Source organism: Schistocerca serialis, chromosome 1 (genome assembly GCF_023864345.2).
Source record: "Schistocerca serialis cubense isolate TAMUIC-IGC-003099 chromosome 1, iqSchSeri2.2, whole genome shotgun sequence".
NCBI classification, from domain to species: Eukaryota; Metazoa; Arthropoda; class Insecta; order Orthoptera; family Acrididae; genus Schistocerca; species Schistocerca serialis.
This window is the reverse complement of record NC_064638.1, coordinates 719,685,997-719,830,175: the sequence shown is the minus strand read 5'-3', so window position 1 is coordinate 719,830,175 and position 144,179 is coordinate 719,685,997. Positions and strand designations below refer to the sequence as shown.

The window sequence follows — 144,179 nt, the reverse complement described above, 5'->3', positions numbered from 1 at the left end:
ACCTCAGCAATCACAGGTGACCACCAAGGCACAGTCCTCCACCTAGGGGACCCAGAAGAACGGAGGATGGCAGATTCTGCAGCAGTAACGATGCCGGTGGTGACTGAGTGAACCACCGCATCAATGGCTTCATTAGAAAGAGGCTCAATGGCGGCAGTGGAGGGGAACAAATCCCAGTCAGCCTTATTCATAGCCCATCTGCAAGGGCGCCCAGAAGAGTGATGCTGTGGCAGTGATAGAAAGATCGAAAATGGTCATTACCACACAGGTCGCCATGCACACTCCATTGGACAGACGGTAAGAGGCTAGGGCTGCAGATCGAAAGGTTGATGGCGGAGTACGTGCCATGCGCCACACTGAAATGTGTGAAGGCACCATCATTTAAAATGGAAAGGTCGAGCTGTGTCAATACATTCTCAACGGTGGCGCCTCGACCTGTTGCCACTGACCCACCCCACAGAGGGTTATGGGGATTGAAGTTGCCCAGTAACAGGAAAGGTGGAGGCAATTGGGCTATCAGTGCAGCCAGGACATGCTGCGAGGCATCACCATCTGGTGGAAGATAAAGACTGCAGACAGTAACAGCCTGTGGCGTCCACACCTGAACAGCAACAGCCTCTAAAGATGTTTGTAGAGGGACAGACTCGCTGTGAAGGGAGTGAAGGACATAGATGCAGATGCCACCAGATACCCTTTCATAAGCTGCCCGGTTCCTATAATAACCTCGATAGCCATGGAGGGCGGGGGTTCGCATTGCTGGAAACCAAGTTTCTTGAAGAGCAGTACAAAGGAAAGGGTGAAGGCTGAGAAGTTGTCGGAGCTCAGCTAGATGGTGGAAGAAACCGCTGCAGTTCTCCTGGAGGATGGTGTTGTCCATGGCTGAGAAAGACGTGAAGGGACTGGGGAGGCAGATTACGCCGCTGGGTCACCTACTGCCACCAGTTCAGTACCTGCGCGAGTGATATCCATTGTGTCCGAGGGTCCTGTGAGATCCAGGTCTTCAGCAGACACCATAATCTCGACCTCATCCTCAGACGCTGAGATTGTAGGAAGCGGTGGGACAGGTGCCACCACAATGTCGAGATTCTTGGGAACCATTTTCTTTTTCTGCTTCTCGCGCTGTGCCTTCAGTGGTTCAGGCTCGGAGGGCTTCACTGGCTCAATCTCAGGGACGGACGACGACTGTGAGGCCCTACGACCAGCGACTGGCGGTTGTTTCAGCCACTTGGGGGTGTCCGCTTTTCCGCTGGTCTGAACTTGCGAAGGGAGGCCCTCAAGGGACCCCTTCCTGGTGAGAGGAGCCGAAGAAGTCTTACGCTTCTCTGGCTGGGAAGTGGGAACTGATGTCCCCGGTGGTCGGGGGGGGGGGGGGGGTGTTGCTCCTGAAGTAGATGGAGTAGGAGCAACAGGGAGTGAAGTGCCCCCCACAATCAAGGGGCCGGTGGATTCTGACGGATCATAGAGCCAACTGTACATGATGACACGGGATATGGGATACCCGTTGTTGCAGCAGCGGCGTAGGTTGACGTCATTGGCACAGGATGTAGCCTCTCATATTTCTGCTTAGCCTCAGTGTAGGCCATGCAGTCTAAGGCCTTATATTCCACGATCTTCCGTTCTTTCTGGAATACCTGGCAGTCCGGCGAGCAGGGGGAATGGTGTTCTCTGCAGTTAACACAGATGGGAGGCGGTGCACATGTAGTATTGGGATGCGAAGGACGTCCACAATCTCGACACGTGATGCCGGAAGTACATTGGGATGACATACGCCCAAACTTCCAGCATTTAAAACACTGCATCGGAGGAGGGATATATGGCTTCACATCACAGCGGTAAACCATCACCTTGACCTTTTCGAGTAAGACATCACCCTCAAAGGCCAAGATGAAGGCACCAGTGCCTACCTGATTATCCCTCAGACCCCGACGGACGTGCCAGACGAAGTCAACACCTCGTCATTCTAGGTTGGCGCGTAGTTCATCGTCTGACTGCAGAAGAAGATCCCTGTCGAATATAATACCATGGACCTTGTTTAGACTCTTATGGGGTGTGATGGTAACTGAAACATCCCCCAGCTTGTCACAAGCGAGTAACCTCCTTGACTGGGCAGAGGATACTGTTTTGATTAGAACTGAACCAGAGCACATTTTGGACAAGCCCTCCACCTCCCCGAACTTGTCCTCTAAATGCTCCACAAAAAACTGAGGCTTCGTCGACATAAATGATTCACCATCACCTCGCGTACAGATGAGGTACTGGGGTGAATAATCTGCGCTGCCGTCTTTAGCCATACGTTCCTCACATGGAGTGGCCAGGGAGGGAAATGTTCTCGGATCATATTTCTTGCCGTTGAGGTTAGACCCTGATCGCTTAGAGACTGCTGGTGGAGGCCCACCAGTGAGAGATGATGTACCACGCTTCATTGCGGGTCATCCGCACTGATGCCACCTCCCCAAGGGCGCCACCTAGCCACATCAAAGACCACCTGGCAGGATGGCCTTTGCCACAAGTCCTGATGCCCCAGAGGGATAGGCATCTACTCCTCGGAATAAGTGGGGAGGTAGCAGCTCAGGCATCAGCAATGCGATCCCTTTGTAGTTAGGGGGCTACCACCAAGAGGGTACATGACGACCCCACCACAATGGACTGGCTACCGTGCTGGATGTCAGGTGTCGAATATCCATGTATATCACGAGGGCGAAGATGGAAGCGCACAATGGAGGGAATGTATGCTACCCGGAACACACTGCAGCTGATGTGGCCGGAAGCTCGGTGTAAGTCCAACTCCATGACAATATTGGGTGTGCCAGATCTTAGGGCAAGATGGATATAGAATGCACCATGTAAGGCGTCCTTCCCCAAATGGTACGCACTAATGGAAAATTTTGAAATGTAGTGGTCAAACCCCTTAGGGGACCACCACATTAAAGGCCGAAACAGTTGAGATTCCTTTTAGTCGCCTCTTACGACAGGCAGGAATACTGCGGGCCTATTCTTACCCCCGAACCCGCAGGGGGGTGTACCGTTATAAGTCTCAGCTACCTCCTCAATAGTTCAGCTGCCTTGCATCTACCTGCATGTCTGCCTTATGTATTGGCCTTTGGTTATCGATTGATAACTGTTCATAAAACCATTGTTTTTCTCTGGCTCTTAAAAGGACCAGCTGCCACCTGACTGTGCCATTTCCAGTGTCACTTTTAATAATGATTGTACATGGATAATGCTAACTTTTTACTGCCAGCACATTCTATGGCAGTATTCGTACTATTCGCTGACAATACAATGCATCCTAGTTCACCTTGTCCATTCACGTTTATGTATCAAGTCTGCCTCCTGAATGCCTTGCAGTGGGCCAGCATTCAATTCCCAGCCAGGTCGGAGATTTTCTGCACTTGTAGACTAGGTGTTGCATTGTCCTCATCATCATTTAATCATAATCAACAAACAAGTGACTGAATGTGGCGTCAACTGAAAAAGACGTGCAACTCGGCGGCTGAATTTCCCCTGACCGTCAGTTCCATATAATCATTTCATTTTTACAAGATACAGAAAAAGGATGAAAACACACATCGTTGTGGAGAAGGACTCTTTGCAGCAATAGTTGGAGGAATAACAGTGGCACATAATCTCGTGCTACAGCAGACTAGCCTGTTATTTTTGCAACTCAATCCATATCAGTGACACTGCATCCTTTTAAATCTCACCTGCCGAACCTGGTCTGCACTTGTTTTGATGTCATGCTCCATCTGCTAGCACATGCACAATCTTTGAATTAAATGATGGACTTTTGGGAAGAGGTTGATTGGTCAGAAAGTAAGTAGCAACTGTGTTTGGTTAAAAACAGACTGTGGCGTAGAGCGCCATAAATATCGATATTTGTTATGTGCTTAAGTGTGCTATCTTTGAGAAGAGGGCTTTGGGCAGGATGTTGGACGCTAACGGCAGTTAGCCTCCAGACTTGTATCTGTGTAGAAGCTAAGTGCGAATAAATCTGTATCTGAGAGAATTCTAGTTGTTTACCTACAACTATTCCATATTCCCTCACTGGTGACCCCGTTTTTGTGTAATACGTGTCTGAGTTACCGCCCGAAGGTTATTTACATGTCTACCGCGTCGGGTTTCTCCGCGATCGCGAGGGCCTTTGTTCAGCTCCAGACAATGGCCTTTCAGCATTCACCGCCGCCCGGATTCCAGCAACATCTCTCCAGCACTCCTGCCGTCATAGTGGACATGCCGCAAGAATCTTTGGAATCCTTCAGCCAGAACATGCAGTGGAATTCATCGAGTGCCGCCAGTTTCTTCCAACCGCCAACGGTCGTGGACTCTGGCTTTGTTAGCCTGGACCTTCCCACATGTTCTCCACAGAGTGTTGGTCGGAACATTCCTACTCCTGTGTCAAACACACAATTCAATACAGTTCATGGCGTCGAGCGAGGTTTTGCTACTTTGGAAAATCCAGTAGTAAATTCAAACTCGAATCAGTCCCGCCACGTGTGTATCCTTCCGCGCCGGCTAGTCAACAGGTGTTCAATGCTCGCCAAACAGCAAATATCACACCGAGTGTGCATCCTAGTGGACGTGTGGGGGATCCTTGTGTTGCTTCTAATCAAGTCAACAATTCTGTGCTGGACAGTAATTACTCCGACATCTACAACCAGCCCCACCACTCACGGTCGAGTGAATACTGTGTGCATAACGGACATTCACCGGCGTACTTAAGCACTTGTGGCTTCTCTCCGAGCTACCACGTCAATGAGAATGCACATTTTGACTACGATCCTCACACCGTTCGAGCGTCCGTCGCTTCTCAGCCGCCCCCCTGGCATCAAGTGAATTTCGCGATTCCCGCATTACGGGACGCCAATAATTCGGATTCGCAATCTTCTGCATGCTCTACTTCCGTCCGAAGTAATAGGTGCATCTCCGCAGTGACTGCAGTGCCGAATCTGCCGAAATTACCAGACTTCAAACCCACTCACCCGGAGTTCTGGTTTAACCTGGTTGAGCAAACATTCAATGTCTGTGCTTTGGACGACGACGCACGCTTCACCTGCCTCATGAACCATCTTCACGACTGCGTCGATTTAATTTACGATCTGGTCAAAGCACCCCCCTCTAGCAGGGAAGTATGCTGTGACGAAACAGACGATACTGGAGCGCGTCTCTAAAACCAGGAGAGAAAATGTGCGATAGCTCATCTACGAAGAGCGTCTCGGCGACAGGTCTCCGTCCCAGCTGTGGCAGTGCATCCGTCTGCTCGTCGATGAGCAAGTTATGCCTGATGACACGCTCGCAGAAATCTGGACTGAAAAGCTGCCTTTGCCTGTCCAGACTGCAATCTCTGCGTATGAAGATCGGCCAGTAAATGAACGTTTACGCGCCGCCGACAGAGCATACTCCGCCAGGCAACGTGAGCTCCGTGCACTGCATTCTGGATGTGACCGCACTAAGACGCATTCTGACAGCACGCCTTTGTCTGGTGCTGCTAATAACAAGTTTGTTAAACTAGCCGCCCTGCCTGCACCTTCAACTCCCCGCAACGATAGTGCATCGGCCTTTGTGGAAGACTCTGGGGCACATACTCCGTCACCTAGCAACTACCCACAGGAGCACAGGCCCGCCCAACCTTACTGTTTCTTCCACGCGAGATTCGGGCAGCAAGCTCGCAAATGCCAGTCACCGTATTCTTACCCAAACTCCAACCGCAGGTAGGCTACGGTGCCACCTCCTGCGATGTAAACAACGGGCACCATCCCACGTTGCACTGCGTTTCGGACAATAACAGTAAGTGTGGTCGAGTCTATGTTCGCGATTTACGATCAAGTGTATGTTTTCTGGTAGACACTGGCGCAGATGTCTCTTTGCTGCCAGTTCGCCTAGCAACCAATAAAGTGCAACCACACAAAACAGTACTTCGTGCAGTGAACTTGTCTACCCTACAGTGTTCGGGTTCCACTTTTTATACAGTGAAACTTTCGCCCGAGTGCAAGCTGGAGTGGACGTTTCTAGTGTCAACAATTGAAGAACCTATTCTCGGAATTGATTTCCTCAAGCACTATCAGTTGTCACTAGATTTTGTGCAAAATACTGTGTTTTACCCCTCCCCCTTAACTTACATATTCTTCTCGCTTCGCCGAGTGACAGTTCGGCTAACACCAAACATGTGTGCTGTGCTAAGAAGTGTGTAAACCTATCCTTGGAGCTGCAATCTTGGACAAATAAGTGGATATTCGAGTGCGCCAAGTCTTCGAAGTTGCGGATGGAACGTACGGAAATGCTGCTGTATTTGCGCGAAATACACCACGAGTTGGCCTCCACACAACAACGCCTCGCGGCTCTGCAAGCAGACGACTCGTCGGCTACAGACAAGGTCAGTCCATGCCAATCTGGTGTTCCTGTGCCCGCGCACGTTAACGACAATGTTGTGAACTCTGTAAACTGTGTCAGCACCCCCTTTTGTAATGATAGGGTATGCCCGAGTGCTCATCCTCCTTGCGGTCCGAATGGACAATTAACTTGCCAAGCTCGTGGCAATGAACTACGGCCATCTGCTGTTCGGCCACGCCCACTCGTGCCTACAGCGCTCGTAGCGGCACGGCCCGCTACCAAGAACCAGTGTACCAACCTCGCCCATGTTAACACGTGTGCGGCCTTTACGCAGCCTACGGGCGGGTGGCACACCTGTACTTCCGTGCCCTCAGTGCCACAGCTTGGCCCGTCCGCCACTGCCTGCTCCGCTTCACGGACATCTGACTGTCGTGTCGCGTCACGTATTGCAGTAGTCACTAATGGCACAGTTCATCGGTTACGTCTAACCGATGGGCCGCCCATATCGCAACGCCCACGCCGCCTCAAGCCGGAATTTATGAAAATTTCAAAAGAACAATTGGACGATCTGTTACAAAAGGGAATAATTGAACCTTCTTCCGGTTGCTGGGCTAGTCCTATCCTGTTTGACCAAAAGAAAGACGGTACTTGGCGAATGGTCAGAGACTATAGGCATTTAAATGCCCGCACCATTATTGATAAATATCCGGTCCCACACATTGCAGACTTCAATCATGCGCTCGCAGGTGCAAAATACTTCTTTGTTTTGGACTGTAAGCCCGCATTTCATCAGATTCCTATGGCTCCAGAGGATATTGAGAAGACTGCCATAACCACTCCCTTTGGGCTGTTCCAATACAAATTTATGCCGTTTGGGTTGAAAACCGCCCCCCAAACGTGGCAGCGTTTCATCAATCAAACTTTATCCCATCTAGACTTTTGTTTCGTATACATGGACGACATATTGGTTTTTGCTTCTACTTTGGAACAGAGTGAGGAGCGTATTCAAGTCATGACAGATATTTTAGCAGCCGCTGGTATTGAACTGAACAATAAAAAGACTCAATTGCACCAGTCATCCGTCACATTCCTAAGTTATGTTGTGTCATCAGACGGTCTGACACCACCACAGGACAAGATCAAGCCTGTTCTCGAGATGCTACGCCCTCAGACCTATAGGGAATTACGCAGGTTCATCGGTACAGTTAATTATTACCGGAAACATTTGCCAGCCGCTTCTGCGGTGCAGGCTCCTCTCACAGATGCTCTCGCTGGCCCCCAAACTTCTGGCACCCGCCAGGTACCATGGACACCAGACATGGACAAGGCATTTAATGAACTCAAACAGCTGTTGGCCTCCGCTGTCACTATTGCTCACCCACGGGCGGACGTCACAATGTTTATCACTACTGACGCTAGTGACAATGCTATTGGCGCAGTACTGAGTCAGACATACAACGATGTTACGACCCCCCTGCAGTTTTTCTCAAAAAAGCTAAACAACGCACAGAAGAAATACTCAGCATTTGACAGAGAATTAGTTGCAGTTTATGAGGCCATAAGACACTTCAGAACTGATGTTGAGGGACGAGATTTCTATGTGCTCACTGATCACAAGCCGTTGGTTCCTGCCATAAAAAATCCTGCAGCTGATCCGCCCCCACGACGCTTTCGTCACATCGATTACATCTTGCAATTTACAAATGACATTCGCTACATCCGAGGAGCGGACAATGTGGTCGCTGATTTTCTCTCGTGTGTTGGTGCTGTCACAACCTTAATTGACTTAACGGACCTACCTCGGTTGCAATCGGCAGACCCCGATACCATGCAGTTAATTTCAGACCACAGCTCCTCTCTCCAACCGGTACGCTCTACTTTCCCTGACATATCTGACTTAGTGTGGTGTGATGAATCGACTGGTACGTTGCGGTCATTCATTCCTAAGCCCCTTCAACGCCAGGTCTTTGACAAACTACACACATTAGCACACACTGGTGTCAAAGCTTCCACCCGTCTGGTAACTGAACGGTTTGTCTGGAGAGACATGTGCCATGACTGTCGGTCTTGGGCAAGGGCATGCATGGTGTGTCAACAGAACAAAGTTTCCAGGCACACTTCTCCACCTCTTGGCTGTTTTGCCCAACAGCCAGGCCGGTTTCACCATGTTCATGTCGACCTCGTAGGCCCTTTGCCCCCCTCCGAGGGTTTCCGTTACTTGTTTACAGCTATTGACAGGATGACTCGGTGGGCTGAGGCTGTGCCTATTCCGAACGTTACCTCTGAGACAGTAAGTCGAGCATTCTTAGATTCGTGGATCTCCAGTTTGGCTCACCTGTTTACCTCACCACTGACCAGGGGCGACAATTCGAGTCTTCAGTTTTCTCTGACTTATGTAAAATGTGTGGTATCGTCAAAATTCATACTTCTGCATACCACCCCCAAAGCAATGGGCTTGTCGAGCGATGGCATCGCACCTTGAAGTCTGCCCTGCGTTGCCATGACTCACTATGGACAGAGGCACTGTCCTTCGTGCTTCTTGGCCTTCGTGCGACTTTCAAGGAAGACCTCAAGGGTTCCGTAGCAGAGTTTGTGTATGGCCAACCTCTGGTTTTGCCTGGAGAATTAGTCACTCCGACCCCACTTACATGGCCCTCTGAACTCCCTTCACTTCTCCAGTGGGTGCGCTTGCACTGCAGCAAAATTCAGCCGCCACCTCCGGCTGCTCATACACCTCCACACGTGTACGTACCGCGCAAGCTAGACTCTTGTGAGTACGTGTTTCTCAGAGACGACTCAGTCAAAGCCCCGCTGCAGTCGCCCTACACAGGTCCTTACAAGGTCGTCAAACGCTCTGAGAATAACATGGATCTCCTCATAAAAGACTCTGTAACCACGGTCTCACTCAACCAAGTGAAACCAGCTTTCATTGAGCCTCAGGTGAACCTCCCTGATTCTGCCCCTATTTCTCCCACTCCTGCTTCGAGTGGCAGTCCATCTTCCCACACCATGCATTCGGGTATTGATTCTCCACAGCGTGCTTCTCTGCCGAGCACTGCTCCTTCTCCGCGTTCATCTAATTCGAGTGGCCAATCTTTTCAGGGCTTCACTCCTCACAGCCCTCGCAGTTGAACTGCCAACCACTCGGATTCTACCATTGTGTTATCATCTTCGTGTGACAGCTCTTTGTCACGCCGTTCAATCCACGCTGGCTCCTCGTTGCCTTCGGTCACGCTCCCTCGTCTGTCAGCTGATCGCCCGAGGTTGTCTCCTGCACAGTCCAATGCACCTGCCACCCCCCACTTAGCAGATGCTTCCCCCTGCCATGGCTTTCCCACACCTCCCTGCCTCCCTACCATTGCTCGTACAGGTGCCATCCAAGAATTCACAACACATGTGCACCCTGATGACATACATAAATTATCTGTTGTCGTAGATGGCGATACAGTGTGTGTGGTACTCACGTGTGACAATATTGAGTGAGGAAGTGCAGAATCTGGTGTGGTGCGCCGCTTTAAATTGAGCAGAAGTGCTGCGTGTGGCAATTTGCACGCCTTTGTTAGGCCTTCTGGCAAGGTGATTCTCCGCCTGCCGGCTGACGAAGTGCTACACCTCCACTCCAGGACGGGACGTCGTCTTCAGCCGCCGGCGTCGCTTGCTGACTTCACCATCGACGTACCGGGTTTCACCCCCCGGTCTCCTACCAGTCGACCGCTTCCGCCTGATGCAGAAGAACTGTGCGTTACCTTCCTAACTTCTCACCCCCCCCCCCATTCACAGGGACGTACTCCATACTGTGCGGGGGGGGGGGGGGGGGGGGCTATATGGCGTAGAGCGCCATAAATATCATAAATATCGATATTTGTTCTGTGCTTAATTGTGCTATCTTTGAGAAGAGGGCTTTGGGCAGGATGTTGGACGCTAACGGCAGTTAGCCTCCAGACTTGTATCTGTGTAGAAGCTAAGTGTGAATAAATCTGTATCTGAGAGAATTCTAGTTGTTTACCTACAACTATTCCATATTCCCTCAAGAGTATACTGTCAAGGTCCTGTGTACTCCAATTTCAAATCAAAGATAATACGCATCATGCCAGAATTTGGGAGCCTTTATAGAAGGAACCAATTCAAAGTAATTGTCCCAACATCACACCGATGAACTAGCAACCAAAATGGGATATTAAACAAAATATGCTGCCATGGGGGACTTAATAAGAGAAACATTAGGGTAGTTCTGATATTGCTTAGTACTTAGACCCACAAAATATCCCACTGCTATCAAATTTTGATGCAAAACCATGACCAGGAGGCCATCTGCGATTGTCTATCACAATAACGAGAATATACAAAGTATGATAATAAGTGCAGCTCTACTTACCAGTACTAACGTGAGACATGATGTAGTATCAGCATGAAATATCTTTGCTCCTCTGATCTGACCATGTCTAAATCTGAAATCATCATCACAGTTCAAAATACAATTTTTGAGCATCACTCAAAGTCACTTCCTATGTTACTGTACACAGTTATACTTTGTAAATCATCAGATGAACTTACAACAATACTTATTGCACTACTGAGGTTGAGCTACCACCAGCTATATAGTCTAACTTCAGCCAAGTACCAGTGTGATCCACTGAGTAGAGTCACGCACAGTGCTGGTTTCAGGTTGTCCAGCCCATGTTTTGTGTCCTGTCCCATAAGAGCCACGGGCCAGCCTGCCTGGCCCACTGAGCTGGCGATCCAGAGACAGCAACCTGATGGGCCAGCCTTTTGACTTACCATTCCACTGCGCCCTGTGACCTGATCGCGATACTGCTGCAGCCCTTTGACTGTGCTGCAGCATATCTTGCATCTATTCGGAACATCTTGAGATACACAGGGAGAGAATGACTCATTCACATTACGCACTATGTGATTCCCACTGTGAGTCTATTCACTACTACAATAACTGTGATTATAAGAGTCGCATTTCTATGAGAAAGGAATGTTTCTTATTCTGACAGTGTGTGTTTGCTTTGCACTGTTTGAAAATTAATGCACCATAAATTTTTGTTGGAAAACAAGAACTGCATCATCTAAATAAACCACTCTTGGAAATCACACAGTTTCTGCAGAATAAATCTTAACAAACAGAAGTTATGCGAATCAGCAGGTCACCAAGATTTTGTGGACTGATCAATGATCTTTTCTCATTGATAGTCAGCCCCACTCAGCTAAAATTGCTTTCTCCAGATGCACTTGTTATGGGGATTACTAGCAGAGATCAAGCTAATCTGAAAAACCTCTTTTTCGCGTACCCTCCATGATGTCAGCAACTCAGCTGATTCCTCATTTTCAGTGTAACTTGTTGCTAAGTAACATGAAATTGCATAGCTGGATCCTCCTTTCCAGAGTAAGCTGTTGCTAAGTAAAGAGAATTTAACGTCTGCACTGCATTGCCAATCCAACTTTACTATGGTTCCATAGGGAACAAACCATCTTCTTTCACTGGGAAAAAAAACACATAACTTACAACAAAAACATAACTTACTTATTTTTGTTGTGATTGTTTGCAACAACCGTTTATAATTGATGAAAATGTATCTCCAAACCAGATTGCTCACCATCTTGTGCTAAATAGAACAGACAAATGTGGTGCTGGATTTAAGATATGAGACATGTTGAGGTGGAACTTAAGGAACTCTCTTACTAATGTAGTGAAAAAGAAATGCAGGAATCCATTCTACAATGAAAGAAACAAAGTAGCTGACTGGATGATATACTAGTGGAGCAAATAAAATGATTTCAACAAATAACCATGAAATGCCTAGTCAAATTCTTTAACTGCTTGTGACAGAAGCGTATCCCTAAAATATGGAGAAAAAGGAATGTAGTTGACATTTTAATATGGGAAAGCTCCATCAAACCCCAAACATAACTGGCGTGTTTTGCTCCCATGCCATCTTTATGAGGTATTTGAAAGAGTTCTTTTGAACCATTTGACCCCTGTGATTGAGTGTCTATTAACACTTGGGCAGCAGGCTGCAGACCTCAAAGGAACTGCACAGCCAGGGTGTATACGTGGACGAGGAAAAAATTCCCAGATTTTTTCCGGATTTCCCGGTTAGAAATACACTTTCTCCCGGATGAAAATACACTTTTTTCCATGTTAAGTAACAGTACACTTCCTCGTAACAGTAAAACTTATCAATCCTTTTGATGGTTGTGGCGTAGATGGTTGCGGCGTAGAATTTCCCGGCACTTTAGAAAACGAGACTCAGGAGAGAAAACACGTTAGCAAACACCGCATGTTATTTTCCGAAGGACTGAAATCGAAATTGTGATGCGGTTTTGTAAGCCAGTCGTAGCTCAGGTCAAGTGATAGCACCAGCCGATGACAGTGGATATTCGGAGCATAGGACATGTGACAGTCAGCCAATGTTAACAACACTGTTAAGCAGCGTGAACACACTAATAGGTAAAGGTAATGGTTAAAATTAATATACACAGTGTTGCTACAAGAAAAGAAATGCTTTCACGTATAATATTGGTCTCTAAGATCAATAAGCTGCAAGAAAAGCTAAGCTTTTCACACAAATGTGCCACTAAAATTTTTACCAACGATATTAATGTCTGATCTTTTGGGCTCAAAAATATTGTAAATGGTCGTCCTCAAAGATATGATTTTTGAATGAGAGTCAAACGCTCAGTGATTTAAGAAATTCATCGGACATTTGCGAACAGAGTTCATTTTGCTCAAAAGGAAATTTACTTTGAAAGTAATGCTTTTCAAACAACCATTCGGAATATTTTCCCACGACCTGTTAGAAATAGATTCGTTTCGGCAGTTGCACCAGATGACAGGCGTCGCCGCGCTTACGCAGCTACAGTGACGCAGGAAGCCTGTTTAAGTCGTGGATGTAAAACATTAAAAGATCTTACATTATGTCATGAAAGAAACAAGACATTAGAGGATATTCCAAGAGCATGGGAATTTTGTGAACCATACTAAAATGCATAATTCGGCTTAAAATGCACATTCGTATGTCCAGAATCAGATGTTAATTTTCTTGCAGTACCAGTACTGTGTTACCTCATGTTTTGTTCTTTATTATGGCATAATGCCATACGTGCTAGAAGATGAAAACGTGAACTTGAAATGCAGCAAACAGTTGAAGCTAGCCAATCATGTGGAATTAAACACTTCATTTCAAATAAATTGACTGCATCAGCAGAAAAGATTAATAAAAGCAAAATTTCTTTAACAATCCGACAACCATAACTTCATTGTTCTGCAAGGTGGAAACAAAATAAAATCTGAAACTAATAACATATTTTAGCTTTCCGTAATTATGTGAATGTATTTTAATTCACTTGATAGCTCCCGGCCTCAGAAATCCATTTTGTTTTCATTTGACGTGAGAGCAATAAATGAAGAGGAAACAGCAAAACCACTTAACGGTAACATGGGTCATGTGGAGAATACCACCTCCCGACTACAACTCAGACTGCTATGTGCATCAGGTCTGAATCTACGATATTTCCGAACCTGGGCAATATTAGATATTGGCACTCCCCTACCCTCGAGCGTTTGACGTAGGACGCCAAAAATATACAAAAAATCGACTTTTCAAAAATATCTTCATTTTGTAGCGCACATCTTTCTGAAGAGTCTGATACATAAAACGTGTGTTCGAGGGAATGTAAGACATGTTATTTGGTCTTAAGTGTGCCAAAGTGGAGTGCCACACCTCTTCACACAACAGCATTCTTCCATCGCATGTCTCTGTATTTCACTCTGTGGAAACCGGCAGAAGAACTCTTCAGAAAATTTGCAGTCTATCAGCTAATAACTTGTTATTTTGTGTGACATAAATATAAGGAAACGTTAGCGACAGCCCCGGACATTTGCACAAGCCCCACCCATTTACCCCCTCCACACCTACCGCCCGCCACACCAACCAAGAGCGCATCAATATGATCTTTGGTAGTCCTCGTCGCTGTCGTGGTTTTGTTCGTCGTTTTTTGTTTTACCGTGGTTGTTCATACTAGCATTGTTATGCTGTTAGAACTTCTTAGCAGTTTGTGTAATACTGTCAATATGAAACATAGATATGCACTCTCAATAAAGTTATCATACACAAGGTACCTACTCTTGACTGTTGTGGCCAACTGCTGTCAAAACTGATACCTAACAGACATTAAAGTACGATAAGATGTGTTGGAATGACACTGACGAAATTGTGTACATATGCTTAACAATAGGCAGCTCTAAAGCTCTCAAACACTGAAGAAGAACTCAAAGTAATTTTGTGTCTGCTATAAGCAAGCAGTCATAAGAGTTCACAAGTAAAAATTCACCCATTACACAGGCAAATATTAATGAAGAAAGTCACTGTATAAATATCTGACTGCTCGCATTACGCATTTCTACATTATCCCGCTCTTATATTCTTTAGTCTTAATGAGGTAATCAGAAGCAAACCAAGACATCGATTTTGCCTTGTTTATGCACAACATTGACTTTAGAGTAGACAATCGAGATAATGGACAGCATCCTTGGCGATACTACCAATTAATATTTCCCAACAGATTTTCTTAAACTACGCGATGTGACGGAAATTTGCGCTCACTGCAGTCAACAAATATCAGATTTTTTGATATAGTGCAGATGAAAGCTCATGAAATAAAAAAGAGAGTGTGGATACCATTTTTATTTTTCTTTCTTATTGATGATTTTTCAACTCGCATATTCAATGAACATATTTCTAATTCTTTTCACGATGGTACCGGAAAAACTGCATTTCGTACTAACTACTGATTTTCTCCCTTGTTATGACTGGCATATCTGTGATACGAACAACTTTGATGTTGGAACATGCGGCAGATCATGGGCGGAGCTTAGGATATGGACTGTTGTGGAGGGGGGTGATTGGGCGGTACTTGTGCACAGTCCGGGGCTGTCGCTAACGTTACGTTAAATATAGGATACATAAAATGAGCAAAGACGAGAGACAAGCAAGACAGTACACATTTCTTCAATCCTTAAGCTTTTCTTTCCTCTCTAATCTTGCCACAGCTTTATAAGGCATACTTTCCTTTCTGGCAAAGAATCTATTACCTCACCAAAGTTCGTCATCGTTTTGCTACATGGAAATACGAAATGTCGTCGTCTAATACTAGAAAAACTGTTAGTAAAATAGTACCCAAGACTAGTGTGGTTTCTCGATCTGATTACGTGTATTTTGTCAGTGTCTGCTAGATAAAATGAAATAGGCCTGCCTAATATTGCAGCAATTGTTACACACACCAAATAAATGAGACTGTTTTGGCACAAATGGTCATTTTCATAACACGACAGAACATAATTCACGAAGTACCAATATCAAATGCCTATTGGGCCTACTACAAGCAAAAAGTTTTATGTTACGAAATAGCTTCACATTTGATTCATACTCTGTAGCTTCTGAAGCATGAGATCGAAAAGCAGTACTACGAAATTTTTATACAAATTTGGAATCTTCATATTCTTCTGTAATTTGTGTGAGGCCCCATTTCTTCTCCTTCTTCGTTCTAACAAACAATATTGTCATCACTAATTCTGTAACTATTTCTGACAGTGTCAAAACTTATCCTCTAACGCCACTAACCCTGCCACAGTCACCTTAATAGTGTAGCGGTCTGGCCAAAAATTTTCTGTCAAAATTTCATTTTCTTGGATACACAGAGAAGGCAATACGTAATCTTTGTTGCCTGTTAGTCGTTTATTTCCACTCTGGTAGTCTGAATCTATGGAATTCTCTAGTAATTATAACAATGCTGATCATTTGCAAACCCAGTTAACCACATAAACAGCGATTGGCACTAACCCATTCAGCTTTATTCCGATCAGCCCGTATAGCCCCGTCCCCTTTTGTCTGCAGGAAAGTTTATTTCTAGATGCGACGGGGATTCCCCTGGCAGAGGCATCACTTGCACTATGTGCGTATTCAAAAATAAACTTATGATACATTCATAAATGTTCAAAAACCAACAGGGGTGCGTACAAAATCATATGAGTAATGGATAGACAACATGCGCTGGATGCTAGGCGCTTTGTGAAACACGGTCTCTTTGCTCAATAATATGGACTTGGCGCCCCCCGCCCCTGAAACTGCCACCCAGGGCAGATACCCCGGTTTGCTCCCGCCCCCTAGTTCCGGGCCTGTTGCACATATGTGAATCTGGCAGCTTAGTCCCACCAATAAAATTTTTCCGGATAGCATCTGGCTACTTGCTGCTGTTGCTTATACAGCTAATTACCACACTTCTGTAGCCAGAAGCGGGAGAAGGTACTACTCATACGTGACCCACCTGCGCATGAGCTCGGTCGCAACCGCTCAAACGAATCTAGTATAAACAGTTGTGACATCAAGCTCATCGGAGGCAATTTGTTGTAATGAAACATTGCACAGTCTTCCTCAAACGTTTGTCACATTTTCCTGTTGGCAGACGCTTGTGTGACCACCGTGTTTTGTTGTTGTATATGGTGAATTTCCTTTGCAACTTAAGTTTTATTTTCGTTTTTTTTTTTCCTTTTGTACTTGTTTTATTGCTGTAGCGAGATACAGTAATATTCTTTTTTAGAGTATTGTTTCTTACCAGTCAAAGTTACAAAAATATAACTGAAAACTAAAATAGCGAAAAATTCCAGGAATTCTAAGAGACTCCCGGGTCTTTCCCAGTTTTCTGGGATAAAAATTCCCGGGTTTTTCCCAGATCTCCCGGGTCGTATACACGCTGACAGCTCAAGCCACCAACTTAACACAATACGTGGATGATGGATTTGAAAGACGAGACATCCATGGAGTCATTTTTAGTAATCTGTCTTCAGACTGCTACACCATTATGCAGCAGATATTTCACCATAAGATTTACAGCATTATAGGCGATTGTGGCTTCATGGAAATAATTGACACTTTATTGCACACCCGAAAGTTTTGTTGCATTTCAAGAAAGAAGAAGTCATTGAAGAAACCAAAATAATGGCTTGCTCATAGGAAGTGTCCCCCCCCCCCCCCCCCCCCTCTTTAATATATACAATAACGGCCAATCAAGACCTAACATGTGCAAAAGCTTAATATATGCACACAATCTTGCTTTAGTAATCCGGGCAAACAAGTTTGAGGAAGTTGAGAAAATTCTTACAAAAGCACTGGGACCTTTCACTGAATTGTACAGTAATAACCAACTGAAACCTAATACTCAGGCAATGGATGTCTGTGCTTTCCACCTCCAAAACAGACAGGCAGATAAAAAACTAAAATTAGGACGACAGCAAGTTGTAGCATTCCTTTATGCTTAAATACCTTGGCATCACTTTAGACAGGTCTTTGAAATAATGAAATCTCTGTCTCAGCACCAACCTGAAAGTGTCAGCCTGAAATAACATCATTCAGAAATTCACTACCAGTAACCGGAGAGCAGAACCTCTGCCATAGCACTCTGTTTCTGTGAAGGGGAATGTGGTACACTGTAGACTTATCAACAGCTTTTGATAGGGTTGATCATAAGGTACTTCTGTCGAAACTGGCCAGAGATGGCGTAAGTGGAAAACTATTGCACCTCATCACATCATATTTAAAAAACAGAAGACAGTGTGCCTCAATCTCACACAATAATGAAGAAACATTAAAAAGTTATACATCAAGGGACAGAAATATTAAATTTGGTGTGCTTCAGAGATCGATAATTGGTGGAGGAGGAGGAAGAGGAGATTAGTGTTTAACGTCCCGTCGACAACGAGGTCATTAGAGACGGAGTGCAAGCTCGGGTGAGGGAAGGATGGGGAAGCAAATCGGTCGTGCCCTTTCAAAGGAACCATCCCGGCATTTGCCTGAAGCAATTTAGGGAAATAACGGAAAACCTAAATCAGGATGGCCGGAGACGGGATTGAACCGTTGTCCTCCTGAATGCGAGTCCAGTGTGCTAACCACTGCGCCACCTCGCTCGGTCGATAATTGGTCCCTTCCTTTTTATATGTTACGATAATGACTACCGAAGGATAATAAAAAATGATACTGAAGCCTGGAAGTCAAGGGAAGCCAGGATTTGGTTACAATTGTGGGCAGGGCTGTAATCAGTTACTATTGGTTGCCTTTTACAATTACACACAATTTATTTTAAACCAGTAATTCGAGACTCAACAATAAATAAAAATACCGCACATTATTAATGAAGGAATAAACAACTGTGTAAATAATAGTGTTTTCAGTGAGTTACAATTTAGAAAATTATTAAATACAGATACAGCAGATAATGTTTTAAAAGCAAGCCACTTGATCTGGGCAGAAGGCCTTACACGCCAGAAATGGCAATAAATTAAGAATTCTTTAAAACTCACTGCAACTTAAAAATTACATGTATTGAAATATTAAAGGTAAGTTGCCCCAAACACAGCAGAGGACACCAGGAATGGCAGTAAATGAGGTTTTAAGGCTTACTGCTAAGATACAGATAACAAATTAGAATTTTAAGGCAAATAACCACAATCACGGCTGAGGGCCACACACACCAGGAACGGTAATAATATAAAAAATTTAGAAACCCGCTGTAAAACAGCAAATACAATAGCAAAGGTTAATTAAAAAACAAGCAACTGATCAACAAATGGGTGAAATAAGATGATGGTAAGCTTTGTAACACAACCCTTAACATCCACAGAACACTACACTGCTAGATTTATTTCAGAAGGCGACCAGAACTATTAACTAGATATATACAACCTTTAATGTAGGCATTACAAGGTATTGTAATAAATAATACAATAATAAAACACAAGTACCAGTACACGAGTTCCTTAAAGGTTACTGAGGCAGATTATACCCGCAGAAGGTGTGGGCTGAAGGAGTGTTACACTGAACTTCTGGCCATCAGACACCCTTTTAAAACACACATGTCTTACAAGAACTAAGGGGCCACAGGTGCTCCAGGAATCGACCTCTGAGAAGGTTCAGCAACAAACACTTTCACAAGCGATGAGATAGGCAGCCAAGAGTTGCATTCACTTCACAGGATAGTAACTCAGACTAGTGGCAGTCTAATGAATGACTAATGATAATCTTGCTGAAGCTACCTGATGTCAGATAAAACAAATGCAACGATGGAACAATATGCCAAAGCTGGAACTGATGGTCTGCAATACGTCCCCAGAATACTACGTTTAGAGCACCCGGAATGAGAAAGGAACCACTACCACCAGAATAGAAGAATCACCAACCGGCCTACAATCAAGAAATGTACACTGCCATTACATACACTAAGCGACCCCCCCTCCTCCCCCCGCCCACAGGGCAGGTAACTGGGGTGTTAGCGGCCAAATCAGATCTGCCTTGCCCAAGCACTCCACTCGCTACTCTTCGCCTCGGCTACACTACGAGCAGCAACATGAACCCAAGTTGCTGGAGAATCACGAGATGCCACAATTGTGGAAGTTTATCTACTTGGACTGAAATGCACTCATGTTAAAGCTTGCTGGATGTGGTTTACAATGAGGTCGTGCACCCTCGTGACCACAGCCCTTCCATCCGGTAGTCCATGCGTGCCACCAGCAGTCCCGGCGTGTTCTGGCACTGCGTGGACCTGGCTACTACTGAGTCCCCAACCGAAGTGGCCCACTCACACGATCCGGAAAAACGACGATGTCACCCCAAAGATAGGGCAACAGTTACTACATATTGATAACTGCTGCTGCTAGTAGTGGATTCACAACACTTGCGAAACTGTGTGGTGTCAGTCAACACCAGAAGAAAACAAACAACCGCAACCATGCCAGCTAAACGTTACCATTTGGCCTCTAACAGAGGGCGGAAACCTACAAAACAGCACCAACGCAAGCCGCAGCACGGCTCAGATACCTTCATTACAATGTATGCAGATGACACTTCAGGCCTTTGTTGGGGAAATGATTTTCTTAATCTCAGCATAGAGGTAAAAATATTTATAGATATTGCAAAGGAAAGTTTGAAAATGGCACTCTAAAAGTCAACTTAAAAAAACCAAATATAATCCCCTTCAATGTTGGTGATTTGCGAACTTGTATTGATTCTCAAGATAGTAATATTTTAGGGAAAACCTGCAGTTAGTGTAAATTCCTAGGTATATACATAGATAGCAAACTACTATGGACACAACAAATTGACAATATATGTGCAAGGCTATCATCTAGCCTATATGTTTTCAGAAGTGTAGCTCCACACGTCAATAACCAAACGATGAGGACGAAGTATTTTGGTTTAATACATCCATTTCTAGCATATGGTCTTTCATTGTGGGGCGAGGCTTCCAAAACTCATGTGGACCGAGTATTTAAACTCCAGAAAAGAGACTTGAGAATATTAGGCAAAAAAGATGCTAGAGCATCATGTAAGGGATTGTTTATAGATTTTAAAATACTATCTATTCTATGTATATGTTCGAAACAATAGTATTATTAACTGTAGAAGATAAGAAAGATACATGTAGTAATGCAGAAATTCATGATCACAATACTAGACAAGTACAAAATTTCTATACGATAAACAGAAGACTGAAAAAAACAGCAAACAGTCCATATATTAATGGAGCAAAATACTTCAAAGCACTGCCAAATGAATTGAAGGTAATACCTGTAGAGACATTCAAAAAAACATCTAAAATTATGGCTCATTGAGCTGTGCTTCTATAGCCTACTGTAGAAACTAATATCTAAAGTATTATTATGTCAAATAATTTGGACCACATTCTTAAGGTCCTATTATAAAGTAAATTCAGATTGTATACTGTTGTAGTCTACTACCAATTGCTATACATGTAATTACATGTTTCACACAAATAAATTACAAAATTACAAATACGTTTGACATTATTTAAGGTGCTCCAAACACTAATTTCAAATCCAATATTGTCACTGTTGCATGTGGAATATCTGTACTACGAAAGTTTTAATTTATTCTGTATCGATGGTGGTGGTTGTTGGGATGTTTAAGGGGGACTAAACAGCTAAGGTCATCAGTCCCCTTCTGTATCGAATTTTGGAGCTGTGCAAGTACATTAAAAGACACTGAAATGTTCTTGATTTTCTTTATTAAAAGCAACACTTAATCTGAAATAATAATGCCACCAGGAATATTGCCACTTCCTTTCTCAAATCCACTAAGTAAGCGTATAGAGAGCAGCGATTTGTACTAGAATCTTTTTATCTGAATGTACAGCCAATACTACATTAATTTTCACCATTTTTAGAATAAATTGAGCTGCTGTGAAACCACAAATCTACATTTTGTTAATTAGATAATATTTGCTTGCTTACATATATATTTTATCCATGCATCACACAATAGAAACATTTATGTGCTCATAACGTCATTGGCAAAAAATTTATACTACAAAGTCACATATACTGCCAATGTAGCATAATAAACCACACTCTGAACAACATACACTCCTGGAAATGGAAAAAAGAACACATTGACACCGGTGTGTCAGACCCACCATACTTGCTCCGGACACTGCGAGAGGGCTGTACAAGCAATGATCACACGCACGGCACAGCGGACACACCAGGAACCGCGGTGTTGGCCGTCGAATGGCGCTAGCTGCGCAGCATTTATGCACCGCCGCCGTCAGTGTCAGCCAGTTTGCCGTGGCATACGGAGCTCCATCACAGTCTTTAACACTGGTAGCATGCCGCGACAGCGTGGACGTGAACCGTATGTGCAGTTGACGGACTTTGAGCGAGGGCGTATAGTGGGCATGCGGGAGGCCGGGTGGACGTACCGCCGAATTGCTCAACACGTGGGGCGTGAGGTCTCCACAGTACATCGATGTTGTCGCCAGTGGTCGGCGGAAGGTGCACGTGCCCGTCGACCTGGGACCGGACCGCAGCGACGCACGGATGCACGCCAAGACCGTAGGATCCTACGCAGTGCCGTAGGGGACCGCACTGCCACTTCCCAGCAAATTAGGGACACTGTTGCTCCTGGGGTATCGGCAAGGACCATTCGCAACCGTCTCCATGAAGCTGGGCTACGGTCCCGCACACCGTTAGGCCGTCTTCAGCTCACGCCCCAACATCGTGCAGCCTGCCTCCAGTGGTGCCGCGACAGGCGTGAATGGAGGGACGAATGGAGACGTGTCGTCTTCAGCGATGAGAGTCGCTTCTGCCTTGGTGCCAATGATGGTCGTATGCGTGTTTGGCGCCGTGCAGGTGAGCGCCACAATCAGGACTGCATACGACCGAGGCACACAGAGCCAACACCCGGCATCATGGTGTGGGGAGCGATCTCCTACACTGGCCGTACACCACTGGTGATCGTCGAGGGGACACTGAATAGTGCACGGTACATCCAAACCGTCATCGAACCCATCGTTCTACCATTCCTAGACCGGCAAGGGAACTTGCTGTTCCAACGGGACAATGCACGTCCGCATGTATCCCGTGCCACCCAACGTGCTCTAGAAGGTGTAAGTCAACTACCCTGGCCAGCAAGATCTCCGGATCTGTCCCCCATTGAGCATGTTTGGGACTGGATGAAGCGTCGTCTCACGCGGTCTGCACGTCCAGCACGAACGCTGGTCCAACTGAGGCGCCAGGTGGAAATGGCATGGCAAGCTGTTCCACAGGACTACATCCAGCATCTCTACGATCGTCTCCATGGGAGAATAGCAGCCTGCATTGCTGCGAAAGGTGGATATACACTGTACTAGTGCCGACATTGTGCATGCTCTGTTGCCTGTGTCTATGTGCCTGTGGTTCTGTCAGTGTGATCATGTGATGTATCTGACCCCAAGAATGTGTCAATAAAGTTTCCCCTTCCTGGGACAATGAATTCACAGTGTTCTTATTTCAATTTCCAGGAGTGTATTTTGGAGAGATCGTTAGTGTACTATACCACTGAAACTACATATTTTCATAATACAAATGTTGTTGTTGTTGTTTTTGTGGTCTTCAGTCCTGAGACTGGTTTGATGCAGCTCTCCATGCCACTCTATCCTGTGCAAGCTTCTTCATCTCCCAGTACCTACTGCAGCCTACATCCTTCTGACTCTGCTTAGTGTATTCATCTCTTTGTCTCCCTCTACGATTTTTACCCTCCCCGCTGCCCTCCAATACTAAATTGGTGATCCCTCGATGCCTCAGAACATGTCCTACCAACCGATCCCTTCTTCTAGTCAAGTTGTGCCACAAGCTCCTCTTCTCCCCAATTCTATTCAATACCTCCTCATTAGTTATGTGATCTACCCATCCAATCTTCAGCATTCTTCTGTAGCACCACATTTCAAAAGCTTCTATTCACTTCTTGTCCAAACTATTTATCATCCACGTTTCACTTCCATACATGGCTACACTCCATACAAATACTTTCAGAAATGACTTCCTGACATTTAAATCTATTTTTCTTCTTCAGAAACGCTTTCCTTGCCATTGCCAGTCTACATTTCATATCCTCTCTACTTCGACCGTCATCAGTTATTTTGCTCCCCAAATAGCAAAACTCCTTTACTACTTTAAGTGTCTCATTTCCTAATCTAATTCCCTCAGCATCAGCCGACATAATTCGACTACATTCCATTATCCTCATTTTGAAACTACATATTTTCATAATACAAACGTATAAATACGAAAAACATCAATTACTACCTGTTAGTTTCTAAGGTGGTGGTCCCTTCTGACACTAATCGCTGTTGAGAGAAGGAAAAAGGTCTCACAAAATTAAAGTGTTTTTAACTTTTATGGCATGGTGTTATTCCCTTCATTTTGCACGTTCATAAAACTTGTCCCGTAACACCAGTGACTGAGGGCAGAGTGTACAGTACTCACCACGTTCTTTTCGACAGAGTTATAGCTTATTTGCATTTGGCATCTTTTTAATAGCATATGCGGCACAACAGCACTCTTGTCAAAGGACAGAGGTATTGTGGTAACCATCCCGTCCTTGGATGCCAAAATCTAACCTACTTCACACAGAATAGATTCTAACCTAACCTCCTCGATCCCGTCAAAAACTGATGAATGAGATCAGATGCACAGTGACCAAGCTGTTGGCTGATGTTATCGAGCAACCTTTGACAGTGGCGAATGATGACAGTTGTCAGTGCCACTATGAACTCAGCTTAGCATTTTAGCTAAGTGAACTAAATATTTAGATCGTGTTAAATGCCACTCAATATTCTTTTTAAAATTTCCCCATGAACTAGTGTAGCGCTTTGGACAGAGTAAATCTAAGGTTAATTTTTATTGTATTATTTGTAACCAGTATTTACGTCTTAACTTTCTTTTGAAAATCCTTCCGATTGCACTTGCCCCACTCAGCAGGATGCCCTACTACATAACTTAATGCAAAATATATTTTTTGAGAAGAGGTGTTGGATGTACACCTCCGTCAGGGTTTAAACTTTGGTAAACGCTTGTATAGATTCATGCTACTGCTTAACTGTAGCTGTTCTAGTAAAGTATTTGTATCCAAAGATTTCCTGTACACCGAATTTCCGGGATTTTGTGCCTCGTTTTAGCTAGCTCATCCCACAATTGTTTAAATTTATTATTTGGATGAGTTACTTCATCCCCAGAAAGTCGTACAAACAGAAACAGAATCTCCATTTTCGCTTCTTTGCTCTAAAAGTTCAATACAATTTTGGGCATCTGAGATACGATCCTTTGCAAGTTTACACTCATTTACTGCAAATTTTCGCAATCTATTTACTCCAATATGAATTTCCCTAATATGTTCTTGAATTTCGTTACGTACAAGGTGGCACTGTAGTATGAATTTCGTTCTTAAAAAAGTTTAATTTATGATCTAGCGTATTCGTTAAATGCTCCTCCAAATGCTCAAATCTCACATCAAATTGAGAAAATCTGTCATTGTTACTGGTAAGTACCTCCTTCTTGGATGACTATATTTTATTATCAATGTCTTTAAACTGATTTTGCATCTGCTTAGTAAATTCATCAAATTTTCCCATGTACTGGTAACCCTCTTTCTTGTGATGGCAGGCATGAACAAATATTTTATTTCTCATCTCAGTATGTTTATCGTCTATATCAATGATTTTAATTGTAAAATTAATTGTATTCTACACTTGTCTTATTGTATCACTGACAACACATACAACCTTTTTAAATTTGCCGCCTACACAGCTCACTGTTAACTTTATATTGTGTGTTGCTGACTAACTGCATGTAGGCTGCAGTGTGCCAACGACAGTGTGTGCGCTGCAATCTTTTGATGACTTCCTGTAGATTGTGTACTGTCCTTGGGTGAATACCGGTTTGTTTCTCCCCAACAAAGTTCTTCTTCCTTATTCACTCAATTTTATTATTCATTTCTGATTCAGTTTGGCATTTGTACTGTACAGAACATCTTGTTTTATTCCCGTTGCCCTTGGCAATGCATTTTCTTCTTGGTGCTTTCTTAGAAAACTAGACTTGTCTTTTTCGTTACATTTTATCTCAAGCATCAAACACCTAAATAATTTGCCACCTGGACATTCCTTTTATATATGATGAATGTTGCTTACTGAATATTTGGTCAACGTTAAGTATTTTAATCAGGATCCAGCTAGTCTGTGGCCTGAATCTATGTGCCTTCTTCCTCCAATTTGGCTCAGACTTCGCCTCTGCACAGGCTGCAGATAAAGCTGCTCAAAATTAACTTCTCATTCTCATTCACTCCACCACATAAATAAGAAGTGAGATGTAATTCACCTTCTTATATTATATTCAAAATTACTACTCAATAAATGATAAATGAGGGCAGTTACCAACTCTTATACTGCACCTCTGTACTACACACATAAAAGATCTAATATTGAACATTATCAATTACAATACACATATTACCTTTGATATTTTGCGTTCTAAGATTTCATTGAGCTTTTTCTTCCGCACCGCCTGCTCCATGGAACTCCTCTTTCCTCAGCAGGTAGGGTCGTCTGACTTCTACCAACTTTCGTACAGTCACTAGATCGTTAGCTCTGGTATCAGCACCTACAATTTATAACACCTCCCAATACTGGGGTGCTCATCACTTACCGACTACTTTGTCCTGAACATCTTTTCTCTGACATACGTATTTAAGGACATAATACCTCTCATTCAAGGAATGGGATGTATCACTACAACATTTAGTTCTCTACTCATTTGTTCAATTATTTAAACTAAGTAAACTGCATACTGATTTAGCAGTATCTCTCAATATTGCACAGTTATGTAATGTAGAGTTTTGTATGGCTCTGACTCAAGTAAATGAATAAACACTCTCTCTGGATATTCCACTTTTGTTATTCCTATCCATCTTTAAACAAGGCATGACAGTTTTAAATCCAAAAGCACTGTTATGTAGAAGCAGATAAGTTGCAGCAATCAGCATGTAAAGAAGTAATATGGTTAATTACTTCTAAACTGGTTTTTCCATTTGGTGAAATCATAATGAGGCAGACTCTCTGTGACAATGCTATTAATTATAAATGAATAAATTGTTAACACTGCAAAATGTATACTATATGTTGCAAAGAATTTTATTTCAATGTATGTTCACATAAGTCAATTGCAACAAGTAGTAAATCAAGTGAAAAAAGACAATTATGTAATAAATAAATGTACACATATTTTAAATCCAAATTATGTCCATCATAATGGTGGCAATATTTATTCAAATTAAATAAATTTTTATTTACTGATAAAACAGTATGTGCAAGATCCAAATCAAAGTAATGACACATTCCTTTCTATTTATCAGGACCAGTCTCTCACATTGTATCAAATACAAACAATTTTTATTAATGGTTTATTCTACTGGGAAGTAGGCCTGCAGAAGATATTCATAAATCTTCACATCATTTTCCAGGAACAAGCAAAATATCACTCTGTCCACCTGTGAAAGAAAAATATCCATATCTCGGGTCATTCAATAAAAGCAACATAATTATTATACATCTGTATTTCTAACTGCATTAGGGCCTACTTATTTCAGAATGCATTACTTACTGAATCTCCTTGCTTCTCCAAGAAACTCCGAACTGTTTTAAGAGCAACGTTAGCTGCAGCATTCGGAGGATATCCTAAACAAGATTTCCATTGTCAAAAAGAACAAACAAAGATGTCATTAATCTAAAGGAAGCTGTAGAATGTCATGTTCAGATATGGTTGTAGTGAAAATGATATGGGCTTGCTGTCCTATGATATGGAATCAGTACACTTAGTTTGCTCCTCACTAGTGCGAAGTTTATGCATTTATGTGAAATGATGTGTGTAAAGTGAAAAAATACTAACTAATAAAAAGATGTATGTGTATACATGCATAATGTATAATGTAAAAATGAGTAACAACTATACTTTTATGAATATGTAAAATGTATTTTGATAAAGCCAACTGCATGGTAAACATGCTGAATGGCTAATAAATAAACATAAAAAGCATACGAAGGGATATAAGTTTAATACAGCACTTAATTGTTTTATAAGTATTCTATGGATCCACGGTGTGGCTATATCATCTAGATGTGGGACAAGTCAGCGTAGATTTTACACGGCACATAGGTAATGACAATTAAGTTTTTAGCAGTCAATAACAACAATTACTGATAAACTTCTTTAACAATGCGCCATTAACTTCACTATTATAATAGTTGCACAGACATGAAAAAAACTTTCACATACTTTTAATGAAGAGTAGAGAGGAAGGTCTTGGGGATGTTGTCTTGCTTATGTTTAAATTACAATCGGTTTTCTTTCATCCATTTACAATTGATCAGTCGATCAGTTGAGGACTGAAGATTTTAGTATTGGTGTATTTCACCCCCTTTTATGCCAGAGATGGATTAGCTCATGGGAGAAGTCATTATTCAGTGTCATGTTATGACTCTAATACACCTGTAAGAGACCCGTTCAAAACATTCCGGAACATTGGTAATTTCATGCCAATGGTATATTGGAGTGAAATGCGGTTGGCATCCCTGAACACGCCTGTGTTTAATATGTAAAAGGCGGGAGTTTCACTCTTGTATGTCTGTTATTGTTCAGTGCTGTATTGAGTAGAATTTTGTGTTGCACAGTTTGCAAATTTCGTGATGGTAGAGTTGGAAGAACAGTATGTCTGCATTAAATTTTGTGTGGAACTAAAAAAAAACCTTATAGGGACACCCCAAATGATGTAGGAAGCCTACGGTGATGAATGTTTAAACTGTACTTGGTGGAATGGTTCACATGGTTTAAAACTGGCCGGACAGGAAGTTAAAGGATGACCCTCGTTCAGGATGCCCTTCGAAACGTACCGTTGGTGCTTGTGTCAGCAATGCCACCGAAATTGCGCTTGTCAATCAAAGACTGACTGTCTGAGAGATAGCAGAAGAATGTAACATTTCAGCTGGATCATGTCATGAAATCCTAGCACAGCATCTTGGAATGCATGTTGCCGCCAAGTTCATCCCACGACTCACGAGTCAAGATCAGAAAGACCTTCGCCTCACAATCTGTGAAGAGTTTTTGCATCGCACAAGTGAGAACGATATGTTTGTTAAGAGAATCATAACTGGTGATGAGGTGTGGGCCTATGGTTATGTTGGTGAGACCAAGGTTTAATCTTCACAATGGGTTGGGAAAGGTTCTCCAGGACCAAAAAAAAGCTTGTCAGGTCATGTCAAATGTCAAAGCCATACTGAGAGTTTTCTTCGACATTGAAGGATTAGTTCAACATGATTTCGTGACACAGGGCCAACGGATAATTGGTAGTACTATCAGGAAGTGTTGCGACACCTGCGAGAAAATGTGAGAAAGAAACAGCCGGAAATGTTACGAGACAATTCATGGCTCTCGCATCACAATAATTCACCTGCACATTCAACCCTTTAGGTGCGTGACTATTGTACGAAAAAAACAAATCACTGTGTTGCCTCATCCTCCGTACTCTTCAGACCTGGCCACCCCTGCAGATGTTGGTGCTTCACGCTATCCAGATAGAGGTATAACAAGACTGCTTCCGGAAGTGAAAACAGTGTTGGGAGTGGTGTAAAAAAATTTTGTGGACAAAGTTCCAGAATTTTTTGAACAGATCTTGTATACTACTCTTTCAATGTTAAAGAAGTAGTTTACAATAACAAGAAGCATTAGAGAATACATTAATTGTGATTTTGTGATAATAATTTCAAGTTTCCAGAAGCAGGATGCTAATGAAGCCAACCCCCCCCCCCCCCCCCCACTTTTTCATGGGAGAATGTTGTGTATCAAACAAGAGGTGCACAACAAATACTGAAAGGGGCCCCGCCACCACACAGGTCCAACCACATGCCTGGCATCTCTCACGTCTGTGCAACAGCCTCCAGGTGGCACTCACATGCGCGGACCTCGTCCTGTTTCTGCACCACTTCGTTCAGCCAGTTGCACATCTGCTGATAGATGGACATCAGCCAATATAGAATGCTGTTAACTGCACACTACTTTGCTCCCATCTTGTATTGGTGGATGCAAGTTACAACCAGCAATTAGCAGTGCCTAAAGTCAGCCCAGTTTAGTACTCTGAAGACTACTGTCTGACCTACTAGTCAATATTGATGGTGTTATTGAGTGTTTGATCATTTACAATCAGTTAGAGTGAGAATATATAGACTGCCAAGAGCAGCAACGTTATTTAGACATCGCTGTGTTAGGTTTAGGACAACAAGTTCCATTCATCAAACTTTACTAAATTTAAGTACTATTTTGTAACATACTTTTAATACATCTTTGCTATAGTGCTGCCCTATCAAACAAGTGTTTGTTTGTAGGTGTGCAAATCAGCCACTAATCAGAAACCATTGCAGGGAAACAGTCATCTGCTACTGTGCATGTTTAATCTAGAAACAGTGGTGGCCAAATCAAAAAATGCTGATAATGATACCGTCACAGTTGCTACTCAAGATGACTGTACTCGTTCCATTCATCGGTAAACAATGGTGCTCACTGTTAATTAGAAAAATCAGGGAACTTATCAGAAGACAAGGGAAGCAAGGACTCCTAAATTGGAGACCAAGAATTTTATGGTGACTTCAGCAGAGACAGGAAAAGGAAATCTAAAGCTTGCTGCTAAGACTCGAAGAAAAACACTAACAAAATTCTGAAAATGTGAGGACATGTGTATAATGCATATAAAAAAGATAATAATGGCAAAATTATTCAAATACTCCAAGAGGGGTATGATGATTAGGTCAAGATGATTAGGTTGATGTGGACTTCAAAGATGTGTCAAAATCAGTTGAAAGGAAGTGTCACAAACCTTCTGTTGGTGATAGGCAGGCAGTATTTAATACATTCTGGGAAATGGTGCCATGGAATCAGAGGAACATTTACGTAATCAGTCTTGTGGATATAAATCCGAACAAATAACCACGAAAATACACTGGCAAATCCAGAATGGGATGCTGATTTATCATTTGAAAAATGAGATGGGAAAACAAAGCCTGCAAAAAAGACATTTCTCAATACTCTTAAGATTAAATAATGGAATGACAAACTGGGTAAGGTAACTCCACATGTGGAATGAGCCTTGATTCAAAACTGTCATGTTCTCAAATAAAACAAATTAAAGAAAAAGATGAGACAATCTTAACAAAAGAATTCCTGAACTACCTTCCAAAACTGACATTACATTACAGCATGAAATCTCCCTTTAAGCTGTACCTTGAGCCTATTTCACAATGCAAAAGCTGTACGGATAACACAAGGAAAATTGTAATACACAGGAGGTTCCACCATTAAGTGGGATCACCTTTATGTTATAAGAGTGCTACCTTAGCTTCCCCAAAGAAATAACAGTGCGACCTGTGTTACAGTTACAGGTTTCGAAATGTGGGTGAAGACATGGGGAAGAAGCACACAGAACAAAAAGAGCAGACAAGGACACACAATGATCTAGATAAGAACACCACCCAGACATCTACTCATGGAAAACCTTGGACTTACAGGTTGTGACAGTAGTTCCCAAATTTACATGACACAGACGACAGCAGTCTCTGGGCTTCAGTAGCCAGACTCTGTGGTCATGTGTGTGTGAGTTTTGTGTGTGTGTGTGTGTGTGTGTGTGTGTGTGTGTGTGTGTGGTCATTTGTGATGAAGGCCTAGTTAGCCAAAAGCTCACTTTCTGACAGTCTTTTTGTCGAGCACGTCTGTGATTTTTTTGTTATGCCTACCTGTGACTTAGCATCTCTGCTACATAGTGAGTAGCAAATATTCTTTTCATTATATTTTCCATTCCATCCTGCATATTTCATTATTTAAAATTAGTTGTTCATAATTTTACAATGCATAATTTAGAAATTCATGATGCAGTGTGTTACCATTTGATCAAACACAACATGAGAATTGGTTGCATCAAGTTTTGCATGTGTATAGGACACCCAGTCAAGAACAATTTAGGAAAATTCTGTCCAATCATTTTGTATTCTGATGGCTGCAGATATTAGAACAGGAACACAATATTGTCGCAGAAGAAGCTGAGTAGCACTGTGGTGTAGTGGTTATGATGCTAAACTGTTGCATGGAAGGTTGTGTGTTCAAAACTCACCTGGACTGTACAATTTTAATTTCTATATTCGGTTCGAGTACATTCTAGAAGTATCCACAAATGTCAAGACTCATTGTACTGGAATGTTCTGTAGCTGTATACATACTGTATGTGTTCTGGCCTGAGGCAGTTCGCTCTGCGCTCTTATATGTGCAAATGTTGAATAAGCCTTCGTTAAGTGAAGTTAGTGTTCGTCATTAATCTAATTACACCTTCTTCTATGTGACATTATTCTGGTGGAGGTGCAGGGTATTGGAATGTGTGAAAGTGCACATTATCGACGACACAGTGGCTCCCATCAGGCCACAACAGAGCCGCCATTTACATGGCGAGGAACCCGAGTTCGAACCATAGTCAATAGATCGCAATCTACCAGAGACAGAAGAAGAAGAAGAAGAAGAAGAAGAAGAAGAAGTTATGATGACAGCAACTGTGTGCCACCACATGAAATATCTTTCCACATTCTGTGGTGATGATGCCCAAGATCCTAACGCGTGGCTAAAGGTATATGAGCGTATAGCCAAATTTAACAAATGGAATGACACCGTGTGTATGGCTAACGTATTTTTCTACTTGGAGGGCACTGCCAAGCAATGGTATGAGAAGAACGAGAAGAAGTTCACAAGCTGGGAAGTATTCCAGGCAGAACGGCGCAAGTATTTCGGCGACACACAATTATAGAAGTGCAAGGCTGAAGATAAATTAAAGTGCAGGGCACAGTGTCCAGTAGAAACTACAGCATCCTACATTCCAGACGCCTTGGAGCTGTGTAAAATAGAGGATCCTAGAATGAAGGAGGAAGACAAAGTTGCACATTTCAGGAAGGGCGTTGCTGAGGACGTCTATCAAACCCTACTCCTGAATGAAGTTTTGACAGCAGACGACTTCATAAAATGGTGCCACTATATCGAGACAATGCATCACAAAATAATTACAAGCAAGAAGTTTGAACAGCTTCCAAATGTCGTATCGATGTCTGTGATGGATTCTGGTGGAGGCTCCGAGTATTGGAATGTGTGATAACGCACATTATTGACGATACAATGGCCCCCATCAGGCCACGACAGAGCCGCTGTTTACGTGGCCAGAAACTTGAGTTCAAGCCACAGTCAACACATCACAATCTACCGGAGACAACTGATTTCACAAGTGTTCTTCATCAGATAGTGACAGGAAGGCACTTGGATTGCATGGCGAGCAAAGAACCAAGACGCTTCAAGAGGTCATAAGGGAGGAAGTGGAACAGACATTGAACCCAATCTCTTGTCCTTCATTTCCCTTCAAAATGATGAAAAAGTTGACGCACAGGTGAAGTTATATTCCTACAATGCCGCATGAAGAACCTGTTTGGGCACCAAGGAAGACTGACATCTGGAGGACCCAGGATAACCAACCAGTATGTTACCACTGCAGATGACCAGGACACGTGGTGCACTATTGTCGAAAAAGTTGGCGGATATTTGATGACGCCTGTGCCAGAAAAAAGCAGACTGATCTTATCCGACGCTAACTCCGGGACAGCAAAGGTGAACAAGAAGATGTGGGTGCAAGATGACGTAGGTCACCATTGCCGCAAGCTAGCCGCTGGAGAGGACACTCCCCAACACACAGATCAAGGTCTCCATTGCCAATCACCTAGCCGCTGCAACCTGGAAAGATAAAGGTTGCAACCTTCCTTGGAGGTGAGGTCGCCAAAGAGAAAAATCCTCTGCCGTAGATCACTACAAAAACGATAGAAAACTATGTCGATATCCTCATGGACAGCTGACCAGCCCAAGCTCTTGTGGCCTCTGGAGCATCACATTCAGTGATTTCGGAGAAGTGCCATCGCCACTTGCAGAAAACCATATTCACCAACAACAAAACATCTCTGGTGAAGGTGGCTAATGGGAAATATGTAAAACCTACAGGAAGATGTACCAATCATGTGGGTACAACTGGCCATACACAGCCCTTAGAATTCATCGTCTTACAAGAGTGTAGTGATGACGTCATTCTCAGATGGGACTTTTTGAAAGCTTTTCAGGTAATTATAGATTGTGGTCACTCGAAGATTATGCTAGATGAGATGAGATACTGTGGATAGGAAGATATGCATCCGAGTGTGTGGAGACTATGTGTGCTGGATGAAGTGATCATTCCTGCAGTCAGTGCTAGAAAGGTAATTGTTACGTGTCATGCCATGCATCAACCCATGGATCTTGTTGTGGAATGTAAGCGAAGCATACCACTGAAGAATAACTTGCTCATCCCAGCCTCTGTCATCTTGTTTAAGAATGGATTCGGTAAATTGTGGATAGTTAACTGTCGCCGAGAACTGCAGATCCTTACAAGACACATGTGCGTAGGAAACACTGCGCCGTTAATTGAAGAACAGCTGAGCATCATAGAAACCTCCCATGCTGATTCTGTGGGCAAAATTAGCACTACCACTACGAGACAAGATCTTCTAGCTCAACTATCACCAGATCTCACTAAGGAACAACAGAAGAAGCTGCATGACATTCTCCAAGAGTTCTCTGAATGCTTCAATCCGCAGGTTAAGAGAAAATTAGGCAAATCGACGGTGAAGCACTGGATTAGCACTGTAGACCAACAACCAATAAGCCAGAGAGCAAACCGTGTGTCCGCGATGGAACATCGAACAATTCGCGACGAGGTAGAGAAAATGATGAAAGAGTGACATCGTTCAGCCTTCGCAGAGCCCATGGTCGTCACCAGTGGTCCTTGTCAGGAAGAAGGATGGCAGTTGGCGCTTTTGTGTTGATTACAGGAAGCTTAATAAGGTAACTAAAAAGGACATTTACCCTCTTCTACAAATTGACGAGACACTAGATTGTCTGAAGGGGGCTAAGTTTTTCTCAACCATGGACATGTACTAATGATACTGGCAAATCGAGGTAGATGAGGCTGATCATGAGAAAACTGCATACATCATCCCTGAGGGCCTGTATGAGTTTAAGCTAGTGCCGTTTGGTTTGCGTAATGCACCAGCAACTTTTGAACGGATAATGGATAATCTTCCAAGTCACCTGAAGTGGACGATGTGTCTTTGTTATTTAGATGACATTATAGTGTTCTCAGAGACATTTGATGAACATATAAAAAGACTGAGGGTCTTCTTAAGTGTCTCCAACAAGGTGGACTGAAACTTAATCCAAGAAAGTGTCTCTTTGGAACAAAAGAAATCAAAATACCTGGACACCTTGTGTCAAATGAAGGTGTGCGGCCAGACCCAGATCTATAATGGAATTTCCTATTCCTAAAAGCATTAGAGATGTGAGAAGCTTCCTCGGATTATGTTCTTGTTAGCGTCGTTTTATCAGAGTTTTGTATCAAAGCCAGACCACTCCAAGAGTTGTTCAAAGCTGATGCTAAATTTATCTGGGGTGGCGCACAACAAGTTTTTTGATGTGCTGCGAAAAGCTCTGACGACTGACTCTGTACTTGGTCTGTATGATGAGAGAACACCAACAGAACTACACACAGATGCCAGTGGGTACGGGATCAGTGCTGTTCTGGTGCAAATTTCGGATGGAAGAGAGAAGGTTGTAGCCTATGCTTCTAGGACACTTACAAAAGCTGAGAGAGGCTACTCAACTACAGAAAGAGAAGGTCTTGCTGTGATCTGGGCCATGTGCAAATTTTGACAGTATCTGTATGGAAGGCCATTCACCGTTGTTACAGACCATCATTCACTTTGTTGGTTGACAGGTCTTAAGGATCCAACAGGAGGTCTCGCCAGGTGGAAATGTCTTCAAGAGTATGACATTACCATAGTGTACAAAAGTGGAAGAAAACACCAAGATGTCGACTATCTCTCAAGAAACCCTGTGCAAGATCATCAAGACTTTGATGAAGATAGTGACTATCTTGCTGCACTCCATGATCTCTCTGCTGAGCAGAAGAAAGATGCCAAGATATCTCAAATTACACTTGCCTTAAATCGGTCAGAGGATGTGAAAGGACAATTTAAGGTAGTTAATGGATCACTTTGCAAGAAAAACTTTGATCCATTTGGAAAGAGATGGCTACCGGCGATTCCTAAACACATGCGCTTAGATGTTCTACAAAAATTCCATGACACACCTGAGGCTGGACACTTTGGATTTATTAAGACTTATGATAGAATCCGCAAGAGATTTTTCTAGCTAGGTTTATTTAGGAGTGTCCGTCACTATGTGTCGCACTGTTGAGGGTGCCAGAGGAGAAAGGCAGTTCTTCAGAAACCACCTGGCCGACTCATACCAATTCCAATAGCCGAAATCCCTTTCCAGCGTGTTGGGATTGTCCTCCTCGGATGATTTCCAACGTCTGCTAGTGGCAATAGATGGATTATTGTTTGCACTGATTATCTGACACGCTATGCGATTACAAAAGCCGTGAAAACAGCCGAAGCTCCCGAAATAGCCAAATTCATCGTGGAAGACATTATATTAAAACACGGTGCTCCTAGGTCATTAATTACATTACTCATCACATGACTACTGCCTAACATCCACAAACTAACGGGCTTACTGAACGCCTTAATAAGACCTTGGCCAACGTCCTATCAATGTTTGTCAATGTTGAGCGGAGCAACTAGGATGAGGTGCTACCTTTTGTGACATTTGCCTACAACACCGCCAAACAAGACACCACAGGATTTACGCCATTTCTCCTGGTGCACGGGCATGAGGCAACTACGACGATGGATACTGTGTTTCTGTTGCATCCTGATGACATGGACGATGACTATATTGGCCAGGTGTTAACCAGAACTGAGGAAGCTTGGCAGTTAGCTTGAGTCCGCACACTGCAGGCTCAAGAAAACGATCACCGAAGGTATGACGCGAGCCAACGCCCTGTTGTCTGTCTACCAGCCTGGTAACCTCATCTGGAGCTTCACTTCTGTTCAGAAGATTAGTGTCTCTGAGAAGCTCCTCAGACGTTACTTAGGACCTTATAAGGTTGTAAGGCAGTTGTCTGATGTTACTCATGAAGTTGAATATTTCGACCCTGACATAAGATGATGAAAGATCAGAGATACCATCCACATACTTCGAATGAAGCCCTACAAGGATCCTGAAACCCAGCGTAAATTCAAAGCTCCAGCGGCAGGCAACAAGTGGAAAGGTGATGAAGAGTGTAGCAGCAAAAGAAGTTCTAAGAAGGTCACAGTCCATGCGAGCATCAGTCATCGGGAGTCAGAGTACACAGGGCCGATTACTCGTTCCTGGACTAGGAGGACGCAACACCGAGATGCTGTTCTCTTAAGGAGGGACCAATGTCTCAGAAGAATCTGAGTAGCACTGTGGTGTAGTGGTTATGATACTAAACTGTTGCATGGAGGGCCTTGAGTCCAAAACTCACTTGGACTGTACAATTTTAATTTCTATATTCGGTTTGAGTACATTTTAGAAGTATCCACAAATGTCAAGAATTATTGCATTGGATTGTTCTGTAGCTGTATATATACTGTATGTGTTCTGTCCGGAGGCAGTTCGCTCCACGCTCTTGTATGTGCAAGTGCTGAATAAACCTTCGTTAAGTGAAGTTAGTATTTGTCATTCATCTAATTACACCTTCTTCTACGTGACATTATTGTCAAATGCTCTTTATTTGATATTGGAGTTTTGATTCCGCAAAAGTTTTGGAGAAAAGACATACTCAAAATGAGTGTGACTTAGTTCACAGTTCCATCTAGCGCAAGCTTGAAGGATGTGAAGTTGAAGTTCCTAGCCCATACACCTTGATACCTAAAGAGGTGACAGTTTCACAACTATATGTGCGCTTCCATGAAGGATTTTAATAAAAATTGGTTAAGGTTTCCAAGTGGGTATTGTTACTTGCTTTATCAGCACCAAAATGAATGTAACAGTGTAAAGTTATACAAGAGACTGACAAATACCACAGAAGTAACATACCCTACCACAAATGCCAAGAATGTTCCATGTATCTGTTGTAATTAAGCTTTCCAAAAAGTATTTTCACTGTTTCACTTTTTGATATGATAAAAAATTTCACTGTAGCACTGCAACGCAAATATTGTGCCCCAATGAAATGTATCAGGTATTCTACACAGTTTCTTGTCTCTCTTGCAAAAGTCGTGTTTTGCTACTCATGCAATATTGCTTCTTCACTGACAGTATCATGACCTGCTGTCTGAGACACCTGCAACTGTAGTCTGCAACATTGTTTCAAAATAAATTACCTACTGATTCCACAATGATAGGTTCTTGTGATTTACACTGTTAAATCATGGTGCCACTTTTCATACACTTCAGCCACTGTCAGATGTTAAACATTCCATCAAATGTTGTGGAAGGGGAACAAAGAAGGGGGGGGGGGGGGGGGGGGGGGTGAGGCAAAATCTAGTCAACAAATGGAATGAATGCTTGACACCTCCCAAACCATCACCCAGCTGAATGCTAAACAAACGGTGAAAAACGCCAGTTAGGAAATTATACATAACCCATTTCTTGCTTTTATCACATGTCACTCATTCCTCACCAAATGAAAGTACACAAAATGAATGTACTTATAGTAACAATATCTTGTGAGTCACTGGTGTCCATTTCCCAACGTATGTTCTACAGAAATGCATCTGTACCTCATAAATGGCACAGTACATTTGATCTTTCAAATCACAAGTAAACTGTAGCATCATCACGTGAAAAACAAAAATCAATTTCTTATAGCTTATACAATATCAGAGGAAAAAATCAAAAGAAAGGGGAAACATGCCATGCCGTATTCTGAGAGACCACATATTTGCTACAATAGTTTACCAAAACATACAAATGACAAATTACACAGTTTTGCCACAACATAAGAAAATATAACATGACAAAAATGGTCACGTTTTGGCCAGTTTTCACAGCAAGCATGGTAGACAGTACTAAGAAAACAATATTCAGAGTAATCCGTAAGTGAAAAATAACACTGATACAATTACACGTACACACACTGTGGTGAGCAAAGAACTTCTTTCCAGGGTCAAACTAGACTGCAAATTGCAATTATAATGTTTTTATTCTCTCCATCCCCCCCCCCCCCCCACACACACACATACACCATTATCTACCAAGCAAATGACACTAACAAGGCACAGATTGCAGATTATCTGCAAAGCTAACATCAACCATTCATCTTTGGAGACAGAGATGTGCAGTATCATTGTACACAATTAAAAAGTATTGTACAATATGTTGTGGTCAAGTACAAGCCAAACCCAGCTATGAGGAATGGGAAAGAGAGGATCAGCCCAAGATTAAACAATGCCAGCACTAAGCAAAAATAAAATTTTGGTGACTTATGAAAAATTTAAAAAAAAACTGTTTTATGTAAAGTCACAACTGGATAAAAATCATGCATACAGTCATTAAGTGATCATACTGGCACCAAATGGAAGATCCTGGGGAAAAGAATTAAACACTGAAGGTGGTCTCTTCAGTTAGTTCACTACATAATTGTATGTTTTTGGCTGGCTTGGGTTGGGTTGGGAGGGTGGAGTTTCACTGGTTGTGACAGTTAGTGTGGGAGGTTGCTTCAGTTAGTGCAGGATGTTGTTTGTTGTTCTTATAAAAAAGATGAGGCGGTTTTGGTTGGAGTGGGAGGTGTTTCATGCCTAGCATTTCATCCCCTCCCCCGCCCCTCCCCCCAAGTTTATCATCATTTTGATAGTTGTAAACTGGGTTATTATTTGTAGTATTTTTATTTCCATATCTACATTTTACTTTTTGTGTTGTTCTTGTCAGCTTGACTCTACATTTGTTTGGAATTAAATGTTTGGTAAGTTTCACTTCTGCACTCAATCTATTTTTTGTGGTTTTAGTTATTGTTTTTTCGCTGTCTTTTTTGTGTTTGATGCTGTAAATTTTGTCAATTTGTGTTAAAACTGGCATGTGTTGCAGTGTTTCAACATTTATTTTCTTTTTGCTATCTTTTTTGTAACTGAGCTATATACATATATATATATAGGTCAATTATTATTGTCAACATTTTTGCATTATCTACATCTACATCCATACTCCGCAAACCACCTGACGGTGTGTGGCGGAGGGTACCTTGAGTACCTCTATCGGTTCTCCCTTCTATTCCAGTCTCGTATTGTTCGTGGAAAGACGGATTGTCGGTATGCCTCTGTGTGGGCTCTAATCTCTCTGATTTTATCATCATGGTCTCTTCGCGAGATATACGTAGGAGGGAGCAATATACTGCTTGACTCCTCGGTGAAGGTATGTTCTCAAAACTTCAACAAAAGCCCGTACCGAGCTACTGAGCGTCTCTCCTGCAGAGTCTTCCACTGGAATTTATCTATCATCTCCGTAACGCTTTCGCGATTACTAAATGATCCTGTAACGAAGCGCGCTGCTCTCCATTGGATCTTCTCTCTCTCTTCTATCAACCCTATCTGGTATGGATCCCACACTGCTGAGTAGAATTGAAGCAGTGGGCGAACAAGCGTACTGTAACCTACTTCCTTTGTTTTCGGATTGCATTTCTTTTGGATTCTTCCAATGAATCTCAGTTTGGCATCTGCTTTACCGACAATCAACTTTATATGATCATTCCATTTTAAATCACTCCTAATGTGTGCTCCCAGATAATTTATGGAATTAACTGCTTCCAGTTGCTGACCTGCTATTTTGTAGCTAAATGATAAGGGATCTTTCTTTCTATGTATTCGCAGCACATTACACTTGTCTACATTGAGATTCAATTGCCATGCATCAATTCGCTGCAAATCCTCCTGCATTTCAGTACAATTTTCCACTGTTACAACCTCTCGATATACCACAGCATCATCCACAAAAAAGCCTCAGTGAACTTCCGATGTCATCCACAAGGTCATTTATGTATATTGTGAATAGCAACGGTCCTATGACACTCCCCTGTGGCACACCTGAAATCACTCTTACTTCGGAAGACTTCTCCCCATTGAGAATGACATGCTGCGTTCTGTTATCTAGGGACTCTTCAATCCAATCACACAATTGGTCTGATAGTCCATATGCTCTTACTTTGTTCATTAAACGACTGTGGGGAACTGTATCGAACGCCTTGCAGAAGTCAAGAAACACGGCATCTACCTGTGAACCCGTGTCTATGGCCCTCTGAGTCTCGTGGACGAATAGCGCGAGCCAGGTTTCACACGATCGTCTTTTTCGAAACCCATGCTGATTCCTACAGAGTAGATTTCTAGTTTCCAGAAAAGTCATTATACTCTAACATAATATTTGTTCCAAAGTTCTACAACTGATTGACATGAGAGATATAGGTGTATAGTTCTGCACACGAGTTCGATGTCCCTTCTTGAAAACGGAGATGACCTGTGCCCTTTTCCAATCCTTTGGAATGCTACACTCTTCTAGAGACCTACGGTACACCGCTGCAAGAAGGGGGGGCAAGTTCCTTCGCGTACTCTGTGTAAAATCGAACTGGTATCCCATCAGGTCCAACGGCCTTTCCTCTTTTGAGAAATTTTAATTGTTTCTCTATCCCTCTGTCGTCTATTTCGATATCTACCATTTTGTCATCTGTGCAACAATCTAGAGAAGAAACTACAGTGCAGTCTTCATCTGTGAAACAGCTTTGGAAAAAGACTTTTAGTATTTTGGCCTTTAGTCTGTCATCCTCTGTTTCAGTACCAATTTGGTCACAGAGTGTCTGGACATTTTGTTTTGATCCACCTACTGCTTTGACATAAGAACAAAATTTCTTAGGATTTTCTGCCAAGTCAGTACATGTTTGTAATGTACTTCTTTTTGTTTTTTTATTGTTTTATCTATCTAAGCTGTTTATGTAAAATGTAGTAATCTATTTGCCAGACGGAAAGTGAAAAGGGACCTCTAAATTTGAGTTAGTTATAATATGTTTAATGTAGTTGATGGGAAACAGGTTTTTTGAGATGGCGCATTTTAAAGTTTATTACCGGCATTTAATGTGATGTAGTTAAGAAACAAATTCTGAATATATATTACACTTAAAATTTTCTTTGTCAAATGGCAACCCTTTTTCAAGTTAACATTACACATTAAGTGGTTAGCCCCCTTCAGACCTATAGCACATTACAGTGTACAAAAATTTAAAGCCAAATAAACAGGCCCACACTGAGAACAATTAGTGTACCCTGCATAGATTTTTTTGGGAAAATATTGGTAATTTTATTCTGAGTTATGGCATGTTTCACACCAAATTTTGATGTTCAAGCCATTATAGGCCCAAAGCTGCTTAAAATTCTGAATTCACAGAACCCTCAAAAATTGAGTCCTGAGATCCCATATTTTATAGTGGCCAAAGGATTCAATTTTCAACTTCTAAACTATTTGTGGCTGAAGGACTTCAAGATTGTTCACAAAGAGCATTTTCATCTCTTCTTGTTTGATTCTGGAATATGTGGCTGGTAAGGTTTCTCCTCATGATCCTCACTGTCACTGACTTGTGGTTCTGGTTCTACTTCAGGACACAGAATGTCTTTTTATTCCTCTATGCAATAGGTCCTGATGTTTATAAAAAGATAACCTTTTCGGGTTTTGTCATTCATGCTGGAATTACTGCATCAGAAAACCCAATGGGTCTATTTTCTTTAGCAAAGATGTAATGTGGAAATTAATTTCCATCAATGTCCATTTTGCAACATACACTATCTTTGTAGCTGATGTTGAACTCAAAGTTATTATATTTAGTTATGTAAGGTACTTTGTTAGGATTACTATTCTCCACCATTTAATCAATCATATGTATTCACAGCAACATCATCTTGTTCATCTCTAGCAGTAACAGCAGAATCAATGTGTGTTGCAGGTGCATGTTTTTGTTGGTACAGTAACATTGGCTGCCACCTGGCATTTTAGGACTGCCAATTGCAAATTTAGTAACATCTGTAGGCATTTATAACTCTCACACAAAAAGGCATTACTTGTCTTGTTTGGCATTCTTGTATTCACAAAATGTTCTTTTATACAAAGCTAATAATATTCTGTCAGGCACTGCACACACAGCTGCGAGATCTAGGAAAGGGGGCCTCTTCCTGAACCAATGTTATTTCCCCATAACGACAAGAGGTCCTTTTTCAGAAGACTTGCACACATTGTTTTTAATGATATTATTCAAATCAATATGAACATGTAAAGAATGAAAAAAGTACTAGAATAAAAAAAAAATGAAAAATAGACATTTCAGACATTATCAGGTAATTTTGCTTGTATTGAAAATTTCACTTCTCCGACAAGACGTTCCTTTTCATTTTACATCTCAGATTCACAGTTTTCCATTCAGTGTTTGTTGTTATTTCTTTTGGATTTATTTCTTTAGTTGTTATTTCTTTTAGGAATTATTTCTTTTGGTGTTGCTCTTTGTAGGTGAGCTATGCAGGTCAATTCTAGTTGATGATTCAAAGGTTAATCTATTCCATTTCTGTGGTTGTACAAAAGAGCAATAGCAAAATGAAAATCCTACAAGAGTACATTCTTACTGCAAGAATGCAAACAATAACAAACTTTGGAATAGAAAACTACGACTGATATGTATAGGTGAATTCCAGTTGTTAATGCCAAGGTTTCTAAGTTATGGCATTTTTCCAGTAGTAGAAAAAGCAATACCAGAAAGTTAAATCCATTATAACTTAACACTACACACCCAAAAAAATTACAAATAACAAAACAACATGACATCTAATTGATCTAAATAGCTAAATTACAAATATTGTTAACAAAAATGGAAATTCTAAAAGAAAGCCCTGCATATAGGAACAGAAAAAATGTAAAAAACCAATGAACTTCACAACTGATAACTAGAAATCACCTACAAAGGTCAATTTTAGTTGAAGATTTCAAGTTTATTTTCTTGTACTCGGAGAATGTATGTGCATTGCATTTTATAACAAATACGTTCTTCATGTTGCTTTCTATACTACTGTAAAAACTAACAAATCTCAGCAATGACAAACTAGAATTGATCTAAATAAATAAATTCTAGTTACTGATCCCAAGGATAGTTATTTTTTGCATTTTTGCATTACTACAGAGTGTGATGATGAAAAGTTAAATCTTTAATGAAATGACAATTCAAACCCAATAAAAACCACAAAAAATAACAGAATGTTGAACTGGCAATATACTTACACTAAAATTAAAAAGCCTAAAAGCAAGCACTTCACACAGCTATTGTAGAAATGCAAAAAACAACAAACCTTGAATTGACGACAAGAATTCGTCTATATATGTCAATTCCAGTTATCAACTGCTAAGTATATTATTTTTTTCAATTTTTGGAGCAGCTGTGTATGTTTAGGATATTCATTTTCGGTGTTGTTCTCCATACTACTGCGAAAAATAAAAAACCTTGGAATCAATAACTAGAATTGTCCTGTGTAAGTGAACTCTACTTGTAGATTCCACGGTTTGTCATTTTTCGTGTTTCTACACACTAACAAAAAGTTAAATTTTTAACGAAATATCAATTCACACCTAATAAAACCCACAAAAAATAATAGAAGATGGAACTGAAAATTAGAGTGACACCAAAAATGAAAATCCTACAAGAAAACATGGTACACACCAACAGTGAAAATGCAAAAAATAGCATACCTTGGAATCAGCAACTGAAACAACCTATATAGGTGAATTCCAGTAGTCAGTTCTACACTTTGTTACTTTTCCCGAATTTTCGTTACGTATCTAGGGGGATTTCTGTGTAGATTTCCTGCTTTTTCCTGTTGCTGTCATATTCATATTTTGTATATGTTACTATCTGTTTAATTTTACAGTTGTTGTGTTAAATTTTAATTTGTCCCCACAATACACTTTGCTGCAGCATTCCTGTTGGATTCAACATTATTTTATTAATAAAAATTACCACAATTCTATAATGTCATGAGTTTATGATGCAGAGTATTGTCGTGGAAGCTGAAGCCTGTCTGTGGTTCTTTTACTTATTCACCTAATCTGTGATGATAATTTACTTCACATATGTATATATGTCTGTCTTTTTTTTATCATAAAAAGGTAAGTAGGTAATTGTGTGTACTGTGATTGTAATTTATGGTATGTACATGTATTATCTTTTTCCTGCTATATTTGTTTGTTTAAGAATAAGTTTTGATTTCAAGTATTGCTTTCCTGTGGCATCTTTGGGTTATCTACAATGTCACTAGTCAAAAGATGATGGGTGCAATCAGACACTAGAATTTATCCCGAGTTTCTATACAGTTAATGCAAAAGTACTTGCCACCATTCTAGCAGCAGTTTCTCATAGGTTGCTGGAGCAACAAAGTAATCCAAGTGAATAGCAAAAACCACAGAACACGCTCATTTTCAAGAAGGATTGCTGGACACATGCACATAATTATAGGCCTACATCACTGATGCCAGTCTCTTATAGAATTGTGGAACATGTTTTATGCTCACATATTACAGATCCTTTTGTTCAACAAAAATCAAAATAATCAACATTAATCCTGTAAACAGAACTCTTGCAAAACTCAGTTTGTTATATTTGTCCACAGAAACCACAGGGCTGTAACAACAGTGGAGACCTAGTTGGTGTCATGTTTGATAGCTTCCGAAAGGCATTCAATATAGGTATACAAGACAGTTTAGGAAAATTTAATTTGATTCAGGATTTCCTAGCAGATAGAGCTCAACATGGTGGTTTCAGCTATCTGAGACTGCACACACGTGTGCAAGTTGCATGTGTGTGTGTGTGTGTGTGTGTGTGTGTGTGTGTGTGTGTGTGTGTGTGTTACTGACATCAATGACCAAAAGCTATAATTGTGTGACTCTTTTTGTTGTGCCTATCGCAACTCAGCATCTCCACTATATGGTGAGTAGCAACTTTCCTTCTCTAATATTGTTACATACCATCCTGGATTTTCCATTGCTTGATTTTTGCCATTATATAATCTACCTGAAACCTTCCTGTGTCTCTAGGCCTCTTCCCTGTATACAATCTTCTTCCAGGATTCTTACACCAAGTGTTAACTATGATTATGATGTGCCTTGTGCAAAATTCTATCAGGCAGCTTCCTCTTTCATTCCTCACCCCCAGTCCATATTCACTTATTGCTTTTCCTTCTCTTCCTTTTCCTACTATCGAACTCCAGTACCCCTAGAACATTAAATTTTTGTATCCCTTAATTATCCAAATAATCTCTTTTATTGCATCATTCATTTCTTCAACATCTGCATTACCTGCAGAACTAGTTGGCATATAAACTTGTACTACTGTGGTAGGCGCGGGCTGTGTGTCTATCCTTGCTACTATAATGCATTCACTATGCTGTTTGTAGCAGCTTATCTGCATTCCTGTTTTTATTTTATTTTATTTTTATATAATTAAACCTACTCCTGCATTACCCATATTTGATTTTGTATTTATAACCCTGCATTCACCTGACCAGAAGTCTTGTTCCTCCTACCACCAAACTTCACTAATTCCCATTATATCTAACTTTAACCCATCCATTTCCTTTTTTAAATTTTCTAGTCTACCTGCCCGATTAAGGGACCTGACATTCCCACTCCTATCTGTTTTGTTTCTCCTGAAAACGATGTCCTCCTGAGTAGTCCCTGCCCGGAGATTCGAATGGGGGACTATTTTACCTCCAGAATATTTTACCCAAGAGGATGCCATCATCATTCAACCATACAGTAAAGCCGAATGCCCCGGGGGAAAATTATGGTTGTAGTTTCCCCTTGCTTTCAGCCGTTTGCAGTACTAGCATAGCAAGGCAGTTTCGGTTGTGTTACAAGGCCAGATCAGTCGAACATCCAGATTATTGCCACAGCAGCAACTGATAAGGCTGCTGCCCCTCTTCAGGAACCACACATTTGTCTGTCCTCCGAATAGACACCACTCTGTTGTGGTTGCACCTACGGTACGACTATCTGTATCGTTGAGGCACACAAGCCTCCCCACCATAGGCAAGGACCATGGTTCATGGATGATTATGATGATGATGATGATGATGATGATGATGATGTTGTAAGGCCCAATGGCCTGAAGCAAGTCTTTTAATTAGATGCCACAGTTGCATCTTGCATGTCCCTGCTGTATGAGCTAGAGATCACTGATCCAAGGTGGTGATTAATTCTGAGCCTACATCTTGCCTGTCTCTCATGTCGCACTATATGCACAGATCAGAGGACGTCTTGTATTCTCCTTATTTCACATTAAAAATTATAGTAGACTACAAAAATTTATGTTGTTTAAAAAAAAAAAAAAACAACAAAGAAATGTTACTCTACACTGAGTATCATGCATTACAACACTTCTTATACCTGTTGTCAACTAGCTCTTATAATAGCATATTTCCGCTGGAAAAAAAAAAGAACAGAAACTTCTTTGTAGGCAAACTCCCCTGCCCAACCTAGCTGAACTAAGGACACATTCTGTGTCTCTCATTGTGTGTTCTTTCTGAATGAAAAGTCCTAAGGTGAATGGCTGGATCATCATGGCTGACCAGAAAATATTTTGATAACAGATTGGACTGATGCCAGGAGGCTCGAGAGACTCCAGTCAATTGTCACTCAATGATACTGTAGCCACAGAATACTATGTTTCTGCATTTTGTTAAGTAAAAATTTTAATTTCCGAACATTTAATGCAAGTTATCAATCTTTGCACCATTTTGAAATATTGTCATGGCTCAATATCTGTGCAGCTTTACCCACATGGTGCCTCACTATAGATAACCACATTGTCTGCAAAAAGCTTGAGATTACTATTAATATTGTCTGCATGGGTACCGAACACTTACCTGGGGCAAACTGGAAGTTACTTTTGTACCTGTTCAAAAAATCCTCAATCTAGTCACATATTTTGATTGATACCCCATATAATGGAGTTTTTGTTGTAAGTGTTGGTCTGGCAATGAGTCAAATGGTTTTTGGAAGTCAAGAAATACTGTAAATAGTGCTGCTTCTACAGGACTACTTTTATCCAAAGCTTACAGGATGTAATGTAAGAACAGTACGAGTTCCTTTTCATGTGATAGTTGGTTTTTTTTTTTAAATCCATGTTGATTTGCATGGAGGAAAAGGCCATTCTGTTAATAGTACATAATTAAATCTAAGCTCAGAATATGTTATAAGATTCTACAAGCAAGTTTTCTGGTCCAGACTGCATACCAATTAGGTTCCTTTCAGAGTATGCTAATGCATTAGCTCCATACTTATCACATAGAACCATTCACTCGACGAAAGATCTGTACCCAAAGACTGGAAAATTGCACAGGTCACACCAATATTCAAGAAACGTAGTAGGAGTAATTCATTTAATTACAGGCCCATATCATTAACGTCAATATGCAGCAGGATTTTTGAGCATATATTGTGTTCGAACATTATGAATTACCTCAAAGAAAACGGTCTATTGACACACAGTCAACATAGGTTTAGAAAACATTGGTTTTGTGAAACACAACTAGCTATTTATTTGGATGAAGTGTTGAGTGCTATTGACAAGGGGCCGATTCCGTATTTCTGGATTTCTGAAAGGCTTCTGGCACTGTACCACACAACTGGCTTGTAGTGAAATTGCGCACTTATGGAATATCTTCTCAGTTATGTGACTGGATTTGTGATTTCCTGTCAGAGGTAACAGTTCGTAGTAATTGACAGAAAGTTATCGAGTAAAACGGAAGTGATTTCTGGCATTTCCCAAGGTAGTTTTATATGCTCTCTGCGGTTCCTTATCCTTACAAATGATTTGGCAGACAATCTGAGCAGCCGTCTCCACTTGTTTGCAGATGAAGCTGTCGTTTATCAACTAATAAAGTCATCAGAAGATCAAATCAAATTGCACAACAATTTAGAAAAGATATCTGAATGGTACAAAAATTGGCAATTGACTCTAAATAACAAAAAGTGTAAGGTCATCCACAAGAGTACTAAAAGGAATTGACTAAACTTTGGTTACATGATAGATCAGTCAAACCTAAAGGCTGTAAATTCAACTAAACACCTAGGAATTACAATTACGAACAACTTAAATTGGTAGGAACACACAGAAAATATTGTGGGGAAGACTAACCAAAGACTGCATTTTATTGGCAGGAGACTTAGAAAATGTGACAGATCTACTAAGGAAACTGCCTACACTACACTTGTTCATCCTCTTTTAGAATACTGCTGCGCACTGTGGGATCCTTACCAGATAGGACTGACAGAGTACACTGAAAAAGTTCAAAGAAGGGCAGCACGTTTTATATTATCGTGAAATATGGGAGACAGTGTCACTGAAATGATACAGGATTTGGGATGGATATCATTAAAAGAAAGGCGTGTTTCGTTGCGACAGAATCTTCTCACGAAATTTCAATCACCAACTCTCTCCTCTGAATGCGAAAATATTTTGTTGACACTAACCTACACAGGGAGAAACAATCACCACTATGAAATAAGGAAAATCAGAGCTAATACGGAAAGATAAAGGTGTTCGTCCTTTCTGGGCGCTACGTGAGATTGGAATAATAGAGAATTGTGAAGGTGGTTTGATGAACCCTCTGCCAGGCAGTTAAATGCGATTTGCAGAGTATTGATGTAGATGTACGATGAATAGACGTGTCAATGTTATACAACAAAGGTCCAAATGTTAGCCTGAAACTTTTCTTCCTTGCAGGCTCCTGTTTGTGAAGATTGTAAACTGTTAAGAGTACTCTGCAGGAAACTGATTAATGCAAACTAAAATAAAACAGAGAAAAATGAAAATCTGTAGCAACAGACTCATTCCTATCACACAACAACATAATGTCTGTTGGAAATAACAGTGCTTGGCTAACAAAACTTACAAAGAGATTTGATCAATCACAGTTACACTCTGTAATATGTAGGTTTTTCAAAATCTCCAGTCTCTCTCATGGAAAAACAACCACCAATATTACAATAAAGGGAGTTAGGAAGATGAAAGGGGGGATGGGGGCAGAGTTTGCCCTGATATAATACTCATTGGGTGCCCATTGAGATTTCAGTTTATGTATTTAGGGTACACATTTTAAGTCCCACTTACCATAAACTCCTGTTGAAATGCAGGGAAAGGCCTGAAACAAAAATTTCTATTAAGTATTTAGCAATTTAAAAATATTTATATAATGAATTGCTTAAGTATCACTGATTACAATGATTTTTAAAATATTTACGTAAGTGCTAAACTAACTTCATTGCTTAGTCGAATTCAAAATCTAACAAATTTTACTTATGAAACAGGTGCCTCACTTACAACTGTTCGCAGATTATTGTTGACGAGTATATTCAAACACGTATCATAACAAGATTTAAGAAGGCCTGGGTTTTCTCCTCGAGGACCAACAGTGTGAATAACATCTGCAAATAAATAAATAAGTAAATAATTTGTAAAATACAGTGGGAAGGCATTATCTGAAATATTTAAGACATACCAATGACACCTGTTACAAGAGACATGCAAAGACATGGAGCAGAACAGGTCAAGAAAAGTAAAAGGAGGAAGATTAAAGTCCTCTAACAGAAAAAGAAAAATCAGGGGAGATAGTCATAACAAATAAGATGAAAAACAATCACACAAAATAACTACTGGTAATGAAAACTTTATGCGACAGTACAACGCTACTTTAAAAAAAATTGAACATGCACACATAAATGGAGTAGCAAAACTAAACTATTATTAGAGAAGACGAAACATTGCAATGACAAATATGGTTGTAAAAGTTAAAAGAGGGAAGATAAGGTTGGAATATCCAACTGGAATTGGAGATCGTGAAACACTCTTGTGGCTAAACACCTAAGTCTTAGAGACCAACTGATTACCAAGAGTCAACATTTTATGAGTCAATGATTACAAGTTTTCAGAGAGTATAACTGGGCACTGGCATAAATCTCTTCACGAAAATGTTAATTTATTTTTATATCCTACAGTCAACATTTGGAAATTTTTTATATATTTTGTCCATTTTGTAAACAAGCTGTTATGTCCATGTATTTTGTTATAACTTTTAATCACTAATAAATTGCGTGGATATACAAAAGTAGAAACAATAGCGGGTTACATGCTACTAGCTCCGTATCTGTCATTCGACTGCCGTGCCGTGACATGCGGCCGGCGCCGTTCATAGCCAGGTGGCGCTCCCGCGCTCGGCTGAGCTGCGGAGCGTCTCTATCGCCGTGTTCGCGTACTGACTTAGCGACACTTTTAAATCTCGTGGCATTGTCACAACACTTTTCCCCCCTTTGAAAAAAAAAACACTCACTTCCTTGGAGACACGGACAGTGCGGAGACATCCATGGCCTCTTGGGAGGCCCCGAGAAGATCCCGCGGAGAAACACGAGAGTATGGTCGAAAATGTCCAGGACGGAAGGTTGCGCGTGGAACGTGCCTCGTGGACGAGATGATGGGTGAAAACTCCGGAGCAGAATCCATAGGTGTCGTGGACCTGGGGGTGTGCTCCAGTGAGATGGGTCCCGGAGAAGGCGGCGTCGCGACTGGGGCCGGTTCCGGCGAACTCGGAAGCGGGAGCGACGTCGGCTGCAGCAACACGCACGGAAGATCAGCAGCAGCGACAGGACTGGCTTCTTGGGCTGGTGGAGGTGAAAGAAGGGGCGGTGGCACCGGCGTGGCCACCACTCGTGGGCGCATCTGGTCGTAATGTCGAACAACCATGCCGTCGTCTGTACGTATTTCACAAAGCCGGCGGCCGCGAAGAGCCTGGACCACCCCTGGAATCCATTTAGGGCGAGATCCATACCCTCGTGCCCACATGTCGGCACCCACCGAGTATTTTCCCGCACGAGGGGACACAGTACAAGGCCTGACAGGGTGAAGCAGGTGCAGTAGAGTGCGCGGTTGGCGGCCATGCAAGAGTTCAGCAGGGCTGCGATCATCAAGAGGCGTGAAGCGATAAGAACTCAGAAATTGCAACAGAGCGTCATCTGTGGAAAAATCACAAAGGAATTTTTTCATCTGGCTTTTGAAAGTGCGGACAAGGCGCTCGACCTCCCCATTCGATTGCGGATGGAAGGGCGGTGCGGTAACATGATGAATCCCTTGTCCAGTACAAAAATCACGGAACGCCTGCGAAGAGAACTGAGGGCCATTGTCCGTGACAATCGTGGACGGAAGGCCTTCTAGTGCAAAGATTTTGGACAAAGCCAGTGTCACCGCCGCAGTGGTGGGCGACGGACATCGAACAACAAACGGAAACTTCGAGAAGGCGTCAATCAACAGTAGCCAATAAGTGCCGAGGAAGGGGCCGGCAAAGTCAGCGTGCACCCGTTCCCACGGCTGCGCCGGATCAGGCCACGGAGAGGGCATTGTACGGGGTGCAGCCAGTTGTTGAGCACGCTGACCACACGCAGCGACCATGTGGGCGATGTCCGAATCAATATCGGGCCAATAAATGTGCCTGCGGCCCAGGGACTTAGTCCGAGAAATCCCCCAATGGCCTTCATGCAATAGTTTGAGAACATCCTTGCGAAGAGAGGCTGGCACCACGACCCGTGGAGATGCGCCATCCGTGGCCAGAAGAACGACACCCTCACGAACAGACAGATGAAGGTGCAAGGCATGGTAGTTGCGAAGGGGATCCGATGCCCGGCCCTTGGTCCTGTCCGGCCAACCCCGTTGAACAAAACCGATCACCTGACGCAGGACCGGGTCCCGCGCAGTAGCCGACGCGACCTGTGAACCTGTAAGTGGAAAACCCTCGACCGCACGACGTTCTTCCTCATCAATGTGGAAACAGAGTAGTTCATCTCGATCAAAAACCGGGTCGGGGCCCATCGGCAAACGCGACAACGCGTCAGCGTTGGCGTGCTGGGCCGTGGGGCGATAGCGGATCTCATAGTGAAAACGAGACAAGTATAAGGCCCAACGTTGCAGGCGGTGAGCTGCCTTATCCGGAAGTGACGCCGAGGGGCTGAACAGAGAGACCAGCGGCTTGTGTTCGGTGATGAGGTGAAACTTAGAACCATACAAAAAACGCTGAACTTTTTTAGAGCATAAATGATAGTGAGCGCCTCCTTTTCGATTTGAGAGTAACGCTGTTAGGCATCGTTGAGGGTCTTGGAAGCGTAGGCGATGGGTCGTTCCGACCCATCCTCATACCGATGGGCGAGAACAGCCCTAGGCCATACTGCGACGTGTCAGTCGCCAGAACCAAGTGCTGACCCAGACGGAATGTGGCAAGACAAGGTGCCGACTGCAAATGAGCCTTCAGGCGGACAAAAGCCTGTTCACACTCGTCAGACCAACAGAAAGGGACGTTTTTGCGTAACAGCTGATGCAGAGGATGAGCCACCGCCGCCGCGGATGGAAAGAATTTGTGATAATAAGCAATCTTGCCTAGAAACGCCTGAAGTTCTTTGACCGTAGACGGCCGGGGTAGAGCGGTAATGGCCGCAACATGCTGTCGTAGAGGACGTATACTCTCACGGGACAAGTGGAAACCAAGATACACAATGGAGGGTTGGAAGAACTGTGACTTGTCCAGATTGCACTTCAACCCAGCCGAATGCAGAACCCGAAACAGTGAACGCAAATTGCGAAGGTGCTCCTCAGCGGAGGCCCCCGTGACAACAATGTCATCCAGGTAGTTGATGCAGCCGGGAACGGAAGCCGTGAGCTGTTCCAAAAACCCCTGAAAAATGGAAATGGCCGGCACGCTAGCGACGCCAAATGGTAACCGCTGGTACTGATACAACCCACAAGGAGTGTTGATGACGAGAAATTCCTTGGAAGACGCATCCAACAGCAATTGATGGTACGCCTCCGATAAGTCAAGTCTGGAAAAGAACTGGCCCCCAGCGAACTTGGTAAATAACTCCTCAGGACGGGGAAGAGGATAAGTGTCAATGAGGCTCTGAGCGTTGACAGTGGCTTTAAAATCACCACACAATCGCAAACTCCCGTTTGGTTTAGAAACCACCACGATTGGCGATGCCCATTCGCTGGAGGTAACAGGAAGGAGAATCCCCGAAGCAGTTAACCTGCCTATCTCAGCTTTGACAGGTGCACGCAACACCGTCGGAATAGGGCGTGCCCGGAAAAACTTAGGGTGAGCTGTAGGTTTAAGAGTAATGTGGGCTTCAAAATCCTTGGCACAACCCAGACCAGCAGAGAACACGGATGAGAATCCAGAACACAATCCATCCAGCTGTTGATACGGAATATCCTCAGATATGAGGTGCACATCATCATCATCAATGGAGAACCCGAATAACTGGAAAGCATCATAACCGAACAGGTTTTCAGTGCCCGCATGGTCCACCACATAAAACGTGAGGGGGCTAACAACAGACTTGTAGGCAGTGGAAGCATCAAACTGGCCAACGATAGGAATTTTCTGCTTACTATAAGTTCGTAGATTTCGCATAACTGGAGACAAGGTAGGGGAGCCCAACTCCAAATACGTGCGAGAATTAATGAGAGTTACTGCAGAGCCAGTGTCCACTTGCATGCGAATGTCTTTATCCAGAACACGAACAGTAACAAACAACTTATTTGTTTGAGAAAGCACACAGTTAACATCCATGTCCGATGCCTCGTCCTCGTCGACAGGAACTTTAGGGGACTGACACACAGAAGCAATGTGGCCTTTTTTCCTACATGAAATACACGCGGCCCAACGTTTTGGACACGCGGCCCTGTCATGCTGTACAAAACAACGTGGACAAGAAGGAAGTGCGGAACGAACCTGCTTCTGTGGTTGCTGTTTTCGCTGCGAGCGTGGCGGCCCAATGCGACGTTGTTGACGCGAGTGAACCACCGCCACATCGTCGTTCCCCTGTGAAACAGGCAAATTGTCCGCGTCGAAAGTGGTCTGTACGGTGCCTACATCACACCACGCGTTTATTTGGGCACCAGCAGCGTGAGACACTTCAAAAGATTGAGCGACGCTGGGAACTTCCGACAACGATGGGTTTGGCAGTTGTAAGGCACGTTGCCGAACTTCTTTATCAGGAGCAAGCCGTAGAATAGCGTCCCGAACCATTGAATCAGCATAAGACTCATGATGAGTGTCCGTGACAAACTGACATCTCCTACTCAGACCGTGTAGTTCCGCCGCCCAAGCCCGGTAAGATTGATGGGGCTGTTTACGACACCGGTAGAACGCCACGCGGGCGGCCACGACGTGGGTGTTTTTTCGGTAATAGTTAAGACAATAAGTCACACATTTCCTGGAAGGACAGAGGGGCAGGTTCCCGCAGAGGGGCTAACTGAGATACCAGCTGATAGATCCGTGGGGAAATCCAAGATAGAAATAACGACTTACACATAGGAGCGTCGACAACACCGAAAGCCAAGAAGTGTTTCCGCAAACGCTTCTCATAATCCTCCCAGCCTTCAGCGGCCTCGTCGTAAGGAGGGAACGGAGGCGGAGAAGAGGAAGACAGACGATGAGAAAGCGACGTCGACAACGCCTGAATAGCAGCCGTCAGCTGTGTTTGTTGTTCAATGAGCGCTTGCAGAATCTGTTCCATGTCTGCCCCGACACGAACACACAATCCCACAACGCAGGAAAAAAAATATCCGACCTCGTCGCCAAAAAGTGTTATAACCTTTAATCACTAATAAATTGCGTGGATATACCAAAGTAGAAACAATAGCGGGTTACATGCTACTAGCTCCGTATCTGTCATTCGACTGCCGTGCCGTGACATGCGGCCGGCGCCGTTCATAGCCAGGTGGCGCTCCCGCGCTCGGCCGAGCTGCGGAGCGCCTCTATCGCCGTGTTCGCGTACTGACATAGCGGCACTTTTAAATCTCGTGGCATTGTCACAACATATTTCTTGTGGATTTCTTGTCCTTACTTGTGATGCCAACATAGGGTGTCATGTTTTAGATACTTTATTTTGTCTTTAATTGTTTTTAGATATGTTTTACTTTTATCACCGACTTTAAATCTATTTTTCATTTGTATTGATGTTAATTGTCACTATATGTTTTACTTTATCCTGATTTATTGTACTTTCAAACATGTAAATGCACTGTAGTGGAGCTTCCGTCGGCTGCAGCAGTGTCCTGCCCGCCATTCTTACATTGTGCGCACACATGCGGTCATATATTCATGGCCACCACAACTTATATACCAATATTTGAGTCAAGATTGGAAGTGTGGCCCTATCTAAGCACAGCTGCATGCCTCTGCCGAAGATAAGGATCATCTCCTCTTTCACAGTTTCACCACAAATTTGCAATTTGGCTCCTTGTCACTAATCTAGGGCAATGTTTTTCAAAATCCTTTTGCTTTATCGTTTTAGGTGCACACCAAAATTTTGACTACTTATGACTAATGCATTACCTGTAGTTTCTGTATTTAAGTCTACCTTGTCTGATGTATCATAGTATTTTAAAAAAGTTTTTACCATCTTTTTATGTCAGACATGGTCATAACCATGATCTGCTTTTCTATATTTTTCCCATGTGGGAATTCTGAAGATGTCTCAAAAAGGCGAAACATGTCAATAAAGCTTATGATGCTTTTGCAACCTAGACCGTGTTTCCCACTCTATGCTGCACCGTGGTCACAGAGTGGAAGGATTTATACTTTCCAACTGGGATCTCATTAGCCTTGAAGAAGCTGTGTGTCAAAAAATCATTCTACTATGAAGTTTACAAGTATTTATGGTTTTCAGTTATAATTCCATTAAATCAAGAAACTGAAGTAAGTTAGTTAGTTTTATGTTCCATGGCTCATTTACATAATAAATAGTGATGAATTGCAGGATGTATACACAGCCACATCGGTTGCACAAAATTTGCATGTTTTGTGCAACCGATCTGGCTGTATATACATCCTGTAATAAAAAGCGTATGGTTGCTGGCTCACAGTCAATTCAAAATGTTTAAAATTTCAAATAGTAATGATGTGGAATAAGTCATTTTATATTCCCATCAAAGACATAGAATATCACAGAGAGGCAACACTATGATCAGAGTGAACAACCCTCTGCCATGTTTTTGGAAGTTAAAACAAAGGGAACATGGAACATGATGGGATGTAAGGAAATTATAAAACCTAGCTTAAAATAATAAATTCACATATTCACGTAAAGCAAAACACTCGAATGTTTTTTCTTCACTGGTGTATAACACAAATGAGCAAACCCACCAACATATAATATTTTTTAACAGTATGTACGTGAAATGGGATATATTTATATAATGGAAGGAAACATTCCACGTGGGAAAAATTATATATAAAAACAAAGATGAGGTGACTTACCGAACAAAAGCGCTGGCAGGTCGATAGATACACAAACAAACACAAACATACACACAAAATTCAAGCTTTCGCAACAAACTGTTGCCTCATCAGGAAAGAGGGAAGGAGAGGGGAAGACGAAAGGAAGTGGGTTTTAAGGGAGAGGGTAAGGAGTCATTCCAATCCCGGGAGCGGAAAGACTTACCTTAGGGGGAAAAAAGGACAGGTATACACTGGCACACACACACATATCCATCCACACGTACAGACACAAGCAGACATATTTAAAGACAAAGAGTTTGGGCAGAGATGTCAGTCGAGGCAGAAGTGTAGAGGCAAAGAAGTTGTTGAAAGACAGGTGAGGTATGGGTGGCGGCAACTTGAAATTAGCGGAGATTGAGGCCTGGCGGATGACGAGAAGAGAGGATATACTGGAGGGCAAGTTCCCATCTCCGGAGTTCGGATAGGTTGGTGTTGGTGGGAAGTATCCAGATAACCCGGACGGTGTAACACTGTGCCAAGATGTGCTGGCTGTGCACCAAGGCATGTTTAGCCACCGGGTGATCCTCATTACCAACAAACACTGTCTGCCTGTGTCCATTCATGCGAATGGACAGTTTGTTGCTGGTCATTCCCACATAGAATGCATCACAGTGTAGGCAGGTCAATTGGTAAATCACGTGGGTGCTTTCACACGTGGCTCTGCCTCTGATCGTGTACACCTTCCGGGTTACAGGACTGGAGTAGGTGGTGGTGGGAGGGTGCATGGGACAGGTTTTGCATCGGGGGCGGTTACAAGGATAGGAGCCAGAGGGTAGGGAAGGTGGTTTGGGGATTTCATAGGGATGAACTAACAGGTTACGAAGGTTAGGTGGACGGCGGAAAGACACTCTTGGTGGAGTGGGGAGGATTCCATGAAGGATGGATCTCATTTCAGGGCAGGATTTGAGGAAGTCGTATCCCTGCTGGAGAGCCACATTCAGAGTCTGGTCCAGTCCCGGAAAGTATCCTGTCACAAGTGGGGCACTTTTGTGGTTCTTCTGTGGGGGATTCTGGGTTTGAGGGGACGAGGAAGTGGCTCTGGTTATTTGCTTCTGTACCAGGTCGGGAGGGTAGTTGCGGGATGTGAAAGCTGTTTTCAGGTTGTTGGTGTAATGATTCAGGGATTCCGGACTGGAGCAGATTCGTTTGCCACGAAGACCTAGGCTGTAGGGAAGGGACCGTTTGATGTGGAATGGGTGGCAGCTGTCATAATGGAGGTACTGTTGCTTGTTGGTGGGTTTGATGTGGACGGACGTGTGAAGTTGGCCATTGGACAGGTGGAGGTCAACGTCAAGGAAAGTGGCATGGGATCTGGAGTAGGACCAGGTGAAACTGATGGAACCAAAGGAGTTGAGGTTGGAGAGGAAATTCTGGAGTTCTTCTTCACTGTGAGTCCAGATCGTGAAGATGTCATCAATAAATCTGTACCAAACTTTGGGTTGGCAGACTTGGGTAACCAAGAAGGCTTCCTCTAAGCGACCCATGAATAGGTTGGCGTACGAGGGGGCCATCCTGGTGCCCATGGCTGTTCCCTTTAATTGTTGGTATGTCTGGCCCTCAAAAGTGAAGAAGTTGTGGGTCAGGATGAAGCTGGCTAAGGTGATGAGGAAAGAGGTTTTAGGTAGGGTGGCAGGTGATCGGCGTGAAAGGAAATGCTCCATCGCAGCGAGGCCCTGGACGTGCGGAATATTTGTGTATAAGGACGTGGCATCAATGGTTACAAGGATGGTTTCCGGGGGTAACAGATTGGGTAAGGATTCCAGGCGTTCAAGGAAGTGGTTGGTGTCCTTGATGAAGGATGGGAGACTGCATGTAATGGGTTGAAGGTGTTGATCTACGTAGGCAGAGATACGTTCTGTGGGGGCTTGGTAACCAGCTACAATGGGGCGGCCGGGATGATTGGGTTTGTGGATTTTAGGAAGAAGGTAGAAGGTAGGGGTGCGGGGTGTCGGTGGGGTCAGGAGGTTGATGGAGTCAGGTGAAAGGTTTTGCAGGGGGCCTAAGGTTCTGAGGATTCCTTGAAGCTCCGCCTGGACATCGGGAATGGGGTTACCTTGGCAAACTTTGTATTTGGTGTTGTCTGAAAGCTGACGCAGTCCCTCAGCCACATACTCCCGACGATCAAGTACCACAGTCGTGGAACCCTTGTCCGCCGGAAGAATGACGATGGATCGGTCAGCCTTCAGATCACGGATAGCCTGGGCTTCAGCAGTGGTGATGTTGGGTGTAGGATTAAGGTTTTTTAAGAAGGATTGAGATGCAAGGCTGGAAGTCAGAAATTCCTGGAAGGTTTGGAGAGGGTGATTTTGAGGAAGAGGAGGTGGGTCCCGCTGTGACGGAGGACGGAACTGTTCCAGGCAGGGTTCAATTTGGATGGTGTCTTGAGGAGTCGGATCATTAGGAGTAGGATTAGGATCATTTTTCTTCGTGGCAAAGTGATACTTCCAGCAGAGAGTACGAGTGTAGGACAGTAAATCTTTGACGAGGGCTGTTTGGTTGAATCTGGGAGTGGGGCTGAAGGTGAGGCCTTTGGATAGGACAGAGGTTTCGGATTGGGAGAGAGGTTTGGAGGAAAGGTTAACTACTGAATTAGGGTGTTGTGGTTCCAGATTGTGTTGATCGGAATTTTGAGGTTTTGGAGGGAGTGGAGCTGGAAGTGGGAGATTGAGTAGATGGGAGAGACTGGGTTTGTGTGCAATGAGAGGAGGTTGAGGTTTGCTGGAAAGGTTGTGAAGGGTGAGCGAGTTGCCTTTCCGGAGGTGGGAAACCAGGAGATTGGATAGTTTTTTGAGGTGGAGGGTGGCATGCTGTTCTAATTTACGGTTGGCCTGTAGGAGGATGCTCTGAACAGCCGGTGTGGATGTGGGAGAGGAAAGATTAAGGACTTTTATTAAGGATAGGAGTTGACGGGTGTGTTCATTGGCTGAGTTGATGTGTAGGTGAAGGATTAGGTGGGTGAGGGCAATGGATTGTTCAGTTTGGAACTGGTATAGGGACTGATGGAAGGAAGGGTTGCAGCCAGAGATGGGAACTTTGAGTGTGAGGCCTTTGGGGGTAATGCCAAATGTCAGACAAGCCTGAGAAAATAAAATATGCGAGCGTAATCTGGCTAGGGCGAAGGCATGTTTGCGGAGGGAATGTAAATAAAACTTAATGGGGTCATTGTGGGGGTGTTGTGAGGGTGACATGGTATTAGAAGGTGGAAAGTGTAACATGAGGTGAAATGAAAATGAAAATAAAAATATATGGGGAGAGATAAAGGTGAACCGGAAAGAAACTAGAGATCTGGAATGAAAAAAGGCGAAAAGGTGTTGGTTACAGATGGGCTATGTTGGACTTGGGTTGGTAGACAACGATGTGCATAAAGGTTAGGTGGTTGTGTTGCCGCCAAAACACTTTAAAGGACGGAGAAATTCGGGAAAATTTCGAAAAAACTGCGTGTAGTATATTAAATGGAGTGGTATTGTGGTGGCAGATTATGAAAATGAGGCTAACAATTGTCTGACGAAGAAATAATGGCGTTAAAACCTGTGGGAAGCGGCTAAAAAGATCAGTGATGTGGGAAAAACGGAAATGGAAATAAAGCGAAAGTTATTAGAACTGGCCGAAATGGTTGTTTAAAAGGTGAAAGGAGCTGTTTGTGAACTAGAAACGGTGGATATTATAGCGACGGTAGTGCTGAAAGCGGCAAAAAAAAATATTTTTTTGGTTATGGTTTGGAAGTGGGTTACGTATTATTGAGTATATATATACAGGCGGGATAAAATAGTATAGCAGATTACGGTAAAAAGGAGAAGGTGAATACAAAGTGAAACTACTGGCAAAAACAGAAAGAGGAAAATAAGATGACAGAAAAGATTTCGAAATGCAACAGTGACAATAACAAACGTGATTGTTGGATTCAAATTAATGATATCAATATAATGGAAGGAAACATTCCACGTGGGAAAAATTATATATAAAAACAAAGATGAGGTGACTTACCGAACAAAAGCGCTGGCAGGTCGATAGATACACAAACAAACACAAACATACACACAAAATTCAAGCTTTCGCAACAAACTGTTGCCTCATCAGGAAAGAGGGAAGGAGAGGGGAAGACGAAAGGAAGTGGGTTTTAAGGGAGAGGGTAAGGAGTCATTCCAATCCCGGGAGCGGAAAGACTTACCTTAGGGGGAAAAAAGGACAGGTATACACTAGCACACACGCACATATCCATCCACACGTACAGACACAAGCAGACATATTTAAAGACAAAGAGTTTGGGCAGAGATGTCAGTCGAGGCAGAAGTGTAGAGGCAAAGAAGTTGTTGAAAGACAGGTGAGGTATGGGTGGCGGCAACTTGAAATTAGCGGAGATTGAGGCCTGGCGGATGACGAGAAGAGAGGATATACTGGAGGGCAAGTTCCCATCTCCGGAGTTCGGATAGGTTGGTGTTGGTGGGAAGTATCCAGATAACCCGGACGGTGTAACACTGTGCCAAGATGTGCTGGCTGTGCACCAAGGCATGTTTAGCCACCGGGTGATCCTCATTACCAACAAACACTGTCTGCCTGTGTCCATTCATGCGAATGGACAGTTTGTTGCTGGTCATTCCCACATAGAATGCATCACAGTGTAGGCAGGTCAGTTGGTAAATCACGTGGGTGCTTTCACACGTGGCTCTGCCTCTGATCGTGTACACCTTCCGGGTTACAGGACTGGAGTAGGTGGTGGTGGGAGGGTGCATGGGACAGGTTTTGCATCGGGGGCGGTTACAAGGATAGGAGCCAGAGGGTAGGGAAGGTGGTTTGGGGATTTCATAGGGATGAAATAACAGGTTACGAAGGTTAGGTGGACGGCGGAAAGACACTCTTGGTGGAGTGGGGAGGATTTCATGAAGGATGGATCTCATTTCAGGGCAGGATTTGAGGAAGTCGTATCCCTGCTGGAGAGCCACATTCAGAGTCTGGTCCAGTCCCGGAAAGTATCCTGTCACAAGTGGGGCACTTTTGTGGTTCTTCTGTGGGGGATTCTGGGTTTGAGGGGACGAGGAAGTGGCTCTGGTTATTTGCTTCTGTACCAGGTCGGGAGGGTAGTTGCGGGATGCGAAAGCTGTTTTCAGGTTGTTGGTGTAATGATTCAGGGATTCCGGACTGGAGCAGATTCGTTTGCTCACGAAGACCTAGGCTGTAGGGAAGGGACCGTTTGATGTGGAATGGGTGGCAGCTGTCATAATGGAGGTACTGTTGCTTGTTGGTGGGTTTGATGTGGACGGACGTGTGAAGTTGGCCATTGGACAGGTGGAGGTCAACGTCAAGGTAACCCCATTCCCGATGTCCAGGCGGAGCTTCAAGGAATCCTCAGAACCTTAGGCCCCCTGCAAAACCTTTCACCTGACTCCATCAACCTCCTGACCCCACCGACACCCCGCACCCCTACCTTCTACCTTCTTCCTAAAATCCACAAACCCAATCATCCCGGCTGCCCCATTGTAGCTGGTTACCAAGCCCCCACAGAACGTATCTCTGCCTACGTAGATCAACACCTTCAACCCATTACATGCAGTCTCCCATCCTTCATCAAGGACACCAACCACTTCCTTGAACGCCTGGAATCCTTACCCAATCTGTTACCCCCGGAAACCATCCTTGTAACCATTGATGCCACGTCCTTATACACAAATATTCCGCACGTCCAGGGCCTCGCTGCGATGGAGCATTTCCTTTCACGCCGATCACCTGCCACCCTACCTAAAACCTCTTTCCTCATCACCTTAGCCAGCTTCATCCTGACCCACAACTTCTTCACTTTTGAGGGCCAGACATACCAACAATTAAAGGGAACAGCCATGGGCACCAGGATGGCCCCCTCGTACGCCAACCTATTCATGGGTCGCTTAGAGGAAGCCTTCTTGGTTACCCAAGTCTGCCAACCCAAAGTTTGGTACAGATTTATTGATGACATCTTCACGATCTGGACTCACAGTGAAGAAGAACTCCAGAATTTCCTCTCCAACCTCAACTCCTTTGGTTCCATCAGTTTCACCTGGTCCTACTCCAAATCCCATGCCACTTTCCTTGACGTTGACCTCCACCTGTCCAATGGCCAACTTCACACGTCCGTCCACATCAAACCCACCAACAAGCAACAGTACCTCCATTATGACAGCTGCCACCTATTCCACATCAAACGGTCCCTTCCCTACAGCCTAGGTCTTCGTGGCAAACGAATCTGCTCCAGTCCGGAATCCCTGAATCATTACACCAACAACCTGAAAACAGCTTTCGCATCCCGCAACTACCCTCCCGACCTGGTACAGAAGCAAATAACCAGAGCCACTTCCTCGTCCCCTCAAACCCAGAATCCCCCACAGAAGAACCACAAAAGTGCCCCACTTGTGACAGGATACTTTCCGGGACTGGACCAGACTCTGAATGTGGCTCTCCAGCAGGGATACGACTTCCTCAAATCCTGCCCTGAAATGAGATCCATCCTTCATGAAATCCTCCCCACTCCACCAAGAGTGTCTTTCCGCCGTCCACCTAACCTTCGTAACCTGTTAGTTCATCCCTATGAAATCCCCAAACCACCTTCCCTACCCTCTGGCTCCTATCCTTGTAACCGCCCCCGATGCAAAACCTGTCCCATGCACCCTCCCACCACCACCTACTCCAGTCCTGTAACCCGGAAGGTGTACACGATCAGAGGCAGAGCCACGTGTGAAAGCACCCACGTGATTTACCAACTGACCTGCCTACACTGTGATGCATTCTATGTGGGAATGACCAGCAACAAACTGTCCATTCGCATGAATGGACACAGGCAGACAGTGTTTGTTGGTAATGAGGATCACCCGGTGGCTAAACATGCCTTGGTGCACAGCCAGCACATCTTGGCACAGTGTTACACCGTCCGGGTTACTGGATACTTCCCACCAACACCAACCTATCCGAACTCCGGAGATGGGAACTTGCCCTTCAGTATATCCTCTCTTCTCGTCATCCGCCAGGCCTCAATCTCCGCTAATTTCAAGTTGCCGCCACTCATACCTCACCTGTCTTTCAACAACTTCTTTGCCTCTACACTTCTGCCTCGACTGACATCTCTGCCCAAACTCTTTGTCTTTAAATATGTCTGCTTGTGTCTGTACGTGTGGATGGATATGTGTGTGTGTGTGCCAGTGTATACCTGTCCTTTTTTCCCCCTAAGGTAAGTCTTTCCGCTCCCGGGATTGGAATGACTCCTTACCCTCTCCCTTAAAACCCACTTCCTTTCGTCTTCCCCTCTCCTTCCCTCTTTCCTGATGAGGCAACAGTTTGTTGCGAAAGCTTGAATTTTGTGTGTATGTTTGTGTATCTATCGACCTGCCAGCGCTTTTGTTCGGTAAGTCACCTCATCTTTGTTTTTATATATAAATGGGATATATTTGTAGTTTTACTGCTTTTGTGCATTTAGCTATACACTGCGCAAACTTAGGCATAATTTCAAAATGAAATTTGGTAAATGCGCATCTTAAAAGTTTGCACACGTACTATCGCACTTTTAAAACAATCACAGAATGATGAGTGACTAAAATGAGGGAGCCACAACCGCTTTTGACTGATGTTTATCTGAAATCAGAAATCAGTCACATGAAATTTCACACTCACTAATTTTCAGAGGATTCATCGTATTTCATTGTTCCTGTATTATAACTTGCTTTTAATGACAGTACGCTGTTTCAGGGCAGTGGCGCATTGAAGATTTATCATAAATACATCACTCTAGATCCGGATTTCTATAATTAAATGTCAGTTAAGGAGATTCTAAGACAAATGATAACAACACAATCTGTGTCTTTCTTATTAATCTAACAGAATTATATTTTGCAACATTCAATGCTATCTGCATACAAAAACATGATCTATCAGGAACGAGTTTCTCCAATTTCCCAACTTCATTTGGATTAAAAAATGAAAGATGTTGCTGCTGTGAGTGAAACAAGCAGCACTGACATTTATGAGGTGTGTTTATGAGGTGTATCCTTCAAAGAAATCCCCCTCAGATGCAATACACTTGAGACAATGCTTTTTCCAATGTCAAAGCACTTCTCATATGCACTTTCTGGTACAGCCTTGAGTACTTCCAGTCATGCAAATTTATTTCTTCAATCGTTGAAAATCTTCGTCCTTTCATAGGTCTCTTCAGTTTTGAGAACAGGAAAAAGTCACAGGGAACCAAATCTGGTGAATATGGTGGCTGAGGAACAACTGTCGAGTTTTTTTTTGCCAAAAAATCTCACACACACAACGTTGAATGAGCAGGAGCATTATCATGATGCAAAAGCCATGAACTGTTTTTCCACAATTCTCAACATTTTTTGCATACTGCTTCTCGAAAACTGCACATAATATGAAGGTAATTCTCCTTATTGACCGTACGACCTTGAGGCAAAAATTAATTTGGTCAACTTGGTATGCTTTTTTCGGTCTTGACTGTATGGGATGCTTCCGTTGGAACGAATGGGCTTTGTTTCGCTGCCATAACCGTAAACCCATGTTTCATCAACAGTTATGACCCTTTTGAGCAAATCAGGCTCATCACCGACATTCAAGAGCTTCTGAGCAATGCTCATGCGACGGTTATTCTGATCAAAATAGAGAAGCTTTGGAACAAACTTTGCTGACACGCGTCTCATGCCCAACACATCCGAAAAAATTGCATGACATGAACCGACCGAAATGCCAACATCCTCAGCAACTTCTCTTACAGTAATTCCATGATTTTCCAAAACAATTTTCTTCACAGCTTCAACGTTATCATCTGTTGTTGATTTGCTGGGCATCCAGAGCGAGATTTGTCATTAGTATCTTCTCAGGCATCTTGGAAGAGCATGTACCACTTGTAAACAGACTCGCTGTATCCCACTGTCAACATTTGAAGCGTTTCAGGGCACTTGATTCCATTTTTCACACAAAATTTGATGCAAATTCTTTGCTCCATTGTTTATAATAACCAAAAATTGCCGAGCACACTACAACACATCTAACCTTTCTATCTTCAAAACCAAACAAAGTATGCTGTACACTTGAAACTGTGAACATAGGTTCGGGACATGTGTACCAATACTACAAAAACAGCAATCATATTAATAGTCTTGTTTGTCATGGATATTCAGATGCCATGGCATCCTTAACAATGCTTTCGTAAATTTGGTGGTCAAGACAAAGATCGCACCACACAGCAAGCAACTGACGCCAGATGACCGTTTTCTGAATACCAACTGCAAGTGGCAGTACTTCCTCATTTTAGTCACTCGTACACAATTACTTCCGAGAGTATGGTTGATAATAGTACAGTGTGGCACTGCAAGGAGTTTTGAACAATGAGTCACAGCCTCTCTATGTACATTCTCTCTCTTTGATTCACAGCAAAAATTGTTTTGTAAATATGCCTACATGCTGATAATTTAAAGTGGTTTTTTAAAGACTTACATATGTGAGTTGTTATTTCCTAGCCACTAACTTTTACACATTACAGTAATAGGAATTCTTCTATGAAATACAGGCACCGTCAAGGAGAAACTTTTCAGCTTATTTTCAAATTTTACTTTGCTGTCTGCAACACATTTTGTATTATCATTGAGCAAGTGTTAAAAATTTTGGTTGCAATACTGCGCACCCCTTTTTGTGCTAAAGACACCCTTAATGTGGCATAATGAATATCACTTTTTTCTTCTGGTACTGAAATTATGTACATCATTGTTCCTTTTGAACTGCAGTGGATTATTTACAACAAACTTCATGAAGAAATAAATATACTGCGAAGTAGTAGTCAAAATGCTTACCTCCTTAAACAGATGTCTACAAGATGATCATGGGTGAGCAACACATATTGTTCTCATAGCGTATTTGTGAGTGATGAAGACTTTCCTTTTTAAGGATGAGTTATGCCAGAATGTTATCCTCTATGACATTATTGAATGGAAACATAGAGAATATGTGAACTTACTGATTTGTCTCTCCGCAACACTTATTCTAAGTGCAACTGTGGCTGAATTAAATTCTTTTGAGAGTTGACCAACTTGCTTTTGCCGGTTTATATTCTCGCCAATAAGGAAACAAGAATTTTGAAGCTTCCACTTTAGTAATTATTTCCTTGTCATGTACAACACTTATTACTGGCACAGTACCTCTAGATGTGCAGAACTAAATATTTTGTGTCTTTTTAAAACTGAAAGTGAGACCATTCACAGAAAACCAGTCAATGATACTTTTAAGAACACTGTTTACCATTTCTTCTGTTACCATATGTATGCTTGGATTGATTACAATACTAGTGTCATCTGAAAAAAAGAACTAATTCTGCTTGTTGTATATTAATCGGAAGAAGTGAGTGGTTAAAGTAAGTTTTTAGGCTTTCACAGGCTGTACAATGATGTGTCAATGTTTCCCTACTATTACAAGTGGCCTTCATGAGCAACATTACGTATCCTAACTATGGCCACTTTCAGTAGTCTGCAAACACTACTGCATAATTTTAAAAACATGGACAGGTGTACATTCCAGAAGAATTTTATGAAGATTTGAGTAGTTTGCATGTTTCTGTCATTTTCCTGCCCAGGTGAAGATTTGAAATTAATTTTCATTATTTATTTCTCTATCACATGGAATGCTAAGTGCAAAATGGTTTGAACACAAAAATATTTCTCAAAAAGAAAGCTTACAATGGGTAATTAATTACGGCATTGGTGCAATATGTAATCATGTCTAGTAGTGGCATATGAACTTTTCAAGATGGAAGGAGCCCCCTTATGTGGCATAGCTTACTTGCTGCATAGCCACAACCAATAGTATCCAGTTCCTAAATATGAAATACTACTTCATTATCCCAAAATGAAAGTTATTTATCAGATACCTGCATTATAGAATGGACATGTGTGGCTTATTTGTTCAAAGAGGAACTGAGGGTAAAGCTAACAATTATTTGTTAGTGATTTATGTTATCTTCCCCTGGATTTAACAGTAATATCATGAAGCCATTACGTCACACAGCACTTCACTGAGCTTCCCTAAATAGGAAGTGGATGGTTAGCTCCTTGTAGATTACTTAAATGCTACAGCCACATATCTATATATATACAAGGCAATGTCTGACTGACTGACTGACTGACTGACACGTCACCACCCAGCCCAAACCTCTAAGGATAGAAACCTGAAATTTGGAGAAGGTGTGGATCTTATACTGCAAATGTCATTTAGGAAGACATTTCTTGAAATTCCAATCCAAATTGCGTGAAACATGGAATGAAGGCTTTTTTTAAAACAAAAATAATACTATTATGGCAAATTGGTATTTGGTTTCTTGGTCAAAAATAAAGAAATATGTGTTTCAGCATTTTTGGAAATTAAACCCTAAGGGGGTGAAGTAGTAGGTGGAAGCTTTTTTAAAAAAAAACACACATGTCATAACTAATGGCTTCTACTGTGTTTTTAAAGCTCCACTTATGAACAATGGTGCTTGACTTCTGGGTTACAAATAAAAAAAGGCATGTTTCAGTGTTTTTGGAAACTGAACCCGTAGGGGATGGAATAGGGGAAGATTTTTAATGAAAATATTTTATTACGAAAACATTTTTAAAGTTAAAACTATGAAAATTTAAAATTGATTTTTCAGTTAGAAATAAAAGAATTCAATCCCCAAGGTGATAAACTAAGAGACGAAAGTTTTTATGGAAATATTTCATCATGCAAGCATCTTTGAAGCTGAATCTATGAAAATTTGTATTTGGCTTTTCTATTTGAAATAAAACATACGCACATTACTGTTTTTGGAAATTCAGCCCCCAGGGGGTGAAATAGGGAGCGAAACATTTTCTGAAAACATTTCATGGCAAAAGCATTTTTACAGCTAAATCTTAGAGAATTGATGTTTGGCTTCTTGGTTACAGATGAAAACATACATGTTTAACTGTTTTTGGAAATTCAACCCCTAAGGAATGAAAGGAGGTCAGACTGATTCACTAACACATCACTGCCCAACCCAAACCACTAAGAACAGAAACTTGAAAGTTTGGAGAGGGTGTGGATCTTATACTGAAGGCATTGTTTAGGAAAAGGCTGTCCAAAATTCCAATCCTAAGGGGATGAAATAGAGGATGAAAGGCTTTTTGAAAGTGTGTCACTATTAAGGGAATTTTGAAGCTAGAACTACAGAAATTGGCATTTGGTTTCTCAGTCAGAAAATAAAAAAAATATGTGTTTCAGCATTTTTGCAAATTCAACCACTAAGGGGGTAAAACAGTGGGTGAAACTTTTGTAAGTAAATAATTACTAAAGAATTGCTAAAGGATTTTTAAGCCTAAATCTATGACAACTGGTACTTGACTTCTCAGTACGACATAAAAAAATATGAGTTTCAGTTTTTCTGGAAATTCAACCCCTAAGCGAATGCAATAGGGGAGGAAAATTTTAAAGAAAATATTTCATTACATTAAATAATTTAAAGCTTTGTTGTTGTTGTGGTCTTCAGTCCTGAGACTGGTTTGATGCAGCTCTCCATGCTACTCTATCCTGTGCAAGCTTTTTCATCTCCCAGTACCTACTGCAACCTACATCCTTCTGAATCTGCTTAGTGTATTCATCTCTTGGTCTCCCTCTACGATTTTTACCCTCCACGCTGCCCTCCAATACTAAATTGGTGATCCCTTGATGCCTCAGAACATGTCCTACCAACCGATCCCTTCTTCTGGTCAAGTTGTGCCACAAACTCCTCTTCTCCCCAATTCTATTCAATACCTCCTCATTAGTTATGTGATCTACCCATCTAATCTTCAGCATTCTTCTGTAGCACCACATTTCGAAAGCTTCTATTCTCTTCTTGTCCAAACTATTTATCGTCCATGTTTCACTTCCATACATGGCTACACTCCATATGAATACTTTCAGAAATGACTTCCTGACACTTAAATCAATACTGGATGTTAACAAATTTCTCTTCTTCAGAAACGCTTTCCTTGCTATTGCCAGCCTACATTTTATATCCTCTCTACTTCAACCATCATCAGTTATTTTGCTCCCCAAATAGCAAAACTCCTTTACTACTTTAAGTGTCTCATTTCCTAATCTAATTCCCTCAGCATCACCCGACTTAATTAGACTACATTCGATTATCCTTGTTTTGCTTTTGTTGATGTTCATCTTATATCCTCCTTTCAAGACACTGTCCATTCCATTCAACTGCTCTTCCAAGTCCTTTGCTGTCTCTGACAGAATTACAATGTCATCAGCGAACCTCAAAGTTTTTATTTCTTCTCCATGGATTTTAATACCTACTCCGAATTTTTCTTTTGTTTCCTTTACTGCTTGCTCAATATACAGATTGAACAACATCGGGGAGACAACCCTGTCTCACTCCCTTCCCAACCACTGCTTCCCTTTCATACCCCTCAACTCTTATAACTGCCATCTGGTTTCTGTACAAATTGTAAATAGCCTTTCGCTCCCTGTATTTTGCCCCTGCCGCCTTTAGAATTTGAAAGAGAGTATTCCAGTCAACATTGTCAAAAGCTTTCTCTAAGTCTACAAATGCTAGAAACGTAGGTTTGCCTTTCCTTAATCTTTCTTCTAAGATAAGTCGTAAGGTCAGTATTGCCTCACGTGTTCCAGTGTTTCTACGGAATCCAAACTGATCTTCCCCGAGGTTGGCTTCTACTAGTCTTTCCATTCGTCTGTAAAGAATTCGTGTTAGTATTTTGCAGCTGTGACTTATTAAACTGATAGTTCGGTAATTTTCACATCTGTCAACACCTGCTTTCTTTGGGATTGGAATTATTATATTCTTCTTGAAGTCTGAGGGTATTTCGCCTGTTTCATACATCTTGCTCACCAGATGGTAGAGTTTTGTCAGGACTGGCTCTCCCAAGGCCGTCAGTAGTTCCAATGGAATGTTGTCTACTCCGGGGGCCTCGTTTCGACTCAGGTCTTTCAGTGCTCTGTCACTCTTCACGCAGCTACATTTATGAAAATTGGTATCTCATTTCTTGGTCAGATATAAGAAAATATTTGTTAGGGGATAAAAGTTGCTATAGAAATACCTCCACAAGGATGCAAAAGGCATGATTAACAAAAAGGTTGGACTCCAGCTACCAGATTGCTTTTTGTTCAGAAGTACATTCAGAAAAGACCATGCTGATATGGTTTTAACTATATGTCTGCCTGTGTCTGTATGTGTGCGGATGGATGTGTGTGTGTGTGTGTGTGTGTGTGTGTGTGTGTGTGTGTGTGTACCTGTCCTTTTTTCCCCCTCCCGCTGCCGGGATTGGAATGACTCCTTACTCTCTCCCTTAAAACTCACTTCTTTGTTTTTATATATATTTTTCCCACGTGGAATGTTTCCCTCTATTATATTCATTTAATTCATGCTTATTTAGACTACAGCTAGCAGAGTCTTACTCTGACAATGTTCTTCCCAAGTAGCCGATATTATTAGGATATCATCTACATATATTATCAAATCCTTAGCAGATCTCTCCCTAATGCTTCATCTAGTGCACGTATAAATACAGACACTGAGATATGTAGTCCAAATGGTAATACATTAAAATGATATGATTTACCATCAAACAAAAATGATGTATATTTTTTGGATTCCGGGTCTAATTTTATTTCCCAATATCCCGCAGCCAAATCCATCGTGCTAAAGAACCTTGCCTTTTCAAATTTGGTTAACAATTTGTTGATGTTAATTGGTCTGTCTCTTTCTGTCTCTATATGTCTATTTAATGTATGAGCATCTAATACTAATCATACTCTGCCTGCAGCTTTCTTTACCACGACCAATGGATTATTCATGACTCTAGAACTCCACTCTGTAATATTATTGTCAATCTTTTGTTGATTTCATCCCTAACTACTTCTTTCAAACTTACATGTATCGGATACAGCTAAAAGAGAAAGAGAGAGAGAGAGAGAGAGAGAGAGAGAGAGGATTAACTGAACGATCAAAAAACACTATTTCATATTCCATTAGAATTTTACATAAACATCGTCTTTCGTTGTTTGGTTAATATTTGGAATTCATTAACTTTGGCATGTATATCAGCTCAATATGATACATGATTTACATTATCAATGTTTGGTGACAATTGTGCTGTAGCTGTTAATCACAAACATTGACACTCAGTTGTTTGTTTCCCAATGTAGTTATCTGTCACAAACAGTCCCCTTTACCAAAACATACAAGATTTTCATGAAAGTTCAAGATAACTTTAAACTCTAATAGCCAATCTAAACCAAACAATACATCTATATTGATATTCTCTACTATTAACAGCATTTTATGAAATAATCTATTTCCAATGCTGCAGTTCACTCGAGTTTCCTACTTTACAATCTTACTTTTTGTTCCTGTTATTCCAACTAAGTAAACTCCGGTCACTGGTAATAACGGTAAGTGATTTTTAGTCTGTAATGAATCAAAGAATGTATTGGAGATGAGTGATACCTCACTCCCTGAATATATATGCTGACTTTGGAATTTTCCATGATCCCTGCTATTATAGGTTGTGGATTGTTGGTAGTCAAGCTCAGTTCTTCCAGTAGCAACCATTCCTTTGTAGGTATTTTGTGGGTAAAATTAAAATACTTGTATGGACTAAGGCCTCCTAGTGTATTTCCACATCCTGGGTCCCGGCCCTGGATCCAGATCGCACTATGTTTTCCTCATTGTCCGTAATCACAGGTTGGTTACCGAAGCGAGGTACTATGTTATCACTTTTTACTCTATTACTACTCGGTACAAATTCCTGAGAAGTTACTGGACCTAAATTCGAAGGTGGGTGCTTTTTCTGATAACTGTTGTTACTATTTTTCCTGTTGCACTGGTGTACTCTAGCTAGGTTAGCCTCATGTTTTTTAAAATTATTACCACTGTTCTTTTGTAGTTCGGGCTATCACTTCGGTGCAAGATTTCATTGCGGCCCTTATTTAATGCATCCAGTGCATCCACAAAGGACAACAACTCTTCTACTGTTTTCCAACCACTACATAATATATCTTTACTCACATAAATGGGTAATCGTCTTATTAAAATTCGCACTAACCCCCCCTTCTTCCTTCGACTTATCTAAGTACTTCGCCCATATTAGATGCCAATTGAAATACTTCCTCATGGTACCCCAAGTATTATTGTAGTATTTCGGGTCCCACAGATCTGATGTTAGTTTTTCCTGGGCACTAGCAGACCAATATTTCTCTTTAAAGTTCCTTTGAAAATCTCCCCAAGAGGAAAAGTTCTCAACATTTACGGTTCCCCATTCGGAGGCTTGAATTTAGGGAATTGTCTCGATAGTCCCAAATTCACTCCCCATTGTAAATCAGTAACTACTTCACTTGTCAGCATAACATTAGGTGAAGTTATCCATTTTTCCACTTTGTCCTGGATAAGTCTGAATTCTTTCCACAAGTCATTTATAACCTTTCGAGTATCTGAACATTCGGAAGAAACAATGGGCGACACGTTACCAAATGTCATTCTCTCGGTGCCTTTTAGATATATGATCCCTTTAAATTGCTCCTCCAAACTACCTATATTTACTATATCAGAGTTTGCTATCTTCTCTTGGAAGCTTCTTTCACTCGTATACTTATACCTGTACTATGCGACTGGATTATTGGCATTAACTTATCTTGCTTTTCAACACTATCTTTTAAAGTAAGCAATCCATGCTTTACAGCATCAAACTTAACATTGCATACATTTTCAAATGATCCTAACTTTCCATTGATTTCTGATTCTACAGTATTACATTTTTCCTCAACATCAAATTCTAACTTTTTTGCTAAATCTTGTAATTGATCATTCTGTTTCTGACTACAGTCAGTGAACAGTTGATTTACATGAATGTCCAAGGAATTGGTTAATTCTTTCTTAAAGTCTAATTTCAAATCCTCTACTTTACTATTCAAGGTGTCAAATTCAGTCTCTGAAGCATCCATGTATTTGAATAGATTACCACATTCTTTGCTCTGTGAGTCGACTTTAACAATCTTAAATTTGTTGTTTGGGCATTCAGTTGGGACTTCACCAAGTCTAGTTCTCTACTTAAAGTCACACTCTGTGCATCTAGTTTAAAATTTAACTGCAGACTCTGAGCATTTAAAGCTTTTTTAATTGAGCATTTACTGAGTCTAACTTAAGATTCTAGATGTTCCAAGCTTCCCTCTGAGCATTTGAGTTAGAATGTAATGAGTCTATCTTAAGATTCTGAGCTTTAATTACATTTACTACCTCAGACCAGTTAGGCCTGTAGAATCTGGGCTGCATCGGTGAGTGGATGTGTAATCAGCACCAGTGAACGGCAACTGGTGCCAGTGGCGTTGGTTGTTGGTTTCCGCATAGGTGTCGATGAGTGGAAGTGGAAGCAGGTCAGCACTGGTGAACAGCAACTAGTGCCGGCAGCGTCAGGTGTTGGTTTCCGCGTCTGCGTCCCCGCGATGCATGTGAGAGCTGTATATTCCCTACCCCAGATCATCTTAATCAGAGTGATCTCGGCGCATATCTTCTTAAAGAAACACACAGGAATCTCCTCCACTTTTTCTCAATTTAGATTTTTTTTATTTTTGAATACTCGGTCATGTTCCGAAGTCTCGGAGCAAAATCTTGATCACATTTGGTTTGGGTGCTATGACAACATCAACATACATGTTTCTCGTTTCTGGTCTTAAATTTCCAGTTTTTCAGGTCCTGTCACGGTCGCCATGTTCTAACGTTTTTGACGACTAGAAGAACATGTGAAGTGTATGTGCAAACTCCCCACTTCTCTCACACGAGTTGACTTACTTGGGAATACGCAGCCGATCTTCTCCTCCGGATAGCCGGCTTCTGAAATCTCTACAAACTTCTCCAAGGGATGATGCTAGTCACAGGAACCTTTAAGACTCTCTCTCTCTCTCTCTCTCTCTCTCTCTCTCTCTCTCTGTCTCTCTCTCTCTCTCTCTCTCTCTCTCTTTGTGAAATAATAAGGTACTCAGGGAATACTTCTCAATAGCTACGGATATATATGAGCTGCATAAAGAACGAAATTCACACTTCACACATAACATTCAGCTTCTCGTAAGTAACTCTTATCGTCTCTCATAAGAAACAGATTTAAGTCCATTTAGAAATGAGTTGGCTTAACAACCGTGTCTCTACTACAAACATATTGTAAAATACATCTTGCCTTCAGTAAGCCTAAGATGAAGAGTTTTTTCACAATTCAGAATCTCAATTGTTCTTTTGTCACTAACAATAGTCACAATTAAAAACAGCACAGAATAACACAGAAGTTCCTTGGTTCTTCCGTGTGCTTTCACTACGACTTCCATGGATCGCCTGACAAGTACCTGTCGGTGCCATTCAACCGCCACGTCGACCTTTCGCTCGCGACTGATTTCACACCTGCACACACAGAAAGGTGATGTGCAGTAGACAGTGTTCCTTTCTCCCACTCACATCTAAAATATCGTGTGTTCGAGAAGGTGGAAGGCCGAGTGGTTCTTGAATTTACGCAGAAATACTCAAAACACTACAGGGCCCTTGAGACCGCATCTACAGAGCCATCTGCTTCCTGTAATGGCTGACGACGAATGTCTACACACAGTAACCCAAGTTTCATACATCGGTATCTGCTTCAAATCCATAAAAATGTCGAGTTTTGTGCCTACGAACTATGATTAGTGGACAGCATTGGTTTTCTCTTATCGTTTGAAGAAAAATGCTGTGGAATCACATCAAATGCTTGTTGAAGGTTTCAGTGAACACGCTCTTTGGAAAACACAGTGTTTTGAGTGGTCCAAAAAATTCAAAAGTTGTGATTTTGACATTAGAAATGACGAGTATGGGAACCCACCAAAAAAAGTTTGAAGACAACAATTGCAGGTCTTATTGGATGAAGATGGTACTCAAACTCAACAGGAACTCGCGGAGCAATTGAATGTGATGTAGAAAGCTGTTTATCTGTGGTTGAAAGCTATGGGAAAGGTGCAGAAAGTAGGACAATGCGTTCTGCATGAACTGGATGAAAGACAACAAGCAAATCGAAAGACCACTTGTGTGCTCGCCAGATACAAAAGAAAGTCATTTCTCCATCGAATAGTGACAGTTGATGAAAAATGGATGTATTTTGAAAATCCTAAGCATTGTAAATCACGGATGAATCCAGGCAAACCATCAGCATCCACTGCGAGACCAAATTGCTTTGGAAAAAAGACAATGCTCTGTGTTTGCTGGGATCAGAAGGATGTAATTTATTATGAGCTCTTACAACTTGGTGACACTGATAACACTGATTGCTACCAACAGCAAATGATTGATTTAAACCAGCATTATGTGAAAAATGACCGGAATATATAAAAATGAGTCAGAAAGTCATATTGGTCCAAGATAATGCCCCATTACCCACATAGCCAAATAGGTCAGGGAAACAACTGAGGCATTCAGCTGGGAAATACTAGAGCATGCAGGTTATTCCCCAGACTTGGCTCCATCCGATTATCATCTATTTGCACCACTGGGACAAGCTCTCACTGAACAATGTTCCAATTCATAGGAAATGGAACAAAAATGGCTCACTGACTGGTTCACCTCAAGAGAAGAACTGTCTTTTCTTTTTTCCTCCCCCCTCCAAACAACAGTTATGTAATTATTGCAACCAAATTCTGGTTTCATACTTCTACACCTGGTAGTATCCTATGAATATAACACTAGTGAGTCATAGCTGGAATCTGTAAACTCAAACAAATACTTAGATATAACACTTAGGTAGGGCACGAAAGGGGAAAGATCACGTCGGCTCAGTCGTAGGTAAAGCGGGTTTCGGTTAATTGTTAAAATAAGAGGGAAATACAACCATTCTACGAAGGAGAATGCTTAGATGTCGCTCATGTACTCATCCTAGAATACTGCTCAAGTGTGTGCGACCTGTGCCAGATAGGACTGGCAGGGGATACTGAATATATGCAGAGAAGAACAGCACAAATGGTCATAGCTTTGTTTAACCTGTGGAAGAGTGTCACTGAGATGTTGAAAGAACTGAACTGGCAGACTCTTGAGAACAGACAGAAACCATCCCAAGTAAGTCTACTAACAAAGTTTCAAGAACCGGCTTTAAATGATGATTCTCAGAATATACTACATCCATCTACATATCGCACCCATAGGGATCATGAGGATAAGATTAGACTAGATTAATTACAGCATGCACAGAGGCATTTAAACAATCATTTTTCCCGTACTCCCTATACGAATGGAATGGGAAAAAGCCCTAATAAACGGTATGGTAGCGCATACCCTCTGCCACGCACTTCACAGTGGTTTGCAGAGTGCAGATGTGGATGTACATACCTACATGAATAGCAACACACAGTACAGCTGATATAGAGTAAGTTAAAACAACAACAACAACATGCATTTTTACTAGCTGTTTTGATAACTGTGCTTCCTGAAAGCAAATATTAGCCAAACCCATTTGCCTCTTTGTTAACACACATGTAATTATTTACTTGGTACTTTTAAGCTCCTGGATGGGATTAGTTGTTCTCAGTAATTGAAAACTCTAACCAACAAACTTTTGTCTATTAATTACTGCCAGAAGCTGACAATAAGTCATATTTTACGAAGTAGGATATTATGCGTTTTCACCCACTGGCAGCACCCATAGATTGCTTCCTTTTTAAGCAATACTAATAAAGACAAGCAAAAAAAGTGATGTTCACTGGGAAGAAAGGGAGCAACAAAAAGGAAGAGGAAGGGTGGTAAAAAGAAGAACATTGTGATGAGATTAGCACAGACAACTCAGGTTAGCCATTTCACGAAAGGAAGCAATCTACAGGTGCTGTCACTGGGTAAAAACACATAATATCCTACTTTGTAAAATATGACTTATTGTCAACTTCTGGCTGTAATTTTCAAAATATTTTCTGTGTGTGTGTGTGTGTGTGTGTGTGTGCGCGTGTGTTTATTTCTCATACCTTTAATTTGTCTTTTATAAACAGAAATTTTACTTTTACATGACGATATTTCACTACTGCAAACTAATATTTCTGATTACACTATAGTCAAAACTTACTAACATTTTGATGATAATTTATAGCCTTTTGTAATTTTTGCGTCACCAGCCTCACAGCCTCCAAGTCCTTTGCACTCATTCTTCAATTCTGGACCAGCTGCCCGATGAATAGCACCATCCACTTTAAGAAAACAAGGGAATACCAAAGTAAAGAAATGTTAAATATTCATTATAAACTAAAAAGGAAAATTCAAATATGGTAATGGAAGGCCATTGGTAGAATATTAATAATGGAAGAGACAGCTGATGCCCTGAGAAATCAATAGGCACATAAGACTGAGAATGTAAGTAGCTTTATGGCAATTCTTTCTTCAAAACTATACAGCAGACACACGCGCATGCACGCACGCACGCACGCACGCACGCACACACACACCTGCATGGCAACATCATCCTGAGAGACATGCAAAGGATATCTACTGAAAATATTTAGGTAAATATTTGTCAATGAATTTAATGAAGAGTATATGCAAAGAGAGACATATAGATTGCTCAGAGTTACTCTTGTAGTGTAGGAAAATACTTCCAAAATGAATGTGCAGTTTATCAGGTTCAGAGTAATACAACTGATTATTTTTAAATAAAGTTACTATGAAGATGTGGTGCACAAATTTTATTCACATGCTTTCCCACTGATATCTACGATCACAATTGTACTCACTGCAAGCCACTATATGGTGTGTATATAGTGTACCAGAATCGATCTACCCTCACATCTCCTTTTCCTTTTGCGAATGTTGTGAGGGAAGAAATACAGTAAATAATCTTCTGCATACACCTGCTTTTATTCCATTTTTTTCTGAGTATCAAGTAAAATATAGAATGTTGAGAGTAATATATTTTTGTTTTGTATAGCAGTGCAGGCTCACAGACTATTAAGAATATTAACAGCAACGGTCCTTTCCACATATGGCACATTTCTTTAACATCCCCACTGAGATTTTGTGAGGTTTTCTGGGATGTTCTCACATTGATTAAATAAACTCTAAACAAGCACTTCACAATGAACATATCTCTACAGGAATCAGTCTTCCCTTTTTTCAAATTAGTCCAGCTTGATAAGGACTCCTGTTGGACAACTCTACTGTCGTGCTAACACCTCTCCAAGAAGACTTCAGGCGGACCAGCTAGCTACTGTGGAATTCCACTGCCAGAGCTGGAATACTGCTGAGGTGGCACGGTGTGAGACCTCAGTCCGCCACAGCAGTGAGCTGAATTACCTCACATTTTGGCACAGTACTGCACTGCCTTCGTCCCTACGTGACCAGTAGTGGGGGTTGGTCACAACAAAGCTGGGTAAATCTACCATAAATACTCACAGTGCAGACCTAGCAGTATGACGTATTCCAATGCTACTGACACCGAGACATACTGGTATTTGATGCCAACAGACAGCCCAATGAAGATCACCCAGCCTCAACTACAGCCAGCTGCTGCTTATGACAGCTACTGGTCTGTGGGCTGCTCCTAGACCTAATGCTGCAGGGCTTGAATTATCCAGTTGGGATCACCCCCAGAGTGACACCAACCAGCCTCTGCGCATCTCTGATTCAGAGTCTGTGCACCAGCTCTCCTCGCTTCTGACCCACTGTTGAACCACTGTCTGTCCAGTGTACACAAGTTCTGCCACTGCTTACTCGCGTCCAGCAGCCTCTGATGCTTCTTGCTTCACCCATGTTCTGGCTTTTGCATGGCACGGGCATTGTGCTACCTTGTCCCTACACTTCTGCCTAGCACCACAGCCCAGCCTGCCAGCGTCTGTCACAATCAACTGGCACATTCAGTATTTGGCCACCCATGTCGTATCAGTATCTGATGCTGCGTCAATGGAGAATGGTTACCACACAAGAAAACTTGCTGTCTTATGCTGAGTGGAGCAGCTGCTGCCATCTTCACAACAATGTTCCCCGACACCGAGTGTCGCAGGGTCGTGCCTGACGACATTCAAGTCACCACCAACACCACAGTACAACAGTCTCAATGAGTATAGATTGTTACTACTGAGGGAGCATTTCTGATCTGACAACTGACAACCTTGGGACTGGTAGTAAGAACCCTACGTGTTGCACAGCATCCTGAATTGACCATCTTGGCTTACGTTGTGTCCACAACTATGCAGCAATTACATTGGTGCCATAAGTGCTGCCAGCAATTACAATGGTGTCAGGAGAATCAGTGACATTGAACAGCAAGCAACTTCATCATCATATTGTGGTGAATGATGGTGAGTGACAACAAATTGTTTGTTTTCTGTCCCAGTGGTTAAAAATGTCTGGTCGTTTGTTTGGGAGAATCGCGTTCAGAGTTTAGTTCATGAAAGTGGACTCAGGCAATGATTTGAAGGAGTTTGGGGAGAACACTAGAGAACATGCTGATACGCACCCAATTAGGTGTGTACAATGTAATTTGCTGGGCACAGTACTGTTGTTGTTGTTGTTGTTGAGGTCTTCAGTCCTGAGACTGGTTTGATGCAGCTCTCCATGCTACTCTATCATGTGCAAGCTTCTTCATCTCCCAGTACCTACTGCAGCCTACATCCTTCTGAATCTGCTTAGTGTATTCACCTCTTGGTCCCCCTCTACAATTTTTACCCTCTACGCTGCCCTCCAATACTAAATTGGTGATCCCTTGATGTCTCAGAACACGTCCTATCAACCGATCCCTTCTTCTAGTCAAGTTGTGCCACAAGCTCCTCTTCTCCCCAATTCTATTCAATACCTCCTCATTTGTTATGTGATCTACCCATCTAATCTTCAGCATTCTTCTGTAGCACCACAATTTCGAAAGCTTCTATTATCTTCTTGTCTAAGCTATTTATCGTCCACGTTTCATTTCCATACATGTCTACACTCCATACAAATACTTTCAGAAACGACTTCCTGGTATTTAAATCTATACTCGATGTTAACAAATTTTTCTTCTTCAGAAACGCTTTCCTTGTCTACATTTTATATCCTCTCTACTTCAACCATCATCAGTTATTTTGCTCCCCAAATAGCAAAACTCCTTTACTACTTTAAGTGTCTCATTTCCTAATCTAATTCCCTCAGCATCACCCGACTTAATTCGACTACATTCCATTATCCTCGTTTTGCTTTTGTTGATGTTCATCTTATACCCTCCTTTCAAGACACTGTCCATTCCGTTCAACTGCTCTTCCAAGTCCTTTGCTGTCTCCGACAGAATTACAATGTCATCGGCGAACCTCAAAGTTTTTATTTCTTCTCCATGGATTTTACACCTACTCCAAACTTTTCTTTTGTCTCCTTTATTGCTTGCTCAATATACAGATTGAATAACATTGGGGATAGGCTACAGCCCTGTCTCACTCCCTTCCCAACCACTGCTTCCCTTTCATACCCCTCGACTCATAACTGCCATCTGGTTTCTGTACAAATTGTGAATAGCCTTTCACTCTCTGTATTTTACCTCTGTCACCTTCAGAATTTGAAACAGAGTATTCCAATCAACATTGTCAAAAGCTTTCTCTAAGTCTACAAATGCTAGAAACGTAGGTTTGCCTTTCCTTAATCTTTCTTCTAAGATAAGTCGTAGGGTCAGTATTGCCTCACGTGTTCCAACATTTCTACGGAATCCAAACTGATCTTCCCCGAGGTCGGCTTCTACCAGTTTTTACATTCGCCTGTAAAGAATTCGCGTTAGTATTTTGCAGCAGTGACTTATTAAACTGATAGTTAGGTAATTTTCACACCTGTCAACACCTGCTTTCTTTGGGATTGGAATCATTATATTCTTCTTGAAGTCTGAGGGAATTTCACCTGTCTCATACATCTTGCTCACCAGATGGTAGAGTTTTGTCAGGACTGGCTCTCCCAAGGCTGTCAATAGTTCTAATGGAATGTTGTCTACTCCGAGGGCCTTGTTTCGACTCAGGTCTTTCAGTGCTCAGTCAAACTCTTCACACAGTATCATATCTCCCATTTCATCTACATCTACATCCTCTTCCATTTCGATAATATTGTCCTCCAGAACATCACCCTTGTATAGACCCTCTATATACTCCTTCCACCTTTCTGCTTTCCCTTCTTTGCATAGAACTGGGTTTCCATTTGAGCTCTTGATATTCATACAAGTGGTTCTCTTTACTCCAAAGGTCTCTTTAATTTTCCTGTAGGCAGTATCTATCTTACCCCTAGTGAGATAAGCCTCTACATCCTTACATTTGTCCTCTAGCCATCCCTGCTTAGCCATTTTGCACTTCCTGTCGATCTCATTTTTGAGACGTTTGTATTCCTTTTTGCCTGCTTCATTTTTATACTTTCTCCTTTCATCAATTAAATTCAATATTTCTTCTGTTACCCAAGGGTTTCTACTAGCCCTCGTCTTTTTACCGATTTGATCCTCTGTTACCTTCACTATTTCATCCCTCAAAGCTAACCATTCTTCTTCTACTGTATTTCTTTCCCCCATTCCTGTCAATTGTTCCCTTATGCTCTCCCTGAAACTATGTACAACCTCTGGTTCTTTCAGTTTATCCAGGTCCCAGCTCCATAAATTCCCACCTTTTTGCAGTTTCTTCAGTTTTAATCTACAGTTCATAACCAATAGATTGTGGTCAGTGCCCCTGGAAATATCTTACAATTAAAAACCTGGTTCCTAAATCTCTGTCTTACCATTATATAATCTATCTGATACCTTCTAGTATCTCTAGGGTTCTTCCATGTATACAACCTTCTTTCATGATTGTTAAACCAAGTGTTAGCTGTGATTAAGTTATGCTCTGCGCAAAATTCTACCAGGCGGCTTCCTCTTTCATTTCTTAACCCCAATCCATATTCACCTACTACGTTTCCTTCTCTCCCCTTTCCTACTCTCGAATTCCAGTCACCCATGACTATTAAATTTTCATCTCCCTTCACTACCTGAATAATTTCTTTTATCTCATCATACATTTCATCAATTTCTTCGTCATCTGCAGAGCTAGTTGGCATATAAATTTGCATAACTGTAGTTGACTTGGGCTTCGTGTCTATCTTGGCCACAATAATGCGTTCACTATGCCGTTTGTAGTAGCTTACCCATACTCCTATTTTTTTATTCATTATTAAACCTACTCCTGCATTACCCCTATTTGATTTTGTATTTATAACCCTGTATTCACCTGACCAAAAGTCTTGTTCCTCCTGCCACCGAACTTCACTAATTCCCACTATATCTAACTTTAACCTATCCATTTCCCTTTTTAAATTTTCTAACCTACCTGCCCAATTAAGGGATCTGACATTTCACGCTCTGATCCGTAGAACGCCAGTTTTCTTTCTCCTGATAACGATGTCCTCTTGAGTAGTCCCTGCCCGGAGATCCGAATGGGCGACTATTTTACCTCCGGAACATTTTACCCAAGAGGATGCCATCATCATTTAATCATACAGTAAAGCTGCATGCCTTCGGGAAAAATTACGGCTTTAGTTTCCCCTTGCTTTTAGCTGTTCGCAGTACCAGAACAGCAAGGCCATTTTGGTTAGTGTTACAAGACCAGATCAGTCAATCATACAGACTGTTGCACCCGCAACTACTGAAAAGGCTGCTGCCCCTCTTCAGGAACCACACGTTTGTCTGGCCTCTCAACAGGAGGCTGTGTTAGTATTTGTGGACAACCTGTTGACAGCTGTGACTTATTGGTAAGAGACAGTTGTTACATATGGTTAAGTTACACTTCATACAAGATAAGAAAGTTAATAAATGTTCAAAGATTAGAAGTGTTGAGGAAAAGCTTACTGCAGCATCATAGGAGATAAAATATTTGCAGATATTAACAGGAGCAGTTCAATCATGTCACAATGGCCAGCATGAATCCACCAAAAATTTCATGGACGGAGTAAGGGACTCGATTTTTTTTTTTGAGAAAAAGTGGGCACTGGGAATGAGACTGTAGGCAGAATAGGGTGCAGGACACGGAGGTACAGACAGGGAATAGCAAAAGGAAGGCCGAAGTTCTAAGCCCCCTGTTTAAGAAATTGTTCATCCAGGAGAATCATACAAACACATTATCATTTGACCATCGCACAGAGTCTCATATAGATGATAGTGTAATAAGCATCCCTAGTGTGGAGAAACAACGGAAAGAGATGGAAACAAATAAAGTCACCACGTCTGGATGGAATCCCAACTCGGTTTTACAAAAATTATTCTACGCCATTGGCCCCTTACTCAGTTTGCATTTATCGTTAATCTCTCAACCGGTGAAAGTGGCAAGCGACTGGAAAGAAGCGTAGGTGACTCCTGTTTGTAAGAAGGGTAAAAGAACACACCCACAGAATTACAGACCAATATCCCTAACATCGGTTTGCTGCTGAATTCTACAATATATTCCAATTTCCTAGGAACTGAAAAGCTCACGTCCACGAATCCGCACAGTTTTAGAAAGCATTACATGATATATTGCGAATTATGGACGAAGGGCAACAGGTAGATTCAATATTTCTAGATTTCCGAAAAGTATTTGACATGGTACCCCACTGCAGACGTTAACAAAGGTATGTTCGTACAGAATAGGCTCCCAGATATGTGACTGGCTTGAAGCCTTCTTAAATAACAGAACACAGTATGCTGCCCTCGATGACGAGGATTCATTGGAGACAGGGCAAACATCTGGAGCACCCCAGGGAAGTATGATAGGACTGCTGCTATTTTCTATATACACACATCAAAAATAGTTTTGCATCACCCCAGTTCCCAGACCACCTGAAGATAGTCATTGACTGTGGATACTGCATCAGAGACACACAGTCCCTTTGATTGTTAAGGATGTCACTAAACCCACCCAAAGATGTAAACAACAATGTATGAGCAGCGCCTATTAGACATAGGGGCTCCGACAGCCAATCAGTTCCAGTCATTCCACCAGGAAGGGGGTACACGGCTCATGTTGTCTGTAGTTCAACCATGCCTAGACGGTCAATACCACAGTTTGATCGCATCAGAATTATTAATTTGTGTCAAGAAGGGCTCTCAACAAGGCAAGTGTCCAGGCATCTCTCAGTGATGTTGTTCAGACATGGAAAGATACAGAGAGACAGGAACTGTCGATGGCATGCTTCGCTCAGGCCGCCCAAGGACTACTACTGCAGTGGATGACTGCAACCTACAGATTATAGCTCAGAGGAACCCTAACAGTAATGCCACCATGTTGAAAAATGCTTTTCATGCAGGCAAAGGACGTCATGTTATGACTCAAACTGTGCGCAATAGGCTGCATGATGCAAGACTTCACTTCCAATGCCCATGGTGAGATCCATCTTTGCAACGACGACACCATGCAACGCGGTACAGATGGGCCCAACAACATGCCAAATGGACTGCTCAGGATTGGCATCACATTCTCTCACCAACAAGTGTCGCATATGCTTTCAATCAGACAATCGTCGGAGGAGTGTTTGGAGGCAACCTGGTCACGCTGAATGCCTTAGACACAATGCCCAGCGAGTGCAGCAAAGTGGAGGTTTCCAGCTGTTTTAGGGGAGGTATTATGTAGGGCTGAGGTACACTGCTGATGGTCATGGAAGGCACCATAACGGCTGTACGATACGTGAATGCCATCCTCCGACTGATAGCGCAACCATGTCAGCAGCATATTGGCGAGGCATTCGTCTACATGGACGACAATTCGCGCCCCATCGTGCACATCTTTTGAATGACTTCCTTCAGGATAATGACATCGCTCGACTAGAGTGGCCAGCATGTTCTCCAGACACGAACCCTATCAAACATGCCTGGGACGGATTGATAAGGGCTGTTTATGGATGACGTGACCCACCAACCACTTGAGGAGTAGGACAATTTGGACCAACAGTGCCTTGATAAACTTTTGGATAGTATGCTACGACGAATACAGGCATGCATCAATGCAAGAGAATGTGCTACTGGGTATTAAAGGTACCTGTATGTACAGCAATCTGGACCACCACCTCTGAAAGTCTCACTGTATGGTGGTACAACATGCAATGTGTGGTTTTCATGAGCTATAAAAGGGGCGGAAATGATGTTTATGTTGATCTCTATTCCAATTTTCTGTACAGGTTTCGGAACTCTCAGAACCAAGGTGACGCAAAACTTTTTTTGATGTGTGTACATAAATGATCTGGCAGACAGGGTGGGCAGCAATCTGTGGTTCTTTGCTGATGATGCTGTGGTGTACAGGGAGGTGGCGAAGATAAGTGACTGTAGGTTAATACAAGATGACCTAGACAAAATTTCTAGTTGGTGTGATGAATGGCAGCTGGCTCTTACTGTACAAAATAGTAAGTTAATGTGGACGAGTAGGAAAAACAAACCCGTAATGTTCAGATATGGCCTTAGTAGTGTCTTGCTCGACACAGTCACGTTTTTTAAATATCTGGGTGTAACTTTGCCAAGAAATATGAAATGGACCAAGCATATGAGGATTGTGGTATGGAAGGCAAATGGTCGACTTCGGTTTATTGGAAGAATTTTAGGAAAGTGTTGCATATAGGATGCTAGTGTGACCTATTCTTGAGCACTGCTCAAGTGTTTGGGACCCACACCAGGTCAGATTCAAAGAAGATATCAAAGCAATTCAGAGGCGAACAGCTAGATTTGTTACCAGTAGGTTTGATCAGCAAGCAAGTATTACGTATATTCTTCAGGAGATTAAGTGGGAATCCCTGGAGGGAAGAAGACCATTCATTTTGAAGAACACTACTGGGAAAGTTCAGTTAACTGGTATTTGAAGCGGACTGCAAAATGATCCCACTACCGCCAACATACATTTCGTACAAGGACCATGAAGATAAGATATGAGAAATACAGAGGTATATAGAGTGTCGTTCTTCCTTCGCTCCATCTGAGAGTGGAATAGTTAAGGAAACATCTAGTTGTGGTACAGGGCACCCTCTGCCACACACCGTGCGGTGGCTAGTGAAGTATGCAGCATAGCTAATCATCAAGCAGCAACGGGGGACCCAGGACTGTCAAATGGCATTCCCAGTAAAGTTTAGCAAAATTGATACAAGTGAAGAGGTGAAATTTTGCTTAACTGACTTAGTGGGTGGAAGAGAAGACAATGTTTTGTTAGACACAGGTGTGCAATTGTCTATGGCAAGTTTGGCCCGATGGGCGAAACGCAGTATAACCCACCGTGGCATAAGTTATGTGGAGTTATGGGGTAATGACCCATGTTTCCTGGGATTGGCAATATTGGATTTTCAGGCGGGGAGAAAGAATTTCCAGGAATGCATGGAAGTTTTCCCTCTTATTGGTGATGGTTACTGTGTGCCCTTAAGGTTGGATTATCTGTATAAACAAGATGCTAAAACTGACCCTGGGCAACTCACAGTACAAGTCAGTGGGACAATGTTTCATCTAGGGAAAACTGTTCTCGGGACCACACTTCTCGCACATGATTAACCAATTAGGTTGCATGTAAGGTCACTAAAGATGAATACATGCAATTAAATACTGAAATGTATGGGAAAACAGCTACAGATGAGTGTAGGAATTGATTTGCCAGTAAACGTATTATGTGTCATTGAGCCACTGAGAGAGGAGATGAATGAGACAAAACATGGTGTGTTGTAAGTGTTCAGGAAATAAACATTGAGCAGGTGGTGACTGTCAGAATAGGTAACTTTGGGACTGAAGACTTGGATTTGCCTAAGGTTTTGCTGGTTGCCAATTTAGAGATTTTAGAAGATAATTATCTGGATAGAATGAATTTGGACCCTAAGCATTAGCGAGCCTCAAGTATAACGGCATTGCGGGCGAAAGTGAAACACTCAGAAAGAATGCACAAATTAGCAATGGTGGAGTTGTTCTTACAGTTTGAAGAACTGTTTAATCCTCATGGGCCTTTTCCAGTGACCACAATCATACAACAGAGAAAATCAACTGGGAATGAATCGGACATGAACTATAAACCACAATGTGTACATCATCATGTGCAGTCTGTGATGGAGTAGTTCGTTAAGCATGTGCTACAGGATGGCACTACTGAAGAAAGTACTTGTCCTTGCGGAGAACCAGTCATAATTGTATCAGAGCTTATTGTTATTGCTGTGACTACAGATAATCTTAATAATTGTATGATTATGGATACATTTCCAGTCCCATAAGTAATTGAAACCTTACACAATTTGGGGCAGTGCAAGTATTCTTCCACCTTGTATCTACAAAGTGGCTACCATTAGCTAGAACTGGCACCGTAGGACCAACCAAAAGTGATGTTTAAGGTCCCTACGGCACACTACCTGTATTGTCATAGACCATTTGGGTTCAAAAATGCACCAGTCACATTTCAGCATTTGTGGGATGGAGTTTTGTGAGGGCTGAATCCAAGGCAGTGTATGGTGTGTTTGGACAATGTAACTGTTTTCGCGAAGGATATGGAAGAGCATGTGCTATGCGTTTAAGGAAGTATTTAAGAGGCTAACAATATAATTGTTTATGTAAAGGACAAGGAGGAGAATGTGCTACACTTAAGGGAAGTATTTAAAAGGTTACATACAACACACCTGACACTAACTATAGAGAAGTGTCACTTTGCATTACAAGATGTGCAATATTTAGGGCAAGTGGTTAATCACTATGGAGTACGGACAGATCATAGGTTAGTGAGAGCCATAGAAGATTTTCAGGGTTAGCAAATTAGTTCAATTAATTCATCCCAAAGTTTGTGGAAATAGCATGACCTCTCACTCACTTGAAAAAAGATATGCATACCAGAATGTGAAGAAGTGCTCAAAAAATTGAAAGAATTGTTGACAACTAGTATGGTACTGGTTTTTCCAAATTATGAGTGTGTGTTCATGTTGTCATGGGATGTTAGTAATCATGAGCTTGGCTGCATATTAAGCTAAGAAATAGATTGGATAAAACATGTGGTTCTCCATGACTAACATTAGTTGAAAACTGCAAAGAGAAATTATTCCTCCACTGAGAAGGAAATGGTGAGCCTCATTTACGGTGTGACATACTTCCAGTACTATCCACAGTGCAAAAAATTTAAAGTTATCACGCATCACATGACATTAAAATGATTATTGGGTTCATCTAATAGGCCATCATATTGGTCAATGAGGCTAATTGAATCCCATTTTGACATAATTCATAAGCCGGGAAAGAATCATAGGAATATGGAATATAGATGGCCTCAGTAGGAAGATTGGTGTGGTGTTGTGGAGAGAAGATCACTCTGTGATGGAGTGGCAGAAAATGCAAGTTGTTGTCAAGGACTGCAAATTATTTGCAATGTAAAGCAATGCACAAAGATGTGCTATGTAAGAAAACAAAGGTCATACTGCAAGTTGTTCTAGCTATGATGTGTGACGAACTACTGAAAGTGTTGCCAGGACATGGGGTTCGTAGAACTACAGGACTGGTTGCATTCCAGTGAGCAGGATGTGGAGCAATACATGAAGAAATGTGTTCCATGTGCAGAGCATGCTGAATCGAGTTACCTGTGTATTCCATTGCAAATATTACTGGAGGGTAGTAGGCCATTTAAAATTATTATTATTATGGAATCTTAGGTTCTTTTTCACAAACACCAGTAGGGAACTGCTACATGCTGACAACCATACACCACTTCTCATGCTACATGGTAATGGTAGCTATCCTGGATCAGAAAGCCAACAAATGGTGTGGTAACAGCTGTTCAAGTTTGGTGTTCCAAAAATGTTGGCTACAGACTGGGCATCAATTTTATGTTGGAGCTGATGTAATAGCTGTGTCATCTATTGTGCATTCGGAAGTTAACAACAAGTGCACGGCACCCACAGTCAAATTGAAGAACAAAGTGTGTGCATTGGATAGTGGGAGAAATGTTAAGCCACTATGTAAATAGCCATTATGATGAGTGGGATACACTATTGCCATATGTGGTTGCAGCTTATAATTTACCAAAGATACACCAAAGTAAAGGCCTAGCCCCAAACACCGTAGTATATGGTCAGAAAATGGTATTACTGTTCAAGACATGTAAAACTAATGTGCAGAAGAATGGAGAGTCAGTGTGAAATTTCAAAAGCACATTGTGGAAGGTATGGAAGCAGGTACAGAAAGCCAATGCAAAGGACCTCAAACACAGGACTGGACAGCGTAGTGGAATGCAAAGCTACCTGAGTACTTAGTAGGACAGCGGGTAATGTTGACAAATCTGTATACTCCAAAAGGAAGGACAAACAGTTGTTCATGTCATATCAGGGTCTGTATCAAGTAACTGAAATGACCTCACTAGTGAACTGTCTATCCATCCTACGGTCGTACAAGGTAGAGCAAACTGAGTCCGCGCAAACTACGTGCACATTTGTGTATCAAATAAGAAAGGAAGTTATGGCAATGAAAAAAAAGATAGTGTATTATGAAGTTTGGGGGCTTTGTTACAAGAATTGTTTTTATGAAGGATTTGTTTTAATTTGTATTTTTGCACGAGATTATACCAAGCTCCAAATCATACAGATAGAGAAATATATGATGTATGGGTGATGTAGTTTTTGTGTATTTTGTTTGGAGTCTTGCTTATGTTTCTAGTTAGGGTTGAAATTTGAGGGTTCATTTTAGTTCACATGATAGTTCCAGGAGATGATGTTTGTTTACTTTGTTATGTAGTGTAAGTGGTGTATAGTTATGAATATTTTCAGATTTTAGATTTAAGTATAACATGGGGAGTGAAGTGATGCGCAGTTGCATGTAGTGTAGCGTTGAAGAAACTGTGGCAGTTGAGTTGTTTTGGTATGCAGTGATTCGGAAACATGTTTATTTAATCATAGGGCACAGAGGAAACAGTACTCGATAAGTAGGCTGATAGCAGAGGAGCTACAGTGATGTAAGTGAGAGAAAGTTACTATTTGCCCATACAGAATGGTCCAAAGACGGATCCCCACAAAATGTCCTTGTTACATAACCTCATTTTCAGCGGTTAGGACGTCAATGGGTATACTCCGTATATACTCCAGTTACAGCTATCACAAATTGCTGTGAGCAAGGGTGGTTTAAATTGAAAGAATGATTAGGGCCATGGGAGAAAGAGTTCCTACTAAATGGTACAGAATGTGACATCCTGGAACTCAATTTTTGGCTTCTAGCAACAATAACAGAGACTACGGCTCTGCGTCTAATATACCAACTGCAGCATCTACCCGACAAAGCTTTTACGGTATATCTATTAGGAACATCACCTTCCTGAGCAATACCTAGGATTCCGACATATCAGGTCTCTGGACGAGCTTGCATCTGTACAGACGGGGCGCAAATGTTTCAAAATATTTAGCAGTGATGTAATAGATACCATCACGGAGTCATGGTGGTAGAAATCTCATCTTCAGTTACTATTGTAATCCTGATTCTCATTTGTACAGCATTTATCTGTCTATGGCAGAAAGCCATCCACCCGAATTCCCCGTCCATTACAGAACGACCGAGTGGATCACCTCCAGGACTAGAGTAGATGTCACTGTACTCATCTCCATGCGATGTGATCTGGATTACAATGAGGAAAGATCGTAGTGTGAAAGGTGTAATTAAATATGCAAAAAATGTATAGAGTACTACGTAATATTCAAGTAATTCATATATTTAGCACCAGCCTAGGATTCGGTGAACCAAATCTTCCAAAGGTGCAGCTAGCTGCCTGTGAAATTCCACTGCCAAGGCCGCAATATTACTCAGGCGGCATAGTGCAACACCTCAGACTGCCAAACCAGTGAGCTAAATTACCTCACACCTTAGCCTGATGCTATGCCACCTCAGTCCCTAACCGCTGCCTGTCCAGCGTACATGCACGCTGCCACCGCAGACTTGCGTCTGCCTGCTGTCGCTGCTGCGCCCTTCTCCAAGGTCCAGGGTTCAGGCCACTGTGCTCACTCACCCCTATGCTACTGCCTGGTGTCACAGCATCACCCGCCAGTGCCCGTCACTAGCAGCCTGCATTTTCAGTACATGGCTGGCCATGCTGTCAGCATCTGACACAGCACCACTGGGGACTGTTTACCATGCAAGGCCACTGCATCACTGCACTTTGTTGACCAGAGCAAGTACAGCTGAGATGGCAAGCTACCCCTCACTGCAGAGGGTCACATGACTTGATTGTGCTTTCGATACACCACCAACATCCATTGCATGAGAATCTCAATGAACAGAGGTAGTAACTGCTGCAGGAACATTCCTGATTTCAGAACTGGGGAGGGACTGCTAATACACACACTACATATTGCACAGTATCCTGAATTGATCATTCAGGCTTAAATAGTACTGGCATTCTCAACATGATTACAGAAGTGCTGCCAGTTATTATACTACACTGTGAGTTTTGTCAGGATTTTATATTCTTTCTTTTTTTTTTGTAAGCATTAACTTACTTTGTGCCATGTATTACTAATGGTTGTACGCTATTTTACTTCTACTAAATCCACTTACAAGTTAACATTTCATGTCACCTCACCAAACTACTGTATGCAGTGAGGTCACATCAGATAACTGTTGTGGGATGCAGAAAGACCCAACAAAGATCAGTGGTGCAAAGCCTGGCAAATGACCTTCAACTGAAATAAATGTAATGAGCAAAAAGATGATAAAACTTTATATTGTATTAATGATGAGATAACAATAAACCACACCAAGTTCTTCTGACATGGTCGCAAGTTACCTGTCTACCCACAAGAGCTGATGCTTCGCTACATTAGCCAGTGCAGCGTTCGGTGAAGTGAAAAGTAGTTTCAGCAGAAGTATAAATGTGAAACGATATTAATAATACACTAAGAACGAAGATCGATTTTTTGTGTCTCCTGCTTGCAGATGACAAACATGTATTTTACTCACCTGTGTAACAACCAGTTTTTTTTTTTTTTTTTTTGGTAGCACTGATGCAAAACCAACAGTACAGATATTTTGCAAAGTGTTTCATATTTAACTCCAAAATAAAATTTTCATATGCCAGGGTGTATACGTGGACAAGGAAAAAAAAATTCCCAGATTTCCCGGTTAAAAATACACTTTCTCCTGGGTGACAGTATATTTTCCCTTATCAGTCCTTTGAATGGTTATGGTTTTATACACGGGCGTACAATTTCCCGGAACTTTAGAAAACGAAACTAAGGGAAAAAGACACATTTTGGAAAAATCTTTGATGTGCAGCAACATGTACGCGCGTATTTTCGTATTACGAAAGTACACATTGGAATTCCACCAAACACCTCATGATACTTTCCGAATAATTGAAATCGAGATTTCGATGCGCTTTTGTAAGCCGTTCGTAGCTCATGTCACGTGATCTCACCAGCCGATGACAGCGGATATTCAGAGCATGGGACACGTGATGAAGTCAGCCAACAGCAACATCACTGTTAAGTAGCAACACACAAACAGGGAAAGTTAATAGTTTAAATTAATATACATAGTGCTGCTACAAGAAAAGCAAAGCTTTCACGTATAATATTGGTCTCAAGCTGCAAGAGAAGCTAAGCTTTCGCGTATACTGTTGATCTTTTTTGCGTGTGCTACACTTTAAGATACATCACGCAAATGTGCCAGTAAAATTTTTAATAATGACATAAATGTCTGATCTTCAGGATTTGAAATTCTTCTAAATGGCTTGTCATCAAAGAGTTGATTTTTAATGAGAGTGAAACGCTCTGTGATTTAATAAACTCAAGGTACATTCTTGCACATAGTTCAACTTACGTAAAAGGATATTTACTTTGAAAGTAACGCTTTTCAAACCACTATTCACAATATTTTCCCGTGACCTGTTAGAAATAGGTTCGCTTCAGCAGTTGCCAGAGAGCTCAGATAACAGGCAACACTGCGCTCGGGTAGCTATCATGACGTAGGAAGCCTGTATGTACTTATGTGTAAAACACTGAAAGATCATACATTATGTCATGAAAGAAACAAGACATCAGAGGATACTGCAAGAGCATCCGAATTTTGTGAACCATATTAAAACGTGCACATTTAAATTGCATACTTAAAGTGCATATTTGTATGTCCAGATTCCCAATGAAGTAGACCTCGATCTGATATTAAGCTTTACAGTGTGGTTTTCAGGATGTAAATTTTCTTGGAGCACCAGTACTGCATTATATCATGTTTGGATCTTTATTATGCCATAATGCCATACGTGCTAGAAAATGAAAATGTGCACTTGAAACGCAGCGAACAGTTGAAACTAGCCAGTACTGTGAAATTAAACATTTCGTTTCAAATACATTGACTGCCTCCGCGGAAAAGGTTAACAAAAGTCAAATTTCTTTAGCAAACAGACAAAAATAAATTCATTGTTCCGCAAGGCGATTAGGCTGTCAGAAAGGTGGAAATAAAATAACATCTGAAAGTAATGACATATTTTAGCCTTCTGTAATTATGTTAATGTGTTTTATTTCACTTGATAGCTCCCGGCCACATATATACGTTTTGTTTTCATTTGACGTGAGAGTAAACGAAGGGGAAACAGCAAAATCACTAAATGTAAATACAGGTCACGTGGAGTCTACCCACTATAACTCAGACTGCTTTGCGCACCAGCCCCGGATCTACGACGTTTGCGACCAGGTCAATACTAAAAAAATCGGATTTTCAAAATACATTCATCTTGTAGCGCACATCTTTCGGAAAAGTCTGAAACATAAAACATATGTATTCGAGGAAATGTAAGACATATTATTTGGTCTTAAGTATGCCAAAGTGCAGTGCCACACCTCTTCATAAAGCATTTTTCTACTGCACATCCAAACTATTTTCAGAGAGTGGAAACTGAAATGTCCTGTGGTGCCTCTCCTGCTCCCAGTCAGCCGGTTTGACAGCCTGCCCCTCTTAATAAATAAATCTCGTAATTAATAACGGATGGGATTATTTGTAATCGAGAGAACAAGAACTCTTCAGAAAATCTGAACTCTTTATTGTCTATTGGTTAATAACTTGCTGTTTTGTGTGACATAAAATTAAATATAGGATATATAAAACCAATACTGACAAGAAATAAGCAAGAAATTATACATTTCTTCAAACCTTAGCTCATAGCATTTTTTTCTCTCTAATCTTGCTGCAGCTTTATATGGCGTGCTTTCCTTTTTGTGAAAGAAACTATTACGTCATCAAAGATAGTCAAACATTTTGCTACATGAAAAATCGACATGTCGTTATCTAATACTGAAAAAGCTGTTAATACAAATAATACCCAAGACTTGTGTGGTTTCTCGATCTGATTACGTCTATTTTGTCACTGTCTGCCTTTCTAATATGGCAGCAATTTTGTAACACACCAAATAAATGAGACTGTTTTGGCACAAATGGCCATTTTTATAACACGACAGAATATAATCCACGAAGTACCAATATCAAATGCCTATTAGGCCTACTACAAGCAAAATGTTTTATGTTAGGAAATAGTTTCACATTTCATTCATACGCACCAGCTTCTCAAGCATGAGATTGAAAAGTAGTATTACGAAATTTTTATATAAATTTGGAATCGTCTTATTCTTCCATAATTTGGGCGATGTCCCCGTTTCTTCTAACAATCAATCTTGTCAACACCAATTCTGTAGCTATTCCTGCCACTGTCAAAATTTGTTCGCCGATTAACTTCAGTAACCTTGCCAGAATCACAGATTTAGTTATCCCGCTTCTGGTTAGACGTTATTACATATTCGAAAAACACATTTTCCGAATTACTTCCAGAACAGAATCTTAAGCGGCTGCTGGCTGTGGACTGTACTACTGGTCCTTACTAGTGTAGCGATCTGGCCAAAAATTTTCTGTCAAGATTTCATTTTCTTGGATACACCGAGAGGATAATACACAATCTTTCTCACCTGTTATTCCTGTCAGTCGGGTAATTCCATTCTGGTAGTCTGAATCTATGGATTTCGCTAGTAATTATAACAACGCTGATCATTCGCGTATGCGTATGAGCCAGTGCGTAGCTGCTAAAACAAATCAAATGTAAACAGTTGTGACTTCACGCTCATTCAAGCCAATTTGTTGTTATGAAGCACTGCATGGTCTTCCTAAAGCCTTTGACACATTTTCAATTGGCAGACACTTGCATGAGCACTGTGTGTCATCGTCGTATATAGCGCATTTCCTTTGCAATTTAAATTATTTTCTTTTTTCTCTCGTTTATGTTTTATTGCTGAAGTATTATTCTGAAGTAACGGGATACAGTAATATCCTTTGTTAGAGTATTGGTTCTTACCAGTCAAAATTTAAAAAAATATTAACTAAAAACTAAGACAATGAAAAATTCCCGGAATTCTAAAAACATCCCGCGTTTTTCCCGGTTTTCTCCCGGATGAAAAAATTCCCAGGTTTTTCCCGGACCTCCTGGGTCGTATACACACTGTATGCTGTATGAGGGATCTAATGCCCCATGAAACATGGACGTTTCTGAGGTAGGGTGGCTTGCACCCCTCAACAATACAATAGCCATACGGTAGGAGCAACTACAAAGGAAGGGTATCTGTGAAGAAAGCAGACTAATCATGGTCCCAGAAAAGGAACAGCAGCGTATTCAATAGTCGCAGGGGCAACAACAGTCTGAATGGTTGACTCATCTAGACTTGTAATACTAGCCAATATGGTCTTGCTGTGCTGGTACTGTGAATGGCTGAAAACAAGGGACACTATAGCTGTTGTCTTTTTCCCCAGCAGTATGAATCTTTAGTGTATAGCTTAATGATGATGGCATCCTCTTTGGTAAAATATTCTGGAAGCAAAATAGTCTCCCATTCAGATCTCCAGGCAGGAACTACTCAGGAGGATGTAGTCAACATTAAAAATAAGACTAGCGTTCCTGGGATGGAGCATGGAATGTTAGATTCCTTAATTGACAATGCTTACTGTAATGATGACATGTTAAGTTGCAGACACACACAAAGGACACTTACATGTTAGCTTTCAGCTAAAGCCTGCAACAGAAAAATAAAGAGAAACGTACACACGCACATTCACATGCAAGCACACCTCATGCACACATGACTGCCATCTCTGGCAGTTGTTGAGAGGTTCAGGGAGAGCATTAGGGCAATGTTGGACTAAAACAAAGGAAAGTAATGCAACAGAAGAAAAATGGATAATTTTGAGAGATGAAATAAAGAATATAGGAGAAGATCAAGCTAAAAAGATAAACCCCAGTGCTACATTCTTGGGTAACACAGGAAATACTGAATTTAATTGATACAAGGAGAAAATTAAAAAAAAAAATGCAGTAAATGAAGCAGGCAAAGGGAATACAGACATCTAATAAATGAGATCAACAGAAAGTGCAAAATGGCTAAGCTGGAAGAGGGTAACTGCAAGGCTGTAGAAGCACACATAACTAAGGGAATTGTAGACGCTGCCTGTAGAAAAATTAAAGACACCTTTGGAGAAAAGACGAACAGCTGTGTGAGTATCAAGAGCTCAGATTGCTTCAATTCTTTGTCATTTATTAAACAAATATTATTTATTGCTTTTAAATTAGTTTTCAGACTAACACATTTTTTTCACGCATCTCATCTGAAAGTTGATTTATGTAGACTTGTCACAGTGACATACTTAAAACCGAAAAATTGTTTCACAAATGCAAAGTGGATAGCAGAGTATTATTTCTCCTGAAATCACTTTTACTACAGGATACTGATACAGACTCTCAAATCACAGTCCTCCTTAGCAAAACATTAGAAATCATCAATTCTGCTCTAGTATTTGGGAAGTGACTTTGTTGTGATTCCACGTTAGGTTTAACCCACAAATGATGTTCGAAATCCATACATATGAGGTCCATGAGAAAAGTAATGAGACTGATTTTTTTTATTACCAAAGTTTTTATTTTAATTTATTTTTTCCAAATATATGAATATTGTTCCTTTCAAAGCAATTCCCTTTGGCAACTATACAACGTTGGAGTCATTGCTCCTAGTCTTGGCAGCAGCACTGAAAGGATTCAACTGATTGGACCTTTAACATGTTGGTCACATTCTTCTGAACGTTTTCCAGAGTCCCAAAATGATATCCTTTTAAGACATTTTTCAATTTTGAGAAAATAATATGTCAGAAGGACTCAGATCAAGTTGGGGCTGTAAAACAACAAGAATGTCTTCTGAGGTCAAACATTCTGTGATGGAGTGGCCATGTGACATGGGGTGTCATCATGAAGCAGCATCCATTTGTCTACAATGTCTGGTCTCACTAGATTCACCCTTTTCCTGAGCCTTTCAATGGCATTTTCGTAAACATTCAACAGGTCACACATTATCCTTATTTTTAAACATCAGTCTGATCTCACAAGAGCACGCACACATTCAACAATTTTGTCGGTTTTTGAAGTTTAAGATCTCTCTGAGTGAGGTTCATTTTCATTTTCAATGTGTTCTTAGCCTTTCAAAACTGATCAGTGTCAGCAAAAACTTGTGTTGAAAAGCCACACTTGCTGATTCCCCAAGTTTAACACAAAACTAGATAATATAATGTTGCTCTAAATTCCGCTGTGAGGTATTATAAAAAGTGAGGTATTATAAAAAGTGAGGTATTATAAAAAGTGAGGTATTATAAAATATGTGTGTGTGTGTGTGTGTGTGTGTGTGTGTGTGTGTGTGTGTGTGTGTGTGTGTTTTCCACAGTTCGTCCTATACCACTGGACCAATTTCAACCAAACTTGGTACATACATCACTTGCTCTCAGGAAACAATCGTTCGGGTGTAAGAATCAACTACCTATCATAGTTCAAGCAACATGATGCCATGAACAATGAGATGCATGAAAAACTCCCACATTGTGTGCGACATTAAATTTGTTACTTCTTTGCTACTAACTCCATTCACTACATATTTCACAGACAATATCCACATGTATGTAAGTACCTACACAAATATTTCATTGTATGACATATAGTTAAAGAGATATGATGTATACACACTGAGGTGCATGAAAAAAATGTTGCGTCATGTGTGAACTTTTAATACATTTATTCCTTACCACTAAGATACTTCTACAGTTACGTCAACTTAAGGAAATACCTGATACCTGGCAATGCTTTCGACTGTTTTCAACTGCAAAGTGAAAATGGTTGTAGTAAAAAACAAGAGCCGTCTATAGAGGGGTGTTGCCATAGAGATGTTTCACTATTTTGTTGTAAACATGTGAAGCAGCTGTGGCCAGTGTACAGTAATAGTTCTACTTAATTTGGAACTGTACTTATACATCTGTACATTATACATGTTTCTTTGTATGGCTATTTCATAATTTTAAAGGTGTTTTCACGAATACATGAAAACAAAATTTTTTCAACAGTATGCTACAAACACAGTTCATTTGTTTTCATTTCTAATAGAAAATTGCCAAAAAGGAATATACAGGCATTGCCAGGTTTGTCAGCTAGATTAAAAATAAAATTTCCTTTTCCATCGTAACATATTTGAAACTCATGACCCAATTTCTTCAACTTTCCTTTAGCTATTTTATGTCTGTAGCGAATGTAAACCTCCCTTGGTTATGGACAGCAATATAGGTGAACTATTTGTTTTTAAATCAATGGTAAAACATTGCTGAAATAGTTGCAATTAGTGTAGAAAGTGAAAAAAGTCTTTTAACAGCCTCTTGACACTTTCTTGATAAAAAAAAGTTACCAGTGTGGTGCAATATTATGAACTCTTTTTAGTACTCAGACCCAGTTTCTGTTCCAAAAAAACTCCTGAATCTCAAGACTTTGTGCAGCTGCATTCTTGCATGTCAGATCAAAAAGCTATTCTATCTTCTAACAGAAAGCTTACTCTGATTTAGACCCAAAACACTTCTGGATAACTTTGAGCATCCAACAGAATTACTCAGGTATTTTAAGAGATTTGAGATTTAACGTCTGTTGATGTCAGTCATTAGCAACCACTGATGTCTTTCTTTGTTCATTATTTTGTAGTACTATCAACTGGACAAATTGCACAATTATTTCAATGAAATAGCCATATCCGAAAGTGTTAGCAATCTTGGTAAAAATGGAGGAATGTATTGCAGATTAAGAGAGTCTAGTACCTGTACTATCTTTGTCTATTCATGCGCAGGCGGAGTACTTCTGCTTCTTGGCAGGGGAAAGGCGAAAGTACCAGCAAGTGCAGTCAGTCGAATTGGGCCATTTCAGTATTGCAACTGCTAAGGCCACCTGCCTAAAACATGTTTTTATGTTGCATTTGTTGACTGCAAAGTAAATAAAGCTGTGCTCAATCTTCTGAAAACTGCAGTGGTGTTGTCCTCTTGGAAGTGATGTGCCCTTGCCTTCCTCAGATATTTGGACTGGCTTATCCAGCAAATTACAGGTGGAAATATATGAGGGCAGTCAAATGAAAGCCATACACCAGCAAAAACAGGACCATTAAATGCATCTTTACAGTATGGAACTTAATCCACTGAGCCACTGAATGACACTACTACAAAAACCAATAATAATTTATTTATCAAAAAATAACCACAATGTAAGGGGCAAACACTAGTTACACATCTGTACAAGAAGTAAACAAAGAAAATGGGGTGGTACTCTGCACTGTTTCTATTTAAGTAACAGACAATGAATAACAAATAATTATTTGAATTTGTGGAGAGGAATAATTCCTTTATCCATGAATAATTTATTTGCAAATTAATTTGTTTGAGTAATCTATTTACAGGAATAATTATCTTGATACAAATTTATTTCAATAATGCCCCTTTATAATTATGATAGGCAAATGATATGAAAGGGAAACTGCAGTTAAGAAGGGCATGAGACATGATTGTAGTCTACCTACACAGTTCTTGAATCTGTATGTTGAGCAAGGTGTGACTGAAACCACAGAGGAACTTGGAAAGAAAATTAAAGTGCAGGGAGAAGAAATAAAAACTTTAAGGTTTGCCGATGATTTTGTAATTTTGTCAGAGACACCGAAAAACTTGGAAGAGCAGTTAAAAGAATGTCTTGAACAGAAGTTGTACGATGAACATAAACAAAATTAAAACAAGACTGATTGATTTATCTAATTAAATCAGAGCAAATATTTTAAATGGTACTGTTAGTAACATGGCGATTCAATTCATATTACAGCACAACCCCGCTTTTACGTTCCGCCGTTTACGACATTTTTTAACGGTACTGTCAAATGCCCTATGCCCACAATGTTAATTTGCACCTGATTTTGCGTCAACGAATTTATAATTTTCTTGTGATTTATGCATTACGAAAAATATGTTTGTGCAGAAAAAATGACACTGGGATGATGTTGGCCATTCAGTAGTGTTTACAAATATTACTTGGTTAAGTTTCTTGACACCAGGACACTCTACTCAGTGGATTTGAACCGATAAATGTGTAAAAGTTGGAACAATTTGTGCTGTATCTGCCCCCGCTGCCAAGCTCTACTTGGCGTGGTGGCTGATGGGAGAAACTAGGTTCGTTCAAATGAAGATATCATGACAAATCACAACCATTTCCAAACTGTGTCTACTACGCAGATGCAGTCTCGTAATTGTTGTGATCACCTGATACCTTTGTCGAACCATATTTAGCATGTTCCGGTGTCTGGCTACACCGTTATTCACTTTGCATTGCTCAAATGTTTTCAGTTTAAACACAGCGCCGGTTACATATTTTATTCATGCTGCAAAACGTGTTTCGAGAATTTATTCTCATTCCCAAGTGCAGTATTTATATATATGTATTTTTTGGAAAGTTACACAAACAATGTGAGTGATTTTTTTTTTTGTGTGTGTGTGTGTGTGTGTGTGTGTGTGTGTGTGTGTGTGTGTGTGTGTGTGTGTGTGGTTTTCTACATAACTGATGAGGCCCAGTACCCGATAACCTCAAAAAGCGACTACAGTGCAAGAAACACAGAATAACACATATTCAAACACCACAAAATACTTACTTAGTATTTGCACTTGACAACGAGAAAAAATTTTTCAGAACACTTCAAGCTAAGCATGAAAAAATATGTAACTAGTGCAGATTTCATTATTTAAATAATGAATGACAGCTGCAGGCTTTCAAAAACATCGATTATGACAGATGAAATTGAGTCAAAAGTTCCTACTTCCCAGACAATTATGAGTTCCAGTTACATCAGCCGTTTTTATTAGGTAATAAACGTTCATTAGATAATAAACAAGTCCCTGACAAGTCTTTTGATGCCTGTTATGTACATATACCATACATAAAGTGCAAGTGTGTGTCCTACACATAACTTTTACAGCGTAAAACGTTATTTCCCACATTTTACATTTTCCCATGTTTTACACCACTTTTTGGAAGTCCCTTGAAAAATGTAAAAGCAGGGGTTTAACTGTATATTGGTGCCTATGTTTTACATATGGGTGTCAAGTTGGGGTACTTTGGCCAATGTTTTCACGTTTGTTTACTGTTATGGCACACACAGCCTGTTTTGTTGCATTCAAATTCTTCATGATGAACATTTATGGTGTTACATCCAATTACTGACATTCTTCACTCTGTAAACCATTAATTCATTCTATTTTGGCTGAATAATAAAAAGCTGGTTTTACACACAAACCACAGTGTACTATATTTATAAAACTTTGAAGATCCTAGAGAAAAAAGCAAGAAAGTTGGGTGACTAAGGGTTCTTAAATAAAGTGTTTCCAGATGGCTTGACAGGATCTGCACATCTAACCCTCTAAACTGAAATAAGCAAAAGCCTTTATGGTAAAAAGACTTGCAGGTTCATTAATGGAATGAATTTCAAACAGAAGGAATAGCTGTTTGTATGATGTGCGGGGGACTTACTGTGTGTTGTTTGACTATTCCAAGCATTTTTAAACTTAAATATGACCAACACAAAACTTTAAAATTTAATAAGTTATTAATCTATTGTTATTTTACTGCTCATTGCTCTAATTTTCCTCTTTACATGAAGGACAAATTGCAACTTTGAGGACGTATTTTAGAAAAAACTGGATCATTGCATATTATGTAGTATAATGAAATTAAATTTCCTGTTCTATCCCACATTATCTATTTCATATTAAGGTCTGTTGTTGCACTGCAGTAGAAAAAGTTCAAAATTACAAACAGAAAAACTGTCACACTTATACATCTCGACTAAAGTATTCATCACATTAAATCAAAACAAAACTATCAGTTTCTAATGACTTACCTCCTCCACCACCCATAAGGGATGAATTTGCTGCATTTACAATTGCATCAATTTCCAACTTCGTTATATCTCCTTGCCATATTGAAACTTTCTTGCTGAGATTGTTATTTGGAGAATAGCGTGCATCAGGATCACATTGCACTTTGGCATTTGCAACTGAAACAGGAGGCCAATAGCTAAAATTTATCCAATCAATGTAATTAAATGGCAATTATATTTTACTTCTATTGTTATAAAGGAAATTATTTTTATGATATTCTGCAAATTATTATTTATTTGTTTACGAAATGGATTTCAAGTTCTTAGGCCATCACGAGGTGGAAGCTGAATATCACAACTGCTGATAAAATGATGAGTGACTCACACAGACATAACTGATCCAGATAACTCACAAAATTATTAGATACAAAGATTTTACAAAGGAAATAATTACTTTTTACGTTGTGTTTCATGATGTATTGATCTGTATAAGTTACATGTCTTATCTGTGTTTGTGACATTTCATTTTCAGCTTGACATTTTGTTTTCACCTGATAATGTCATAAAAAGCACAAGGAAAGTTTTTCCTTCCTAATATTCCTGTCATGTTCTGTCAAGCTCTGGCATAAAACTCAGTTAGTTTTATGTCTACAGTACATGAATAAAATCATAATTTGCATATGTCAATTCTGATCAAGATAATATATATTTATCTCACAAGTCTTCATTGTGAATGACCGGGCATTTGACATCCAGTTCTTAATAAATGTCATGCATTAAAATCTTCAGAAATACTTACTCATTCTACTCTTGCATGTTTCCTCTTGTTACCTACCCTTTTCCATTAGGGCATCACTCATCTATTGGGATATACCGGAGTACTTCCATTACCACCTTACACCTCATCCACTTGCCTGGCTAAATGTCCTCTCTACTTCCATATCACTTTTATTATGTTCATAATCACATTGTCCACCCCTATCCATTCACTGGCTCACTTATTTGCTTTCCTGTTTCCCCTAATAATTTCTAAAATGCATCTCTTCATTGTTTGTTGGGAAACCGGTTTTTGAATGGATTTCATATTACAGATTAAAAGTCTATGTCTGATTGCCAAGAGACAAAACTGGAAGCATAGTTCTGAAATCCTGTTTAGTTTACACTCCAGACCATTTTTACTCTTCTATTTCTTTATGTAAAATCTTTTCCACTCCATTGGTTGGCTAGTACAGCAACTATTACAAATTATTTCAAAAAGACTGATCTCTTTGAAATGCTATTTCCTTCACTGTCCATCCTGATATTGTCTTCAGATGCTTTAAATAAACTGGTTCCACGAGACTGTTTATCTGCACCATTTACATTTTCATGTGTTGATCAGACAACATTTTAATCTTATTTAACTTGATTTCCATGTCTTCTGTCAAATTCACTCTTTTAAATTCTCCCACTAGTTGTTGAAGTTAATCTACACTAGAGGCAAACTGTATAATGTTGAAAGAAACACAAATGTGAACCACACATTTCATTAATATCCTTTTGTTTTATCAGTTTGATGGTCCAAAAAGTTTCTCAATGGCTGCTAAGAATTTATTTGATAATATGGAATCTCCTTGCCCAATTTTGAATTTCCCACTATTCATAGAAGTCTAATAGAAACTTTTCACACACACACACACACACACACACACACACACACACACACACACTTAAAATTCATCATCTTTTGTATGCAGTTGGTGGAAATTTTAGAGAATATTTTTTGATTATAGAGGGGAGGATGGTAAATCTCTCTCTCTCTCTCTCTCTCTCTCTCTCTCTCTCTCTCTCTCTCTCTCTCTCTCTTTTAATGTCTTGTCTGCTTATCGTGTAGTACAATTAGTGCATTGCTCCTGTGATGCAGTCCAAAGAATGAGGTGCCAAGGCACGATTGGTACCTCACAATGAAACAATAAGTACACATAGTCGCTGCCAGACACAGCAAGAAATGAGTGCAATTTGAGTACACACACCCCAAAGAGTTTTCATACACAACTGCCTCAGCAGGCATACTTATGTATGAGAACACTAATGCTCAGCCCAGTCTGCAACCATCACCAAAGATGACAGCATCATCTCTCTACCAAGTCAAAAATGTGATATAGTATTAGAACTCTGCATAAATGTTTACTGTCAACTGTATTCTGTAACAAAAGAGAAGTTTCTTCTTGTTCTGTTATCAAGCGACACATTAATGTTCTGTGACTAATAAATGCTCATGACATTCCTGTGGGCACAGAGTGTTACAAAGTTTTTCATCTTCTTCATGTTGCATTGAAGTGATCTAATATTTGATGTTCTGTGACTAATAAATACTCATGACATTCCTTTGGACATAGATTGTTTCAAAGTTTTTCATCTTCTTCGTGTTGTATTGAAGGGATCTAATATTCATGTGTTGTAGTACCACCCCAGCTTCCTTTGGGAGTAACACTCAGAATCTGTCACTTTACTGATGAGTGTTATTTCGTCCAGTGCATCATCTTTCTGCTCAGATATTCTATACGTATTTTTTGTAAGTTCTTTTTCTATCACTTTGCCTTCAACTATATTTACTGAAACAGAATTAGCTACAAAGAGTTTTCCCACATAATCTTACCTCGAACGGCTTTATAGCCATCATCTGGAATGCAAAAGTATTTATTATTAAGTACCTGTGTTTCAGAGAAATCTCTTATCTACTATTAGTTACCTTCCATCTAGGAGCAAAAAATGTGATGTCTACCCAGCATCAGTTTGTTTTTATTTTCCTCAGTTCTTAATGTTTATACCTGTTTCTGTCATTGTTTCTATTGTACATTTTCAGACACTGTGAAAGACTTATCTGAATATTTTTGTTCATTTCAAGAAATTATGCCGTGTTCCTCTTTTTGCATATTTGAATCTCTCGTCTTCTGTTCCACTAACTGCCCTGTTCTAACTGACACTCCAACACACTGTGCTGTTTGCATATTTCTTCAATAAGTACAACTTCATCTGTGTAATCCTTGTCTAAGATGCTGAGTTTGTTGTTTCATTGAATGTGTTATATATCTTCTTATCCTTAAGGCTTCTCAAGATCTCAATTTCTGATTTCCTGCTTGGTGAGTGCTTCTTTATAGCTTTGTATCTATTAATTATGTTTTAAGATGTTAATACTCTTTGTTTTTGAGCTTGTTAGGAAAAATTGAAGAGCAATTCTGCCTTACAAAAAAGAAACAAACAGTGTTTTGCATAAGGTGGAATATCTTTCCAATCTATACCTATTTTTAGCCAGTATCTTGTATAGTTTTGACCACTGCCAGTTGAAAGTTTTTTTTATGACACTTCCTGTACAGTTTCTTCATAGCATTCTTTATACTTCCTCATCATCAGAATACGAGTACATCATGATTTCTATTGAATATCTTTTGAAGTCTCAGATTCCCTCAACAACTGTAATACTGTACTTAACTTCCCTATTCACAATAAAGCCTACACAAGAAGTCTTAGCTGCTCTTTACCTCTGAAATGAAATAAGCTATCTAATTTCAATTATATTTTTTCTGCTTCACCTACAATATCCTATTTTACCTTATTTAACTTTTCTCCACTCCACTGAACTTGTTTTAGACTGTAAAATTCCACAATTTATTGTCCCTAATAAAAAATTGTTAGAAGCAGTTCAGTTTCTAAGGCCCACATCACTGTCTACTTAGATGAATTTGTTTAGCAAGATGCTTCACAACATTCAACAGCTTGTTGTTCCCACCTGCGCGCCACCGCATCCTTAAATACGTCTAAACATGTTATGCAGATGATAGAGAAGTTGCTGCTCTCAGACCCACTCATCAACTACGGCCTTCAAAGTCAGCTAGCATGTGAGATAGGTCATACAATGAAGTATTGCATGTTTCAACTGGTCCAAAACATATTCAATTGAGTTCATGTCAGCAGACGACTGTATGTCATCCATCCTGTTCCTTACTGCCTCCTGTAGGAAGGCATTCATTATATGGCCGCAGTGTGATTACGCATTTTGTCTTGAAAGACAAACCCATTGCCAAAATGCTGACTGTGAGGCCAGACAACATGTTCGAGAATCTTGTCATAATACTTCGCAGTATTCCAAATACCCTTGATACCAATAAGAGATGTCTGAATGCAAACGGCAGCCTAAAACATGAGTGCACCACCTGTCTGCTGAACTCAAGGGACTGTAGGCATGAGACTTGCACATCCGAAGAAAACCAAATGCCATTTATCAAAGTTCCATAACAGGCACTTCCTAGCACACTTCTTTCGTGTGCCATGGTGCTAGGTAGTTTACACTGTTGTTCATAATGCATACCTTGAGACCATATTGATCATATGGAGATGGCTTTGTAGTGTCTGAGTAAACACAGCCTTCTTAATTTCACCCAAAAAGGCAGTGTGCAGTTCTGTTACATTATCCTTAGGATGCTTATGAGCTGTGGATTTACCAGCTGGTGGTTTAGATCACGAGTGGTCACTTGAGGAAGATCTTGTATGAGGCTATCAGCACAATAGTGGCCTAACACAATTTTTTTTGGAAAAAATGAGATATTCACACAGTAAATCACTTTACGCCCTACCATTACATCCCACAATCGTAGGACATGTATTTGGACACCATGGACAATGTGGCAGTGTCAGATGTTGTTTATGCACTGTGCAGTGCCATACAAAATGGGGCGCAATAGTGGCCTATGGCACATAGGCCACTATTGCACCATGTACGCATAGTGATGTGAAAATTACCGAACTATCAGTTTAATAAGTCACAGCTGCAAATTACTAACGTGAATTCTTTACAGACGAATGGAAAAACTGGTAGAAGCCGACCTCGAGGAAGATCAGTTTGGATTCCGTAGAAATGTTTGAACATGTGAGGCAATACTGACCCTACAACTTATCTTAGAAGAAAGATTAAGGAAAGGCAAACCTACGTTTCTAGCATTTGTAGACTTAGATAAAGCTTTTGACAATGTTGACTGGAATACTCTCTTTCAAATTCTGAAGGTGGCAGGGGTAAAATACAGGGAGCGAAAAGCTATTTACAATTTTTACAGAAACTAGATGGCAGTTATAAGAGTCGAGGGGTATGAAAGGGAAGCAGTGGTTGGGAAGGGAGTGAGACAGGGTTGTAGCATCTCCCCAATGTTATTCAATCTGTATATTGAGCAAGCAGTAAAGGAAACAAAAGATAAATTTGGTGTAGGTATTAAAACCCATGGTGAAGAAATAAAAACTTTGAGATTTGCCGATGACATTGTAATTCTGTCAGAGACAACAAAGGACTTGGAAGAGCAGTAGAACGGAATGGACAGTGTCCTGAAAGGAGGATATAAGATGAGCATCAACAAAAAGCACAATGAAGATAATGGAATGTAGTCGAATTAAGTCGGGTGATGCTGAGGGAATTAAATTAGGAAATAAGACACTTAAAGTAGCAAAGGCGTTTTGCTATTTGGGGAGCAAAATAACTGATGATGGTCGAAGTAGAGAGGATATAAAATGTAGACTGGCAATGGCAAGGAAAGCGTTTCTGAAGAAGAGAAATTTGTTAACATCTAGTGTCCGGAAGCCGTTTCTGAAAGTATTTGTATGGAGTGTAGCCACATATGGAAGTGAAATGTGGACGATAAATAGTTTGGACAGGAAGAGAATAGAAGCTTTCGAAATGTGGTGCTACAGAAGAATGCTGAAGTTTAGATGGGTAGATCACATAACTAATGAGGAGGTATTGAATAGAATTGGATAGAAGAGGAGTTTGTGGCACAACTTGACAAGAAGAACGGACCGGTTAGTAGGACATGTTCTGAGGCATCAGGGGATCACAAATTTAGCATTGGAGGGCAGTGTGGAGTGTGAAAATAGTAGAGGGAGACCAAGAGGTGAATACACTAAACAGATTCAAAAGGATGTAGGTTGCAGTAAGTACTGGGAGATGAAGAAGCTTGCACAGGATAGAGTAGCATGGAGAGCTACAACAAACCAGTCTCACGACTGAAGACAACAACAACAACGCGTAGCGAGTAGGCTGGTGGGACAGTGTACCATACGTCATACAGCATGTGACGGCCGGCGGAGGACACAGCTGCAGTATAGACTCACAATATTGTGGTCGACACACCACTGAATGGTCATTAGTGTGTGTGTACTACAGAACGACATGTGCAGTAGCCCTGGTGAAGATGTCGAAGCTGCACTACAAGGTAATGATGGTGTTATGTTCCCTTGTTTGGACTCATATGATCAGATATGAACACCGGTGCAGATAAGGAATATTTCCATTTCAGACCTATTTGGATCGGACACTACTACCAATGCCTCAGACGTGGAATGTGCACCTGGCCAATTCAGCCAGCGTGCAAGTGGTACAGCAGATTAGTTACATGTCATGATAGCACAGCCCAATCTATCTGGTACATGAAAGGATACCACACCCACTACATCAACCATAGACGTACCAGAGAGGGATCATAGTACTGGTATTGTAATTGCACCGCAACGAGGAAGAAAACTGGTCCAGAATGCACACCCGTGGGCACGGAACACTCAAAAAGAAAAGTGACCGAAAGGGGAAGAATACATTAATGTGAAGGGAAATGTGCCAAAGAAATGTCCCACCCTCTGAGCATGCACGTGTCAGAAGGAATGTGGTCGACATTTTTCACCTGAACACCAGCAACATATATTTGACTCGTTCTATGCATTAGGTAGTTTCGACTTGCAGTCGGCACACATTTTTGTTATGATGAAGGTAGTCCCCTACAGCACGCATGTGTTCCTCTGGTACTACAGAGTCGAGACAAGTAACAACACACCTATGCCATTTCCAGAGCGAAGAGTGGATGTGAAGGTGTGTAAAACATTCTTTAACACCATTTTACAGATACCAGATAGTAGGATTACAAGGGTTGATTCACACAAAGTGCAGCACCAGACCTCACCTATCGATAAGTGAGGTGCATGACCTGCTAAAAACAAAACATCAATAGTAGAGACAGTTGAGGTAGAGAACTTCATAAAACGGTTTCCAGCATATCGGAGCCATTATGCATGAATGAATGAATGAATGAATGAATGAAACAGTGGATCGGAAGTATTTGTCGCCAGACCTGAGCATGGGGAAGTTATACCATTTATATAAAGTCGAGCATGATGACCCGGTCTTGTACTACATGTTTGGTTAGATATTTAATACAAGATTTAATCTTGTCCTTTCATCCCCCTGTAAGTGATTCCTGTCATAAATGTGATCTCTATAACATCAAACATGCTGCAGCCGACACCGCAGAAGGGAAGGGTAAATGGGAACATGAAAGAGAGTTACATCAATGAAAGGCCAATAGTGCGCTGATGGGAATGCATCACGATGCAGCTGAAGAGGGCATCAGGACAACGATATGACCGTGATTGCCTTTGATTTGATGAGGACTTTACCGACACTGGTACTTACAACAGGTATCTGTTACTACAAGTGACAACTATGGACATACTGCCTGGGTATAGACGACCTATGTACCAAGAGAGCACCATGTATGGAGTGAGGGTGAAGCATACCGAGGACCGCAAGAAATTGGATTGTGTCTCATGCATTACACTAAACATAACGTTCAAACAAAGTGACTGATTATGTACTCGGATCAATGTGGCGGGCAATATCAGAATATAAAAATGGCCTTACTGCGTCAATTCATAGTGCTGCATGCAGACCTCACACCGGAAGTAATCCATCACAAATTCCTGGTCAGTGGGCATTCATACCTACAGGACTTCTGTATCATCACAAAGAACAGGAAATTTCACCCAAACATATACACACCCTCTGACCGGATGAATGTCATTAATACTGCACATAAACAACAATCCTTCACCACTATACCCATGACAAGAAACGATTTCATGTCCACAGTATGTTTAGAGAGAAACATATGTAACCGTAAAGTGTCGACACAAAATAACCAGGATGCAACGGTTCCACACTCAGTGGCTTCAGTATAAAGCATCCTCTCCACATACCATGTTTTGGAAGTACTCCAATGAGCCAGATGTCCCGTTTGCCGATGTCAGTTTTGCTAAACGAGGGTTGAGATTAATTGAGACTCTGGGCATACTATATCCCAATGGATGCGCTATTAGCACGTTGAAAAAGACCGATTTAATGAACTTGCTGCAATTCATACCCTCATTGTACCATAGCTATTACCATAACTTGAAGACATCTGCACAGCTGTGTGGCAACACCATCCCTGTAAATGATGATAAGGATGATGAACATTAATGCCTCGTGTATCTTGTCCAATGTTTGACTACGGCGTGTAAAACAATAACAGCCAATCCCACATATTTTGTGTATTATGACCAAGTGTGCCAAAACAATAGTAGCCTAACCCACACAATAAACGGTCTAAAAACACTATTACTGTTAACTCCATGTATAGCCGATCACCGGACACCATACCACGTTACGTATACCACACCCATTGCTATATGCCGCAATCACTACCTCACACATCAATTCTGCAAACGACAATATCTTCCAATGGCGATTCCCACAAACCAGTGTGCAGTGGGTTAGGCCACTATAGTGCTGATAGCCTCATATGTTCTGACCTCACAATAGCTACTGAATGTTCCAATGATGTCGTTGTGGTGGGAACATAAAGCAACAGCAGTGCACACGGTCTAAGCTTGATTTATGCTCTGAAAACTGTTGGCAGGCTGAACAGCATAGAAGAGCCATATTTGTCCCATTCATGACTGGAGCCACAACATGCTCTGCTGACCTTACCCGAGAATGCAGGCTTACTTTAACTTCCATCACACAAAAATTGTCCACAGTGACTTCCTATGGGCAAAAGAGTATTGAGAACAAAGTTTTTAAAGTTTCCAACAACAACAACAACTACTACAACAATAAAACTATCAAGCCATGAGGGTTATGTAAAATTTTTCTGAGCAAATTATTATATTATACCTGTGTGGCTCTGGTTGTATGATTAAAACTAAAAATACAAAGGTTCAAGGTTCAATTCTCAGCCAGTCACAGGCTTTTTTCCTATATTTTATCACTTCTATTAGTGATACTGTTCACACAAAAAATGTCAAGTTTTACCATGGTTTGGAGCCCCAGTAAGGCCTGAGACACCCTGTAATAGGCTCGACATGTTAATTCAAAGGATGGAAGAAAGAAAATGCATACCACATAACACTTCTGACAAACTGAAGACTTTTCTATTATTATGGTTTTATTCTTGTATCATGTATCTGGATATTTCAGTTTCTGAAGAGCAAAGCCTCTTCCAGTCATCACACCACAAAGCTTTATATGATTTTTGTTTAGTGAATTTTAAATTGTAACTCATATAAATCACTGCATCCTATCATAAAATACGACCCATTATGTCATAGTTGTAGTACAAAGATTAACATCTGCTGACAAGTGATTACAAAATATGTTAGGAAGTTTTAACATAAACTGCAATCAGATTTCTTGTTACATTTCATGAGCTACAACAGCAGTTGGAGCAAAGAAACCACAGCTACTTCCTTTGCATTGATTTCCAGCAGGAAGGTCATTTCTATTTGTAGGATGCCTCACTAAAAGACTGTCTGACAATAAATCAAAATAAAGATGGAGAAGGATGAAAAACTCTACTTACCATGCAGCACCTGACACATGTGCAGTCACATAAAACTAGCATCCAGAACAAGAGGTTTCATCCTACAGCAAAAGAGTGTAAGGATAAGAAGAAACTGGTCTCATATTAAGTAGGAATAGTATCCAGGATTCCTGATTAATTGATGCATGACAAAAGAGTAGAAGGTTAGGAAGAAACTAGTCTCAGATTAGGTAGGACAGAATTCAGGGTTTCTGTTTAAGGGATGCGTAACAGTAAAGAACAGAAGGGGGTTTCTAATTCTGGATGCTGATGTTTATGCCACTTTCTGCTTATTACTGTCCACTGCACCCTCTTAATCAAGGCAAATTTCCTGTTCCATCCTTGCAGGTACGCATAACTGGAGGGTGCAATGACTATTTAATATCGTTCAAATACCAAGTTCAATGATCAGGCCTATTATAAATAGAACTGTGAAATTTAATGAAGATCTTGCACAAGTACTTACAATGATCTTTCAGTCGGTCTCTGTTCTTCTTAAAGTACTGATCCCATGTATCAACATGTTCGAGATTTACAATTTTTGCAGCACCTGCCATTCCTGAAAGTAGAATGCTTCGTTTCTGTGATCTTACATTTATGTATGACTTTCAAGTTTAGGAATGATGAATAAAAATCTTACAAAAGTCCTCCAACATGTGCACATGCTCACTTTGTAGTTTTCAGTATTCCATTGTTTGTATGAGTGAAAATTTGACCACTGTTTTTTACTTAAGTCATGAGATATTCTGGAATGTGATTTAATAGACTTTATAGATAACAGTCTTTTAGATTCACATAACAGCTAGGTCTGCTGAAATAAGAGAGAATATTCCCTGACAAATTGTATGTGGATGTCTGCTTTCTTCATCTCAAAAAATAGTTTTCCATCAAAAACAAAACACATAGTTTAGGCTCATTCATTAATTTTATGAAATGTGGATGCTTCATGGTTTTCTAGACTGCCACGCTTACAAGAGCAGTGCAGCAGCCAGGCAGCAGTTGGCATAGTGGAAAAGTACAGAATGGCAATGTGACAGTCCCTCTGCAAACACTTCTTTTTTAATTTTCAATTTTTACATTACTTACACTGCTAATTAACCAAAATAATGCTGAATATATTGTATTTATACATATTTCCATAGAAGGCATAAAAAGGAAAGGCGAAGGAAAAGTCGGGACTGCAAATATATTACGAAGGGATTGTAAGGTGGACACAAGAAGTTCTTAAATAAAATTAGAAACTGTTCTTATTTTACAGTTGATGATTTACATATGCTGAAGTCATATTAATCATAAAACAAGGGAAGCAGTACATACAATAAATTTAGACGAAATCAGGGACGACAAATAGATGCGGTCCCCTTGTTAGTCAACATAGTTTATGTGCTATGTATTTCTTGCATGCATCATCTTCACTCCAAGCATATACAGAAAATTTTATACGATCAAGCTTTACATATATCAACTGCTATAAGACTATTTTGATTTACTGATTAAATTGTCCTTCTAATGCTACCCCCATCAGAAGACTTTTTTTTCCATAGTCTTTAAACTCTGCTATGTCACTTTTAGAAAAATGATGACACTTTGCACAGCTGCTTTGATCGGGAGACATAAATGTTGTTGTGGTCTTCATCCAAGTTGTTGACCTCCTGATGTGTCAGAGTGTGTCCATCAACAAATTCATTCTTTTAATCAAGTTATGCCACAATTTCTTTTCTCCTCAATTCTATTTAGTACCTTCTCATTGGTTATGTTATCTACCTGCCTAGTCTTCAGCATTCTTCTGTAGCACCATATTTTGAAACCCTCTACTCTCTTCTTGTCTGAAGTGTTTATTGTTCATGTTTAACTTCAATAAAAGGCTACACACAAGACCAATACCTTCAGAAAAGACTTCCTATCACTTAAATCTACATTTCATTTTAAGTAATTATTCCTCTTCAGATGAAAACACTTTTCCTGCCACTGCCAGCCTACATTTTATACCCTCAACACTTCGGCCATCAGTTATTTGCTACACAAATAACAAAACTCATCTACTTCTCATTTCCTGATCAATACCCTTAGCAGTGCCTTCTTTACTCTGACAACATTCCATTATATCTGTTTAGTTAATGTCCGTCTTATATCTTCCTTTCCATACCCTGTCCATTCCATTCAACTGTTCCAAGCCTTTTGCTGTCTCTAACAGAATTACAATGGCATCGGTAAACCTCAAAGTTTTCATTTCTTCTCCCTGCACTTCAATTCCTTTTCCAAATTTTTCTTTGGTTTCCTTTACTGGTTGTTGAATGTTGAATAACATTGGGCGTAGACTACAACCCTATCCCATTCCCTTCTCAATTATTGCTTCCCTTTCACATACTTTCACTCTTGTAACTGCAGTCTGGTTTCAATAAAATAGCCTTTCGCTCCCAGTACTAAGCCCCTGCTACCTTCAGAATTTCACATAGGATATTCCATTTGACAATGTCAAAAGCTTGCTGCAAGTTTACGAAAGACATTAACGTAGGTTTGCCTTTAATTAACCTATCTTCTATGGTAAGCCGTAGGGTTAGTATTGCCTCAAGTATTTTTGAACTTTTCGGGAACACAAACTGATCTTTCCCATGATTGGCTCATGCCAGTCCTCTCAGTCTTCTGTAAATCATTAATGTTGTTATTTTGCAGTCATGACTTATTAAACTGATAGTTCAGTAATATTTACACCTGTCAGCACCAGATTTCTTTGGAATTGGAATTATTACATACCTCTTGAAGCCTGTCTCATACACCTCGCAAACCAAGTGGAATAGTTTTGTTATGGCTGTTCTCCCAAGAACTTCAGTAGTTCTGAGGGAAAGTTGTCTGCTACAGGAGCCTTGTTTTGATTTGGGTCTTTTAGTGCTCTGTCAAATTCTTCTCGCAATATCAAATCTCCTATCTCATGATTTAAGTCCTCTTCCCTTTCTATAAAACTGCCTTTCTTTCCCTTGTTCAGCCCCTCCTTCCACCTTTCCCTTCTTTGCTTAGTAGTGGTTTTCCATCTCGGCTCTTGATATTCATACATCTGCTTTTCTTTTCTTTAAATGTCTATTCAGCTTTCAATAGGTGGGGTATTTACCTTTCCTCTAGTTATATATGCTTCTATATCCTTACATTTCCATGTAGCCATTTTGCACTTCCTGTCAGCCTCATTTTTTAGATGTTTGTATTCCTTCTTATCAGCTTCATATATATATATATATATATATATATATATATATATATATATATATATATAAAAAAAGAAAGATGATGAAACTTACCAAACAAAAGCGCTGGCAGGTCGATAGACACACAAACAAACACAAACATACACACAAAATTCTAGCTTTCGCAACCAATGGTTGCCTCGTCAGGAAAGAGGGAAGGAGAAGGAAAGACAAAAGGATATGGGTTTTAAGGGAGAGGGTAAGGAGTCATTCCAATCCCGGGAGCGGAAAGACTTACCTTAGGGGGAAAAAAGGACAGGTATACACTCGCACACACACACATATCCATCCACACATACACAGACACAAGCAGAATTAGGTCTGCTTGTGTCTGTGTATGTGTGGATGGATATGTGTGTGTGTGCGAGTGTATACCTGTCCTTTTTTCCCCCTAAGGTAAGTCTTTCCGCTCCCGGGATTGGAATGACTCCTTACCCTCTCCCTTAAAACCCATATCCTTTTGTCTTTCCTTCTCCTTCCCTCTTTCCTGACGAGGCAACCATTGGTTGCGAAAGCTAGAATTTTGTGTGTATGTTTGTGTTTGTTTGTGTGTCTATCGACCTGCCAGCGCTTTTGTTTGGTAAGTTTCATCATCTTTCTTTTTAGATATATTTTTCCCACGTGGAATGTTTCCCTCTATTATATTCATATCATATATATATATATATATATATATATATATATATATATATATATATATATATATTTTTTTTTTTTTTTTTTTTTCTCCTTTCATCAATTAAATTCAGTATCCCCTGCGATACCCAATGATTTCCACTAGGTCTTCTCTTTTCACTTACTAGATCCTCTGCTGGCTTCACAATTTCATCTCTCAAAGCTACTCATTTGTCATTTTCTGGATTCCGTTCCCCTTTTCAGTCAATCGTTGCCTACTGCTCCCTCTGCAACTCTCAACCACATCTAGTTCTTGCAACTTATCCAGGTCTCAACTCCTTAATTTCCCACTTTTTTTCAATTTTAATTTACAGTTCATAACCAATGAATTGAGGCCAGAATCCAAATCTGCCTCTGGAAATGTCATACAGTTTAAAATCTGCTTCCAAAATCTCTGTCTTATCATAATATAATCAATCAGAAACCTTCTAGTGTCTCCAGGTCTCCTCCACTTAATCAACCTTCTTTCATAATTAAATTATGCTCTGTGTAAAATTCTAGATGGCACCTTCCTCTTTCATTCCTTTCCCCCAGTACCTAATTCTACTATTTTTCATTCTCTTCCTCTTCCTACCACTGAATTCCAGTTCTCCATCACGATTTTATTTGCCTATCCCTTAACTATTTGAACAATTACTTTTATCTCATCATAAGTTCTTTCTATCTCTTCACCATCTGCAGATCTAGTTGGCATATAAACTTGTGCTACTGTGGCGGGCATTGGCTTCATGTCTATAACAATACATTCATTATGCTATTCATGGTAGTTTACCTGCATTCCTATTTTCGTATTCATTATTAGACCTACACCTCCATCATCCTTATTTTATTTGGTGTTTATAACTCTGTATTCAACTGACCAGAAGCCCTGTTCATCCTGCCACTGAACTTCGCTAGTCCCCACAATATCTAACTTCCCCCTATCAATTTTCTAACCTATCTGCTCAATAAAGGGATCTGAAATTTGTGACCCCAATTCGTAGGCTGCCAGTTTTGTTTCTACCGATGACAACATGTTCCTGAGTTGTCCCTGCCAGGCCTCATTTTACCCAAGAGGTATCATCATAATTTAATCACACAGTAAAACTACATGCCCTCTGGAAAAATAATGGCTGTTGTTCTGAGTGCTTTCAGATGTTCACAGCACCAGAATAGGTGTCACATGTTGGTTGATGTTACATAGTCATCACTGTTCACTGAGGTGGGAGGGGAAATGGGGGGGGGGGGGGGGGGGGGGGGAGGGGAGATAATAGCCCCTTTAAATCGTACAAAAATTAGTATTTTGTATTACTGTACTATTTGTAATGTTACTCCCTTTGGTCTATAAAATTCTGCCAGTGCCGGTCCCAAGCCCGAAGTCTCACCTTGCAAGTGGTGGGGAAGGAGGAGGGGGAGGAGTAACAACCTCGTTAAAAAACTTGTGTCCATCTGGCTCCAGATGGTAGTACCCTGTAAGGGCCCCTCACCAGGGTAACAGGTGAAAACAGACAACGGATGGAAAGCGGAAGAGGATTTTACAAGTCCCAACGGTGGAAAAGCGGAAGAACTGTCTTTGTATCTTACTTCCCGTAGTGTCTGTACTCCCAAGGTGTGGCTACAAACGGCGTCTGTTCTCCATCTTAGCAGCCTAAACATATGTTGGTAGCAGCTCTAAAATGCCTTTGGGAGTGGCGATCTCATCGTAATAATAGCCTATATTTGAAATGGTACTTCAAAACCAGCCTCAGAAAAGGTTAGTGCATTCCCTGCAGGTGATGCACAGTTCTTGGGGTGCTGGGGGAACTGTGAGAAGTGGGCGACTAGGCACCAACACAATGAAGGTGGGTATCATTAATGTGATGACCCTTACTGGGAAGGTGGAAGAGTTGATAGACTTCATGGTAAAGGAGAACATAGAACTGATGAGACATAGTGAAGTTAGATGGAAGGGAGGAAAATGAGGAAAGGCTACACACTCTACTGGAGTGGTGGACAAGAACTCAAAAAGGGAGTAGGTACCATAGTAAAACCAAACCTAGAGGAATATGTGGAAGCAGTGGAATACATAAGTGATAGGGCGACAAGGACTCGGCTCAGGACAAGGAATGTAGTGAAGGACTTCATCAAAGTATATGCAGCACAAACAGGAAATAAAGAAGAAAACAGAGGATTTTCTAGAGGCATTAGAGAGTATAATTACAGATGTGGAAGCAATAGTAATGGGGGACGTAAATGTGCAGGTAGGCAAAGAAAGGCTAGGGAAGAAGGAGATAATTGCCCCATATGGATATGGGAGGAAAAATGAGGAAGGAGAGAAACTGGTTGATTTCTGTGAAAGAAACGGGCTGATTGTGGGCAACACATGGTTCTGTAAAAGTAGTAGTAGTAGTAGTATGGTATTCTGCCTTATGGCAGGTCTTGCCATGGGTTAAGCCTCTTCCACTTTAGTCTGTCCATAGCCAGTCTTTCCATTTCTGAATATTTTTCTCCTTTAATATTGTCCAGCATCTGATATCTTCTTTTTCCTCTTTCCCCTTTTCCCTCCACCATTTGTTCTATTCCTTCCTTCAATAAACAGTCCCTCCTCAAACAATGTCCAATCCAGTTCTGTTTTCTCTTTCTGATTACTTTCAGCATGTTTCTTTCATCTGCAACTCTTCTTAATACTTCTTCATTCCTTACTCAGTCTTCCCATTTCACTTTTTCCATTCTTCTCCATATCCACATCTCTAGTGCCTCCGGCCTTCTTTCATCTTCCTTCCTCAATGTCCAGGTCTTCGCACCATATAGTGCAATGCTCCAGGTGTAACATTTGGCAAGTCTTTTCCTAAGATCTTTGTTTAGTGGTCCACAAAGTAATTTCTCTTTCCTCTTGAATCCTTCTTTTGACATTGCAAAAATTACGAGATATGGATGGGGTGATAGATGGACGAAGATTGTCATTGATTACTTTCTGGTAGAAAAGAAAAATCGGAGACAGTTGATGGATGTAACTGCACTCCCAGGAGAGGCTTTAGATGGAGACCATCGAGTGGTGGTGGCAAAGGTGAGATTCGATAAATTGAAAGACATAAAGAAAGAAAGAGAAAGGAAAATAAAAGTGAGGAAACTAAAGGATGGCATGGTACAAGAAAAGTTTAAGGAGTTACTCAAGCGTAAAATCCCTAACACCGAGTATGGCAATGTGGAAGAGGAATGGGGTAAGTTCAAAGAAGTATTTGTAAGCTCTGCTGAGAAGACTTGTGGCAGAGTGTCTGGAAGGGTAATGGAAAAGGAGACACCATGGTGGAATGAGAGGGTAAAGGAGCCGGTAAAAGAAAAGAAGAAAGCCTGGCATGAATGGAACAGAGACCGAACACCTGAAAGTAAAAGGAAATACCAGGATAGTAAAAAAAAGTGTGAGAAAATGGTAGCAGAAGAAAAGAGAAAAACTGGGAGAAATTCACACAAGAGTTGGAAAAAGATGTTACTAGCGGTAAAAGGATGATATATGGAATTACAAAGAGTATGAGGAAGGAAAAAAAAACACACACAAAGCTAGTGAAATGGGAAAGCAGAGAGCTATTAATGCAACCAGAGGAGATAAGGAAAAGATGGAAAGAGTACTTTGATACACTACTAAATGTGAAGAACGACAATGGAAAGGAAATAGAAGTACAGCAGGAGGGCAGGGGTCTGGAAGAAGAGGAGGATGTAATGATGCTAGAAATGGAACTAGCTCTGAGAAAAATGAAAACAGGAAAGGCACCTAGGATGGATGAAATTGCTGTGAAGATGATAAAGGCAGCTGGACCAGTTGGGCTACAGTGGCTGTATAGACTACTAACAAGGGAACCTCCCCATCGCACCCCCCTCAGATTTAGTTATAAGTTGGCACAGTGGATAGGCCTTGTAAAACTGAACACAGATCAATCGAGAAAACAGGAAGAAGTCGCGTGGAACTATGAAAAAAATTAGTAAAATATACAAACTGAGTAGTTCATTCGAAGATAGGCAACATCAAGGACAATGGGAGTCAAGGAGCGCTGTGGTCCCGTGCTTAGCGAGAGCAGCTACGGAACGAGGGTCCTAGGTTCAAGTCTTCTCTCGATTGAAAAGTTTAATTTTTTATTTTCAGTTTATGTGACAAACTCTTATGTTTTCATCACTTTTTTGGGAGTGGTTTTCCACAAGAAAACCTAAATCGGGCAAGGTAGAAGAATCTTTTTACCCATTCGCTAAGTGTACACGTTAGGTGGGCCGACAACATATACCTGTCATGTGACGCACATGCCGTCACCAGTGTCGTTTAGAATATATCAGACGTGTTTTCCTGTGGAGGAATCGGTTGACCTATGACCTTGCGATCAAATGTTTTCGGTTCCCATTGGAGAGGCACGTCCTTTCGTCTACTAATCGCACGGTTTTGCAGTGCGGTCGCAAAACACAGACACTAAACTTATTACAGTGAACAGAGACGTCAATGAACGAACGGACAGATCATAACTTCGCGAAAATAAATAAACTAAAATTTTCAGTCGATGGAGGACTTGAACCAAGGACCTCTCGTTCCGCACCTACTCACGCTAACCACGGGACCACGACGCTCCTGAGCTCATATTCTCCTTGATGTTGCCTATGTTCGCATGGACTACTCAATTTGTATATTTTATTAATTTTTTTCATAGTTCCACACAACTTCTTCCTGTTTTCTCGATTGATCTGTGTTCAGTTTTTCAAGGCCTATCCACTGTACCAGCTTATAACTAAATCTGAGGGGGGTGCGATGGGGAGGTTCCCTTGTAAGATGCATTTGGACCCATAAAAGTGTACCTGAAGAATGGGGAAAGGGAATAATAATCCCAGTTTTCAAGAAGGGTGACCGGAAAGTATGTGATAACAATCAAGGGATCATACTCATACCCCAAGTAGCAAAATTAATGGTGAGGATACTGGAAAGAAGAGTGAGAGAAAAAGTGGAAGAGCAGTTAGAAGAGGAGCAGTATGGTTTTCATCATGGTAGATCAACAATGGACCCAATCTTTAGTATGAGACAGTTGATGGAAAGACATTGGGAGTAAGGGAATGATCTGGTGATGACATTTCTTGACCTAGTGAAAGCTTACGACAGTGTTCCCAGGGAAAAGGTATGGGCAACATTCAAGAGAAAGTGAGTTGGAAAGCAAACACTTGAAGTCATCCAGGCACTGTATGAAAAAAGCTCTAGTTGTGTGGAGACACCAGTTGGAAGAACTGATGGTTTAAGAATGTTACGGGACTAAGACAAGGGAGTGTGATATCACCACTACTATTTATAATGGTGATGGATGAAACAGTCAAAGAGAGAAAAGAAGCCCATAGAGGAAGGGGGATGAAGCTGTTACTATTTGCTGATGATACTGTGGTGTGGGGAACAAGCAGTAAGGAGGTACAAAAACAAATAGACATCCTAAATGATAAGATCGTGAAATATGGAATGAAATTTAGTGTGGAGAAAGGCAAGACCATGGTGGCAACCAGAGTGGATAGAGAGGGCAAGGGACAAATTCATATTAAGGGACGGGATATTGAAATAGTGGACAACTTTAAATATTTGGGACGTGTATTAATGGGTAGTGGTCGATTAGAGACAGAAATTAGCAAAAGAATACAACAGTTTATTACATTTTACCAGTGTGTGAAGGGCATGGTGTGGGGAAGGGAAGTAACAATGAGGTGCAAGCTGGTGCTATACAGGACTTTCTTCACACCCATACTAATTTACAGTTCAGGTACTTGGACTATGACTAGAAGACAGGAGGGTAAAATACAATCCAGTGAAATGAAGTTTCTGAGAAGTGTACTAGGGAAGACAAGGAGAGACAAATGAAGATATTAGGAAGGAAATTGGACTGGAGAGGTGGACTCAGAAAGTTGAAAAAATTGATTAAAATAGTTTGGTCAAGTGAAGAGGATGGGAGAGGGAAGAATACCAAGAAGAATGACTGAGTTCAAGATTGAGGACAACAGGCTAAGAGTAAGACTGAGAACAAGATGGATTGATACAATAAAGATGAGTTTAAGGAAGATAAACCTGATATGGAACCAAATTGTGGAAAAAGAATGGTGGAAAGACAGAGTAAAGTGGCGAAGTACCCTTGATACCCCAACCCAACCCAATCAGATTTTGGATAGAGGGGAAACGAAGATGAAGATGACTCCATGTGGCCTCTAAATGTGATATTCTAGCACTCTAACTGATTGGATTAGAAAAAGGTGATGACTCAAGCCTATCAAAAATTTTTCTGAGATTTCCAGATGAAATTCCGAATCTGATAATTGATGCTTGAGACAGCAAATTTTGTTTACACCTCAAAGTTTTTATTTCTTCTCCATGGATTTTAAACCCTACTCCAAATTTTTCTTTTGTTTCCTTCACTGTTTGCTCAATATACAGATTGAATAACATCGGGGAGAGGCTACAACCCTGTCTTACTCTCTTCCCAACCACTGCTTCCCTTTCATGTCCCTCGACTCTTATAACTGCCATCTGGTTTCTGTACAAGTTGTAAATAGCCTTTCGCTCCCTGTATTTTACCCCTGCCACCTTCAGAATTTGAAAGAGAGTATTCCAGTCAACATTGTCAAAAGCTTTCTCTAAGTCTACAAATGCTAGAAACGTAGGTTTGCCTTTCCTTAATCTAGCTTCTAAGATAAGTTGTAAGGTCAGTATTGCCTCCCATGTTCCAATATTTCTACGGAATCCAAACTGATCTTCCCCGAGGTTGGCTTCTACTAGTTTTTCCATTCGTCTGTAAAGAATTCGTGTAAGTATTTTGCAGCCGTGACTTATTAAACTGATAGTTCGGTAATTATCACATCTGTCAACACCTGCTTTCTTTGGGGTTGGAATTATTATATTCTTCTTGAAGTCTGAGGGTATTTCGCCTGTCTCATATATCTTGCTCACCTTATAATTCTGTCAGAGACAGCAAAGGACTTCGAAGAGCAGTTGAACGGAATGGATAGTGTCTTGAAAGGAGGAGGATATAAGATGAACATCAACAAAAGTAAAATGAGGGTAATGGAATGTAGTCGAATTAAGTCGGGCGATGCTGAGGGAATTAGATTAGGAAATGACACAGTTAAAGTAGTAAAGGAGTTTTGCTATTTGGGGAGCAAAATAACTGATGATGTTCGAAGTAGACAGGATATAAAATGTAGACTGGCAATGGGAAGGAAAGTGTTTCTGAAGAAGAGAAATTCGTTAACATCGAGTATAGATTTAAATGCCAGGAAGTCGTTTCTGAAAGTATTTGTATGGAGTGTAGACATGTATGGAAGTGAAACATGGACGATAAATAGTTTGGACAAGAAGAGAAAGAAGCTTTTGAAATGTGGTGTTACAGAAGAATGCTGAAGATTAGATGGGTAGATCACATAACTAATGAGGAGGTATTGAATAGAATTGGGGAGAAGAGAAATTTGTGGCACAACTTGACTAGTAGAAGGGTTCGGTTGGTAGGACATGTTCTGAGGCATCAAGGGATCACCAATTTAGTACTGGAGGGCAGCGTGGAGGGTAAAAATCGTAGAGGGAGACCAAGAGATGAATACACCAAACAGATTCAGAAAGATTTAGGTTGCAGTAGTTACTGGGAGATAAAGCAGCTTGCACAGGATAGAGTAGCATGGAGAGCTGCATCAAACCAGTCTCAGGACTGAAGACCACAACAACAACAGTGCTGATGACTGCAAAGGGCAAGTTGTCATCACTTATTAGTGGTTATTCAAAGTTAAGTTTGTTTGAGAAATTACATTCAGTCATAAAACTGTTAAAAAAAATATTGCATAAAATTTCATATATGTTACAAGTATCATTTCCATTGACTAACTCAAGTAGTAGTCCGACAAGGCATGCAGGAGAACTTCTGTAAAGTTTGGAAACTAGGACAGAAGTACTGACAGAAGTTGTACAGCAGGTTGTGTGTTGTGCTTAGACAGCTCAGTCAGCAAGAAAAAAACAAGGCTGTCATGACTTGCTCACTACCAAACTTATTTGCTCCTCACATTGCAAACCGAATTAACTGATTTATTTTGTATATATAAATAAGAATTATGATTCAATTCTACAGTTTAAGAACTCACTTAAAAAATTTCAGTGCTTAATCCACTGAATTATCGTAATGCACACGAAAGTATTATTTATGATAGGTAGCCCCAAACTGCTTCATTTTCCTGAAAATGAGTTCTGCCAATATCCTAAAAGCAACATAAACTTTCGTAAAAGAGCACCTACACACTTGTTTGAAGGCACTCATTTGTTTACATTAACAATAATACTTTTATAGCTTGAAAAATAGCTGATTTCCTCCTAATTTCTAATGACCCCTTATCACAAAACCATAGGACTACAAGGAAACCTTACAAAATCCATTTTTTTTTCTCCCAGTTCCAAGCTGGGTGATCCTCTTCTAGTTTTAAAATAAGGAAAATCAATACTGTGCATGGGTTTGCACCCCCTCCCCCCCAAACACACACACACACACACACACACACACACACACACACACACACACAGCTGTTTGAGCAATTGGAAATATTAACCACAGTGTCACTCGCCCAGTGATGAAAATTTGTTGCCAACAAATCACGCAGCACTGGCACTACAATATGGCCCCAAAAAAATTAATGAACACACTGTAATCACTAAATAGGATTCCGTGCAGTACAAAATCCAAAAGTAGTGTTTATACCCACAAAATTATCTGGCAAAAGGACACTGAATTTTGTTTTCTACTTTTTTCCATTGCTTATGTTTTCAAGTGTGTATCATGTGCCTTAGTAGAACAATACAGACAACTTCTTTAAAAAAAAAAAAAAAAAAAAAAAATTTCAGACATCCATTTCTAAGAAATATACATTAAAATTAGAGTGCCTATTGATTGTGAGCCATAAGTTTGAACATAAATCTTATTGTGAGCAGTGACCTCTGCCTGGTAAGACATCTCCGGTGTTAGGTTTCTTGCACCTTCTTTAGCTACACGACTTACCCCACCAACAGAGACTTTTGTCATTTAATGTGTTTCTGCAAAGTGTTTGGCAACATAGTTTAATCAGTATGAGGCATAAATGAAAACTTTTTTATAACATTGAAGCAACTTGGTTTACAGCTACCAGATAGTCAGCAAAATATCAGTGAGTGAATTGAAACACCAGGAAAGAATTATATGACTGGAGCATTAAGCCATTTCCTAATCCCCATACTACAACAGTTTATGGAGACCATTTCATCTCGTACAAGATCTAATGAAGAAAACTACTTCCAGTTTAGTAGCTTGAAGGGATTGTGTGTGAAAGCAATGACCCCAACCATCCCCTCCGTCATTAGATCTTATAGGTATCGTGACAGTTACCTGTAGGATAGCCCAAAGCCTCTATGTTATGTTATACGGCGATAATTTGTTTGTGAGCTGGCGAAGCCAACGAATGCAAGCGCCAAATTATGGTTGTGTTAAGCTGTTACACAGCATAATATTTACACTGACGCTAAATTCATAAGCACTTTTCAACATAAAAAATATCCGCATGGTGAATTCAGAAAACGCATAACAGATAAGGGGTAACTATTTTGATGCATGTAAGATACATAAATTACGAAAAATGTGGGGAAAAGGTCCACTAAGTAACTGTTGAGATACCAAAGCCGGCATTGATTAGTTTCTATTACAGCTTCTGAGACTTGCTGTCTACAGAAAGCTCATGAGTCTATCCTTACTGACAAGTCTTAATATGTCTGGGGCAACCATATTTACAATTTCCAGCAAGGTTTCAGTGCAACAAGTAACATAACGTACCATAATGGTTTTGTTACTGTATCACATAACTGACGTTGATGTAACTTCTCTTAGAAGCAAGTATCGCAAAGATACATGCAATAATCTACAATATACACGACTGAATGGATATGATAATGAAAGAAAACAAAGCCTTACCCCGTCTGCCTGTAAAATTACGTTTCTCCACGATATTAGTAAAACTGCAAGTCAAATACCAAAACTTCCGAGCAGGTTGACTATTTCCACAGACAATCGCCGCTAAATTTCTAGTTACGGGAACCTGTCAAAAATGCTTAAAATTACTGTAAGTAAAAGCTTTCTCTAGCAGCTACCGGATGTATAAAACATCCAGACCTAATGCATGCATAAAATACCTTATTGCTGAAACCAGTAAGCAACGCAATAACGGTTTATTTTGTACCATGTTAACGGTTGTATACAACATCCAGACCTCATAAATGCATAAAATACCTTACTACTGAAACCAACAAAACAACAAAAAACGTATTGTTTATTGTCATAAATCAACTTAATTATAGAAATCTCGTGCACCTTTTCACCGCTACGGAAAGCAACAATAGCTTTTAATTACGACACTTTCAATCTTTTCAGATTTTCCTGAAAGGCTTCACAGCGTATTTATTTAAAACAACCCGAACCCGTACAATGCCTACCGTTAACATTATTTCTTAGGCATCAACAACGTGCAACTCCAAGCACAATACGCTCGCTCGGAATTTGTTTCAACTTTCAGTAAACACATCGCTGGAGACATAGAATCTCTGTGGCTATCCCCTGCAATGCAATTATGGCTCCACATTCAGTCCACAGGCTCGATCTCTGGAGCAACGAAAGTGTCGCCACAGTTAGCGATATACTGCAGTTGCTTGTGTGAACTCCCAGTTTTTAGTGGCGCACCTTAAGAGACGCAACTTTTGTCACGCCACAAAAAGCGTAGCTTGGTTGTACTTCGTTGCGCCACTCACTGATACCTTGCGGCAGTACTTCGAAACACGAGCAGTCTGTCGCAGTTAACGTGCAGTAAAGGCTGCTCTACTCCGCTGGATTTCAGTGTGTTTTTATTTTATTTCTGAAAAAAAGAGTGAAAACAGTAGTCGGCAGGTACATTTTCGCAGTTTTTAGAGCTACGAGAAAAACAGCCTATATTCCATTTTCTGCAGCAGTGTGTGTGTATGTGTGTGTGCAAACCAATAACATATCCCACGAAGGAATAAATAAATCAGGTAAACCAAAACAGCGAGTCGCATAAAGTTCGTGAATGTGAGACCAAGCATTGTATAAATTGTGGAGCATATGCAGGAAATACCCCCAGAGTGAGATGTGGCAGCTATTAGACTGAAAATTAGTTATTCGAAATGCCAATATCAACGAATACAAGAAGGTTCTAAAATCTTGGAAGAGCGGCATGTGCACAGACGACAATTACATGCCAGCTATAAATTAGTTTGCCATTGCAGACAGCATTTTCGTCTCTGAGTGCTATGTCTTTTGTTGTGTTTGTTTCCTCTGATTTATGGCTATGCGAAATATATTTTCGGATGCAGTCTGTGAGTTTCGTCTTCCTTGTATTTAACTCTTGTCACAGCTCTGAGGCCATCACTTGCACTATAACATTCTTACCCGCTGATATGACTTCAATTGACACCTTAGTGAAAGCTGTGCAACTACGTAGAATTTGTAACATCCTGTGTGAATGGTAGCTCACGATGCAACCACAGTAAGCCACAAGCTGTGGATCACATTGGATGCGTGTGTGAACGGAAGCTACAACAGACATTTGGGTCTGGTCACACGATGTCCCTTGCTCGCTACTTTGAGGGATCTGTATTGGATTTCATCAAATTTTGTTGTTTTTGTGTTATAACTTGCTTGTTATGATAGTATGTCTTTGAAGGCGATAGAGCACTGAAGAATTTCAGAAGCGTCACTTTTGGTGCGCTTTGTTGCAGTTAAATATCAATTAACGACAAAAAAGCGTTTAGCAGATACTAAGATAAGCGATACTTATGTATGGATTTGTATGTGATCAGTGGTTTTGTGGTTGGAATTGTGTGATTATGGAGTCAAAGGAAGTAGGTTTGGCTGTGGTACAAGCTAATTTTTTTTTCATCTTCGCGTTTTTCACAGCTGCTGCTTCTTTCTTAGTCATGTAAATAGAAGCATGTTCTGCAATATTCAATACTATTTACATATAAGAGTGTGCTCCCTCAGGAATGAGTTTCTTCTATTTTGTGACTTCAGTCTGAATGAAAAACGAATGTTGAAACTCCTGCAAGTGAAATGACCAGCAATGATGTTTGTATTCTCGATTGCCACACATATTTCGCCGTTTCTCCGAATATGTCGCGATATCCAAGGGTGTGGTCAGGCAAGGAACCTAAAAATGAAGCTTTGTTGCTGGGAGTGAAACGAGCAGCGATGAAATTTATATTTTAGCTTGTGATGAACACTTTGTTATCTTTTCCGAATATTTCACAATTTCTGAAAGCGTGGTTAGGCAGGAAACTAAGAGCACACCTTGAATTGCTGTGAATGAAATTAGCGGAAATGTCATTTATATGGTTCAAATGGCTCTGAGCACTATGGGACTTAACTTCTGAGGTCATCAGTCCCCTAGAATCCATGCCCGAGGCAGGATTCGAACCTGCGACTGTAGCGGTCGCGCGGTTCCAGACTGTAGCGCCTGGAACCGCTCGGCCACCCCGGCCGGCGTCATTTATATTCTTGCTTGTCACAGATATTTAGCTATGGTCGAATCGTTAACAATGGTTCCGTAAATTCGGCGGCCAGGACAAAGATCTCGCCATACAGTGAGCGACGTGACGTGAACACCAGGCCAAATGCTAAATGCCGATTGCAGCTTCTGAATTTTAGCCACGCGTAAGAGCTGGAGCACTAAGTGGTATGGTGCATGCTGTGCGAGATAGGAGATGAAAAAAAACCTCGGTGTTCGGTGACTTGATATCTGACGCTTTGTGGCACAGAGCACCAACACATAAGTAGTGCAGAGTAAATGTTAACCTTCTTTCCACCGAAGCAAACTCAAGTAAACGGAAAATAGCGAACGAGAATTCTCTCTGGTGTAAATGCTAGGCATATGGTTTCCGGTCGCGTGTGGGTCGCATTCACAGGTGTTCACTTGTAATCTGCTGGTTGTCGGTTTTAGAGCGAATCATGATAGGAGGCCTCTCCGCTTTGGTGCTAACTACAGTGTGATAAACAGAGTGCACTCGCTTTGTCACAGAATTCGTTTTTCGTGCACAAACTATTTATTGTTTATTGGAAGTGATTTTTGTGGCGATGACGATAGTACACTTCTGTTGACAGAGGAGTAAAGATCCTATATGTGCTTCTGGGTTCTTAGATATTGACAGGGTAAAACATTAAAAATGGTGCTTGGCAAGAAACTGTTGAACTTCTTTTTTTAGAGTCAACAAAGACAAGTCACGTTTTGTTGCTTGCAGCCAACTATCTGGAACCAGACTTCCATCCCCAATTTCTTCATCAGTTGTTCTTGGAAGTGCCTTAAGTTAGGTAGTACTACTGTCCTTAAGAAACTGATTCACACACATGAGGAGAGGATGGAAGATGCATGAGCTCTAAAAGTGGTGGAGGATTAAGTAATGTCATATTTGTGCCTCATATTGTATCAGAAGAAGTACACAGAGAGAAAGTAGTGGAAGACAGTGGGCCATGACGAAAAAAATGGTAATAAAGTAGACAGTGAATTTTATGACACTCTACAGAGACTCAGAGGTTGGCCTGTGTTTAGGACTCCTGACACCTCTGGCTAAAAAAATTTCTGCTGCTCCTCTCCCTCCCAGATTTGAAATACCGACACCTATTAAAGGTTGTGTAGCATGTGAGAATGTTTTTGTCTTGTGTAATATTTAACTATGAGTTGTAAACCTGAAAACATCCTTTTATAAAAATTACAAATAGAAAATTTAATTAAGTGTCATACAATAAATGTAATTGCAAACACTGCCACTGTGCTTTTATTAAGGCTAAATAGAGACAATACAAACATATTACATTTATGGAGGTATCAGAGGCAAATCACTGTTTATTTAAATAATAATATGTTGTTCTCTTTTTGTGTTATTTTCAAACTGTTTTCTTCATAGTCCAGTTTCACTGTCAAGTCTGATTCAGTGCCAAGGACACAAAGATATCTAAGATGACCCTTTTTGTGACATCCTTTAATAGTTGTTTATGCATCTTACGGCAGAAAATGACATTTTATTGAGGAGCTGGAAGTGGGAATACTAAAGTCAGGGTTGGCAAAAGGCACGTGTGAAACATGTAGCTGCACAGGGTGGCACAACTGCAGGGCAGCTAGTCTGTTGCAGGTTTCCAACCCCTTTTTGGACAAGGCAAGGGAGAGAAGGGAGGGGAATTTTGTGATTACTCATTACTTTCCTGTTTTGTTTTGAGAGTAGCCATTGTTATATTTATGTGGTCGCTGAGTATGATAGTTATTTGGTCAATTGTTATCTTTATTTTTAGAAGATGTATTGTAGTAATTTTGCACTGTTTATGACTGAAAAATATAGAATTCGTTTTGGCAGTTGGACGAGAGAGTCAAGACTGATCAGACACACTTTCATTACTTTTCCTAACTGTAGAAAAATAGGTGCATCACAATTGTTGTAACTTGTGATTACATAATTTACATTAATGTAAATGTACGCGTTTTTCATGCACAGTAGAATTAGTACATAAGTTATACTTTTTCCCCTCCAAGGCTGCAGAATGGAAAATTTGTTTCCTTATGAACTATTACTTGAAAAATTGGCAGGGCCACAAATAAAGTTGCATTGTCCCAATAGCTAGCACAAAAACAACTGGGAAGAAAAGTTAACTGTAACTGTGATGAAGAGTGTTTGTTATCCTTTATTGAATAATTAGACACAAAAGAGCTAATGAATGAAAAGGTTGACATATGTCCAATGGTGATTCTTTCTAATGAGTGACCTTGGTGAAGGGCATTAGTATTTTTCTATTTACCTTACATTATGTTCTTAATTTCAGAATTAGCAAAAATTTATGAAAAATTAAAAGAACATCATCCCACTTGCTTGCCTCTTCTTACCTCTGTAGATACTACTATGAACCATTAGTCTTTACTACACGCTATGTCTGTAACAGGGAACTCAGAAGAAAGTGATGAAAATTTATGAAATTAAGCCTTATTGATGCATGAAGCCAGACCATCTCAGTTGGCTGCGCTTTTCTGTAATTCTTACTTCACTGTTGTATCTTAGGAATAGGTAGGCAAAGACTATGTTGCACAGGCAGACAAAAGTGCAACTAGAGAGAGGGATTTAAGTTGATTTTAACATTATAATATTAAATATACTGGTTTGCAAAAATCAAGTTTTATTTAATGTACAGTCAATCAAGAAAATAGGTTGTTGGGGTGATGACTTCAAACGGTTATTCCTCCTACAGTATTTTGTTGAGAAACACATAAGTTCAAAGATTTATAGAAATTACTACTGAACCCAGCAATGCTTTGCATTTGCTAAATATGTATGGGAGTTGCACATACATCCTATATTCAGTTTACCCTCTGTCTGTGCCCATCCTCTCATCCCTCGCTGTGCAAAATTTCTGTCCCCACCTCCCTGTACATTTGCATGCCGTGTGTGAGTTTCCTCGGAAACGCGAAATCTTAATTAAATCATTAATCTCTCACAAATAAATAAAGCCTATGGCATAGAACTGCAGCGCTATGCCGCTGATAAAACAAAGTACAATTATGACACTCTTATGTTTCATTAAGAAGAAGTAGGTCTGGTAGAATAGCTGGTGCGGGAAGCACGTATATTTTATTAACTGGCACACCTCCCTTTTTGATGTTACGTAATAACACTGGGAGTTCCAATCTCACTAGGCACTCGACCCTGTAAAGATTCTATATTTACGAAAGTAAGTTGAATTATTTAACTGTAGGCTTATTCGTTGAATATATCTGATTTAACTAACTGTGTAAACTTTTTTATGTTTAGTAGACAGTCACCTCTGTACGACGTATTGACATGGCTGGCAAATTATTCTAACATTGACATTTTGAGTCCACACCTACCGCAGCAGCCTTTGGAAACGATTTAAATACGAAGTCCGATTATTTGAGTCTTATTTCACGGTCAACTACGAATAACATTGCATTTACGAAAAAGCCATTGTCAAGCGTCTGATACCAAACAATTAAACGTCCACGTTCCAGATAAGCAAATATTAATTACAACCAATCACTATCATACATATACAATAATTAATATTTTATTTTATTTTTTATTTATTTATTTTATATTGGCGATTGCGTGTCGGACTTGTTATTTTGTCATTTGTTACATTGTTCTCTTTGTTTCATGCGAAAAATCAACTTTCTGGACCTGGACTTGAATATATGAGAAATAACAAAAATCTGAATATATTTTCCAATTCCAAAATTTTGCGGGAAGACGCAACGAAGCTTCCAGCAAAATAAGGTAAGACGCAGCATCGTTGCATTGGCAGGCTTGACCAGACGCATAATTCAGTGCATTAGCTTTTCAGCAGATTCTGTAGTATTTCTTTCGCACATAGCAGTTTTCAGTGATAAATTTCATTCTCAGTACTTTTCCTTAAACAATAACTTCTGCAACAATACCATTACACGAGTGTACAATATTTCCGGCTTCTGTACGATACGTTGTAACATGGCCAGCAGCCATTAAGAATAATCCGATATTCAGTTTACATTTTTAAATTAACAAACAGCCATTGTTGCTATGAGCGATTCATGTTCAACTGCATTTTATTTTAAAACCAGTGTCAAACTTAATTTTCTTAAAGCATATCTTACATGTGGCATGGTCATAACTAGAAAATAATACGCAAAGATGGAACAGCAAAGACATACTATTCAGACGCAATCCGACTCGGATGCGAGACAAATGTTAGAAAATGACTTTACGACAGCAACCGGTAGTGACGATTCATCAAATATTGACGCAAGTGTTAACGGAAATTTTGACAATAGGCCGTCCACCACAAAAATTTCAAAGTCTCAGTCAGAGCCCATGTTAATACATGACGTCACGTCTAATGACGCGGCTGGGGCAGAGACCTTGCAAACAGTAAACATTGCCAACATATTACAAATGCTAATGAAACAAAACGCAGAAAATATGGCAACCTTAAAGACACAAAATGAACAGTTAAAGACACAAAATGACGAAATTACATCTGATCTCATAGCAATCAAGACATGTAACGACACTTTATCTAAAGTGTGGGACTTATAGACGCCACACTGACCAAACAGATGACTGAACTCAGTACGAAATTTTCCAAGCTTAATACCATACAAGAAAAGACTACAAATGACATAGCACTTTTACAGATACAAGTAAAAATTCTTAATGTCACGTGTGAAGCTCTTACTGGACAAATTCGAACATATCCTTCAGTACATGACAACCTTGAAAAATGAATTACTGACGTGCAGAATAAATCTGACAATGTTGAACAACACCTGACTGACAGATTACAATCTGATGCCACAGCTCATTTTCAAAATATTAATAAAGAATTTCATGATTGGGTAGAGAACAATGACAAACATTTTGATAGATGCATACGTGAAAATTTACCAACAATTGTGCACGACTCCGTAGTGGAATACATCACTAATAAGAAACAGCTGATTAGTGATGCAGTACAGTCTGTCACTGCACCAATGAAGCAATTCACGGATCAACCACAGTCTGAATGTAACGAAAATATCAGTCAAAATGCACAGTTTAGAAACCAATATACATAGGAGTATGACGCACACATACCGCACACGGCAAACACACAAGAACAAAACACACCACGACAATAACACATACCATGACGTGCAAACACAAACACAAGCTATTGTCATGGTAAACCACAGCAACATTACCGTAATTACTCGCCATCTGAACATTTCGGTAATTACAGTGGAACAAATCCATATCATAATGCAAAGGAAGAAGAAAGCTTAATAAAACACAGGCAATTTCAGACTTTTATCCCAGAAAAACGAACCATTCATCCAGTGATTTTTCTTAAATCTTTTAGTAACGCATTTCCACGCACTTGGAGTGACCGAAAAAAGATTTCATATATTGTCGGTTACATCCAACGCGATGCAGCTGTCTGGGCATACAGTCAAGCTGACGTATGTACCATGTACAGTGAGTTTGAGCGTGCCTTTCTGAACAAATTCTGGTCGCAATCCGTTCAGGAGCGACTCAGAAGGCAAATTTTAGAAGCTGAAACTTTTAACAGTAAAAATGGTAACTTACGCAGATATTTTGAAAAATACTTGAACATGGGACATTTTTTGGTCGATCCAGTCGCAACACGTGATATACTCCGTGCGTTGAAGGCCAAATTGCCTTTCAACATTAAAGAAAAACTCTTACATATTCCGGATGACGATCCAGATTATTTTTTAACAGCTTTAGATTCGGTTGACATGTTACTAGAAGATCAGCGCTTCACGTGGCAAAACAGCAGCCACAATATTTATATTAGTGGTATGCAAAACATGCAGGCTTGCCAACTCAATTCTGGCGCGCCGACAGTTGGATACGCGGTATAGCAAAAACAGCCAACTCACATGCCGTCTCAATACGGAAATCAAAATCAACACACGTATTCCAATACAACCAACAGTTACAACAGTAATAACACTTCATGCGGCAATCCATACAAAAGGCACCGTGGTAATAACTACAACAACAATGGTAACAACGGATACAATTATAACAACAAAAACACAAACAGAAATAGAAACAATAATAACTATGACCCAAGACAGCATCAAGGCTGGACTCATAGCGATCAATACTTTCATTCAAACACTGCTATACCACAGCAGCCACCAGGACAAAATTGGAGCATGCCTTACGACCGACAGGAAAGTCATAATGCGCAACAGCAACAACAACCGCAAAAGTTTGGAGATCACAACAGGCAATATCCGAATGTGAATATAATAAAAGTGACACCTGATACACAACCTCAATCTGTGTCAGTTCCTAATATAAATGCTAATCCAACAAACTAGAAACTGTCACTTCTATGCCCCAGGTTGTGGCTGAAGAATTCTTGGGGGGGCGACTTCAATGTTAATCAGTTATTTGACACCACCACTGAACAACAAAATATTGATATGCCTAATAATTGTAAACAAAAACTACCTGTTTTATTTGTAAGATACAACTAAAATGAGAATATAACAGATGAACTTTTGCAAGACAGTACACAATGTCATTCAAACACAAATGAAATTGTTTTAGCCTCTACTACTGGTGTAGTAGGTGGGATTCCAACTACTATTATCTTTGATACAGGTGCAGCTGTGACCGTTTTGTCTTTTAATTTCTATAAAAAGATGTGTGAATTGGAGCCTGTGCCTGAGTTTCCTGCCCAGAACTGTAAAATAACTACTGCTCTAGGTAATAAGTCATGTAGGGCTGAGAAGCAAGTTTTTGTAAACATTAAAATAGGTAATGGAACCATACAATGGCCATTCCTGGTTGTACAAAACCTTGTGACAAATTGCATATTAGGATTAGATATTATGAGCGAAAAGGACTGCATTATAGGGTAAATGTATTTTAAATGATAAAGGCAGTGTAATTATTATTGATTTGGACAGGAGAACTCTAAAGCATGAGAAACACTGTACAGGGTACAAGGTTCAGTTAGTACTTGACAGTGACATTCAAGACATGCACACACACTCATCTGACACAGAGCTAATCGACTTGAAAACATTGATTGATCATAAGATAAATGAAGCTACAGCTCTCAGTGTACATGAACATATGAAACTACAGGAAGTGTTATACAAATATTTACAAGTTTTTACCAAACAATTAGGTGTTATCAACACGTATGTCTACAAGATTGAAGTTAAGCCTCACAAGATCTTCTACCACAAGACATATAACGTATTGTCATCTCAATAACCTGCTGTGTGGCAAGAACTAAAACAAATGTTAGACTGGAAAATCATAGAACCATTACCTAAGTTGTCAGACAAGGAAATCACACCTGAACAGAAAGTAAGAGAAGTATTGACTACACTGACACATCATGCACAGATACGAAACAAACATCACACAAACATAATAAAAAGAAAACAAAAATTCAAGGCAGGAATGCTTGTACTACTTCATACTCATCATAAATCTCTAGCACTCAAGCGATGCAATGCTAAGTGGCGTCTGCTATGTGAAGGACCTTATATTATTGTTAAAATATTGTATCCTGGTGCGTATCTGTTACAACATCCTAGAACGAACAAAATTATTGGGCTATACGTACACCGAGATCTTAGAGTATTTCATGCTAAATAATGTCAAAGTTATATCCATAAAAACATTGCTAAGCAACTCGCGAAACTCCATTTGCTACAACATAGATAATAAGTAGTATAGAAATTTTCGTTTCAGCTGTACCAGTGACGCAGTTGGAGACAGAAGAACTTTTCTTTCAACGTCGTGGCACTACCAAGAAGAGTGAATATTAAGGTAAAATTTATGATTATGTAGCAGTGAATGATATATTAATTTTTCACGGAACATATGTGACTGTAGGTACCACTGACTTGGTATGACACCTGACGAACCGACAGATGTCATCTGTAAAGTGATCTTTTACTTCGAGAAATAGATTAGACGCACATCTCTCAGCATGAAAAGCATCTACCAGTAGCCAAGGCCACACAGACACTATACACGCACGCATAAAATATGAGGAATCTAACAGTTTTCTGTCTCTTATTATTTTGAATATTTATTGAGTAGTGAAAACGCCTAGTCTTGCCTACTGATGTAATGAATACTGTGTCTAACCTATCTTAATTTCAGATGACATCACAAAAAACATCATAAAAACCCAGTAAAACCCTAAAAGAGAATGTAAATATCTGCAATTCATGTAATCAAATGTGACATAATGTAATAATTTATAGCTATGAAATGATGATGTACATGTTTATGTGTAACTGTATTATGTTTATGCTAAGAAAGTATGTGACATGTATATGTATGATTACTTATGTTTTTTCGAAATGATGTATAATGTAACTGTTACTATGTAAAAATTTGAACAATAACGAGTGCCAAAATGTGAAAAACTTTTAAAAACAAATTGGATAGTGAACCACTGTTCACAGACATTAACGTACATTACTAAGTCCGCAACTACGTATGTGAGAAACTGTTATTATATTCATCATGCATCGTACCTTTGTAAACGCGATGAACGATTTCTTTGATAAATAACTACGAACATTTAGGTGAGCTATATTTAACAAAAAAAACTGAAAATGTGAAGTGCATAATTGGTGCATCGTCTTGTGACATTACTACAGTATCCAACTTCAAGATGTTAACTGAATTAAATGCTCACAACATGCCTGTCCAGAAAACAACACGTCGAGTGGAAGAATTTTGGTTGGAAATTCAGGAAATGGAATGTTCTCGAAATGTGATGGACACACTTACCTGGACTATCCAAGGATCGACGCCAGCTATGCGCCGTCCGAGGTTCTGCAACGAAGCTTCCACGGAATATCGAAAACGAACTGCATATGGACCAATTACTCGACGGGTCACGTCCGATCTGTAATAAACAATGCTTTTTGTCACAACGAACTGCATCACAACGACTATAATGGAAATAGTAAATGGGCATGTTTATGTATCAATTACGTTGTTATACAGCGATGTTACTGTGATCAAAAACTTTATCACGACACCTGTGAAACATTACTGTGCAGCAGATGAATATAAAGTGTAATAACGAATCTGAAACAAAAAGTCATTTTTCTTTGAAGCATTTCAATGCAATACTATGTAACTAAGAACATTCAACAATCTTAAGTTATATTGTATTATGACAAATATTGTAACTTTAAAATTAAGTTACCTGTCATAGAATGTACTCTTCATATGTAATCTTGGTGGAATATTTTCTTTGTGCAATGACTAAGAAAGCGCGCGCACATGAACAATATGAACTGCAATACTGTGACGCGTGATCTAAATTTACGATATAACGGCAGTGCCAGAGTCACATAGACGCTTCTGCGCATGCGCGCACTCTTATTTTGCCAGCATAAGAACTTTTACGGCGCATGTGCGTCATTCAAATTTTGTATATAATATACTGTATAATGTATGTCATGTAAATAGTTGTAGATAACTTAGATTTTCTTGTGCCTTTAGGTGAATCGCTCGCCTGCAGGTGTGTCCTTTCGCCTCGCAATTCAGGGGGCAATATAAAGGCACATTTGCATGCCATGCGTGAGTTTCCTCGGAAACGCGAAATCTTAATTAAATCATTAATCTCTCACAAATAAATAAAGCCTATGGCATAGAACTGCAGCGCTATGCCGCTGATAAAACAAAATACAATTATGACACTCTTATGTTTCATTAAGAAGAAGTAGGTCTGGTAGAATAGCTGGTGCGGGAAGCACGTATATTTTATTAACTGGCACACCTCACTTTTTGATGTTATATAAGAACACTGGGAGTTGCAATCTCTCTAGGCACTCGACCCTGTAAAGATTCTATATTTATGAAAGTAAGTTGAATTATTTAACTGTAGGCTTATTCGTTGAATATATCTGATTTAACTAACTGTGTAAACTTTTTTATGTTTAGTAAACAGTCACATCTGTACGACGTATTGACATGGCTGGCAAATTATTCTAATATTGACATTTTGAGTCCGCACCTACCGCAGCAGTCTTTGGAAACGATTTAAATACGAAGTCCGATTATTTGAGTCTTATTTCACGGTCAACTACGAATAACATTGCATTTATGAAAAAGCCATTGTCAAGTGTCTGATACCAAACAATTAAACGTCCATGTTCCAGATAAGCAAATATTAATTACAACCAATCACTATCATACATATACAATAATTAATATTTTATTTTTATTTTTTTATTTATTTATTTTATAACAGGCAGACAAAAGTGCAACTAGGGCAGGGCTTCGCAACATACGTATTCGTGGAGCAAGCTGTGAGCAGCCAGGCACAAGCACGGAGCAGCGCGAGCACGCTACCCCCACTACCGGACCAGAGCAGAGAGTGGGGAGAGTCACGTGGGGCACACAACAGCTGCCGCCAGTCAATGTAAATCCACGGCCACCTGCAGGGATATCATCACGAACTATTACTGCGACAAATGAAACAAATAAAGGAGAATGTACTCGTGCCACATAATTTTATTAGCTTAGTGTATGCCTCTACATTCGTATAAATTTGTGAACTGTTACACAATAAAAGGTGTCACTGAAGTGGGGGATTCTCGGTTATCTTGTACTTTTTGCCCTTTACAATTGCGTCTATGTTCGGAGTAATTGTTCTTGTGCACTGTAGGCGCAGCGTGCCGTTTAAATTTCGATCAGACAATGCGTTTCTCAGGCGCATCTTGTTACATTTCATTCCAGAGAACAGTTGTTCACAAACATACGTGGAACCGAACATTGATATTATTGTAGCTGCCAGTTAGTGCAAACGAGGAAATCTATCCTGAGGGAAGTGTCTGCAGAATTCCAAAATGTTTTTCTTGTTCTGAAATTTGTCTCTGTATTCTCTGTCACACTGTAGGTCAATAAGTTCTAGTTGCAGCTCAGGACGAATCTCTTCAATATTCGCTGAATATGGAGAGGAGAACAGATCAAAAACACTGCCTAATGCTGTCAGATCTTGAAAGCGTTGATAAAATTCTTCCTTAAGGGCAACTAAACTATGTGAATAACGTTCACAGTCTTTGTGAACGTCTTGCATGGATGATAATTTAGGAAAATGAGCTAGATTTCCTGTTTCCAACTGACTCACCCAAAGTATCAATTTCATTTTAAAAGCTCGTATTCGATCTATGAAATGAGTAATTAGCAGATTTTTACCTTGCAGTGAAATGTTCAAAGCATTCAGATGGCTAGTTAAATCTGCTAAGAACGCCAGATCACATTTCCATGAAGGCTCTTTCAATTCAGGAACACACGTTATTTACTTCCATGAACATATTTATCTCATCTAATAGGGAAAAAAAATCGATTTAATAATTCGCCACGACTAAGCCAGCGGCCCTCGCTGTAATAAGGCAGGATACCATACTGGCTTTCTACATCCTCAAGTAAGCTTTTAAATTGCCTGTGTTGTAGCCTATGCTTCCTTATATAATTGGTTGTACGAACAACAACACTCATCACATTTTTTAGAGTGATACTCTTTGCACATAAGTTTTCCTGGTGGATCACACAGTGATTATTTCATTCGGCACGGTCAGATATTTCATTTTCTCCTTCAACAGCTCAATGAAACCTGATTTTTTCCCTGTCATTGCTGGTGCACCGTCTGTAGACACTGAAACTAAAGAATTCTACGACAATCCTATATTTTCAACACTTTCTTCAACACTACTTAAAATTTCACCTCCGGTTCTAGTGTTCTTCATGGCTACTACATCGAGGAGCTCCTCCCTCACCTGAAGATCTCTATTAACACCTCTAATAAATATGGCAAGCTGCACTGTTCCAGTGATATCAACACTTTCGTCCAGAGCTAGAGAATACGCCATAAAATCTTTACAGATATTTGCAAGCTGGCTCTGGACGTGGTCTGCCATGTCCTATATGCGACGTATAATGGTCATGTTAGATAATGGCACAATCCAAAACTGTTCAACTTGAGATGGACACAAATGTTCCGCTGCAACTACCAAACATTCTTTTATTAAATCGCCGTCAGTGAAGAGGTGCAGGGATTTTGCTAAAAGCAAAGCAATTTTGTAACTCACTCTGAGAGCTGCCTCAGTTGATTTTTCTTCGTCATCCAGATCTTCTTCGGATAGCTTCCTTTTAAGTTTAATAACTTCCTGTGCACGATCTGGTCCATCACATTTTCCACTTCCGTAGTCTTTCGCGTGGTACGACATATAATGTCGCTGCAAATTAAATTTCCTAAAAGAATTCAGCGTTTTGTGACGTACTAAGCATTTTGCAACACCATCTTTTACTGTAAACAGATACAATTCCTCCCAATGGGGGTTGAACTGCGAAAACATGGTTGGAGTTACACAACGGCGACTTGACATGATTCTTAACCTGCGAAGTGACTGCTAGAGCTGATCGTAGTACTTTAAACGTTAAACAGTCGGCGCGAATTCAATAGGCACGCTGCGCCCCTGTTCAAACGTGTGCGCGCATTTCCCCCCCCCCCCCTCCCTCCCTACTCCGCGACCTTGCAGCTGCTCGCGAGCACGTGTCTGAGCAGACGGGAGTACTCGCGCTCAAAACCGGTTGTTAAGCCCTGAACTAGAAAGAGGAATTTAAGTTGATTTTAACATTATAATATTAAATATATTGGTTTGCAAAGATCAAATTTTATTTAATGTACAGACAATCAAGAAAATAGGTTGTTGGGGTGATGACTTCAAACGGTTATTCCTCCTACAGTATTTTGTTGAGAAACACATAAGTTCAAAGATTTATAGAAATTACTACTGAACCCAGCAATGCTTTGCATTTGCTAAATATGTATGGGAGTTGCACATACATCCTATATTCAATTTACCCTCTGTCTGTGCCCATCCTCTCATCCCTCACTGTACAAAATTTCTGTCCCCACCTCCTGTACATGACCTCCTCCCCCTCTCTTTGTCTATCTCCTGTCCCCTCTTTATGTCCATTTCCATCTGAATATTCAGTAGCTCCATACATATCGTCCTCCCCCTCCCCAAATCACTCTGTGCATAACATTCTCCCCATCTTTTGACCTCCTCTATATTCATTTGTGTCTGAATGTTCAGTAAAATATTGTCTAAAAATTTGAAGTAAATCCTGCAGGATCTTTCTGAGCTTTTTGATAACAACATTTCCCCTTAATACATCACTTACATATTTATATATGTAATATATTATAAAGACATATAATCTATGTCTGTCTGAATATTCATTGGAGCATCATATAGAGAGTGTAATTTCATAATTAATCATGAATCATTAATTTCCCAATTAATCGCTTCACACGGGGGTGTAAATTGAACGTTGTAAGGTGCAAAATACCACCACCTTACGCTTTTATGTAGGTTTTTTTGTCTCACATAGTTTTCTTCTCACTTCTCATTTTAATGTAAGTTACGCTTTGTACACACTTCAATGCCTCTTGCAGTCAGTCAAGGGCTTTTTGAGATTTGTGGTATATACCACATACGTTACAAAAATGTACAGCCCATCTGCCTATGAACATCTGAATGTTAGAAAATTGTGTAAAAATCTGAATTAAATGGGTTAAGGACTTTTCGACATTTTTGGTAACTACACTTGTCCTTTATATATTACATATAGAAGTGTTTATTAAGTGTGTTACAAAAGCCTGTGTCAGTCCAAACTTTCACTAGAGTGTCATGTAAAAAGTTGTAGTAAATTGGTCAAGAACTTTCGATATTTTCGGTAACAAGGTTTTCCCTTCATACACTGCCAGAAAAAAATTAGCATGCACTGTTAGAGGTTTCCAGTTCGCTTAAGATTTATTACTACAACAGTACATTTGGCTTACATGAAATGATTATATTTACAGATCAATAGCACAAGTGGTTCTTAGGAATCAGGTATCGACCCATGCTGAAATATCCATATTAGTACATAGTGTAGCTTCCATGGGCAGCAATGCAGTCACTGACTCTGTCATCCAGTCAATCGACAGATGATGAATGCTGTTCTCGGGTAAGTTATGCCATGCCAGCTCGACCTGTTCACATAGTCCTGTAACAATTGTTGGTTGACGAGTCGCACGAGTCACTTCTCGCCCCATCATATCCCACACATGCTTGATTGGTGACGAGTCCGGAGATCATGCTGGCCAGTCTGCATGTCTTGCAGAGCACGTTGAGTTTCAAGAACAGGGTTGGGCGAGCGTAAACGTGTTGCCATAACACATCACCTTGCTGTTGCGAGATTGACAAAATAATTTGTCTAGTGACGTTCTGCACATACCAGACACTAGGTAGCGTCCCTCCCCCACTCCCGCCCCCTCCAGAAACACCAAAGATGGACAAGCGTGGTAGCTTATCGCATCCCAGACTATAAGGTCCGTGGTGTGGCCTGTGTGTCATGGACGAATGCACTCTACAAAACAATACTCACCAGTCTATGTCGCACCCACAGATGACCATCAATTGCATGCAGATAGAATCTACTTTTATCACTGAAAACCACAGAGTGCCATTCGTTTTGCCAAGTGGTCCTCCTGCGGTGCCAATCGAGCTGTGCATGGCGATTTTGTGGAGTGGGTGGAAGATGGACTAGAGGATTGCTCACCAATCTATGTCACATCCACAGTTTACCATCAACTGCATGCAGATAGAATCTTCTTTTATCATTGAAGACCACAGAGTGCCATTCGTTTTGTCAAGTGGTCTTTCAGCGGTGCCAGTTGAACTGTGCATGGTGATGTTGTGGTGTGGGTGAAAGATGGACTAGAGGGTTGCAACTGTTCGTGTTGACACTTCTGGGCTGACAAGCATTGT

The 144,179-nt window shown here is 40.7% G+C and overlaps 1 protein-coding gene across 5 annotated transcripts; it reads right to left on the bottom strand.

The window, feature by feature from the left end:
- Positions 1-26,828: 26,828 nt before the first annotated feature.
- On the bottom strand, positions 26,829-127,361 carry LOC126481313 (ADP-ribose glycohydrolase MACROD2-like). Of its 5 annotated transcripts, none has more exons than XM_050104977.1 (9): positions 127,249-127,347; positions 126,731-126,854; positions 113,354-113,446; positions 103,220-103,375; positions 78,139-78,255; positions 50,064-50,167; positions 49,854-49,884; positions 27,314-27,387; positions 26,829-27,200 (listed from the first exon to the last, which is right to left on the bottom strand). In XM_050104977.1, the coding sequence occupies exons 1-9, from the start codon at positions 127,255-127,257 to the stop codon at positions 27,114-27,116; spliced, it is 795 nt and encodes a 264-aa protein (XP_049960934.1). In that variant the 5' UTR covers positions 127,258-127,347; the 3' UTR covers positions 26,829-27,113. The 5 variants fall into 5 exon arrangements, with proteins under 5 accessions (XP_049960934.1, XP_049960942.1, XP_049960968.1 ...); XM_050104985.1 differs by having other exon boundaries at positions 127,127-127,327; XM_050105011.1 differs by lacking the exon at positions 127,249-127,347 and adding an exon at positions 126,949-127,065.
- Between the last annotated feature and the right edge of the window lie 16,818 nt (positions 127,362-144,179).

Coding starts and splice junctions, on each gene's coding strand:
- LOC126481313 (XM_050104977.1), bottom strand. Junction 78,256..103,219: donor CCTTATGGGTGGTGGAGGAG/GTAAGTCATTAG, acceptor GTTTTCTTAAAG/TGGATGGTGCTATTCATCGG. Junction 50,168..78,138: donor CTATAAATTATCATCAAAAT/GTTAGTAAGTTT, acceptor ATTTATTTGCAG/ATGTTATTCACACTGTTGGT.